The sequence below is a fragment of the Schistocerca serialis genome, chromosome 4 (genome assembly GCF_023864345.2).
Source record: "Schistocerca serialis cubense isolate TAMUIC-IGC-003099 chromosome 4, iqSchSeri2.2, whole genome shotgun sequence".
NCBI classification, from domain to species: domain Eukaryota; kingdom Metazoa; phylum Arthropoda; class Insecta; order Orthoptera; family Acrididae; genus Schistocerca; species Schistocerca serialis.
In genome coordinates this window covers 465252733-465396911 of record NC_064641.1, presented here as the reverse complement: position 1 = coordinate 465396911, position 144179 = coordinate 465252733, and the positions used below count along the sequence as shown (strand labels likewise).

Here is a 144179-nt window from a genome sequence, read left to right as displayed (position 1 = left end):
GGGCGTATGGGGTGTCTCATTGTCCTGCTGGAATTACCCAAGTCGGTCGGAATGCACACTGGACATGAACGGATAAAGGTGATCAGACAGGATGCATACGCCACCTATCAGAATCGTATCTAGACGTATCAGGGGTCCAACATCACTCAAACTGCAGACTCCCCACAGCATTACAGAGCCTCCACTTGCTTGAGCAGTCCCCTGCTGACATACGGGGTCCATGGGTTCATGAGGTTGTCTCCATACCCATACACATCCATTCGCTCGATACAATTTGAAACGAGACTCGTCCGATCAGGAGGCAACATGTTTCCCGTCATCAACAGTCCAATGTAGGTGATGATGGGCCTAGGCGCACCTAAAGCTTTGCGTCGTGCAGTCATCAAGGGTACACGAGTGGGCTTTCGGGTCCGAAAGCTCATATCGATAATGTTTCATAGAATGGTTCACACACTGTCACTTGTTAATGGCCCAGCACTGAAATCTGCAGTAATTTGTCGAAGGATTGCAGTTCTGTCACGTTGAACGATTCTTTTCAGTCGTCGTTGGTCCCGTTCTTGCAGAATATTTTTCCGGCAATGTCGGCGATTTGGTGCTTTACCGCATTCCTGACATTTACGGTACACTCGTGAAATATCGTAAGGGAAAATCCCCACTTCATCGCTATAGAGATTCTGAGTCCCATCGCTACAACACCACGTGTATTTAAGCAGCAGTGTGTCGAAAGTGTGGTTTAGAAAGAAAGTGGTTCTGTGATGTATGCATGTGCTTTCGTATCATGACAGGAGCCCACACTTTCAGGCTATCGTGGAAACGAACCAGGGTGTTTATTTCAGCAGTCACAGGTCCAAGTGTTGCCTTTTCTTCTACATCTTCATAATGAGTATGCTGCGGACACTCCCACCCTCCGAAATGATAAAAGCCTGTGGGACTACACCGCAGTATGTAATTCTAGAGGGGCTGGCAAAAAGACCTCCAGTATTTCGAAAGGTAGTTACAAACAAACAAAGAAAGATACTGATAAAATACTTTTTTTATGGACAGGGTTGTGGGACGATGTTCGTACACTTGTGCCTTTAAGTGTTCCTAAATAAATAAAAAATCGCAAGATGATGAACCTGATGATCTTGGAGGACAGGCGATGTCTCCTCACGGAAGCCGTCCAGGAAACAGATCTCTCAAAATTTCTGGAGAACGCGGAGAGGTCTGACCCGTGGCCCCATCTTGTTGAAACCAGATTTTTCCCTCTCCATGGTCCCCAACAAACCAGTTTAGCTTAGGTCCCTATCATGCGACAGCAGCAGTCATAATTCTTCGTTACGACATCTTACGCGAGAAAATATGGAATCCATTCACCTAATTCAGCAACGGTGCACCAAACGGCGGCTGTGAATTGGCCGTTGGTGAAGTTCCGGAAGATTTTATGCTGTCAAGTAGCAGAAATTTGTTTTTTTTTTTTTTTTTTTTTTTTTTTTTTTTTTTTTTTTTTTTTTTTTTTTTGCAGTATATGACAAATGAAAGTGGGCCTCGTCGGAATAACTCAAAAGAGCGCCTGAGGCAGTATTCTGAAGAATGCTCTCACACACATTTTTGCAAGGTTCAAAATCTCTCTCACTTCATTCTTGGGTAACGATTTTGTAAACGTGCATGTGAAGATGTCTCTGCAGATGGTATGTTTAAGTGCTTAACACGTTCGAGATTCTGGACGGACGCTCTCACAGGCGGCAAATTTTCTGGCGTTGTTACAGTCCGAGGTCGGCCACTAGATTTTGTTTTCGGTGGAGAAACTGACGGTCTAAGGTTTGATGCCCAAACTCGAGTAGGATTTCTGTCATGAACAGAATCATGTCGGCCGTATTCGAACCAGATGGGAAATGCTCGCTGAGTAGTAATCACAAAATGAGCATTACGAATATACTTCTCCACAATAAACGCACATGCTCACATAACCAAGGCATTGCGCCTGTTAAAAATGGCACGTACACCGCTATGGACCGATAGCTCCCCCACATCAGTAACCCCATCACAACTCAGTACTGGCCTCTCCAAACACGGGAGGTCTTGTTGCCGGAACGTGTCCAACTCAGCGCTCCTACCATACTTTTTAATTTCATTCCTTTTCACAAATTTATTTGTTATGTATGATGTGCTTCACTATGTGTAAACTAGATTGGTGTCGGCAATGTGGACACGAGTATTAGTGAGAAAGGTTGCTCCTGCTGCGGAGTGACGTGTGTGGAAACTGTGGGTTGTGTTCTACTAGTATCAAGGGGAGTAGAGAGTCAGAGACCTCATTCAGTATAGAAATTCTTTATTCAGCGTGACTTCCGTAGAAGAGCTCGATGTCGGCGTCCCAGCGGTCTGTGTAGTCATCGAGGCAGCGGCATGCTATCTCAGCATAATTCGTCGGTGGCGTACGTGGCGCCATCGTAGAAGCTTTTTAAGACAATGATTTGCTACCACAGTGGAACAGCAGTGGCTAGTGAGTGGCTTGTTGATGCAAGGATGTCATCAGATGTCTGGCGGGCAGCAGGCGGACACTGGGCACCCAGCAGCTCTCATCATCACTTTGGCGCACAGATGTCTGTTCCTGAATTCTGGACACTCTGAGTCGAATCGAGTGTCAAGGGATGACACCCTGGGAATAACCTCCACTCGGTGGCACTAGCTTGACATCCAGAACCATCATGTCTATTTGACAGCTTGTAGACCATCTGTTAGCTGTTGTCGCTGCTTGGTGACGTGAGAGCTGCTCGGCCGCACACTGGTCCGACTGTGGGGTGGAGACTCTCATAGCGTCAGCTGAAGTTGAAAATCCAGGACCCAGCTGAAGCACAAGTTCAGGTGCTGGTAATGGCAGAACGGTAATCATTTGTAGACTCTCTGGCGAGCTATGTTGTGACAAAAGACCACCTGCTGCCATGTAGGTGGCCACAGAAGAGCAGCATTGTGCCATGGCAGTGGAAATCCAGACCACCGCTGGTCGATCTAGCTGTTTTACTTGGCAGTGTCATTACATGCTGAAGTCCTTTTGACCTTAAGTTTTGCACAGCAGTGTAATCTGGTAGACAACATCAGATGCTTCAAGAGGCTACTTGCTGATGGTACTGCTGTTTACATGAAACTTTGAAAGTTTTGATGTTGAAATTCACGAAGACCTTCAGAGACTCGACACTTGATACAAGGACTGGCAATTAAGCCTCAACATCGATAAATGTAAAGTATTGTGCATTAATAGGAGGAAGCACTCCTTGATGTATGGTTTCACCATTGGCGATAAATCATTGGAATCAGTCATAAACATAAAATATCTAGTGGGAGCCACCCGGAACGACGTCAAGTGAAGACAACACACCACATTACTTGTAGGAAAAGCAAATATAAAGTTGAAATTCATCAGAAGAATAATAAAGACTTGTAATTCATTCACAAGAGAACTTTCTTACAAAACACTCCTTTGATCAACTGTCGAGTATTGCATGTCGGTATGTTACCCTTATCAGGTTAGATTAATAGAAAAGATTCAATGAATAGTGACATACGGGTTCATTTGAGCAAGAACGTTATGGACATATTCAACGAAATCCTACCGAAAAAGTTCAAAAAAGTATGCTGTGGATCACAGACATGTTTACTGCCGCAAAAACAATGTGAGAGTATGCTACTTTCTTCCGCGTATGCGAAAATCAGAGAAATTAGTGTTCACTCTTATCTGTGTCTGAAACATTGCTGGATTTCTTGTGCATTACTGCTCCTGTACCTGTTTCATTTCTGAAGATATTTAAGCTGTGGCTGTTGTTGAGTTTTGTAAATTTGAGGCGGAAGTAGTATAGCGTTTCTTCGGTTTCCACTTCCATCGTGATGCTATGTTGGGTAAATGTAATTTATCTGCATGTGTAAATTGTTTATTTATTCCTGTGGTTCAAATATGACGCAATGATATCATCCGCTTATCTGTAGCAGTACTCTATATTTACTGAAAAGGTCAGCTTTCGAACACTACCCATGTCAGAACAAAATACCTGAAATACTGTTGTAAAGGACAAGTAATAATTATTTTTATCCAGAAGATAAATGACATACGAGAGAAAATAATGTTACTTAATTTTTTTGTGACAGGTACAAATCTGCAGTTATCGTACACGTAGATATCCCCGCTCCACAGTACCGTAGCACACTGCTTTAGGTGGCGAAACGAAAGGGCCCTATTCATTGGCAAAGTGGCGAATCGTGCTGTAATTCATTCTCTGCATTTTAAAGGGAACAGCGTTGCAACGATCCATGCGAAAAATGAAGAAAGAGAGATGAATGTTTAACGTCCCGTCGACATCCAGGTCATTAGAGACCGACCAAGCTCGGATTGTGTCAAAGGAACCATCCCGGTATTTGCATGGAGCGATTCAGGAAAATCACGGAAAACCTAAATCTGGATGGCCGGACGAGCATCTGAAGCGTCCTCCTCCCGAATGTGAGTCCACAGTGATAACCACGGCGCCATCTCGTTTGGTGAATTCGCGATGAGTGGATGTAAGAGTATAGCAACAATTCTCCACCGGAAGACAAGGTTGTTAGGTGATTCAGACGCTTCCAATGTTGTCACACAAGTCTGAATGACGAAGAACTAAATGGCAGACCACCTCTCTGTGAAGAACAGGGAATGAAAAGGGCAGTGGAGGCCCTGATACTCGAAGGTCATTACATGACAATGGAGGTATTAGTGGAAAACGGAAAAAATCAGTCATGGATCGGATTTCGACCATCTTGCGCGGCAGCCATTCAAAAAACATGTCGAACCAGTGCAGCTGTGTTAGATCTATCCAGCTTAAATCGTTACCCCCACAGTTACTATGAACGAGTGCTGGGTGTATAACATAGGGACCATGAAAAATGCAAAGTATTGCTGAGTGTGTAATGGAGTCCAATGTTAAATGATTGTGGCTGTAAAACACGATCCATCAAGGAGCATACTACCAAAATGTCCAGACGGTGTTATGGGGGGGCTGCCCAAAGGAAGCTGTTTTCGTCCGCAGTAATGCCCCACCTCACTCGGCACTGGACACTGTCGAACGCGCTGCTTCTTTGGGCTGCCAGATTTTGCTTCGCCTTATCTTTTCTCCCGACATGCTATCTAGAGACTTCCACTTTCCTCGGATGAAGAAATCATTGCATGGCAGGCATTTTAAGAATGGCTACAAGATGTTTTTCATTGTGTAACGATCATTGAACAGCTAAAATGCAGCCTTCTACAAACGAAGTCCCCATCGTTGAGAAATATGTGTAACTCTCAAGGGTCAATCTATAGCGAAGGACCGACACAATGACCAATTTTCGCGGTCGAAGCGTGATTTTTTTGAGGTGGTAAATTTCGTGACTACCCGCAGTCACAAAACGATCATGTGAAACATTTTTGTCTGCAAATAACACCAGAAATTCAGTTGTAATTTACACATAATACACTCCTGGAAATTGAAATAAGAACACCGTGAATTCATTGTCCCAGGAAAGGGAAACTTTATTCACACATTCCTGGGGTCAGATACATCACATGATCACACTGACAGAACCACAGGCACATAGACACAGGCAACAGAGCATGCACAATGTCGGCACTAGTACAGTGTATATCCACCTTTCGCAGCAATGCAGGCTGCTATTCTCCCATGGAGACGATCGTAGAGATGCTGGATGTAGTCCTGTGGAACGGCTTGCCATGCCATTTCCACCTGGCGCCTCAGTTGGACCAGAGTTCGTGCTGGACGTGCAGACCGCGTGAGACGACGCTTCATCAAGTCCCAAACATGCTCAATGGGGGACAGATCCGGAGATCTTGCTGGCCAGGGTAGTTGACTTACACCTTCTAGAGCACGTTGGGTGGCACGGGATACATGCGGACGTGCATTGTCCTGTTGGAACAGCAAGTTCCCTTGCCGGTCTAGGAATGGTAGAACGATGGGTTCGATGACGGTTTGGATGTACCGTGCACTATTCAGTGTCCCCTCGACGATCACCAGTGGTGTACGGCCAGTGTAGGAGATCGCTCCCCACACCATGATGCCGGGTGTTGGCCCTGTGTGCCTCGGTCGTATGCAGTCCAGATTGTGGCGCTCACCTGCACGGCGCCAAACACGCATACGACCATCATTGGCACCAAGGCAGAAGCGACTCTCATCGCTGAAGACGACACGTCTCCATTCGTCCCTCCATTCACGCCTGTCGCGACACCACTGGAGGCGGGCTGCACGATGTTGGGGCGTGAGCGGAAGACGGCCTAACGGTGTGCGGGATCGTAGCCCAGCTTCATGGAGACGGTTGCGAATGGTCCTCGCCGATACCCCAGGAGCAACAGTGTCCCTAATTTGCTGGGAAGTGGCGGTGCGGTCCCCTACGGCACTGCGTAGGATCCTACGGTCTTGGCGTGCATCCGTGCGTCGCTGCGGTCCGGTCCCAGGTCGACGGGCACGTGCACCTTCAGCCGACCACTGGCGACAACATCGATGTACTGTGGAGACCTCACGCCCCACGTGTTGAGCAATTCGGCGGTACGTCCACCCGGCCTCCCGCATGCCCACTATACGCCCTCGCTCAAAGTCCGTCAACTGCACATACGGTTCACGTCCACGCTGTCGCGGCATGCTACCAGTGTTAAAGACTGCGATGGAGCTCCGTATGCCACGGCAAACTGGCTGACACTGACGGCGGCGGTGCACAAATGCTGCGCAGCTAGCGCCATTCGACGGCCAACACCGCGGTTCCTGGTGTGTCCGCTGTGCCGTGCGTGTGATCATTGCTTGTACAGCCCTCTCGCAGTGTCCGGAGCAAGTATGGTGGGTCTGACACACCGGTGTCAATGTGTTCTTTTTTCCATTTCCAGGAGTGTAATTAATCTTATCTACAAGATTACACCATATTCCACGCTGTCCACCCATATTAATGTCACCACCTGTCGAAAACCAAAAAACACGTTTTGCAACGCGGATCGCAGGTAGGGAGTCAGTGAGCTTCTGGAACATAGCAAGAGGTATGTGGTGCCATGACGACTCCACTGCAATGGCCAGCTGCACTACGATTATGGATGGAGGGTTCAAGACGCGAACAGCCCTGTCGAGGTGGTCCCACAGACTTTCGATTGGGTTTTGATGAGTCTGGTGGCAGGGGAGTACGATGAACGGATCATGGTGCTCTCCGAACCACGCACTTATACTAAGAGTTGCTTAATACATTGCATTGTTGTACTGGTAGATGCCATCGTGCCGAGGAGAAACAAACTGCATGTAGGAGTTGACGTGGTCTCCAAGGCTAGGTGCATACTTGCGCTGATACATTGTACCTTCCAGAATTACGGTATCACCCAGTAAATGCAACAAAAACATCCCTCAGCGCCCTTCAGATTATTGTTGCTTCCAGACGCATCAAGCAATACACTTGAATGGCCATCTGTCTGATGGAGCACGAAACATGACTCATCTGACAAGACCACTTGTCGCCATTCAGTGGACATCCAGCTACAATGTTGGCGAGCATATTCCAGCCTTTGTAGCGGATGTACAGCAGTCAGCATGGGTGCATGAAACAGGCGCCCACTGCTGTGGCCCATGAGCAGCAACGTTTGCTGAATGGTCGTTGGGGAGATACTGCCTTGGCAGCCCCTTGGTTCCTCTGGGCTGTTAGCTGCTCAACAGCTGCACTTCTTTTCACCCTTACATATCTCCACAGCTGTCGTTCACCTCTGTCACCTGTGGCCTGTGGTGCGCCACAGCTGTCTCGGCGCTGGTTTTGGATATCGCCATTTTGATATGAATGTTGTACCTTAACTATGGCGCCGTTTCGAATATGCTTCCATCCTTAGTCCGAAAGCCAATGATCATGCACTTTTGGACGTCATTGCTCCGTTGCCACATTAAGGCAACGAATGCACTGTTTTCTGCCCCGACACCCTTTATTTACCCTCAACTGCCAGGGCTGTCATCTGCCGTCTATGAGTGGTTATTGCACGTCGTCGTCGAACATAGGCGGTGACTGGACGGTGTAGTCAAGTTAATTCTGGTATTATCTACAGTATTCTTTCAAATTTGGAATAGCACAGACATATGTGAAGGGGCTACACTGAAATTTGCCATGAGTTTACTAACACCGCTGACTAGTTGCCAAGTCATTCATCTGTCAGTATAAAGCCCTCATACAACTGAAATTGTGGTCACATTACGAGGACGAGTGGCGCCTACTGCAGTATCTGTACAGCAGCAACGTTCAGCTACCTTCTGGGTACACTTTAATACACCAGATGAAGTCACACGACACTGAATGTTATCTAGCAGCAGATTTTAACTTTGTGAATGTGAAATGATGTGTTCTTTCGAAGAGGCTGTCATATTTTGGTTGTTCAAGGAAACAATTGTTTATGTTAATCCTGAATTTAACCCCACACACATTTGTAGATATCCCAGTAATGCAGAATTTATGCTGCACTACACCATAGAAGCCCGTTCAAATTGTTTTGTGCAAAACTGAATAAGCCATAGCACAATTATATCTGAGTGATTGTTAACTGGTGGATACTGCCATTTGTAATACGTTACATGCATGTGGAAGGTGTATACTGAGAGTAATGAGTTTCAACTTATTTGCTAATTTTAAAGTGTGTATTGTCTGTATTTAAACTGGGAACCTAGAAACAACGGAGAGGCTTTGTCTCGCCCTAGCCCTCAGCGGTTCACAACCCCACGACAGACCAGACAAGTCTAGCCCAATGTTCGCGTAGTAGAATAATTATGGTGTATGCGTACGTGGAGACAGTGTTGGCGCAGCAATCGCTGACATAGTGTAACTGAGGCGGAATAAAGGGAACCAGCCCGCATTCGCCGAGGCAAATGGAAAACCGCCATAAAAACCATCCACAGGCTGACCGGCACAAAGGACCTCAAGGCTAATCGGCCGGGCGGATTCGTGCCGGGGACCGGCACGCCTTCCCGCTCGGGAGCATCCACCGCGCTAGACCGCGCGGCTAGCCGAGCGGGCTTAATCTGAAAGTGATCCAGATCCATTGTGAATTCCAGAGTTGCTTTGAATTACGAAGGCATGCTAAAAAGTAAATCTTGCGAATCTTTATGAGAAACTCTCAAAGCTTTTTGAATAAAACAAACGTTACCGGCATTCTTCATCTTTATTCTTCATGTCTACATATTTGCAGTCTTCTTCCACTAGAGGGCTCCGAACTGTAGCGTGTGACGTGGCGGTGTGTGAGAAACAGCGTGCTGCCATCGAATTCCAAAAATGGAGCATCCTCTCTTTCAGCATGCTAGTGCCAGCCCACACACGAGCGCTGCGACGTCTGCATCAATCCGACGCCTTGGGTTCACTGTCATCTATCATCCTCCATACCGTCCAGACTTAGCCCCATCCAATTTTCATCTGTTTCCAAAACGTAAAGAACACCTGCGAGTACTTCACTTGCATATTGATGAAGCGGTGCAGCAGAGGCAAGGTTGTGGCACCATCAACAATGTGAAATATTCTACAGCTACGATATCAACATACTTGCCTCTCATCGGGAGAAATGTGTTTGTCATAAGGGTGACTATCTTGAGAAATAAATGTGTAGACATGTAGAATAAAGATGTAGACTTTTGATACCGCTTGTTTTATTTAAAAAACTATAAGAGTTTTCAGATAAAAAACTACGGAGACATTACTTTTCAGGATACCTTCCTAGTGTCGTTTAAGCGCTGTTCTATGATGTCTGTTTGTTCTTATGTACGTACCTCGTATTGTACTACTAGGTTTCTAAGTTATTTGTTGAAGTTCTTGTGTAGATGTTGCTGACCCATTCTTTGATATTGAAGCTGTTGAATATGAATTAGCCTCCCTGACTAATAGGTGTTTCATCTCGGTAGCAGTCAGGTGTCTGTTATAAACTGATAGACATATGTAGCAATGGGATTATGATTAAAGCATGTCTCAACACCATACGAGCCTACTATCTATAAGCGACTGCAGTTCCTTATAGGCCGAACGTAATTAAGGACTTAAGTCCTCCCAGTAAATAGCGATTTTAGTCGTAGGCCATATTAGCCTGACGACCTCTACCTTTCGAAATTGTTACCTGCATTATGAGAGTTGTTCCGTTAAGATTCAGATACATGATATATGGTCCATAAAATGTTGTGTCATGGAAGTTAATTACGACTGTCTTACAGGGTGTGTTCTTAAAGCTACAATCGACGTTTTGCATTTTACAACTTCGGCACCAATCGTGATAGTGAAATGCAAACAACGCACCCATGAGTAGATCGATTGGTCTTGACGTTCTAATCGGCCTTGAAGACATCTACTCATTCGTCAGCATCCTAGACCACCTTGAACGTCGTCAAGGACGCACAAATTTTTCATTTCTTGTCCTTCGTTAGGCCACAGTACATTTCTGTCACGAAAGTAGTCGATCTCATTAAGCATCGATAGACATTTAAATGCGAATAGTCGGTGGGAGGATTGTCGTACAGTACGACATCCGTGAAAAAAAAATCAACATATTCAGCAGTCGGAGAACACTTACTAGATTTCAACTAGTTACGTGTCAGATTTGTTCTACCCTGTGCTTTTAAACTGCTGCAATCATCCGTTTCTTGATATCCACGAAGAACCAGCGCGAACAGATTGCCACAGCTACGTTCACAAGAAAATTTTTGAGCATTCTGCTACTTAGCAAGATATACTCGTAATATCTGCTGCTTTCGAACTCCATCAATTATGCAGAGCGGACTGTTCAAGTGATGATGTGGTTTCCAGTTTCTGCATTTGCTTGCAACCCAGGGAAACTGCCCGAAGACATTGGTCAGGGCCCAAGAATCAGAATTATGTTTAATTTAATTACTTGACAAGTATAATGCATATATTTAAAAAAACGATGCCAAAATTTATTACATACCATCAAGGACGAAGAACTGCGATCAGGAATTTCGCTTGGACCTCAAAATATTATGAGTGATGTAATATTTACTCTAAACGTACATCATCTGAGAGTTTCTTGGTATTTGTAGTAACATAAACATTACGTATGACGCCCATAGAAAGTATAGGAAAATGAGCATGACTGATAGATTATTGTTTCATTTCACACGTTTTCCGAGGAGAGTAATGGATACTTAGGGTGCTGCATACATTTTTGTATTCCTTCTGGAACACTTGTTGGATACTGTCTGCTGGATTAAATGCTTCAGGACTACAAAGTTACAGACCTAGGGTGCTCACCACAAACTTGTGTAACAAAGCAAAGGTCTATGTGGAAAGTAAACTGTATAGAAGTCGCAAGATCGCACTAAAAGAATCTTCCACATACTAGTGCACTACACCATCAGGCTTCTAAGCATCTCATTCAGGTCATGAATTTCACGACATACTTTTTAACGTGCCGTTAAAAAAGAAAGTATGCATTACAGCAACGGCTCATGGAGGATATGTGTTGCTCCACGATAATTTTGTTTGCAATCTTCCATGCAAGCACGCATTTTCTGTCGGCGTGGCCATTATTCCAGAAATCTCGCCATGTTGATGTTTTTTTGAAAGCACAGTTTAAAAGAAGGTATCAGTATGTATTATAAGACTACACCGCGAAACAACGCGGACCAGAAGGGGACCGTTGTGCACACAGCCCTCCAGTAACGCTGCTATCCCTGGAGCGTTTTTGTCTCCTTGGGAACACTATAGTTATGAGATCCAGCGACGTAAGAAAATGTAAAAAAATGCTACTCTCAGCGGCGTAATGAATGCTGTTATGGCAGTTGCTAAAATGACACCACATGAAACAGCCAAGTGATAAATATAGGAACAATTAAAATGATTGTATTAGGGGGCTTTTACACTTTTTCTGCAAGCTGACCTTTGAGGCTATATTTAATTGCAAACTCAAACCTCCGGAACACGCCTAGTTATTTTTCTTCTGGTTTGATGTGCAGACTTTAGTTCAGGAGAGTCATGTCGACATTGTCTTTGACGTAATCGCTAGTGCAGTCGCTGCCCTTATGGTGACTGTGTGTGTTGAAGATTCCACTTGGCAGCACTGTTCGGTCTGTCGCATGCATAACGGCTGACAGTTTGATGTTTCAACTTTTGCTTCAAGAAAGTAAGGGTGCACACCAGTCCTTACTTAATTTTTCAATTATTATATTATTCGAGTAATTTCTAGAAACACTTTCCTTTATAGGATTATTAACTACATTGTAGTGTGTATGTCAGGAGAAAATAGGTCTGTTAACTCTTCTCTGTGATCTGTCAGAATCGTTCCTTCACATTGCAATGGTCATAATACATTTTTAACACATAAGCATCAAATTAAACAGTCATCAGCTTTATGTCAAAATGTTCAGAATTATTTTAGGATATCGTTAAATTTTATCGGCAATATTCTTTAGCCTTGCCTACTATTCGAGTACCAATACTTTCCCTATGTTTAACAGTTTTTTTCTGACACTGGATCGTACTGTGTGTCATTCACATGGGGCAGCACCTGAGTGTATCCGCAGTACCCTCACTTCCGAGTTAACTCTAAGAGACGTTGACACCTACCTCTCATTGAACAAGTGTGCTATGGTCCTGCCGCAATACCGGTCCGATTTGTTGATCGTCTGACGACACTATGCAGCAACTCCTCGCCTGTCAGTGCTTATATACTTTGAGACGGACTTACCTCGCGCTGAAACGCCGCACCCGTGTTACGTAGCATTCGCAGAATGACGCAAAAAGAAGCAGTTGTAGACCACTTTTATGAAGATTTAATTTAGGAGTTATCGCCATCTTATTTCAGGTTTCTTTTAAGAACATACAAGGTAAGTATAAAGTCCATCACTAATTAAGAAAAATTTGTTTCAAATGGCTCTGAGCACTATGGGACTTAACATCTGATGTCATCAGTCCCCTAGAACTTAGAACTACTTAAACCTAACTAACCTAAGGGCAGCAGACACATCCATGCCCGAGGCAGGATTCGAACCTGCGACCGTAGCGGTCGCGCGGTTCCAGAGCGGAGCGCCTAGAACCGCTCGGCCACAACGGCCGGCCAAAAATATATTTCTAAGGAAGTATGTGGCATCTTGGAAATGGTAGCTTAACTTATACAGTATTTCACTGGTACACTTTCACAAGTCTATGCAGTGTTTACATCTACATCTACAGTCCAAAAGCCACCTTGAGATGTGTGGAGCAGGGTACTGTGTATGCCACTGTCACTTCAACCCCTTTCTTTTCCATTCGCCAATGGTTCATGGGAAGAACAACTGCGGGTAAGCCTCCGCCTGGGCTCGGATCTCTCCAATGTTGTCTTCGTGGTCTTTTGGCGAGATATACTTAGGAGGAAGCAATATATTTGTTGACTCTTCTATGAACGATCGCTCTCAGAACTTTCACAGTAAACCACTCCTTGATGCAGAACGCCTCTCATGCAGCGTCTACCACTGGAGGTGTTCGATCATCTACGTCATGCTGTTGTGCTCACCAACCGAACGTGTAAAGGATCATGCAGTTTCTCTTTGGGACTTCTCTGCTTCATCTATCAAGCCATCTGCTACGGATTCCACACACAACAACAATATTCAAGTATTGGTCGAACGGGGGTTTTGTAAGCTACCTCCTCAGTTGAAGGACAACATTTCCTGAGGAGTCTTCAAATGAATCACAGTTTGGCATCAGCGGTTCCTGCGATTAGTTTTATGTGGCCGTTCCACTTTCAATCGTCCCCTACGCGTACTTCTAGATATTTTATGGAAGGTTTTTGCAAATTCTGGTTTAACGCATGAAGGTGTTATGGGTTCACTTATACCTGTGTTCTGGCAGTATCTGATTTATATTCTCTCTCCTATTACAGGAAGCGAGAGTAATGCAGGAGTGCTGCTATCACGATGACGTCTTTGCAGGAGAAATCTCAAAGCGTTTTGTAGCTTCGTGAAACAGGATCGCCTATTACATCCCAACAACAGTTCCGAAGCGCCTACTGTCTACTTACGCTAGATTTAAAGAGAATCTAAGGGTAGATGCTTTAAATATGAAGTGTTCGGTTCACCATTTTCTGATGTGGAAACTCTTACGCTACGAATACAGATGTTACAGTGGCGGTGGCGAAAGCTTGGAGGTAAACTGAGTGTCGCTTAGACGTTCTACGAGCAACACACGTGGCGCGTATGGAAGTGTAGCCATAAAGAACTATGCAGGGTGCTCCGAATTAATACAGAAGGTAGAGAAGTCAAAATAAATCTATTTACTTATGGTACAAATGGTCCCTGACAGCAATTTCAGATGCTAGGGACGGTTTACATAGAAGATAGTTTAGCAAGCTAATTACAGCACTGGCTTTCAGAGGCACTACTCGAATGCGCGACCATTGGCCTGTATGCATGCAGTACATTGTCTGATCGTTAACTGTCGTGCCCGTTCGAAGTTTCCTGGCATGTCCGCCATGGTACCAGCAGCGAAAGCAATTTAGGCGAGATGGTCTTCTTCTGTTTCCGTAATGGTTTCATACGCCAGCTGCTTCGTATGTCCCCAGAGGAAGAGACCCAGACACGTAAGGTCAGGTGAGCTAGGTGGTCAGGCCACAGGGCCACCTAGGCCGATCCATCGATTCCCGAAAATGGCTCTCGGATGACTCCTCACAGCGATGCTGAAGTGGGCTGCCGTCCCATCGTGCTGAAACTACGGCCTTTGTCTAACATTCAGTGGTACATCCTCCAGCAGTACTGACAACACATGTTCCGTACACAAAGCAGTTTTGAAAGTCAGTACACATTCCCAGTCGGGTTCACCGACACAACAGCTTACGTCAGCACCCATAAGAGGACTGTTCCCTAACATTAAAAGTTGACTTAAGAGATCACATGTTCCTCATCTAAATATATATTTTTTGATGGTATGATTGATTTCAACGAATATTTTCAGAACATCCCTTACGAGCTAAGCTCCCATTTATTAGAAACCGAATACCTGTATCTAGCTTAGTTTTTTAGAAAGAAATTTTTGTAGTAAGGGAAGGACTTTACGTTCACCCTCCACATATCTACAAATTCACTGTTCCACTATATATCGATGTTATGCTATCGAAGGTGCTATCGGCGACGTCTTCCATATAATATGAACTCTATAGTAAGAGATTGTGAACGGTAACGTTCGGTGTGTGTTGTTATGGACGTGTCTGAAATTAGAGGGTTGTCACTGGCAAGCATGGTGTCCAGATACATCGGCACAGAACACTGTAATGTGATGGGATAAATAATTCAGGACACCAGATGCTGTAATCATTAAGTGTGTTTTGTGTGAAGGAAATGATGGTCTGACGTCTAACCGAAAATACTGATAATTGAAATTTACTATATGTTTTAAACAAAGTTACAGAGTTGATATTTACACGTTTGTCATTTTAATGGTGCACTTCTATATGAAATGTCGAACGTTAAGATCGACCAAAGCGTTCACATTTTAGCATTCAGATCTTTGTTAGAAAACTTGTTAATATCACTTTAACAGTAAATCCTAAACTATTATAGATATGATCAGTATTCAAGTTTTATTGGAATCACCATGAAAATTTATGGAGGATGGCAGATTAAAATTACTGTGGCTTGATTCCCTACATTACTACAGAATTAAACAGTTTTCATAAATGTTATCCTTTAGGGCAGACCTTTGGTCTGCCATATTTTGCACTGCTACGTGTCCTCGGCCACAAAAGCCTTCTAATGGCTTTTCCTATGGCGTGGATTCTGATCTGTCTCACTTGCACGCTACAGCGCTTAGTGACTCTTTCGGCATATACTTAAATGAGAGAGAAATGCTCGGTAACTCTCAATCTCTTTATCAAAACAGCGTACAAGTAAGACGAAATTTACAAGACATTCAAGGTACAATAAGACACTGACAGGGCATACGGAACAGCCGTGTTATAAATACAACAGTAGGCCGTACTGCAGTGTTGAACAAAGACGCTTATATCGACACTACAATACTATCACATAAACAACGACTCCTTTCCTCAGGCTTTACATACACACATTCACTGCATCCTCTCCCATAGAAACTTCAGCCAACTACCAACGGCAGACTACGAAATCCGTCCCTACATCTACCCATACTAGGAATTCTGAAAGATATTTTCCACATGGTGGCACCTCTCTTTCCCTTACCATCCCTAAACCTTGTACAGGACTCACACCTAGCTTTCTCATCTACATCTCCACCTGAATTTCTCACATTATACCCGTATTCTCTTACCCAAACCACCCACTGCAGGTCTATACCATGTCCCTCAAACACTTTTTCTCATAGAGTTGATTTATAAAATCTTACTTCTGTGGTGCTTCATAAAATCAATTTCACCGAGCATCCGCTTCATCTTACACTTACGACATAAATATCATTGACGGTTTTTAATGTAAAGCACAAAGAAAATTGCCTCATTATCAGTAAATTATTAACTAATAATATTTTCATAGTGACTTCTAACCAAGACTAGGTGTCACATAACGAATTTGGTGAGTTTTAGCAGGAGCGACCATTCGGCGTCCGTAACTATGGGTCGTCGAATCACGAAATTAGATTCCGGCGGGGTCTCCGATCGAATTACCTGCGATCTGAATTGGCACGGAAGAATACAGGGTATATCAAACAGAATCACCCCGTTTGGTACGTATATATTTCTGAAGCTAAAAAACATATACAATGAATTTTGTTTTTTTGTGAACGGTAAACTCAAAAAGTTTTATTTCATACGTTTTCATGGGTGTTCCATATGCCGCCTTGAGATGCACTGCATATGTCATTGCGGTATTCAGATTGTTCCCACACTGCAGCGAGCATCTCTTTAGTTACAGCTTCCACAGCTACTGTTATGCGATGTTTCATATCATTCACTGTTGTTGGTAACGGAGGCACATAAACAGAGTTTTTTATAAATCCCACAAGAAATAATTACATACAGTCAGGGCCGGTGACCGTGGAGGCCGGTAATGTAAGGATGAATCGTTTGGTCCAGAGCGACCAATCCATCGTTCAGTAAAACTTTGATTTAAAAATCCATTTCCAGATGCTGCTACCTAACGGGAACCATGTAAAACTCGAGAATTTGTTTTCTCTAAGAGTGCGTTGTTCATTCAGGTATCTCAAATATAGTAATAGTTATGATTTTTTAAACTCGGATGATTCTTTTTGATACACCCTGTATAAGAGTGGAACCTTCCACTACTCTCGAGTGGGTAGGAGCTACTGCCGTTAGGGAATATAACTGCATTCGTCGCTGACGGAATTCAGTTCTCGTTTGGATATTTTGAGTTACGTTCTCCGTGATTTCCCAAAGCAATTGAAGCAATTGCTGGGGTGGATAACTACGTTTTGAGGCTTATCTAATCCGAACTAGTGTTCCGTGTTTGCCGGCCGTAGTGGCCGAGCGGTTCTAGGCGCTACAGTCTGGAGCCGCGCGACCGCTACGGTCGCAGGTTCGAATCCTGCCTCGAGCATGGATGTGTGTGATGTCCTTAGGGTAGTTAGGTTTAAGTAGTTCTAAGTCCTAGGGGACTGATGGCCTCAGAAGGTAAGTCCCATAGTGCTCAGAGCCATTTTTTTTTGTTCCGTGGTTCATGACAGAAACGTCCACGATTCGTAAACTCTAACTTTCTTCTTATGCTTCGAGATACATTAATATTGGCTTTAAGCCCATGGTAAATCAAAAAGGTATCTGATGAATTCTTCTCGGGGTATATCCGAAGATGATGGGTACGAAACTCATTGAAACGTTGCGACAAGACGACGCCACCACTCGGCTGATAACCCGAGAGGAATTCATCTGTGGAATACGCCGAGAAAGACTGAAATCGCAAAAAGGTATATGCTTTAAAAAATAAAAAAAATATTAATTATGTTTTAAAAAGGCCGCTCTCGATAATTAGCTAACCTTCTCAGCGAATATCGCTTGTGACGCTCTTGACGAAGGTTAGTATTAAATTTTTATATTTTCAAGGAAAAATACTAGGACATGTTTCACTGGTTTTTTGTATTAATAATTGAGTAACAAAATGAAGCTTGTGAGTATGGGAACAGGAATGTTGACGAGATTGTTACGGGTTTTTCGATATATTTCGAAACGTAACAAATCAAACGACGCTTCTAAAAAAGCAATCGATAGCTGTAGTCAACACCTATAAATTTTTCATTTAACGTTTTTCGATCTGAAGTATAGTTTCTTACTTATTTAAGAAAAATCGTTTTCTTCAACGTAGCGGATTTTTTAGCCAAGCTGGTCATCTTGGACCGAGTTTTATGAAAATGGAACTCTATGTAACATTGCGTTCCAATACACTCATATTTTTTATTCTCAGATAATAATTTCTGCAAATTTAACAATAGACCGTCACAGAATGCTTGGGCCATTTCCGCCGTGGGGAAATCCAGGCGGCTTCCTCTTGCTGGCTTGTCGGGTACCTCGGATAGCGCGACGGCATTTGCTTACGTGTGTGGCCGGGCCACTACGTCGAACTTGCTAGCCACATATCGCTAAATTAAATCTTCTGTTCTGTTAGTAATTTTTGTGTAAGACAAACCTCTTGTAGCGTCATAACATGACGAGCAAAAGGCACTTGAAACAGTCTCATAAAATCTCATTAAATTTTAATGAGCACAAATGTAACTTAACCCTTCAATTAAACATTGCATCAAGTATTGCCTGGAGTTTAAATTAATTTTTCAGAACACTATTACTGAATTATCGTTTTTAGTTGCTCTTGTAAATAAAGTGGCAGGAGTAGACCAACACTTATTTATTTTTTGAATCATAGTTTAGAAAGCCTCTAGTAAATGACCAAATTCTCTCCAGTGACATCTCATGTTAAAGAACAAATTACTGTTGTTCGTAATTGCCGACTTCGTTTGGACATTAGTGCCTGCACTGGGTCCTGCTCTTCAGTGATGGCGGGCTTCAGCACGTTTCCTTCCTCTTTTTTTTGCGAAAAATTCCACTACAGACAGAAGAAAGTAGGCTCTCATGTCGCTATACTTGCCATGAATTGTTGAAGGTCATTACGTGCAACAACCTGCGCATCTGACGTTCTATGCACCACGTGGTCGTTAAGAAAAAACCGGACAAGTGCGAGTAGGATTTGCGCTCTGTCGCTTCGTAGAAAGTTAATTAGGTACGTTGATAGTTGATCTACGAGTTTTGGTGCGTGAATTTGCGAACATCAAAATTGTGACAAATGTACGAATATATTGATTACGTTGACTTAGGCGCTTAATAAGTTTTCACCGCCAAGGGATCCTAACCTAACCTAACAGTCCTTAATATTTGTCATAAATTTCGGTCTGATTCCTCTACCAATTCCTGAGAAAAAGGGGTCTTAACAGACGGACGTATCTTTTGAGTGCGTTGACTAAAATTTTTTACACCACCAAGGTACCATAAAACGTAGTATGTGACATAAATTTCAACTTTATCACTTGCTCTTTACTGAGAAAATGAGGATCTTAACGGGCAGACGGGCAGACGGACGCGCAGCAAAGTGATCAAGCGTTCCATTTTTACGAACTGACGTACTGAACCCTAAAAAGCACAAATTTCCGGTTTGGTTCGTCACTGCTAGGTATCTACGAAATATTATGGATGAGCGAGAGATATGGTGTTGTATTTAGGTGGAGTTAAACCTACAGTGATGTAAATTTTACATAAACTAAAGGAAATGAGTAATTAGGAAACTTTATTGAAGAAAGTGAACGCTGTTGCTACGACACAACTGTTGTTTTGCCTGCTACTGCTAGACTATTGTCGGAGGAAATCTCAACAAAAGCCGTCATGTGATTTGATTTAACGATATGTTCTGAAGCGCTGAAAACAGAAGAATTTCCCATTCTGGGAGCCCTAAAAACGGAAGAATTTCCCAGAGCTCTACGGTCAGATTTGTTCAGATCCGAAACTGAGTACTGTGAGTTAAGAAACAAACGGTCGGAAACTCGTATTTCAAGCGACACACGGTATCAGGTGAGCGATGCATGTGAGGTACTTGTTTATAAACTGGTTATGTCTCATAACAGTTAACTACCTGCTGCATCGACCTTGAAGGGCAATACACAATCGTTTGTGTACTGTCCGCACTGGAGTTCACCACTGATGAAATACATGGCTGTTTACTGAAGACAGACTGTTATTCGTTATAGAAACGTCTATGCATTTAATGTGTGATGCAACAGGATGCTGTGACCGGAGATCCGAACGAATTTGCAAAGGAAAGTCTCTCAACAGGCATGTTCTAAAGTTGAAGACATTTGTAACTGTAGGTGGAAACGTATGAGGAACTGGGTCATTCAGGCCGCAAAGAGCTAGTCAAGGCTATCAACAAAGAATCATTAGCATAGAAGAATTTGAAGACATGATGTTAGTCCTCTGAGAGAATATTCACCAACAAGCAATGGTTAAATTACCCGCGAAATGCACACTTAGAGGACGCATGAAGTGTGTAGGATACTGTTCGATAACAATTGAACACTTATGATACACGTAAGCAAGAAGTGTGGTCAAACAATTCTAAACTCAGAGTCCATTTCTGCTGATGGATTTTCCGGTGTGATGCTGTACTTACTACGGTTTTGATTGATCGTGTATGATGGTGGTTTCAACTGCCGTAGTAGTCATGTATGGTGTGATGCCAAACCATATGCCACGCTCTTTTTACATAAATAACGACGATTGACTTTTATCCTGAAACAGAAACTATACAAGGTCAAGTACTTTCCAAGTTTATTTGCTGCCACTCCTTTTGAGTGATGCACGTTACGTGGCGTCAATTCCGGATATGCTGCCACGGTTTTTGGAGACGGTAACTTTCGTTGTCCACGAGAGGGTGTTACAGTACGATTGTGCAAAAACACAATTAGATACTGATGTCGGGTAGCAAGCTACTTGGCACATCAAACAGCAGAAAACACGAATATGTTAGGGTATGTATCACAATTTTATGCGCTGTTTTAAAGCAAGCATTGCGTTGCCTGTCGTCACTTTCAACGCTCGCCATGATCTTAAATTGTTGCTGTAAGGTGAAAGTAATTATGTTAAGAAAAATATAAATATTAATTTCGAGCGTTAGTTCGTGATCACAGACATCTCTGTTCATGACGCTCTATCGTCTGCATAATTTTGACAACGTTTGGGGCATCCATCATAATCTGAGTGTGAATTTTTACTTGCAGGGGGTATGTTTGGATACAAAGCTTTGTACTTCTCTGTTTCAGGTCTATTTTAACAGTTTAGTATTTTATTTTTCCATTATTTCAACACTAGAATAATAACTGAATGTGGGAAACATCCTTACAAATAACTTTACAAAAAATGAAGGAAGTTAGAGTTTTCGTGTCGTGGACGTTTCTGTCATGAAACGCGGAACACTAGTTCGGATTAGATAAGCCTCAAAACGTAGTCATCCACCCCAGCATTTCCCTCAATTGCTTTGGGAAACGACGGAGAACGTAACTCAAAATATCCAAACGTAAACTGAATTCCGTCACCGACGAATGCAGTTATATTCCCTAACAGCAGTAGCTCCTACTCACTCGAGAGTAATGGAAGGTTCCACTCATATACAGGGTGTATCAAAAAGAATCACCCGAGTTTAAAAAATTATAACTATTATGTTATTTGAGATACTTGAATGAACAACGTACTGTTGAAGGAAACTAACTCTCCAGTTTTACATGGTTACCGTTAGGCAGCAGCATCTGGAAATGAATGTTTAAATCAAAGTATCGGTCACACTGGACCAAACGATTCATCCTTATATTACCGGCCTCCAAGGTCACCGGCCCTGACTGTATGTGATTATTTCTTGTGGGATTTATAAAAAACTCTATGTGCCTCCGTTACCAACAACAGTGAATGATATGAGACATCGCTTAACAGTAGCCGTGGAAGCTGTAACTCAAGACATGCTCGCTGCAGTGTGGGAACAATCTGAATACCGCATGGACATATGCCGTACATCTCAAGGTGGCATGTGGAACACCCATGAAACCGTATGAAAAACTTTTTGAGTTTACCGTTCACCAAAAAACAAAATTCATTCTATATGTTTTATTGTTTGTATTCATTGTATATGTTTATGTTGTATATATTCTTTTTGATATACCCTGTATTCTTCCGTGCCAATTCAGATAGCAGGTAATTCGATCGGCAACCCCGTCGGAATCTAATTTCGTGATGCGACGACCCATAGTTACGGACGCCGAATGGTCGCTCCTGCTAAAACTCACCAAGTTCGTTATGTGATACCTAGTCTTGGTTATAAGTCACTATGAAAAATATTATTAGTTAATAATTTACTGCTAATGAGGCAATTTTCTTTGTGCTTTACATAACAAACCTTCAGTGTTATTTATGTCGTAAGTGAAAGATGAAGCGGATGCTCGGTGAAATTGATTTTATGAAGCACCACAGAAGTAAGATTTTATAAATCAACTCTATGAGAAAAAGTGTTTGAGGGACATGGTATAGACCTGCAGTGGGTGGTTTGGGTAAGAGAATACGGGTATAATGTGAGAAATTCAGGTGGAGATGTAGATGAGAAAGCTAGGTGTGAGTCCTGTACAAGGTTTAGGGATGGTAAGGGAAAGAGAGGTGCCACCATGTGGAAAATATCTTTCAGAATTCCTAGTATGGGTAGATGTAGGGACGGATTTCGTAGTCTGCCGTTGGTAGTTGGCTGAAGTTTCTATGGGAGAGGATGCAGTGAATGTGTGTATGTAAAGCCTGAGGAAAGGAGTCGTTGTTTATGTGGTAGTATTGTAGTGTCGATATAAGCGTCTTTGTTCAACACTGCAGTACGGCCTACTAATGAAAACTATTTAATTCTGTGGTAATGTATGGAATCAAGCCAAAGTAACTTTACTCTGCCGCCCTCCATAAATTTTCATGGTGATTCCAATAAAACTTGAATATTGATCATATCTATAACCGGTTAGAATTTACTATTAAAGTGAAATTAACAAGTTTTCTAACAAAGACCTGAATGCTAAAATCTGAACGCTTTGGTCGATCTTAACGATCGATATTTCATTTAGAAGCTCGTCATTATAATTAAAAACGACGTAAATATCAACTCTGTAATTTAACTAGTTTAAAAGATATAGTAAATTTAAATTATCAGTATTTTCAGATCATCATTTCCTCCACACTAAACAGATTGAACGATGACAGCATGACACCCTACTGAATCATTAGGTAACAGAATAATTGTTGTAAAGTTTAGTGCATAATATTTACTTTTGGTCTTTATTTAGTTATCAAAAAGCACATTGCTGCAAGGCTTCTGGCCGTGACATTAAAAGTTAAGAAGGAAATTGTATTGGTTTCTTGAAAAAGAATTTAACGTTTATTATGTAATAGAATTATGTAATAGAAGTCCTTGGGTAACAGAAGAGTTATTGAATTTAACTGATGAAAGGAGAAAATATAAAAATGCAGTAAATGAAGCAGGCAAAAAGGAATACAAACGCCCCTAAAATGAGATCAACAAGAAGTGCAAAATGGCTAAGCAGGGATGGCTAGTGGACAAATGTAAGGTGTAGAGGAGCATATCGCTAGGGGTAAGATAGATACTACCCTTAGGAAAATTGAAGAGACCTTTGGAGAAAAGATAACCACTTGCATGAATATCAAGAGCTCAGACGGAAACCCAGTTACAAGTAAAGAAGGGAAAGTAGAAAGGTGGAAGGAGTATATAGAGGTTCGCCGATGACATTGTAAGGGCGATGTTCTTCAGGACAATATTATAGAAATGGAAGAGAATGTAGATGTAGATGAAATAGGAGATATGATACAGAGTGAAGAGTTTGACAAAGCACTGAAAGACCTAAGCCGAAACAAGGCCTCGGGAGTAGACATCATTCCATTAGAACTACTGACAGCCTTGGTAGAGCCAGGCCTAACAAAAATCTACCATCTAGTGAGCAAGGTGTATGAGACTGGCGAAATACCCTCAGACTTGATGAAGAATATAATAATTCCAATACCAAAGAAAGCAGCTGTTGACAGATGTGAAAATTACCGGACTATCTGTTTAATAAGCCACGGCTGCAAAATACCAACACGAATTCTTTACAGACGAATGTAAAAACTGGTAGAAGCCGACCTAGGGGAAGATCAGTTCCGATTCCGTAGAAATGATGGAACACGTGAGGCAACACTGACCCTACGACTTATCTTAGAAAATAGATTAAAGAAAGGCAAATCTACGTTTCTAGTATTTGTAGACTTAGAGAAAGCTTTGAAAATGTCGACTGGAATACTCTCTTTCAAATTCTGAAGGTGGCAGGGGTAAAATACAGGGAGCGAAAGGCTGTTTACAATTTGTACAGAAACCAGATGACATAATTGTCACGGAGCATGAAAGGGAAGCAGTGGTTGGGAAGGGAGTGAGACAGGGTTGTAGCCTATCCTCGATGTTATTCAATCAGTATATTGAGCAAGCAGTGTAGGAAACAAAAGAAAAATTCGGAGTAGGTATTAAAATCCATGGAGAAGAAATAAAAACTTTGAGGTTCGCCGATGACATTGTAATTCTGTCAGAGACAGCAAAGGACCTGGAAGAGCAGTTGAACGGAATGGACAGTGTCTTGAAAGGAGGATATAAGATGAACATCAACAAAAGCAAAACGAGGATAATGGAATCTAGTCGAATTAAGTCGGGTGATGCTGAGGGAATTAGATTAGGAAATGAGACTCTTAAAGTAGTAAATGAGTTTTGCTATTTGGGGAGCAAAATAACTGATGATGGTCGAAGTAGAGAGGATATAAAATGTAGACTGGCAATAGCAAGGAAAGCGTTTCTGAAGAAGAGAAATTTCTTAACATCGAGTATAGATTTAAGTGTCAGGAAGTCGTTTCTGAAAGTATTTGTATGGAGTGTAGCCATGTATAGAAGTGAAACGTAGGCGATAAATAGTTTGGACAAGAAGAGAATAGAAGCTTTCTAAATGTGGTGCTACAAAAGAATGCTGAAGATTAGATGGGTAGCTCACATAACTAATGAGGAGGTATTGAGTAGAATTGGAGAGAAGGGAAATTTGTCGCACAACTTGACTAGAAGAAAAGATCGGTTGGTAGGGCATATTATGAGGCATCAAGGGATCACCAATTTACTATTGGAGGGCAGCGTGGAGGGTAAAATTCGTAGAGGAAGACCAAGAGATGAATACACTAAACAGATTTACAAGGATGTAGGTTGCAGTAGGTACTGGGAGATGAAGCATCTTGCACAGGATAGAGTAGCATGGAGAGCTGCATCAAACCAGTCTCAGGACTGAAGACCACAAGAACAACAACATATAATGGGTATTATTGTTACTTTATCTAGAACGTGAAAGTGGTCAAGCTTTTATTATTTAGATATGTTAAAATGTAAAATAACGTGGAATAAGCTGTAGCAAATCAGATGGGCGGCTTCAGGAAAGGGAACTGCCCTAGTCAGTTGAGTGAGGATTTTCGGCGCTCGGGAAACGCGGTCGGGGACGGGCAGTGCTAGAGGAGACGTGAAAGCGGATGGTCGGTCTTTAGGTATCTAGAAAGTGAAACGTCTTAAAAAATTTCGCGTTGTGTTGTATCGCGGGACTTAGTCTCTGAGGGGTGAGCAGCCGCATGCCTGGTGTGAACACTAACCTTGCGTGTAGTTAAGGAGGCGGAGTATTGGATTTGTGTTTCACGATGAGACTGTGAATGATCGAACTGTTTCAAATAGATATGCGCTCGAGTGGAACAGTAACTCTAAATACGTCCACTTTCACTATTACTTTGCTTTTTGAATAAACATTATTCTAACCAAATCGCAGCTGTGTGGCCTACATCATTTATGTGTCGTTAATTTAGTTCCTGATATTATTATTACTGTTACTATATGTTATATTAACTTTGTATTTCGCAGACTTGCCATCAGCCAGACAATTTAACCAACGGGTCACAAGTATCTAATTTAGGGCTTGTAATGCGACAGGTGCGGTTCAACCCCTAGACGAGTTTGAGGAAAGACATTTCAGCGAAGAGGAACTACATGTCAGCCCGAACATCTTTCTGATGTTAGCTCATAATTGGGGGTTTGTCTGGGATAGGAATTTGGAAAGTGTTAGTTGAGAGATAAGAATCTTGCAAAGTGTAGAGCAGGATTGGATTTTGGAAAGTGTTAGTTGCGGAATATGAACTCTGGAAAGTTTAGAATTGGATTTGAATTCTGCAAAGTGTTTCCAAAAGTATTATCTAAACTTCGATAGGCAAAACCTGTCGCAAAAGTTAAATGTGAGATCGGTTCATGACTGAATGTTAGGTTTATTTAATAGTTGTGAAATTACAATTTTAATTCTCACAGTTAACGACATTCTGTGATCTAGGTCCCAAGTTTGTGGCAGTTCACACAGTTTGCGAGGGGGATCTGAGCTACAGTTGTATGCACCGAGTTCTAGCAGTGCTTAGAAATGGCAAAAAACTAGCGCGGAAGAAGAGGCCAGATCTAAAGCACGTGGCTCCAGCCAGCAGCGGCATCTTCAACGGCCATTCATCGCCCAGCGGCGGTTGCAGTACCACAGCAGAGGCTACGGGATCTTCTGTGTCGGCTTCAATTGCAACATCGGCAGCAATACCATAGCAGAAGGATCCAGCACAACAAAGCTAAGTACCTGCGCTGATAGCGAGGTTATCTATGATTCTGCATTTCAATCGCCAATAATAGACGTCGCTAATATTAAGCAGTCGGCCAGTTTGTGGAGGTCTGAAAATAATTTCGAGCCGCTTAACCCTAAGTCGGGGCGTGAGAGCGTGATCGGCGGTTGATTTAGTAGAGCACGTAGTCCGAAATCAGGCAAGGGAGATGAACTTGGGGGAGAGATGATGTCGCAATTAATGCAAATGTTAAGAGTATTGGGATCCAAAATTGATTCTGTTAAATCCGATATGGTTGAAGTAAGTTTAAAAATTGATTCGGTTCAATTCTAACTAGCTTCGGCTGTGAAAGACGAAGTAGGTAAAATGGCTAGTGGAATCGGGGAATTGATTGATGCAAAATTAAAAACCATTCGAGATGAAATAGGCGAAATTTATGATGAAGTTGGGATACTTGACTCTAAGGTAGATCAAGCGAAAAAAAAATTCCAGTGATAAGGTGGAGAAGTTGCAAGCTGATCTGGGAGGCAACGTAAAAAATTGTATGAATATGCAAGATGCTCTAATGGCTGAGACGACAGAGGCTATTAGCAACTTATCAGTGCAAATAGGTAAAGGGAGGAAAGAAGTGGATAAAATAAAGGAACAAGTAGAATCTGGCATTAAAATTGAAAATGGTGAAGTTAAATAGCAAATCAATGAAATAAAAAGCGTGTTGAATTCTTTAGCTGCACATCAAACCTCTACAGTGATCACTGTTCGGTGAATGAACTCGGGATTGGTCAAATGTTTTGCGGTAGACAGGAAATATTTTCTAGCAGCATGCAGGGATGGTTTTATAAGGGGAATGTCCGACGAGGTGAAGGTAAAATTCATGAAAAGATATTTGGAAGGTGAGCCGCAATCGTGGGAAAATATACACAGCAATACGTTCACTACCTACGAAATATATTTCCTGAAGAAGTTCTGGACTGAAGTGAAGCAAACGCGACTTCAAAATGAATTTCTGAACGGGCCAACATTTAAATACGGGAACGGATCGATGCGAGAATTTTGTAAACGTGAACTTGCGAGATTAATGCACGTAAAACGTCCATTGGGAGTGCTTACTGAAATTACGACGTTGAAAAGGCGGTTACCGGAAAATTTGCAGTGGGATATAGTGCACAGTCCTAGCAACTTAAAAGACGAATTTTTGAATTTTGTAGAAAAATTAGAACGGATGTTGAAATTTGAACCGCCAAGTAAGCAGATAAATAGTTTTCAGAGTGAAAATCATAACTACAGTCTGAGTGATTACTATGACGGACATCCGGGAAGTTATCAATGGAATGCAAACAGCAGTTTTGATAAGGAAAACGGTAACAGGAATACATCCAATGATAACTTTCAAAGGGGTTATGGGAACGGATACTTTCGTGACAGGAACCGACACCAAGAACGTAGATTTGAGGGACCGGCACCTGACGAAATGAACCAGCGTAATGGGAGATCGGGAAACTGAGTTTCGCCGCATCTCAGGTCCGAAGATGGCAAAATAAACCGGAGATGAATAGGACACGAGTAAAAGGAAATGTAATAGGTGTTAATAAATCGGCATTAAGGTGTCAGGATACTGAAATGAAATTAGTAAGAGAAGAGAATCAAACAGGTAAATTTTCAAATCAAACCGTACGTAATAGGCGTAATCCTAAGATAATGAAAGATAACGATAAAGGTGATGATGACGAGTTAGGGCTAAATGATTTGTTTTATGAATGTGAGACAAATGAGTGTGTGAATGTTGATACAGTGGAAGATCCTATGTGATAAAAGGAGGCTGTGGTGGATCTGAATTTGGTGGAGTTAGATGGTATAGAAAATTCTAAAGTGGTACTAACCAGCGGTAACGATTACAGTGATGAAGGCGATGTTGTTTCAAGTGATTTTGTGACGGAAAACGTTGTTAAGGAGGTTAATAAGGGCAGCGTAGCATTAGTCTCGTCAGCTGTTGATGAATTTGTGTGTGTGTATCGGCGGATATTGGTGAATTATTTTTGAAGGAAGATAGTAATGATGTTTTATGCGCTGAAGTTACGGAAGTTATAGCTGCTGGTATTGATACTTCGGAAGAAGAAATCTGGGCCTATCCTTCTACTACTGGAGGTGAACCCGAAATTCTGGATGGATCTGTGGATCTTGAATGTTTGTTTGAGAATGAATGTGGTTCTGAATTTGACGTGTGATCCTAACTTAATGTGGTGCAGGATTGTGTAGGAGAGCAAAAGGTATTATGTTCAGGTTTAAATCAAAACGCAGAGGAATTTAATGGTACTGTTGATTCTGAAATTACACGACACTGTAGCTACAATTCATGTGATGTAACGACACAGGATGGTGGAACTATAAACGGCTCTTATATTGGTGGTATGTCGATAGAGGTAAACGAGGTTTTATGTAGCGAGCTGTATGATGTATCAGCAGCTGTTGAAAGTGCTGTTTGTAAAGGTGTTTGTAATGACGTGGAAATTCTTGATAAAGATGTTGTAGCTACTAATGTTGATACTTTTAAGGGAGAAAACAGTGAGTTTAATTCTAATATAGAAAGTTATATTTGGACAGAATGGTGTCTTAAGGAGGAATGTGATTTTACTGTAACTGACTGGCGATGGTATAGTAGAACATTACGATCGTTATTGCCTCATGTGTGGACTCGAGAGACGTTTAAGATAGAGAGACGTCTAGAAAGGAGAAAAAATGAAATTGGAGCGAACGAAACATTTAATGAATTATTTTGGGATGAGTACGAAATTGAGGGGTAATTTGCAATGTTTCATTTCAGGATTTGTTGCAGCTTGTTTGCTGTTTCGTCGCATAAGGATATTTTTTTTTTTTTTGGCGCAAGGTCTGTGCAGTCATAAAGAGATAGTTTAGACACGCATTTGTGTGCGAGGAGGTCGGAGAACTCAGTTATTTGGTGAATGGTATCAAGTCAAAAGTCAGTGCACAGTATGCATATAAATTAGGTTTTTTGGGGGTATATAAAGGATTTATTTATGTGTATGTATGAGTTAGGCTTAAGTTTTTGGATGGTTTTATGTTTGTTGTAATTTCCAAATTATAAGTTATGATCACGCCAACTTAGGTCCATGGAGGTCGCAGAAATTTCGAAAATGAAAATTAATAATGCTTACCTAGGAAGACAGATTTATGTTTCTCTACATATCTGAGAACATTTTGGAGGAATAATTTATTGTTGTATGGAGTATCGATTTGTGTAAGCAGCTTCACTGCAGGAAATTAAACGAGGAGTGAGATTTGTTCATATTTTTTGTTAGTTTTGAGTCTAATGGGAGATATTTAAATTAAAATATTAATTTGCCGATGAAGTCGATTGGGAATCTGTCACCAGATGCATGTCTCTAGTGGGACGTAAATAACGTGTCAGAATCATTAAAGGATTTACGAGCGTCTTGCAAACGCTGTAATTCAATTGTTTACTGTGTAGTTTACATCAGTTTGTATCGATTGCACTGGGGGAAGTGTTCATTGCAGATCCTGGGTGGTTTCGGAAAGTGTATGTTTTCTGGTATCTACACCCGATTCCAATTTCAACAGATTTGTTCCCGAAAAACGTTGGCGATGGAATGCAGAGTCATACAGAATTTCGGCGGGGTACTCGGCTCCGAATCCGTGGAGCGCCGCTGGAGACTTCGTTGTGACAAAAAGGTTCTGTGCAAGTGAGCACAGTGGCGCTGGTATTTCTGCGGTATTTCAATAGGCACTCGTTTTTTATAATTGTATAGTTTTATTTGGAATTTAATTAATATTACGAATTCATAATTTATGTTAGATATAAGTATCTTGAAATTTGAAGCATGCTGCATCAACACCAATGCAAATAATTATACTATTGATCTGGCGCTTAGGATATTTATGTTATTGTTTTATGAATTAGTGTTTTATAAATTTGAAAGCTGTTTCATAACAAATATGGCACGCCAACATGTTATGAAATGGAAGTGTGTGAATTAACGAGCATTTCGTTCTCATTTAAGTATATGGCCAAAAGAGTCAGCCTTCAGGGATTGTGAAACGAACCCTGTCGTCCAGGATCGGCTGCCACAAAGGGGCAAATTCACCACGAGTTGCGGAAATTCACAATTGTCTATTGTCTATTGTGGCCTAAGCACTGTAGTGTGCAAGTGAGACAGATGAGAACCCACGTCATAGGGAAACCTAGTAGAAGGCTCTTGTAGCCGAGGAGACGTATCAGTGTTAAATATGGCGGACCTACGATTGGCCATAAAGGGAAACATTTATGAAAACTACTTAATGCAGAGAATCGAGCGACAGTAATTTTAATCTGCCATCCTCCATTAATTTTCATAGTGATTCCAATAAAACCTGAATACTGATCACATCTATAATAGTTTAGGATTTACTGTTGAAGTGAAATTGACTAGTTTTATAACAAAGACCTGAATGCTACACTGCTGGCCATTAAAATTGCTACGTCACGAAGATGACGTGCTACGGACGTGAAATTTAATCGGCAGGAAGATGTTGTGATATGCAAACGTTTAGCTTTTCAGAGCACTCACACAAGGTTGGCGTCGGTGGCGACACTTACAACGTGCTGACATGAGGAAAGTTTCCAACCGATTTCTCATACACAAAGAGCAGTTGACCTGCGTCGCCTGGTGAGACGTTGTTGTGATGCCTCGTGTAAGGAGGAAAAATGCGTACCATCACGTTTCCGACTTTGATAAAGGTCGGATTGTAGCCTATCGCGATTGCGGTTTATCGTATCGCGACGTTTCTGCTCGCGTTGGTCGAGATCCAATGACTGTTAGCAGAATATTGGATCGGTGGGTTCAGGAGGGTAATACGGAACGCCGTGCTGGATCCCAACGGCCTCGTATCACTAGCAGTGGAGATGACAGGCATCTTATCCGCATGGCTGTAACGGATCGTGCAGACACGTCTCGATCCCTGAGTCAACATACGGGGACGTTTGCAAGACAACAACCATCTGCACGAACAGTTCGACCGCGTTTGCAGCAGCATGGACTATGAGCTCGGAGACCATGGCTGCGGTTACCCTAGACGCTGCATCACAGACAGCTGCGCCTGCGATGTTGTACTCTGTTGTGTCTAGACAAGACAGCCTAGACACAATGAGAGGAAGCCGAAAGGAACGCGCTTCAACTCACGCACGCTGGCGTGAGGTCTGAAACAGGATACGTAATGAATGCTATAAAGAAAAGTACGTAGCTTCTGAAATACTTAACTTTAATCCATAAATGTAGAACATCGCTCTTGATGATACATGCTTCATATAATAAATATCAATTGAATACGGCGCCTTGCTAGGTCGTAGCAATTGACTTAGCTGAAGGCTATGCTAACTATCTTCTCGGCAAATGAGAGAGTCTTCGTCAGTGTAGCATCGCTAGCAAAGTCGGCTGTACAACTGGGGCGAGTGCCAGTACGTCTCTCTAGACCTGCCGTGTGGTGGCGCTCGGTCTGCTATCACTGACAGCGGCGACACGCGGGTCCGCCGTATACTAACGGACCGCGGCCGATTTAAAGGCTACCACCTAGCAAGTGTGGCGTCTGGTGGTGACACCACATACTCAACGACGAACCTGGGTGCACGAATGGCTAAACGTCATTTTCTCGGATGAATCCAGGTTCTGTTTACAGCATCATGATGGTCGCATCCGTGTTTGGAGTCATCGCGGTGAAAACACATTGGAAGCGTGTATTGGTCATCGCCATACTGGCGTATCACCCGGCGTGGTGGTATGGGGTGCCATTGGTTACACGCCTCGGTCACCTCTTGTTCGCATTGACGGCACTTTTAACAGTGGATGCTACATTTAGATGACCCGTAGCTTTACCCTTCATCGAAACCCTACATTTCAGCAGAGTAATGTACGACTGCATGTTGCAGGTCCTGTACGGGCCTTTCTGGATACAGAAAATGTTCAGCTGCTGCCCTGGCCAGCACATTCTGCAGATCTCTCACCAATTGAAAACGTCTGGTCAATGGTGACCGAGCAAATGGCACGTCACAATACGCCAGTCACTACTCTTGATGCACTGTGGTTATCGTGTTGAAGCTGCATGGGCAGCTGTACCTGTACACGCTATACAAGCTCTGTTTGACTCAATGCCCAGGCGTATCAAGGCCGTTATTACGGCCAGAGGTGGTTGTTCTGGGTACTGATTTCTCAGGACGTATGCAACCAAATTGCGTGAAAATGTAATCACATGTCAGTTCTAGTATAATATATTTGTCCAATGAATACCCGTTTATCATCTGCATTTATTCTTGGTGTAGCAATTTTAATGGCCTGTAGTGTAAAATCTGAACGCTTTGGTCGATCTTAACGATCGACATTTCATATAGAAGCGCATCATTAAAATGACAAACGTTGTAAATATCAACTCTGTAACTTTATTTGTTATAAAGATGATGTAAATTTAAATTATCTGTATTTTCAGATCACCATTTCCTCCACACAAAACGCATTGAATGATGACAACATGACACCGTAAGGAATCATTAGGTAATTATATACATATATACAGGGAGTTACAAAACGGTACGGCCAAACTTTCAGGAAACATTCCTCACACACAAAGAAAGAAAATATGTTATGTGGACATGTGTCCGCAAACGCTTACTTTCCATGTTAGAGCTCATTTTATTACTTCTCTTCAAATCACATTAATCATGGAATGGAAACACATAGCAACAGAACGTACCAGCGTGACTTCAAACACTTTGTTACAGGAAATGTTCAAAATGTCCTCCGTTAGCGAGGATACACGCATCCACCCTCCGTCACATGGAATCCCTGATGCGCTGATGCAGCCCTGGAGAATGGCGTATTGTATCACAGCCGTCCACAATACGAGCACGAAGAGTCTCTATATTTGGTACCGGGGTTGCATAGACAAGAGCTTTCAAATGCCCCCATAAATGTTAGTCAAGAGGGTTGAGGTCAGCAGAGCGTGGAGGCTATGGAATTGGTCCTCCTGTACCAATCCATCAGTCACCGAATCTGTTGTTGAGAAGCGTACGAACAATTCGACTGAAATGTGCAGGAGCTCCATCGTGCATGAACCACATGTTGTGTCGTACTTGTAAAGGCACATGTTCTAGCAGCACAGGTAGAGTATCCCGTATGAAGTCATGATAACGTGCTCCATTGAGCGTAGGTGGAAGAACATGGGGCCCAATCAAGACATCACCAACAATGCCTGCCCAAACGTTCACAGAAAATCTGTGTTGATGACGTGATTGCACAATTGCGTGCGGATTCTCGTCAGCCCACACATGTTGATTGTGAAAATTTACAATTTGATCACTTTGGAATGAAGCCTCATCCGTAAAGAGAACATTTGCACTGAAATGAGGATTGGCACATTGTTGGATGAACCATTCGCAGAAGGGTACCCGTGGAGGCCAATCAGCTGCTGATAGTGCCTGCACACGCTGTACATGGTACGTAGCACTCTCCATACAGTGACGTGGTCAACGTTACCTTGTACAGCAGCAACTTCTCTGACGCTGACATTAGGGTTATCGTCAACTGCACGACGAATTGCCTCGTCCATTGCAGGTGTCCTCGTCGTTCTAGGTCTTCCCCAGTCGCGAGTCATAGGCTGGAATGTTCCGTGCTCCTAAGACGTCGATCAACTGCTTCGAACGTCTTCCTGTCGGGACACCTTCGTTATGGAAATCTGCCTCGATACAAACGTACCGCGCCACGGCTATTGCCCCGTGCTAATCCACACATCAAATGGGCATCTGCCAACTCCGCATTTGTAAACATTGCACTGACTGCAAAACCACGTTCGTGATGAACACTAACCTGTTGATGCTACGTACTGATGTGCTTGATGCTAGTACGGTAGAGCAATGAGTCGCATGTCAACACAAGCACCGAAATCAACATTACCTTCCTTCAATTGGGCCAACTGGCGGTGAATCGAGAAAGTACAGTACATACTGATGAAACTAAAATGTGCTCTAACGTGGAAATTAAGCGTTTCCGGACACATGTCCACATTACATCTTTTCTTTAATTGTGTGTGAGGAATGTTTCCTGAAAGTTTGGCCGTACCTTTTTGTAACACCCTGTGACTTATATCAACGCCTGTATGTAGCTGGGGGTATTCATTTCATTGTAATTTCAAGGTAATAGAATATTTGTTGTAAAGTTTAGTGTATAATACTCACTTTTGTTCTTTATTTATTTGCAGAAAGCACACTGGTGCACGGCTTATGGCCGTAACATTCAAAGTTAAGAAGGAAATTGTATTGGTTTTATGTAAAAGAATTTAACATCTATTATGTAATGGATATTATTGTTACTTTATCTAGTACGTGAAAGTGGACAAGCTTTGATGATTTAAGTATGTTAAAATGTAAAATAACGAGGAATAAGCTGTAGCGAATCAGATGGGCGGCTTCAGGAAAGGGAACTGCCCTAGTCAGTTGAGTGAGGATATTCGGCGCTCGGGAAACGCGGCCGGGGACGGGCAGAGGGCAGTGCTGGAGGAGACGCGAAAGCGGATGGTCGGTCTTTAGGTAGCAAGGAAGTGAAACGTCTTAGAAAATTTCGCGTTGTGTTGTATCGCGGGACTTAGTCTCTGAGCAGTGAGCAGCCGCGTGCCTGGTGTGAACACTAACCTTGCGTGTAATTAAGGAGGCGGAGTATCGGTCTTGTGTTTCGCGATGAGATTGTGAATGATCGAACTGTATCAAATACATACGTTCTCGATTGGACCACTTTTGCTGTTAGTTTGGTTTCTGAATAAACATTATTCCAACCAAATCGCAACTGTGTGGCCTACATCATTCATGGGTAATTAATTTAGTTCCTGATATTATTATTACTGTTGTTATATGTTACATTAACTTTGTATTTCGCAGACTTGCCATCAGCCAGACAATTTAACCAACGGGTCACAAGTGTCTAATTTAGGGCGTGTTCAATCCCTAGACGAGTTTTAGCCGAGAAATTTCAACAAAGAGGAAACGCATGTGAGCCCGAACATCTTTGGGATGTTAGCTGGCCATGTGTGGTTCTACGCAGTGTTGGTAAATAAACATGTAGTACAAAAGTTAACTAAAACGGGATAATGTTTGCTGTTTCGTAGCACACAGTAATGGGCATGTTGTAGAACACTTGCATTAGAAAGAAAACCAAGCATTGGTAGAAGCAGTGTTGACCTTCTAGTGAATGCCGCCAAGGCCAAACTAGGGAAAAGCTAGAAATGCAGATTGTTCCAGGAAACCTGATTGTCAGGGACACATTCTTGTCAAGGTGTTTGCGGCGTTTTATTAGAACACACGTGCCCTCCGGCGGAGCCAAGGATGTGAATAGGCGTCGTCAAAGAGGGAAATTGATACAACACACCACACTACGCTAAGTTATGCCGAGAATAACGAATGAAAAAAGTCACTAAAATAGGAACTAAAGTATAAATATACTAGATTATAAAGGAACTGTCCCGAACACATACACATAAATAGTGGGCGAGTACAGTCGCAGAAAACAGAATGGCGCGAGGTACAAAACGTGCGAAAGTTGTTGTGCTGATTTTCTTCGGATATTCTAATGAAAATGAACGTTGTCCCTTGAAATTTTTTTGAAAATTTTTAAATAGAAATTAGTTGTAATTGGTGTAATACACTGAACAACAAGACACAATTATTTAGAATAAATTCCGAGCAAATAGAATATAACTTTTTTAATGAAAAAGAGAAGATCACACAGTAATTTATTACTTATAAGACAATCGTGAACCGTTAACGAAAATGATAATCTTATCCATTAGGACGAAAATATTCGTGAGGCTTGTGACTGAAATGTGAGGAAAAGCTTTTAGGAACGTATTTACGCATTTATACAGTACCACTTCAGTAGCTCATCCAAAAACAGGCGAGACACAGGTCACAAAGTGTGAGGAAACGCCAAAACTCGCAATATCCTTCATGCCGAAGTTAAGAACAAAAATCTCTAACTACTCGACTAGCTGATGCACCCAAAAAATGTATTGAATAGGAAGAACGACTTCTACAGCCGTGACTTTATCAGTGACTCTGCAGCTGTACTTCTGATAAGCACTTAACTATTTTTTATGAAGAGCAATATCCTTAAATAGATATATTTGTACGAAAGGTCACTTTAATTTAACAGGAATTTATAGCAGCCTGTTATCATCTTTAAGGTTATGTCTTAAAATATAGCGTGCGGATTTATGGTAGCATCTTTTTTTATACAAACTGTCATTTTTTGTTCGTTGGTATGGAATGGTGATACTATAACGTGCCATTACTTATTGTAACGTTACTGTGCTACATTAGGCGGTTTTATATATTTCTAGAAACTGCTACAATCGTAAGAAATGCGTCCGTCCATAACAATATCGTGTTTTTATTGTACCTTTTACGCGCGGCTTCGTTCGCGTACACGTAAGTCACATTTTTTGTGCACATACGAGGAGTGGCTATAAAATAATGTGAGTATTGCTACAAAACATTTTATTTAAAAAAATACATATTTGCTTATTGTCACCTGAATATACTCCCCTCGTCTATACCTACAATGGTCCATGCGAGTTTTCCATCAATGGAAACAGTACTGAAAGTCTTACTGTGTGAGTCCCTGATGACACGTGCCTCTTTTCCTTTCATTGCTTAACCAGACTGAAATCTTGTTCCTTTTAGTGCATATTTGACCTTGGAAACAGAGCAGGAACTTCAAAATGGTAATGTTGATTAATACTCGTACTTTGACCTTCAGGATCCTAGCAAAGACTCACAGTTCCATGAATATCGGAAAAAACAATAATTATCATTTTGAATGTTGATTTGCTCATTCGAGCTTCTTTCGCTCTCGATGAAGTTGGTCCTTCCGATGCATGGATTGGCGGTTAGTTTCTGCATCAGTAGCGAAAAACCAACATTCGTCACAAGTCATTACTCTTTCCAAGAAATCAGGACGCTTTTCCGTGGTATAAAAAGAGTCAGTACAAACATTTTCACGAGCTTCATTTTGTTCGATCGTGAGACTTTTTGCACCAATTTCACACACACTTTTCTCACGTTAAACTGGTTATGTAAAATTAGTCTTACGCATTCTTTGTCAATTCTTTCAGTTCCGTCAGTCGATCGAATATTCAACCGACGGTCAGCTCTAATCAGATTATCTATTATTTCGATATTTTCTTCCGTTTTTCATGTTGAAGGGTCGTGTTGGAAACGCTTGAAGCACTTGAAAACTGTCATATGCGATAAATAGTTTTTGTCATACATTTCTTTTAGTAAAAGTTAGGTATCAGTAGCAGTTTTTCTAAGTTTCAAGTGAAACTTGAGAACTAGTCGTTGCACTATTATTACATTTATCATTTTTCCTGCAGTATAGAATAACAGCTCTTACACAAACAAATGCCGCGGCCACACTTACTCGTTTACAGACACCAGAGATGCCATACTCGACTAAGAAGGCTTCAGGCTTCACAGTTACTGGTCACTCACGTTCGACACATGCTTACTTACTCTGTGACAGCAACATCCTGTTATTTTATAGCCACACGTCGTATATGTCTGATTGTGTACTGTTTTACACCATATGACCCCAGAGACAACTTAAATTTACGCATAAGTGATGTTCAGCCGCGAGGCTTGATCATATGTCGTGAAACTCATTGAGAAAATTATTGGCTCGCTACAACACTCATTGTTGCTACCTGGCTGAAACACTCAACAGCATAGATAATAGGGACATTGCATTTCATATTTAAGTATTCTAGGTCAATAAAATACAGGAAAAAACATCAGTTCGCCGTTTTAGGTCATTTTTACATATAAACTCATATAACCATCTTTTCATCCACATCCCCATCCCTACGAATACTAGTGGTTCGTACACCAATCTTACTTTAATACAAAAAGAAATTTGGTTGAAATAGCTCCAGGTATACCGGTCTTAGGCTTTTAGATCACTCCTTTGCACCTCCGTCCTCAGCTGTAGAGGTGCTAGGGGGTCTTACTGCCTCAGTAATTTTTTTCAGGTTGCAGGTGTTACGTGACTGCAGTTTGGTAGAAACTGCTTCAGGCATTATATAATCTTTTCACTACCTCTCCACCCCCACCCCCCGCTACACATCTGGAGGCGAAACATCATCAGGACTCTCACCAACTATCCTAGCGACCCCAAAAACTATGGATTCGATACTGATATTGGTCGTTATCCAATACTCTTACATGTCACGGCGTCTCATCCCCAGGTGCGAGGTACAGGTAAAGGTATACTACCATCACAGTACTTTTATACAAATAGTCATGTATATACAAAATAGTAAATGATGCGAGTACCAAGTTTGGTTGAAATCGGATCACTGGTTAAGAGCAATGCCTGTAAAACGCCAATTTTTTAAAGAATCGAACCCATATATAAAACAGCTTCAACCATCTGATTACTTTACAAATGAGTTAATGTGTTAAACATTTGGCGTAAAGCATGCAAGCGAGGAAAAGTTGAGAAAAGGTTTGAAATTGTGCTGAAAGTTTGTTGGAAGTCGCTAAGTGCACTCATTTTGTAACACTGTATAAACACATAGTCTGGGTAACTTGCGCGCCATTTGAGGCAGTTACTTTTTCATACACGTAAACGTTATGGCGTCTTTTATCCTGAGCTGTGTATTGTACAATGGTATAATTTTGCAGGTGATGCAAATTGCTCACGAAATACAGGGTGGAACAAATAAAAGTGGCCCAGAGCACAGAGTTCCGTGGTGCAAAGGAACACAGTAGAGGAATTGAAACGCAATACTAACCTGACTCTAGCAGACGTTGAAACTGACCACCATCTATCTCTTGGCATTTTTGGTCCTGGTCGGCAAGTATCTGTAGGTGAATCGAAGCTGGACTGCTGAAATAGCTGAAATCTCATCCGAAATGTCCTGCTGTAGTTCTCGCAGACTATGAGGGCTGCTGCGATACACCTTAGACTTAAGCGCTCCCAAACAAAGTAATCGCACACTGACTGATCAGGTGACATAGTTAGCCAGCTATGGCCGAGAGCAGACTGACCTCTGCTAATAACTCTGCCAGGCGTAGAGATAGTGTAAATGTATTCCCAGGTTCGTCCGGCTGTATAGATAGTTGCTTCACCCTGTTGGAAGTAACTCTAGGGCATTTCTCCTCCATTAAAGCATACATCCACGTCCAATCGTATCGACTCGTCCGGGCAACTTTTATTTGCAGTAGAAGCAGTACAAATTATTTCATAATTATACAAACAGTGGTATGTGTCGATAATGTCTGCAAACTGTATTGCTAATAGAGTCGATAGCAAAGAACTATAAATTAAAAAGTCGTGTGTGATGCTGAAGTTGTCCTGCATGAATAGTGTAAATTTTTTTTTCTTTTATCATTTGCAATGAGGTGTCAGCGAGAAAAAGTTTGGTGAAGGTTTGAAATTGTGTGTGAAGTTTGTTGGAAGTCGCCAAGTGCACTCATTCTCAGATACTGAATCTGCAAGTTGCGGGAATTTGCGCGCCAGAGTTGTGCTGTCTCAAGAGAAAGACCAGGTTTATAGCTGTAATACTTGTCTTATTGCACTCAACTTTTAAGATAAGATTATGCTTCTTAATGAGAAGATTATGGCAGCATTTTAAATTTTTAAATTCGGTCAATAATTACGTGAAATATTGAAAATCAATTTTTTGTTGCCTCTGGAAGCCTTTAGATATGCAACCTGCAACTGGTTCCAGATTCCAGGATAGCTGCCTAGTAATAGACATGTGGAACATACAAATAATATACATAAACCCAGTTTTATAATACAAATAGAAGTATAGATTCTTCGTGTTTGTTATAGCATAGGTTTTGTTAGGACGAGATTTATAAAGTCTGCTATAAGAAGATAAGTCTCTGAAGATGATTCCATAGGATCCGATATACCATAGTGAATGATTTATAGCTGTCATGTGACTGAAGCCAGTATTTATGGTTATAATCATACGAAAATTAGTTAATGAAAAGGAAATAATCTAATATAAAGAAAGAATCTTAGATAAAGTGGTAAATCAATTTTTCTGACTTTCAGATTGTTTTTAACTTCTGTCAGCACAGGCATTTTTCTCAAAATTCTCGCACTCCACCGGGGTTATAATATCACTTGTTGTATTCTAACCACTGTGGCGTCACCTGGAAACCTATCCAATGTATGACGCGATTTATTCAACCGATATGAAGGTAACGCAAAATAAAAAAAGTAATATCTGTAATGTTATAAGTCATTATGTCGAGTCTGATGATATTTTGTTACAAATATTGTAAATATTTTCCATTAAAAATAGTCTATTTTAACACTTGGCCGGCCTTAGTGGCAGAGCGGTTCTAGGCGCTTCAGTCTGGAACCGTGCGACCGTTACGGACGCAGGTTCGAATCCTACCTCGGGCATGGATGTGTGTGATGTGCTGAGGTTAGTTAGATTTAAGTAGTTCTAAGTTCTAGGGGACTGATGACCTCAGATGTTAAGTCTCATAGTGCTCAGAGCCATTTTTTGTTCTCCGTTTTTCGCCTGTTTGTTTTTCTTACCTGTGGGTCCATGTGCGTATAACTCGTTGTCTGTTCTTTAAGATTACTGTACATTGTTAACTGAAAGTGTCTTATGTTTCCTTTCAAAAATATCTCTCCCTACACGTGAAATTTGTTTAAAGATAATAATGATATTGCTGACGATTGCCCATCTGGCTTCGACTGTTCCGGTGGTGCTGAATCCGCCATTACGTGTACTAAAGAATATTTCAGTGTTTGCGAGCTTCACTCATGAAGGAAAATAATTCTAAGTGCTTTTACGAATTTTTGCAGTCAGTTTTCAGTATTAAAGTTAGTTAATATTTTTGATTATGAAACTTGGTCAGAGATTTAATACCACAACGCTTAGGTGAGGCTTCACCTCGCATTTAAAATATTTCCAGTTAATTCAAAGGATTAAAAGTTAACTCAACTCTAAAAGAGATTAAGGAAACGTAATTTTTTGAAATTATCTTAAAATACGCAGTTGTTCGTACCATTCTTTTTCTCTGTGTAACATTGGATTAATTTGCTGGGAAAAGAAATCATTGCATGTTTTATATTATCTCTGGGATAGTTGCAGGTTACGTTACGTTGTTATTCACTGAAAGAGAAATAATAATAACTTTTTGCCTGCGTATTGAGATTAAATCACGCTACGTATATTTAAGACGCATTTACTCGCGCTCAAAATATACGTTGCCTTCCCAAAAACAATGTGCAGAATTTAAACTGCTACATTACATTATCATCGCTGTACGTTGCCACTGACACCTGCGAGCGTATTTCAAACCGCACGTAGCACTCTGCACTGACTGACACTGAATAAGTAAATTAATTCAACACCACAACAATTTCACAGAAGGAGGTAATAGCACACAACACAAATCCTGACAGCAATTATATCAATGCACTTTAATGCTAGACACCCATTTGAGACACGCTTGATTTTGCGCAAAAACACGTGAAACCCACCTGCAACGGCTGAAGGCGATAAAAGACAACGCTGAGCGCCGTCCTACACGAGTCTTTCAAAGAAGCGAAAGTCAGCGACCGGCGTTATTTGCAGCCATTCGAATGCCCGACGAGAGCCCGGCACGTGGCTGTGGCTCTGGCGGTGACGTGCAGGCTCTCCGACCTGCAGCAATCCCTCGCCACGGAAGACTTCGGTCGTGCAGCTCTAGCCACCACAGCGGAAGAAGACGTTTAGCCAAAACTGACCATTTCTCTGTTCACTGAGTTTACAAAGATCTCTGTAGCCTCCTCGCCGTTACTGGAGAATATCTTCATCAAGCGGTTTATGCAAGTACGATATGCAACCAGTCGCATCTTGAATTTAATACAATTTATTAAGATACAGGATGTCCGTCATTAAAGTTACAGCTCTAAACGCTGTACAAAGAGAACTAGTGCTCAAAATGACGTCAAATTTCAGCAGCATATTATTGATGCTGGGGGAAATGTCATGGATCAAGGTCGGGTACAAATGACAGATGAATCGCAATACGAAGGCTACGGTTTGAGTTGCACATGACACCATCCGTACTGCTCATTGCGCATGCATTCGTAAATTCGACAGTCAAGAGCGTGGTCGTACCACATTGGATGGGAAAAATCGATTTTTAATTGTTCAGAGGCTAAAAACTGCATAAAAGCAAAATGACATCTGTCTCTAATTGTCGCGAGACTGGCGTGAGACATGTTCAACACTCTGTTTACCATTTTCTGTTACAAGCTGCACCTGAGGAACAGCTTGCCCCACAACTGATCGGAGTGCCTCGCGGGTCACGTTCCGAACGCGTTGCGCAGTGCATGCCTCCAATTCAGATACTTTCGTAAATGGAACACTAAACACAACATCTTTCAGGTAATCCCAAAGCAAGAAGCCACACGGATTAAGATCTGGTGATCTGGACGGCCAGGCTGCAGGGAAATGACGGCTGATAATTGTAGCATTTTCGAAATGCCTCTGCAGTAGCCGCTTCACTGGCTGTGCAACGTGCAGAGGAGCGCCATCTTGCGCAAAAATAATCCTACCCACACATCCACGCTGTTGAATAGTTGGAATGACGTTGCTGCACAGAAGACTGTCACAGCATTTACCAGTGACGGTACAGGTAACAGGACCCGCAAGACTCAACTCCTCGCAAAAATGCCCTATGATAAATGATGCCGTCAACCTTCACCACACAGTAACCTTCGTAGACTGAAGAGGTACCATTTTATGCGACTGAGAATTTTCCGTTGTTCATATCCGGTGTTTTGATGTCTCGCTGGAGATGGAAATGGGCTTTGTCTGTCCACAGAATGTTTCATGGCCATTCATTGTCCACTTCCACGAGAGCAACAAATTTCAGAGCGGAAGTTTGTATCGCTGGCAGGTCAGTAGGAAGCAGCTCCTGAACACAGCGGGTTTTGTATGGTTAACAACGCAGGATGTTTCTTAGGATTTTATGCACTGTGCCCGTAGGCATGTCCTGCGTTCGGGCAGTTCTCTGTGCACTGTACTCGTATGTTTGCACACCACCGCTGGACCCCTCCTGAAATACTGTCGCCATATCTTCAACAGGCGTCCGATTAACCGCTTTCCTCCTCTGCTACATTACACTTCAAAAGAACCCGTCCTTTCGCATTCTGCAATCGTTTTCTACAGATTCTTAGCAGACATCGAACCAATGGCTTTTTTCGTAACGTTGAGTGTCCGGAACTTCTGCCGGGCTACTGGCTCATAGCCATCGCTCCTGGACAAGAGCTTTACCAGGAGAGCGCGATCTTTTATGGATACAGTCATGCTAAGTGTCTCGGACGCAAACTGATGAACAGTCGTATGCCGCTCGTCTGTCTGTGTGCATATTCTGACGCTTACAGCGCTGTGTGTTGGTCAAATTTTCATTAAATTTTTTTATTTGTTCCAGGACGTTTTCCCCTGCGTCAATAATTTGCTGTTCAGATTGGACGTCATGCTGTGTTGTGGTTCTCTTTCTGCAGCGTTTTGAATCTGGAACTTTAATTATGGACATATTAACTAGTTTTCGATCCACTGTAGGCACGTCGTCTCATTTAGCCGTTACGGGAGGATTAATAGTGGCGAGCGTTCTACGGAAAAATCAACATAAACTGCTTATCACTAACAATTTCAATGTAGCAATAATGACACATGGAACTGTGTGCAGTTCGAGAGTCGCCCGTCAACCTTCTTACCTACAACGAAGTGACATTAAATGCCTCAGGTATTTATTTAGTTGTCCACATGTTTCAACTTTAAATGACATGAAGAACTGTATAATACTGCATATGGATTTAAACCCAGAACCCATAGCCAACACTGACTGAGCAAAACATATGTGCCTGACCGTGACCCGAACACAGGGCCGATCGTTATTGTTGACTAAGCATAAGTAGACGTGAAATATCTAATTTTTAGACAGTATAAATTAGCAAGTCTGAACTTGAATTTACATTACGTAATTTTTTGTATTGTACCAGGAGTCCTGCCTATCAAATAATTTGAATGTTAACTTACGATGAAAGATTTGGAATATGGTTTCATTAACAAATAAACTTACATCTTTTAAATTGAAATGCTGTGGCGTAAGGTTTTGTGCAAGACAGAGTTCCGATCCCAATACCTATCAGACTGTTAACTAAGCACGATAAAATGTTACGTTCCACTTTTTTTCACTAGTAGCGAATTGTTTGAACCAATAATGAAGACATGAAACATTTTTACATTATCGGGATTCAAACCCAGTACTTATCGCCGTAGTTTTCTGTCCGGGCATAGGAATTAAATATCGATTCCTTTCGTCAGTAGCGTGATGGGTACAGGTTTGAACATTAAATAACGCGACAAAAAGTTCTTTGGTGATACGGATTGGGTCCACCCACAAATCGTCGTTGTTGACTACACACGAAGATGTGCTAACTACCGTACTCTTTTTCCCAGTAACTAGGAGTGACATGTTTGGACTTCGAACGATCTGGTGGAAAGTTCAGTGTCTGATTGAGAGAGGGAACCGACGCCTATCGTTATTGTTAACAATGCACCAAACCACATTAAAAATAAAAATTGTTTTTCACCAGTCCCAATGTTAGAGCTTGAAACGACTTGAAATTTCTTTCAGCACCTCAGGTTCAAATAAATTGAGAAGTAACTGTCCTGTGACTTTATATGACGTTTGGTTCATTAAGTAAAATAAAATTTTCAGTGTACATAGGTCTACTCGTAACAAAGTTTAAACTTGTCGAGACTTCCGCCTATGACATGCCCTAACCTAAGCCGACCCTGCTCCAGACTTCACGTATAATGTGGATTTGGGGCCACGGTGCAACCCTAAGTTCTTCACTTGGCGTTACCAGAGGTGGAGAGGTTCTATTCATGTCTGTTAAAAATTGTGGCAACAAGTAATAAAAGAACCCAATCCTCAGGCGAACCATGCTAGCGTCGTTCCATCAGACCACCGAATTCTACGTGTGGCTGACAAATGGTTTTGTCATAATGGAGGATGTACCACGCGGATGAGAATTTTGATTCCCTGTCTCCCTGGATGGTTCTCACGATGTTTGTGATTGTTTTAATGTTAGATCACTAATGATTTACAAAAACAAATCTTCAAGTGATGTTTGTTTATTTTGCACTCTGTAACGCAACGAAATTATACATTTAACATGCATATTAGCTAAAATTTCAAGCTAGCTGACATCAGTGTTAGCACTACAAGACTGATGATGACGATTTAGACTTCAGCCTGGAGAGTATTTTGATGCAGCTCTCCTCGCTAGGCTATTATGTGCAAGCCCCTTCATGCGCGCAAGGCTATTCCAAGCTGTTAGTGGACCACAATGTTATTGCACCTGGGAATGAGGGCTCTTCGGTTTGCTTATCGTGAGTTTTTATCGTGATATTTAACGAGGACACACTGAAACACTAGATTGCATATGCACAACTATCTTATAATCATTCACAGTGCGATGTGTTTTCCTTAGTCACCGCTGAACTTGTTTACTGTAACGCTACCGCGTGTTTGCGGTACCGGCCACTGTAGGCCAACTGCAATAATGTCGAGTCGGTTAGTACAATCTGCTTACTCTTTACAAGTCTTGGTACTCCTCCACAATATTTACTCCCCCCTCTTCCCTCCATTACCACAGCGAAAATTACTTGCTGCCTCACAATGTGTGCTAGCAACCTATCCCTCCGTTTAGTCAAGTTGTGCCATACATTTCTTATTTCCATGATTCGATTCAGTGCCTCCTCATTATTTACTCTATCCACCACTCTAGTCTTCAGCATTCTTCTGTAGCACCACTTTTAAAAAGCCTCTTTTCATTCCTTGTCTGAAATGCTTAACGTCAATGCGCCACTTCCCTGTAAGGCTACATTCCAGGCGAAAGGCTTGAGTAAACACTTCCTAACACTTAGATCTTTATAAATTTCTCTTTTTCAGAATGATTTTCGTACTATAGCGTGACAGCATTTTATATCCTCTCTATATCGGCCATCAGTAATTATATTGCTGCCCAAACAGCAAGATTTATCTACACTTTTAGTATACCATTTCCTAATCTAATATCTTCTGGATCACCCTACTACATTCTGTTACCACCGTTTTACTTTTGTCGATGTCCGTCTTATAACTTATTTTCAAGAAAGTAGCCATTCCATTCAAGTGATCATGCGAGTCCTTCGCTGTCTCTGGAGGATTGCCATGTCGTCGGCAAACCTCAAAGTTATATTTCTTCACCCTGAACTCTAATTTTCTTTTCGATTTCCTTTACTGACTGCTCACTGCACCGATTGAATAATATTGTATTCGTGCCGCCCATCGTAGAACACAGCTCAAGTGCGTGGTACACATGCCAAATTGCACTGAGACTGGATATTCAACGGATACAAAGAAAGCAGCACAAATGGTTGCAAGTTTGTTAAACACATGGGAGAGTGTCACGAAGATACTGATGGAACTGAAGTAGCGGATGCTTGAAGTTAGACGCAAACCATCCCGTGAAAACTTACTTAGGAAAACTGTATGTGGCCAATCTAGGACTGTACAACAGCCCCCTACGTATCGCTCCTATGTCGATCGCGGAGACAAGGTTAGACTTCAGTAACTTCAGTAATCTTTCTTCCTGCGATCGAACGCGAATGAAACTGGAGATGGCCGTATTACATAGATGGTACCATAGGACTTACCCCCTAGCAAGCATTTCGCGGAAGTTTGCAAAACTGATCAGCCAAAACATTATGACAACCGACCAGCTATCGATATTAAGCCGTCCAGGCTATAGCAGCGTCACCTGGTGAGGAATGGCTGATAGACACACGCATGGCACATGCAGTATCAGTGAGCGTGCTGTCCATGTGTAGAATGGGGAACGCGCGATCTGAGTTTGACCGAGAGCAGACTGTGATGACACGGAAGCTCAGCACGGGCATCTCGTAAACTGCACGACTTGTCGGATATTGTGTGGTGAGTCTTCAACACGTGGCGAAACCTAGGCAGAACCACGTCCAGACGTCGTGGGGTTGGGAGGCCATTCCTCATTATAAATGCTGGACGTCTTATGCTGGGCTGACTGAGGCAGCGAACCATGGCGGAACGAACATCAGACTTTAATGCTAGGCAGAGTACAAGTATGGCTGAACACACAGTGCACCAAACACTACTAACGATGGGCCTGTGCAACCGACGACCCATGCATGTGCCAATATTAACATCACGCCATCTTGAGCTATTACTGAAATGGGCACGGGACCATCGGCACTGGACGTTGGCGCAGTGGCGTAACCTTGCATGGTTTGATGCGTTCCGATACCTTCTTCATCCTACCGATGGGAGGGTGCGGATCTGTCGTCTTCCAGGGAACAGGTCCTCGATACCTGTACTACAGGACGGAGACAAGCAGGCGGCGGCTCCATTATGCTCATGGGAACATGCGCGTGGGCATCCGTGGGTACAGTGGAGCTCGTGCAAGGCACCATGATGGCCAAGAAGTATCGTACATTGATTTCAGACCATATACACTCGTTCATGACGATCATCTTTCCCGACGGCCCGCGCGGGGTAGCCGTGCGGTCTTAGGTGCCTTGTCACGGTTTGCGCGACTCCCCCCGAGTCCTCCCGGGGGCATGGGTGTGTGTGTTGTCGTTAGTGTTAGTTTAACTTAGATTACGTAGTGTGTAAGTCTACGGACCGCTGACCTTAGCAATTTGGTCCCATAGGAACTTACCACAAACTTCCAAAAAATTTTCCCGACAGCAGTGGCCCCCGACTCACCATATCTGAACCTTGTCGATCACATCTAGGATGTGATTGATTGAACGTGGTATCAGAGCTCATCTCCCACTTTCCCAGAATTTGCGGAAATTAGGGACGCGTGCAGTGTTGTGCCAACTCCCTCCAGCGACCTACCGCGCCTCAGTGCTTCCATACCATCACGCGTCGCCGCTGTTATCCGTGCCAAACGTGAACATACCGCATGCTAGGTAGGTGGTCGGCATTTTCTGGCTGTTTAGTATAGAGGTAGGTAGGCTACATCCCTATCTCCCTCCTTTCTGAACTACTTCTTCCCTTTCATATCCTTGACCAGTATAATTGCAGATTGGTTTTCTTCCATTTGTAAATAATCTTTCCTTCCTTTGTTTTATTCCTGCTGCTTTCACGATTTCAAACATTGTATTGCACTGAACAATGTTAAAAGCCTTTTCTAAGTCAATGAATGCTAGAAACATATTTTTGCCTTTCTTTCGCCGCGTGTGCTGCGGTCGCAGGTTCGAATCCAACCTCGGTCATGGATGTGTGTGATGTCCTTAGATTAGTTAGGTTTAAGTAGACTCAGAATGGTTCAATTGGCTCTGAGCACTATGGGACTTAACTTCTGAGGTCATCAGTCCCCTAGAACTTAGAACTACTTAAACCTAAATAATCTAAGGACATCACACACATCCGTGCCCGAGGCAGGATTCGAACCTGCGACCGTAGCGGTCGCTCGGTTCCAGACTGTAGCGCCTAGAACCGCTCGGCCACCCCGGCCGGCAGGTTTAAGTAGTTATAAGTCTTGGGGACTGATGACCTCAGATGTTAAGTCCCATAGTGCTTAGAGCCATTTGAACCATTTCGCCGCGTGGAGTGGCCGCGCGGTTTGCGGCACTATGTCACGGACTGTGCGGCCCCTCCCGTCGAAGGTTCGAGTCCTCTCTCGGGCTTCGGTGTACGTGTTGTCCTCAGCATAAGTTAGTTTAAGTGGTATGTAAGTTTAGGGTCCGATGACCTCAGCACTTTGGTCCCTTAGGAATTCACACACATTTGAACATTTACCTTTTCTTTTACCTATCTTCTAAGAGAAATCGCAGGGTTAGTATTGCCTCGCGCGTTCCTGTATTTCTCTGATACCCAAACTGATTTACCCTGAGATCGGTTTCTACCACTTTCTCCACTGTTCTGTAAATAAGTCATATCGGTATCTTGCAAGAATAACTTAAAACTGATGGTTCGGTAATATTCTCACTTATCCGCAACTGTCTTCCTAAAGGCGAAAAATAATTCAACAGTCATGTATTTTGCATACCTCTTTTGTTCCTGATCTATATTAACGACTTAGGAGACAATCTGAGTAGCCATCTTAGATTGCAAATGTTTAGGACGGGTGGTAGGGACAGAGCATCGAGTGACATCATACTGAGTGCACTATCCGAAAATTACCTCGAGCAATTAAACAGAGAACCGACTCGTGGAGCTAACATCTTGGACCTACTGATAATATATAGACCCGAACTTTTCGACTCTGTAAGTGCAGAACAGGGAATCAGTGATCATAAGGCCGTTACAGCATCCCTGAATATGGAAGTTAATAGGAATATAAAAAAAGGGAGGAAGGTTTATCTGTTTAGCAAGAGTAATAGAAGGCAGATTTTAGACTACGTAACAGATCAAAACGAAAATTTCTGTTCCGACACTGACAATGTTGAGTGTTAATGGAAAAAGTTCAAGGCAATCGTAAAATGCGTTTTGGACAGGTACGAGCCGAGTAAAACTGTGAGGGACGGGAAAAACCCACAGTGGTTCAATAACAAAGTTAGGAAACTACTGCGAAAGCAAAGAGAGCTCCACTCGAAGTTTAAACGCAGCCAAAACCTCTCAGACAAACAGCAGCTAAACGACGTCAAAGTTAGCGTAAGGAGGGCTATGCGTGAAGCGTTCAGTGAATTCGAAAGTAAAATTCTATGTACCGACTTGACAGAAAATCCTAGGAAGTTCTGGTCTTACGTTAAATCAGTAAGTGGCTCGAAACAGCATATCCAGACACTCTGGGATGATGATGGCATTGAAACAGAGGGAGCGTAAAGCTGAAATACTAAACACCTTTTTCCAAAGCTGTTTCACAGAGGAAGACTGCACTGCAGTTCCTTCTCTAAATCCTCACACAAACGAAAAAATGGCTGACATCGAAATAAGTGTCCCAGGAATAGAAAAGCAACTGGAATCACTCAACAGAGGAAAGTACACTGGACCTGACGGGATACCAATTCGATTCTACACAGAGTACGCGAAAGAACTTGCCCCCCTTCTAAAAGCCGTGTAGCGCAAGTCTCTAGACAAACGGAAGGTTCCAAATGATTGGAAAAGAGCACAGGTAGTCCCAGTCTTCAAGAAGGGTCGTCGAGCAGATGCACAGAACTATAGATCTATATCTCTGACGTCGATCTGTTGTAGAATTTTTGAACATTTTTTTTGCTCGAGTATCATGTCGTTTTTGGAAACACAGAATCTACTCTGTAGGAATCAACATGGATTCCGGAAACAGCGATCATGTGAGACCCAACTCGCTTTATTTGTTCATGAGACCCAGAAAATATTAGATACAGGCTCCCAGGTAGATGCTACTTTCCTTGACTTCCGGAAGGCGTTCGATACAGTTCCGCACTGTCGCCTGATAGACAAAGTAAGAGCCTACGGAATATCAGACCAGCTGTGTGGCTGGATTGAAGAGTTTTTAGCAAACAGTCAATGGAGAGACGTCTACAGACGTTAAAGTAACCTCTGGCGTGCCACAGGGGAGTGTTATGGGACCATTGCTTTTCACAATGTATATAAATGACCTAGTAGATAGTGACGGAAGTTCCATGCGGCTTTTCGCGGATGATGCTGTAGTATACAGAGAAGTTGCAGCATTAGAAAATTGTAGCGAAATGCAGGAAGATCTGCAGCGGATAGGCACTTGGTGTAGGGAGTGGCAACTGACCCTTAACATAGACAAATGTAATGTATTGCGAATACATAGAAAGAAGGATCCTTTATTGTATGAGTATATGATAGCGGAACAAACACTCGTAGCAGATACTTCTGTAAAATATCTGGGAGTATGCGTGCGGAACGATTTGAAGTGGAATGATCATATAAAATTAATTGTTGGTAAGGCGGGTACCAGGTTGAGATTCATTGGGAGAGTCCTTAGAAAATGTAGTCCATCAACAAAGGAGGTACCTTACAAAAAACTCGTTCGACCTATACTTGAGTATTGCTCATCAGTGTGGGATCCGTACCAGATCGGGTTGACGGAGGAGATAGAGAAGATCCAAAGAAGAGCGGCGTGTTTCGTCACAGGGTTATTTGGTAACCGTGATAGCGTTACGGAGATGTTTAGCAAACTCAAGTGGCAGACTCTGCAAGAGAGGCGCTCTGCATCGCGGTGTAGCTTGCTCGCCAGGTTTCGAGAGTGTGCGTTTCTGGATGAGGTATCGAATATATTGCTTTCCCCTACTTATACCTCCCGAGGAGATCACGAATGTAAAATTAGAGAGATTCAAGCGCGCACGGAGGCTTTCAGACAGTCGTTCTTCCCGCGAACCATACGCGACTGGAACAGAAAAGGGAGGTAATGACAGTGGCACGTAAAGTGCCCCCCACCACACAAGGTTGGGTGGCTTGCGGAGTATAAATGTAGTTGTAGATGTAGATGATGCTGTCATTTACCGTCTTGTAAAGTTATCAGATGATCAAAACGACTTGCAAAATGATTTAGATATCTGTACGGTGCGAAAAGTGGCAGTTGACCCTGAATAAGGAAAAGTGTGAAGTTATTCACATGAGTACTAAAAGAAATCAGCTAAATTTCGTTTACACGATATGTCACACAAATCTGAACGCTGTAAATTCAACTAAATACTTAGGGATTACAGCTACAAATAACCTAAATTGAAACGATCACATAGACAATATTGTGGGTAGAGCAAATCAAAGACTGCGATTCATTGGCAGAACACTTAGAAGGAGCAACAGGTCTAGTAAAGAGACTGCTCACACCACGCTTGTCCGCCCTATTCTGGAGTATTTCTGCGCGGTGTGGGGTCCGCATCAGATGTGACTGACGGATGACATCGAAAAAGTACAAAGAAGGGCAGCTCGTTTTTTATTATCGCGAAATAGGGGATATGGTGTCACAGACATGATACGTGAATTGGAGTGGCAATCATTAAAATACGGCGTTTTTCGTTGCGACGGGATCTTCTCTGATATTTCAGTCACTAGTTTTCTCCTCCGATTGCGAAAACATTCTGTTGGCACCCACCTACATAGAGATAAATGAAAATCACGATAAAATAAGAGAAATCAGGGCTCGCACAGAAAAATTTAAGTTCTCGTTTTTCCCGCTTGCCGTTCGAGAGTGGAATGGTAGAGAGACAGCTTGAAGGTGGTTCATTGAACCCTCTGCCAGGCACTTTATTGTGAATAGCAGAGTAATCACGTAAATGTAGATGTAGATGTGGTGCAATGTCGTCTACGCCCGAGCCCTTGTTTCGATTTATAAGAACTCCACACGACAATCGGACTTTTCTAATTTTTATAATCATGTTGCGTTCAGAACTCAAATGCAGGGTATACATAAAGTCTGGGAACACTTTCAGTTATTTATTCTGCAAGAACTAAACATTGTACAGATGACACACATATTGCATTTTGAGGATAAACTCTGAATGTTTTTTTTTTTTTTCAAACATTCGATATGTGAACCATGAGTGACCCGGCAGACGTCAATATGGTAATCGAATTCTTGCCATACCCATTCCAACATGGCATCGTCGACTGTGGCAGTCGCTTTCCGTATTCTCTCCCGAAGCTCTTCTACATTACGTGGTAGAGGCGGTGCATGCACCAGATCTGTAATGTGTCCCCACAGAAAAAAGTCACACAGAGCGAGACCTGGTGATTAGGGAGGCCATTTCACGAAACAGCTGTCCCCTTCTGTAACACGGCCGATCCATCGATGTGGCAGCTCCGTGTTCACGTACCCTCGAACTTTGCGATGAAAAAGGGGGTGGAGTCCCATCCTGCTGAAAGATGAACGGAGAGTCCGATTGCATTTGAGGCATCAGCCATTGCTGCAACATGTCCAAGTAGGAATAACCAGTGACAGTGCGCTCAGTAAAGAAGAATGGCCCGTACAGTTTTCGACTTGACAAGGCACAAAAAACATTCAGTGCATTCGTGTGGATGCTTTGTACCCCAGATTCGACAATTATGCCTGTTCACTTTCCCATTAGTGTGAAAATTGGCTTCGCCGCTAAAAATTAAGTGATCAACAATGCCATCCCCATCCTCATTCGCTGCGGCTGCGAACAAAACTAAAACGCTTGTCTTTGTCCTCGTTATTGAGCTTCTACACTAGCTCCAATTTGTCATTGGAGCCATTTCGAGTTCACAGGATACATGACGCACAGATTTCTTTGGACTGCTTCTGAATGTCTCTCGTACGTGCTCCACATTCACTTCACTCACACTGGGACGTTCGCTTCTCTTTGCCGGGCACAAGCAACACGTCGTAACAAATTTTTCAGCCAGTGGTAAATGGCCGTCCTAGTTGGTGGTTTCTTACCGGACTTGGTTCTAAACATCCGTTGAACAGCTGTAGCACACTTCTTTTTGTCGAACTCCATCACACAGAAAGCTCGCTGCGCACCTGAACTCGCCATATTTACGACTAGCGCGGACTATCGGTAGATTACGAAACTACGCTGTGGCGGTATACATGAGAAAAAACTTTAAGGGTTTCTCTTCAAAATGACGTATGTGTGATATCTGCACAACGTCTGGGTCTTGTGCAACAAATAATTGAAAGTCTTCCCGGACTTTATGTTCACCCTGTATTAATCTCCAAAAATAATTCGACGCAACTCTAAAAAATTATGGATAAAATCGACTTTTAAATTTTCCGACCGTTTTTTTGTACCAAAGTAAGGTAAAAATTGCTTGGCAGACCATGTGTCTGTGTGGCACAATAATCGCCTGCAGTGTGTTGGTCTTAGATTCGATTCCTGGCTGATGCAAATTTTTAAACTGAGGTACCTGTGCTACTAGCAATTTCGTGAAGTTCAGAATACGTAAAAATGGAAAAATATTACTAGCGCTCGAAACTGATAACTGCTGGTTCCATTCTCCTTTCGGTAATTCTTTTTTTTTGTTTTGTTTTTGTTTTTTCACTTACAGTTCGAATACCTACGTCATTTAAATTACTGCTGGTTCGATTCTCCTTTCGGTAATTCTTTTGTTTTTTTTTGTTTTTTTGTTTTTTGTTTTTTCACTTACAGATCGAATACCTACGTCATTTAAATGTAACAGTCACGAAATATGCGCTAATCAACAGGTAGGTAATTCCTATTTTTATGAAAAACGCTTTTGGTCATATTCCTGATTACATATTGCACATAAAAATCCAGTTTTCACGGGCAATATATATCGTTAATTGCCGATCTTCTATACATTGTTTAACTAAACAAAACATTACAAATTAAATCCTTTTTCATTCTCAAGTATTTTACGCGTCATGGAAATGTTCATGGAACATGCACCATTGTTTAAAATTTTGGCAGCTCTGGGAATAGCACCTGCGCAACACGCAGGTGGGTGAGCATTCTAGCGCACAGCCACACGACCTGGCGAGAAAAGTGGAGCTTGCTTTAGCATATTAACAACGGTCGGAAAACTTGGAAGTCCACATTCTCGAGACTTTTTGAAAGTTGCATTGAACTGCTTTCGGGTATTGATGTTTGAGTTCTGAATTTCCGTACCATGAACATAAGAAAAACTTCAGAATAAAATTCAGTCGTCAGTTACACAGATGTTTTTATTTCCATCCTCGTTCAACATAGCGATTTTGCATGTGTTTCAAATCAGATAACGTAAGAGGTTTACCAGCACAGTAATTTATAAATTTTTCTAAGGGGATGTTTCAGGATTAATGTGTTTAAACGATCTTCATCAAACCCCGAAGGTCTTTCTGAACGTGGGGAGTCTCTAATGTCAAAACGATCCACCTTAAATCAAGAAAACAAACTTGCTCTGACCAGTGGCATTATCCCCCTACACGGCGGAAATGTTTCTGACTGCCTCCGCTGCTGTCATCCTCCTATCAAACGGGTGAATATGTCGGAATTGTTACAATTTCTCCTCTTGGCATTCCATTTGCTAGCCTCCACAGATCCACTCACTATCCTCAAACGACAAAACAACAATATATAAACTCAAATAGCAACAGTGAACTACAAATAAAAAGTTACAATCGATAAATAAACACGTAGCAACATGTAAAACAAAAACTCTACGAACATGTACACCAACCTAATATACAGCGTGTTTCGCAATTCATGTTACACACTCCAAGAGGTTGCAGAAGGGGCTTAGTAGATCACGTTTTATACTGAAACCCATGTTCGGAAACGTCATACAACGACGGAACAGAGCGCCAAAGTTATAGGCACCGGCAACTGTAAATAAATGTTTGTATATGCAGGATGATTCCGTAATACTGTTACAAAATTTCTACGGTGATGGAGAAGGATAAATGTATCCAATTGAGGAAAGGGTCTCTGCGCCGGAAACGAGCGAGTCTAAAGTTATAAGCGAAAACCGTTCTGTCACTACTAACAATGGAATACATGTACTGTTATTGTTGTTGCTAAGATTGTAGAGTAGGCAACTTTCAGCGGTGTTAGTATGGACCAAAACAAGAAACAGTGTCCAGTAAACAAGGGCTCTAAAATGCATACCTTAACAGCTATGAGCACTTGTTCATATTACCTAGTGTGAAATACCTCTCCACTATTGATCAAGTGCTCATAGCTGTTAAGGTATGCATTTTAGAGCCCTTGTTTTCTGGACACTGTTTCTTGTTTTGGTCCATACTAACACTTCTGAAAGTTGCCTACACTTCAATCTTACCAACAACAGTGTTAGTGCATGCATTCCACTCTTTGAGTTGACAGAACGGTTTTCGCTTATAACTTTCAGCTCGTTCGTTCCCAGTGCAGGACCCTTTCCTCAAATTGATACATTTCTCCTTCTCCATCATCTTAGAAATTATGTAACATTATCACAGACTCACCCTGTATATCCACTACTGGCCATAAAAATTGCTACACCAAGAATAAATGCAGATGATAAACGGGTATTCATTGGACAAATATATTATACTAGAACTGACATGTGATTACATTTTCACGCAATTTGGTTGCATACATCCTGAGAAATCAGTACCCAGAACAACCACCTCTGGCCGTAATAACGGCCTTGATACGCCTGGGCATTGAGTCAAACAGAGCTTGTATAGCGTGTACAGGTACAGCTGCCCATGCAGCTTCAACACGATAACCACAGTTCATCAAGAATAGTGACTGGCGTATTGTGACGTGCCATTTGCCCGGCCACCATTGACCAGACGTTTTCAATTGGTGAGAGATCTGGAGAATGTGCTGGTCAGGGCAGCAGCTGAACATTTTCTGTATCCAGAAAGGCCCGTACAGGAACTGCAACATGCAGTCGTACATTACTCTGCTGAAATGTAGGGTTTCGATGAAGGGTAAAGCCACGGGTCATCTAAATGTAGCATCCACTGTTAAAAGTGCCGTCAGTGCGAACAAGAGATGACCGAGGCGTGTAACCAATGGCACCCCATACCAACACGCCGGGTGATACGCCAGTATGGCGATGACCAATACACGCTTCCAATGTGTTTTCACCGCGATGACTCCAAACACGGATGCGACCATCATGATGCTGTAAACAGAACCTGGATTCATCCGAAAAAATGACGTTTTGCCATACGTGCACCCAGGTTCGTCGTTGAGTATGTGGTGTCACCGCCAGACACCACACTTGCTAGGTGGTAGCCTTTAAATCGGCCGCGGTCCGTTAGTATACGGCGGACCCGCGTGTATAGATCCTGAGAAATCAGTATCCAGAACAACCACCTCTGGCCGTAATAACGGCCTTGATACGCCTGGGCATTGAGTCAAACAGAGCTTGGATGGCGAGTGCAGGTACAGCTGCACATGCAGCGTCAGCACGATACCACAGTTAATCAAGAGTAGTGACTGGCGTATGGTGAAGAGCCAGTTGCTCGGCCACCATTGACCAGACGTTTTCAAATGGTGAGAGATCTGGAGTATGTGCTGGCCAGAGCAGCAGTCGAACATTTTCTGTAACAAGGAAGTCCCGTACAGGACCTGCAACATGCGGTCGTGCATTATTCTGCTGAAATGTAGGGTTTCGCAGGGATCGAATGAAGGATAGAGCCACGGGTGGTAACACATCTTAAATGTAACGTCCACTGTTCAAATGCCGTCAGTGCGAACAAGAGGTGACCGAGACGTGTAACCAATGGCTCCCCATACCACCAAGCCGGGTGATACGCCAGTATGGCGATGACGAATACACGCCTCCAATGTGCGTTCACCGCGATGCCGCCAAACACGGATACGACCATCACGATGCTGTACACAGAACCTGGATTCATCCGAAAAAATGACGTTTTACCATTCGTGCACCCAGGTTCGTCGTTGAGTACACCATCGCAGGCGCTAATGTCTGTGATGCAGCGTCAAGGGTAACCGCAGCCATAGTCTCCGAGCTAATAGTCCATGCTGCTGCAAACGTCATCAAAATGTTCGTGCAGATGGTTGTCGTCTTGCAAACGTCCCCATCTGTTGACTCAGGGATCGAGACGTGGCTGCACGATCCGTTACAGCCATGTGGATAAGATGCCTGTCATCTCGACTGCTAATGATACGAGGCCGTTGGGATCCAGCACTGCGTTCCGTATTACCAACCTGAACCCACCGATTCCATATTCTGCTAAAAGTCATTGGATCTCGACCAATGCGAGCAGCAATGTCGCGATACGATAAACCGCAATCGCGATAGGCTACAATCCGACCTTTATCAAAGTCGTAAACGTGATGGTACTCATTTCTCCTCCTTACACGAGGCATCACAACAACGTTTCACCCGGCAACGCCGGTCAACTGCTGTTTATGTATGAGAAATCGGTTGGAAACTTTCCTCATGTCAGCACGTTGCAGGTGTCGCCACCGGCGCCAACCTTGTGTGAATCCTCAGAAAAGCTAATCATTTGCATATCACAACATCTTCTTCCTCTCGGTTAAATCTCGCGTCTGTAGCACGTCATCTTCGTGGTGTAGCAATTGTAATGGCCAGTAGTGTACTTACAGTCGCCGGCGCCTATAACCTTGACGCTCTGTAGCGTCGTTGGATGACGTTTACAGACATAGGTTCCCATCTGAAAGACATGGGTTCCCATCTGAAACTTGATCTAAGTGCCCTCTACAACCTCTAGAAGTGTGTAACATGAATTGTGAAATACCTTGTATAAACGTTACTAACTAAATTCGAAAAGAAATGGTTCCAATGGCTCTAAGCACTATGGGGCTTCAGATCTGAACTCATCAGCTCCTAGACATAGAATTACTTAAACCTAACTAGCCTAAGGACTTCACACACATCCATGCCCGAGGCAGGATTCAAACCTGCGATCTTAGCGGCAGCGCGGTTCCGGACTGAAACAACTAGAACCGCTCGGCCACAACGGCCGGCTAAATTCGAAAGGTTTGATGAATGTTCAGCTTGCACTGAAAAACAGACACTATTTGAATTGTATGACATCTCTTATAAAATGTGAAAAATTAGTCTATTCCTTTTTAACATTTGTTATACGTAAGTTCGTGATATACCTTATACCTTTTTACATGATTTTAAATATATTCCTCGTTGTGCCACAACAGCTTGACATCTACATAAATGTGATTATTTACTGTAAATAACTTGTCTGTCAATCTGCGTTTACATTAATGACATACTGTATGTACATTTTTGCACATGGCGTTATGGTTCCTTGAAGACACTGAGATCTGCTAAACCAGTGCTAAGGAAGTTTCTGTAATACACTTCCTATACGTTACATAAATTGAAACATCCCCTTGGAAAAATTTATGAATGAATTGTGCTGATAAATTTCTTACATTATTTGATTTTCGAACAGCTGAGCAAAACTGAACGTACTCAGACATTTCTCTCTTTACTTATTCTGATCATCACTAAACTGACACACAATATTTTAAGTGCAACGCAATCTGACTTTCAATAATCCCTACAAAAGAATGGCCCTGACTAACAATAACCTATACCTTTCATGAATCACTTACCTCACCAAAAATCTTCATTACTCGAACTACTGCAATACAGCGAGCGCCACTTCTGCCAGCTAAATAAAAGATTCTAACTACTGAAGGCACTTACTACTGATAGGCATAGTTAGCAAATGAAAGATTTTGATAGAGAACGAACAATTTATTTACCTTAATAGTGTTCAAAAGTCATAATATATATAGCAGTTCATGACATCCAGTCTTACAAATTTACTGTCTCTGATGGACACACGTCCAAATCATCCACCCTCAAAACTCCGCCATCTCTCTCCCCACATCCACCACTGCTGGCGGCTCACCTCCAACTGCGCAACGCTACGCGCTGTTCATATCGAACTGCCCAACACTACAATAGCAAATATTCCAACAATGCAAACCAGCCACAGACTGCGCACAGCACAGTCAGTGATTTTCATACAGAGCGCTACGTGGCGTTACCAACATAAAAACCTAAACAGCCTACTTACAAAATGTATGGTCAAGACCTAATTATTTAGAATATCCCTAATTTTGTGGGTTTCTGAACATGACAAATTAATCTGTCGAAACCGGTAACGTGAAATAAAAATATCTGTGCAACTGACGACTGAATTATTTTCTGAAGTATATACTATAGTTGCCGAAAATTGACAGATATGAATAAAATGAAAAAAAGTACAAAAATCCTATTTTAATGTGGTCTGCTTGTTAGATCTTTTAATGCTGTGTTATAGTCTTATTCCAGTATTACGTTTGATACTTCAAACGAGAACACTGATGTAGCCGCGTCGCGCACATTGTGTGTGCCACTTTACTGCTCACAGCCAATGGTCAATAAATCTAAAAAATGAATATGCTATATACCACAAGAGGTTTTCAAACTGCTCCAAGGGGCGTTACGGTGGTTTTGTTAACATCATAACGTAGTTTGTTTGCTTTTGAGTAAAGGAGTGACTTATGCGCTAGCAGTGGTATGTAGCGGGTCTACAAGTAAGCGTTGCTACTATGGTAGCTTGGTAGATGGCAGTCCGTACTATGTGATTTATTCCTTCATGTAATAACAATCTGAAGGTTAGATTTGTCGAATGCAGATCGTTCCTAGTCGTTGTTTGTCTCATATGATTTGTGTTTCACTGTAACCATCGACAAAGTTTTCAATGTTTAGTACAGAACGTTATGGTTCAAATCTATCATGCAACTCTAAAGACATGAGTAGAGGAAAATAGAGAAAGCACTACGAAAGTTACTTTGATTTCAAATTTCATGCGTACTACAGTTACAAATGAAGGATGACAGCGGTGTGTCATTTGCTTAAAAGTCCTGGCTACTCAAAGCATGCTTCCTAGCAAAATCAAACGACTATTAGAGTCAAGCCACGTCAGTTTGGCAACAAATCTGGAGAATACTTTTTCCACAAGTTAATAGAAATGATACAACAAGAAAACTTTCAGTAAATAAACTAAGAGTCCTACAAAGGCTCCTCTTTCGTGTTACAAAGTTGCCTAAGATCTAGCAAAGAGCGTGAAACCTCACACCACAGAGGAAGACTTTACTTCACCAGCTTCTCAGAACGTGGTAGCTACACTATCTGACAGAAAAAGAAAAGAAAAAAAACTGAAATACCCAATCTGGAGGAAGAAAGTAAATGAAACTTCCCGGGCTCAGAGTGCACGTTAAATTATTTCAGTGATTACAATATCGAGTCCTACAGAGTACTTCGCGGTAAGAGCCCACTTATTAGTATGACATTATATCGCCTTTGGTTTTGATGCATGCACATTACATTCCCTCTGGTTTGGATGCATGGACATTACATCCCCTTTCAAATGGTTCAAATGGCTCTGAACACTATGGGACATAATTTCTGAAGTCATCAGTCCCATAGAACTTAGAACTACTGAAACCTAACTAACCTAAGGACGTCACACACATCCATGCCCGAGGCAGGATTCGAACCCGCGACCGTAGCGATCGCTCAGTTCCTGAGTGTAGCGCCTATAACCGCTCGACCACACCGGCCGGCTACATCCTCTCTCGTTTGGTTGCATGCACATTACGTTCCCTCTGGTTTGGATGCATGCACATTACATCCCCTCTGGTTTGGATGCATGCACTCATTCAGGTGTGAAGGGTGTCATAAATCTGTGGTATCATCCCTGAGCCAAGATGGCCCACAACAGAGTAAGTCGTCTTTGATCTCCTGAATACTGGCACTTGGGCGGAGTTGACATCGTATTCTATCAGGGACCGATCTTCGGATATTGTTGGCCACGAGAGTACCCTAAACTCACGCAGACAGTGCACAGATACACGTGCCACGTGTGTACGATCATTGGCACCATGATACTGGCGCTAGGTAGGTAACTTATGAGGGCATGCTATGTCCATGAAGTATCGTTGTGCCGTCAGCAGTCCCTCAATCACTACCATTCGTAACCTGAAGTGATATCCGACGGCTTTACACGCCATGACGCCTCTCCAAAACGTTGGAGGAAGGGGACCTCTCATCAGGCCGCCTACACATTCGCCGACGATGGTCATCCGGGTAGTACAGAATCGTAGTTCGTCACTGAACACAATGCGACGCCATTCATCAGCAGCGCATGCCTCCCAATCACGGCAACACTCCAAACGTATTCGTTTGTATTGTGTGGTTAGCGGCAAGCTACATTTGGTCCAATAATTCCCTAGTCCGACTCGCGATGGTCTCCGACTAATGCTGCGGGACGTCACAGAATGTTAATTGGAGCAATTATTTATTTTCAGATGGCAGCCGCAGACGTGAAGAGGTAATGTGCTTGATGCACAACGGACGACGAGTGTGCCAGGATTCACGTTCCCATGTATTCCATCATCTGGCTACTGTCACAATGGAACACCCCATAATTCTGGATATTACGCGATTCGAGCGTCTGGTCAAATGGATTCCACTCTCAAACTCTGTTAATGCTGATAACGCTGTCTCACACGTGTAGAAGCCACATCCGTGTCCTTCATGTTGATCATTCAACGCCTGATGCTTTTCACACCCCTTACATCCCCTACCAGACCTAGTAACAAGACTAAACGTGAACAACATTACAGTGATAGGCCAAAATATTATGACACTGCCTACCGCGACATTAGATGCCACCTGGTGGCGTTGCACGCACGTGAAACGGTAACAAAATTATGTAAGCAGAGCAGACACTGTCGGGGGATCACCCAAGCGAAGATAAGGGGTGCAAGTGGCGAAATTCATTGAGATAAGCGACTTTGAGAAAAGGCAAATTCTTAATAAGCAGATTCTGTGAACGAGTATCTCGAGAACGGCGAATATGGTGGAATGTTCACGTGCTACTGTAGTGAACGTCTACGGTAAGAGGAAGGAGGACACTGAAACTACCACTAGGATCTAAGTGGTTGGACGTCCACGACCCTTCACAGGACGTGGAGTTCGGAGGCTTGTCTGCTCTGTAAAATAGGATAGATGGTGATATGTGGTAACTCTGCCGAAAGAGCACAATATTCTTGCACGCACAAGTGTTTCGCAGAACACCGTTCATCGTCTGTACGAATGCATGTTTTCGCGGCGATATGAATTAATACAATTTTCCCGTGCCTCCTTCCGCATCAGGTGGTTAAAATCCCACTAGCTTTCGACCAAGCTCTCCTCAGTCATTCTCAAGTGGTAAGAATGACTGCTGTGTCGCCGTGGCCGCGTCGTTATATAGCCGCGCCGCTGACTGTGACGTCACTAGTGCTCTCTTCGTTGCCATATATGGTAATGTTTTCATCCCGCGTCCGTCGCGCCCGTTTTAACCTCGCTATGACCGGGTCCTAGGCTGTGCTGAACTGCAAACCGCCGTCCTTGTTGATAATGTTTGCAGAGGTTTTTATTTCAATAGCTTCTATTATGAAGGACAGATGCTTCGCCGAATAGAATTCGGTGTCCATTTTCTAAGGCTTGTTCTGCCAAGGCTGATTTTTCTGGATAGCGTAGGCACCACTCGTGTTCCATCTGACGTTGCTCCACAGTGCGTACTGTCTGTCCGACATAGTAACAGCCACACTGACATGGTATCTCGTACACTCCAGGCGTTCTAAGCCCTAGATCGTCCTTCACTGGCCTCCAGAGCTGTCGAATTTTTGCTGGGGTCTGAACGCCGATGAAATGTTATATCTCATCAGGAGCCGGCTAATCTTTGCCTTTCTGTGATACTGTGTCGGGAAAGATTAGCCGGCTCCTGAAGAGATCAGTTCATGACATCCAGTCTTACAAATTTCCTTTTTTAGACGGACACACGTCCAGATCGTCCGCTCTCAAAACTCTGGCACCTCTCTCCCCACATCCACCACTGCTGGCAGCTCACCTCCAACTGCCCAACGCTACGCGCTGTTCACATCCAACTGCCGACACTACACAAGTGAATATTCTGTAAGGTGTCAAGCAAATCCGACACCTTCCATGAAAACCCATAAGCAAATCCAGTAGTATGTCACATAGCTCCGAATAAATCGTGACATTAAATTAACCAAAGTAATACGAGTAACGAGTGAGCAAATGGAATACGACAGACTAACACAAGAATGCCTAAATGCATGTCATACCTTCCCACGGTGAGACAGACGCAGTTCCGAGGGGAGAAACGAGAACAGAAGCTGAGAGCAGAACCGTGTTAAGCTAGAAGGCCCTACGATAAGGGACGGACACCCACGTTGCCAGCTAACCACCAGGACCACCCCCCAGCCCATGTTAAAAGCTAGAGCCCTCCAGAAGAACAGTATAGATCTTACGATAACACTAAAAGGGCCACACCAGCCGCAAGTTTTAGAGTGAGACTTTTTCGCGTCTCTGTTATGTTGCAAACGTTAAAAACATTGCCCCATCACGAAAAGTAGCCGCCAGGACCACCCCCCAGCCCATGTTAAAAGCTAGAGCCCTCCAGAAGAACAGTATAGATATTACGATAACACTAAAAGGGCCACACCAGCTGCAAGTTTTAGCGTGAGACTTTTTCGCGTCTCCGTTACGTTGCAAACTTTAAAAACATTGCCCCACCACGAAAAGTATAACGTTTCTCATTAGATAGACAGAATTTTTGTAGGCGGAGCTTAACGTTAACAATGAGACCCTGATTTGTCAGATGAAAACACAGCCATATAGCTTTTTTTAAACCAACTTCGGTAAATTGTAGTAAGGAGAAGTTAGGAAGCAGTTGCTTCCGAGATGGCAAGGTGCGTGGAGCTGTGCCGTCCGCCGCCCCCTGACGAACACCGACAAGGTAATGAACGCACGCGATGCCGCATTTTTGAGCGCATAAGGCTTCACTCAGAACTGCAGAAGTCTCATCTGCTACATCCCCTTTTTACGTAATACTAGCGTCGATCGTCAATTGAAGCTCATGGTATTCACATTTGCTACGTAAGTTAAAATCTGAAACGCAATGATTTTTCTGTTATATAATTATTGAGAAGCCACATCAGCCACTGTAATTTACGACAAGTTAGATAAGTAATTAAAGATAATTGAGGGTCACTGTAGACCATTTTTATAGTTTTCTCTTTTGTGAAACTTAATTTAAACCTAGATTATAGATGTGATATGGCATAGGTCGTCCTTCGATCGATTGTAGAACTTGGAAACCCACTCAGGGAATATTCGTTCACATATTTGTTGAACGCAGTTGGTTCTTATCATCCTGTATTAAAATATTTCCTTTTATCGATAGTGCAATTTATAAACAATGTTTTGTGAGTAGAATAAAATTTCCAATGGTAAACTTAACTGCTTTTTCGACGTTATTTTACCAGCTAACTAAAAATAGGAAAGCCTTGAACCCCTTCCACTGAATTTAGTTAGTATTAAGATTCTTTTACAGGGAGTGCAGTGGAGCTGACGCTGAAATCATTAAGTATTTGGTTATATCATCGCTAGTCTCACTGAACTCTTCTGAACTCTACATGTCATGTGTGGTCTGGCGTCTCCTTACCAGCAACAGCTCCCAGGTTCAAACTAGTCAATTCCCTAAAAATACGCTCAGAGCGTCGTTGCGCGAAAGTGGTAGGGAGACACGACTTAGAACAAACAGACACCAAGCAGAATGTTAGAATTCCAATAATGAGTCCAACCAGCCACAGACTGCACACAGCCCTGTCAGCGATTTTCATACAGAGTGATAAGTGGCGTTACCAATATAAAAACCTAAACAACCTACTTACAGTTAATTTTGACTGACCCTCTAAGCGGTATAGATGACGAAACTGTTTGTGAATTGATCATCATCTGAAGACGACAATAAATTTCCAAAGCTGGTTATATGAATACTTATAATATTCTATCTTGACAGGCGATCTTGACAGAATAAATTACTATCGTCAACTCGTGAAATTCTATATTTGTGAAAACAATAAAACGACTCGTTCTGCTTTCTAGCTCTGTATGGTTGGGAGTGTAGATCTTGACCATGAATTTCGTATGGTGGGATACAGCTTGTTAGATTGTGAACCCTTTCTCTCTGTCTATCTCTCTCCCTCTCTCCCTCCCTCCGACTCTCTCTCTCTCTCTCTCTCTCTCTCTCTCTCACACACACACACACACACACACACACACACACACATACTGAATTGAGACTATTGTATCTTCTCTCCTATCATCATCGCACATATCCTTCTATCATACTACAGCATTTCTTTTTAATCACAAAGTAAAATATAAGACAGAATTATTTTTTGCATACTCGGTATTTAAATACGAGGACTTAAATTTTCAGTCTCTAAATACAAATGTATGTTACTAAAATCACGAGCCTAAGAGACTAGTTATATGCTACATTATCTTCTTTTAATAAGCCTATGTTTCACATTTACTTGTCACTTTCACCCGTACTTATCTTTCTCTGTCTTGTTGTTGTTATAGAGACATGTAAATTATGTGTACAGTCTCTCTTGCGGAATAATAAGTTAGCATTAACTGTCGAATTGTAAACACAATTATTGTAAACACAAGTAAGAAATACCTTCCTTCCGTTACATTATTCAAAAATTTTGGATTATATGTGTTATTTATGATTTTTTGAGGCCATCTTCAAAGGGTTGGAGCCGAATTGTTCAATGACCAAACGGTACGAGCTCCATTTTTAGTTTTTCGTCAATCTTTCTTTTAGTAGAGAAAGAAACTGGCTTTGTCAAAATCGCAGTCCGATTACATTATTTTTTTCATTTCTTCAATGTAAGAGTTTTCTTAAACTATTACTGTCGAAAGTCATTGAACAATGAAGCTAGACAACCAAACACATTGGTCTGGAGCATCGTAATTTTTCTGGTGATAGGGATAATTATTCCTGATTTTTTATCCTTTCATATCACTAAAGATTTCTTACAAAAGGCATTTATGCAGTCGTTAAGCATGAAAGATATCACCATCGCCATTGGAATGTGCCTTCTTGACGTGATAAGACACACTAGAAACTTTTAATTCATTCACATTTTTCGATGACACTTAGCTGCAGGATTTTTTTCCTCTAATGAAGTTACTTTATCCAGAGGACACATTTCAAAATAAAAATTGAAACTTAATGGATCTTTACCTACCTAAGCTTCTGGCAATTGGATATTTAGCGCTCTTTGATGCGAGAGTAGTTCACGTTTGTAAAGTGATGTTTGGTCGTGGCTTCGAGCTGTTAGCGGTTATCGTAGGATGGCGTGCAGGCAGTTTTTTTTTTTTTTTTTTTGCAGTTCAGCAGGGTGCCTATCAACCAGCATGCAGAGCCGCTAAGTGTTACCGACTGCCAAGTGTCGCGCGAAGGGCTGATTCACTTCGTGCATTTTATTGTTTGAAATCGGTCGTGTTGCTATATAGTATCTATTCAATGGAATTTTCTAGAATTTGTTATATCATGTAATGGGATATCCTCCTCTAGCATTACTTATCCTCGGCAGTAGTTGTCGATACCAGACATATTTTTCGAATTATCTCAGTTGTTTTTATGAAAAATTTCATATAATTTTATAAACAATACGTTATATTTCGGGCTAAAATTTAGGAATAGCAATTATTACTTTGAATGTTACAATCGATAAAAACTAGTTGTGAATGTACAGTTAAATTTTTTTAGAAAGATTTAAATTGAGAATTATTTTGCGCACTTAAATTTTCTATTATTAATTACGCAATCTAGTACTATTTATGTTGAAACTTCCTGGCAGATTAAAACTGTGTGCCGGACGGAGACTCGAACTCGGGACCTTTGCCTTTCGTGGGCAAGTGCTCTACCATCTGAGCTACCCAAGCGCGACTTACGCCCCGTCCTCACAACTTTACTTCTGCCAGTATCTCGTCTCCTACCTTCTAAACTTTACAGAAGCTCTCCTGCGAACTATATATGTTTATTTCTGCATTCATTTATGAAATAAAAATCGAAACTAGGAAAAATTCATTTGTCAAGAAAAATTGTAAACCTATTGGAATATTGTTATTACCGCAGAGTGAAGGAGCATTAAGCGTGCCTCGGATGTGATTGGACGTATTTCTGTATTTTGGGCGAACAATGCAATTTCGGCTTTGTTAACATGTAAATTCAAAAGACTGTGTAATATACTAAAATGTGACTAACTAAATTAACGTAAAAACAAAAATTCTGCAACAACGATCTTCAAAATCATTTAGATTCAATTCAATCATGAGGATACCAAATGTAAGAATTTCACCTTCAGGAATCAGATCCCTAGACAAGAAGAACTGGAGCCAACGCTACAAGAAAAGCAAAGTAAACTAAAAAGCTTACTGTAATCTTACTTCTCGCATATCTTCAGAGAAGACTTTGCTTATTGTGGACAAAAGCCGCAACTAGGAAGAAAGGGGTAGATTACTAGTGTGGGCTTCGTCAGTGATAAATTGACTAATAATAAAGTTTTGTCTTTTGCAGAAAGTGCTTCATTTTGGTACTTTTTGAAATTTATGGAAGAATAAATTTTCGATCAAATGGAGCAGAAACCGAAGGCTGGCGCACAGAGCAAATCATACCAACAGTGATGATGTACTACTAGTAATGATGGACCAGATCGAATGAAAGTGAATAGGTCTTTACAACTGCAACCAGGGACATCAGAAAGGAAAGATGAGTACGAATTATTTGTGAAGTTAATTTGTTTGTGGAATCGAGTGCATGTTAACAAAATGAATAGGGACGAAAGCAAAAGTGAGGCAGAAATGAAAGCAGCAGGATCCAGTCAGGACATGTTTGAACCGAGTGAAATCGTAGTCAGTAAAGAAACAGTAAAGACTGATGTTTCACAGTTAATTTTGGCAAAACCAGAGAAAATACAGACAGATAAAAATAGCAAATTCAGCGCAGTTAATGATCAGTTAACTGAAATAAGAATTGAAAACATTAGCAAAATGGACAGAGTACAAATCAGGTAGATCATCTCAGAGTTACAAAATTGCTTGTCAGAGGGACTAAAAAGTGTGAATGAAAAAGTTGATGTTTTAGATAATAAATTTATTGGTTTGGGAAATGAGTTTGTAGCTGAATCAGCGAAACAATCAAAGAATGTTGTTGACATCAGAGTTGAAAAGAAGGCCGTAGTGGAAAAACTCAACAAAATATTGTCAGTTGAAACCAAAAAACTTTAAATGTAGAAAACAATAAGCAAACTAATGTAACTTTTTCAGATAAAAATATTTCAGCAGGTCAGGAAATTTGCATTCACAAAAATCTGTGTGCAAACAATGGTACTGAGTGGTCCAACACTCCTATCAAAACTTTTTCATCAGATAATTTATATCCTGTGGATTTTCTGCACCACTGAAGACATAGTTTTGTGTCAGGCATGAATGACAATCAAAAAATTCAATTTGTTAAAAGACTTTTTCAAGGCAAAGTTTAAATTTAAATCAATAGGAAATGTATCAGAGTTTTGAGAAAAGTTTTTTAAACAAATTTTGGTCAGAAGCTGAACAGGGGGGAATCACAAGTGACTTTTTGAATGGTCCTAATTACAGGAATAGGGACAGCACTTTGAAAGAACCAACATAAAAAATTAGCACATATTGAGAAACCATTTGACGAAATTACCTTGACTGATGCACTTAAAAGGAGATTACCAAAAAGATTGCAGTGGAATTTGGTACAGGACCTGACGGTTGTCCAGAACAATTAATTTACGACTTGTTGACAGACTGGATATGGCACTAGAAAGAAGTATGTGTCATTGGAATGATAGAAATCCCAGTGGGAGTTGACAGGCTGGATAGGACAGTAGAAAGAAGTATGTGTCATTGGAATGATAGAAATCCCAATGGGAGTAATCACAGAAACAGAGGTAATGTCAACTTCTACCAGGAGCAAAGTATCAATACAGAGAGAAATTCTGAACAACAGCAGGATAGTAATAATGGGGATAACCATATGCTTTTTAATAGAAGAAACAAACATAGAAGTAGCTACCTGGGAACGGCAGTTCATCTGAATGAAGGTCCACAGTTTTGGTTTGAGGAAACATAACAACTGCAGGATCCCCAAGTTACACATAACAATGTTAATGACATGACACATGTATCTGAAATTGAAAAGAAGGAATATCAGATTTTTCTTTTATATTTTGATCAAAAGTTTTGGGGTACTTTGTTTAATAATGCTGATGTAAGTGCTAATCACAAACTAGAATGTGAGAGGAGTGAGAATTTTGATGTATTATGTACTAACATTTCTTCTCCTGGGCAGAAAACAGTATTGTTGATGTATGTAAATCAGGTGTTGACTGTGTTGGATCTGAAATAGCTGGTATTTTTCTTACAGATGTGAATGAGAGCTATCATGTAACTGAGGTTTGTAAGGCTGAGAATGGTGGCTTATTGCAATTAATGAGTGTAGGTGAGATAAGTGACTTTGATGGAGATGAGACTTGCATTTTTAGTGATGTTGTTGATAAAGTAATTTTGGAGGAATGTGATGATGAGTATCAGGCATTTGTGGAGTTTGAGAATAATGAAGTTTCAGAGATATTTGTAAATGATGTTGACAGTACAGGTAAGGTAAGTGATGTATGTGATGTAAGTGAGGGCTGCGGAATATCAGTCCAGTCAAAACAATTTTTCATTAATGTCATGCAGACTAATGATGCAAACAGTAAAGGTGAGGTCTCTGTGAGCCTGGAGAATGAAGGTGAAAACTTTCTGAAGCTTGTTTGAGACCACATTGATGATAACATAGATAAAGGTGCATTCTGGAATAAGTTAGCTGTGGTTAGAATTTGTATCCTAATTGGTGGAATAAAATGAAAGAGTATCTAAGAAGAAAGTGTAATTTTGACAGTAATGTGCTTTGTGTTCCTTCTGTAACAAGTGATATTAGTTGTGCCATAGAATCCATTCATTGTGTTCAATCTTTACCTGACAATATGAGTAATCAGAGTAATGCTATGATACCTGTAAAGTTGATAAAACTCTGTGAAGACAGTGTGGATGTAGCATTTGATGAAATTGAAAGCGTTCTTTTGCATGAAGTATCTGATAACAGAGAGGATGATCGAGATTTTGGGTGTCTTTACGTTAAAATTAAGACTGATCAGTGGGAAGGTAGCTGTCTGATTGAGACAGGTAGCCCAACTTGTGGTATATCTGAATAATTTAAAGACAACATCAAGTGTAGCAAGAATTTTGTGGAAATGCCCTTTGTAGGTGTAAAGATAAGACGTGCTACTGGTAAGCTAAGCAGACTGGTAAAATCTCAGCAACTTTTAACTTTTAGCATAGAAGACAATACCTTTGAACATGGATGCTTAGTGATCCCTAGTCTGGAAGAAAATACAATTCTCAGTATGGATTGGATAGTGAAAGTTGAGGCTTGTTTTGGATGGACTGCTAAGGAATTGTTTATTTTGGAACCTAAAAGTAATACTTACCTGGAAACTAATTTCTGTGTTTTAAACTGTAAGAAACGTTCTAATCATTTGCAAAACATTGTGATACAAGGTGAGTACCAGATGTTTGATGACGATATAAATTTTGATGAGACAGAGGAATAGGATTTAGAAACTGTAGTAGATTCTAAAGTGAGGCAAGGTGAAACTCTTAATGACCAACAGAAGGAACAACTTAGGAATTTGTTACTGAAGTTTTGAAATGTGTTGGTTAAAGACCAGGGAAAGTGAAAAGTTATCAGTGCATGCTTTACCTTAGAGATCAGCCTTTCTTTCTAAAGCCATGTAATATACCATTTTCTAAAAGGAAAGCTGTTGAGAAATAAATTCAGAAAATGGAAACATGAGGAGTAATTGAGAGAATTAGGATTGCTTACAATAATCCTTTGCTTGGGGTAAGTAAGAGTATGTTTTGGACGGTAGACATCTTTGTAAGGTTCTTATCAGAGAGAATACCCATCCTGAGAATATAGAAGCACTGTTACACAAATTTGATTCTGTGACATTCAAGAGTAGTTTGCACTTGATCATGGGATTTCACCTGATCCTACTTGAAATTATTTCTAGAAAGTACACTGCATTTTTTATGGAGGTAAGTGTTATCAATACTGTGTGGTACCATTTGGGCTAAATGTATCTGTAGCTGAATTCATAAGATCTCTGGATTCTGTCTTGGGAAGTGATGTGAGTTCAAAATTAATTGTGTATGTTGAAGACATTTTGGTCAGTGAAAAGACTTGGGAACAACATTTGGATCTGTTAAGAGATGTGTTTTAAACATTGAAATCAGGTGGTACGACTTTGAAAACAGGTAATTGTAAATTGGGTGTGAAAGAAGCAAAAATTTTAGGACATGTTATATTTGAGAGAGAAATTGCACCTGATAGAGAGAAACTTGACGCTATTGCTAATTTTCCTACTCCTCACAACAAAAAACTGATCAAATCATTTTTTGTATTAAATGGATTCCATAGAAAATTTTGTAGCAGCCAAGCTTCATGTCTGTGTGAACTTTTGAAGAAGAGTACTGTTTGGGATAGGAATGTCAGAATGATTTCGATGAGATTATAGGACAGTTGTCTCAAAGTCAGATACTGTTCAGACTAGATTTGTATCTTCCTTTTTGTATTATGACAGCCACTAGTGATGTTGATTTGGGTGCTCAATCATTTCAGGAGCTTGAAGTTGAAGGTGTTATTGAGCAATGATCTCTTGCATTTGCTAGTAAAGTATTGTAGAAACATGAAAGGACATACACTATAACTGAGAATGAACTTTTGGCTGTACACTGGGTGTTCAACAAGTTTAAAAATTATTTACCAGGTCACAAAATCAACATCTATACTGATTACAAAGCGTTATGTTATCTCCAGGTGTGTGAACTGTACCACAACAGAAGTACTCAGTGGGCCTTGTTTTTACAGCAGATCAATTATGAAATCAAATACATTAATGGCACAGACAATATAGTTGCTGATGCATTGTCTAGGCTACCTTTAGGGAGTTATCATCCAACAACTTTGGAGAAGGAATGAAAGAGTTTAAAATTATGTACTTGAGAGATGTGAAAGAGGAAAAAAGAGATTTTGAGAATTTACAAAAACATTTGCAGGTATGAAAATCATGATCAAAATAGGAAATTAGCTAAGAGCATGTTGGGTAGAAAAGGAGGAGAAAAGATGGAACAATATTAAAAGGTATACAAGGGTATTCTATTCAGGAGACATAAGACTGACTCAGATGATTGGACTGTATGATTATTTACCAGGTCACAAAGTCAACATCTATACTGATTACAAAGCGTTATGTTATCTCCAGGTGTGTAAACTGTACCACAACAGAAGTACTCAATGGGCCTTGTTTTTACAGCAGATCAATTATGAAATCAAATACATTAACGGCACAGACAATATAGTTGCTGATGCATTGTCTAGGCTACCTTTAGGGAGTTATCATCCAACAACTTTGGAGAAGGAATGAAAGAGTTTAAAATTATGTACTTGAGAGATGTGAAAGAGGAAAAAAGAGATTTTGAGAATTTACAAAAACATTTGCAGGTATGAAAATCATGATCAAAATAGGAAATTAGCTAAGAGCATGTTGGGTAGAAAAGGAGGAGAAAAGATGGAACAATATTAAAAGATATACAAGGGTATTCTATTCAGGAGACATAAGACTGACTCAGATGATTGGACTGTATGTTGGCTGGAACAGTGCATTGATTCTTTAATTACTTATGAACGTGAGAGTTTTGGTCATTGTGGATCAACCAAATGAACACAAAAGATTCAGGACAACATCTGTTAATTATAACATAGGAAGGAGAGTCAAGAAGGAGATTGCAACTGTGACAGATGTCAAAGGGTGAAGGTGAATAACCAAAGTAGAGGCCAAATGCAAAACATACTGCTTAAAAGTAACCTAGATCTCGTGTGTGTGGTCTTTCATGGACCTTGGCCTAAGTCTAAGAATGGACTTTGTTATGTTTTTGTGGTGCCTGATGTATTTTCAAAGTTCATAAAGCTATTTCCTCTTAAGAAAGCTGCCAGTAAGCAAATCATTTCTAAGTTTGAAAACACATATTTTCATCAGGTAGGTAATCCTAAAGCTATTTTATCTAACAATGATCCTCAGTTCACATCTGAAGCTTGGAAAGATTTTGTTGATCACGCAAAAATAAGGCATACTCTATCCTCTGTGGGCAATCCGTCGAGTAACCCTGCTGAAAGATATAAGAAACCAATTGGAAGACTGTTTAGAACATATTGTAGTAAGAATTATACCAATTGGGTATATTATATCAGTGATTTTGAGGTTATAATGAACAGCTCACAACATTCTTCAACAAGTTTTTCACCATTTGAAATAATTTTTAATCGCAGACCAGCTAACTTTACTTCTGAGAATGTTAAATCTCCTCCACATAAAATCCTGTCACCACAAGAGAGAGAAGAGTGTGCCAGGGAGATGGTGAAAAAGCAGGGGGATAGGAGAAAGCAGAGATATGATGGGAAAGGCAGATTTCCTAAGTTTGAGGTAGGAGACCTTGTGTTGGTGAAAGCCAAAGAGAAATCTAAATTGTTGACATCTGAGATAAAGAAATTTTTCGATGTTGATAAAGGACCATTCGAAATTCTTGAAAATCCGTATCCTAATGCATATGGATTTTTGTATCCTAAATTGAAGAAGTTGTTTAGATTACACAATATCATTGAACTGAAAACTTAGGGACATGATCCATAAGTATCTCATTTTTTTGTTTCTTTTTCTTTCTCCTTTGTCAGGGATGTAGTATGTAAGATGATGTGATTTCTATGGTTATGTTTTGTCTACTGATTGAGTTTAAATCTTTGCCACACTACATTTGCTGGATCATAAAACTATATAATTCTGTTTTGTAATAGATTTTTGCTTTAGAATTTGATACATATATGCCATGTCACTAAATAAGTAGATACTTTTACAGATTTGAAATGAGACAATGCCATTAAATATCTAATAATACATTTCTTATCGTAGCATGCTATTAGTATTAAATATTACCGTTATTCCCGTGTACTCTGCAGAGAAGAAATAAATTTATTTGTCCCGAACTCTTTTGGGTAAAATCATGGGTGTTGTGATAAACTAAGTGAAGACTCGTTTCATTTGTATGTACTGTAAATATTAGGAATATACCTTAAAGTCTTATATGTGAACACTTTTTAATCTATTCTGATGTGAAACCTGTATACATATTTTTTTTCAATATAGATAGGCAAAACATGTGCCATGTGATGTGAGGGAGATATTGAACTGCACACTTAGTTCACAAAACAATGTTTCAGGATTCGATGTGAAAGCTAGACAGGAAGTTACCTATCCGTTGGAACCTGTGATGAGAAATCTAAGTTGATCCACTCCCACACTCATGTATGACTGCAACCTTGCTGGTCCAGTCGACTTACAAGAGATCATAGGTACTGAGTAATTTACTCAAGCATCTGTCAACTACATCAATCTTGTAGCTGAAATTTGTAAATTGTTAGCCAGGGAATTATTCTGTATGAAGAATTCGTGGAACTATTTGTTTAGAAAAGTAGTCACTGCTTTGGGCTGTGTTATTCCACATAAATGTTTTTTTTTTTTCAATTTGGGGGATTAACTTTCCAATACATTATGTAACTTTAAATAATGCTGCGAGGGTCTGATGTCCTATGACGGATGATTTGTTATTTTCATCACAGGAATGTGAAAACTTAAAAAGTTTGAGAGTACTGTCTATGGACCATGTTGTAAATAATGATCAGAATGTGATAAAATTAGGCACTGTTAGGTTTGTAGTCATACATTACAACGAATTTTCTTATCTCAAAACTCAGTACGTATTTTTTCATCAACTGTAAATGAACTTTCTAGGCTTCTATGTACATAGGTTAGTTTGTATGAACAATTAGCAAATAATGTGGAAGACATTTACGACTGTGATCATAAATTGAATATAGGCTGTATAACGAGATATATACATTTCTCATTGCACACAGTGATTTTGGTCCTCAAACCATTCGATTAATTCCTCATTCACAGCTATTTATGACTCTGGTTACCTTTATTTATCCTGAGTACTGCATTATTGTATCTCACTGGAACTTGAGTTATGTGCAAACTCATGCTTAACTGTGTTTTGTGTACCCCTGGTCATCATGACTGTGTGTGTGTGTGTATGTGTGTGTGTGTGTGTGTGTGTGTGTGTGTGTGTATGTTTGTATGTGTACTCAAGGAGAGTTTGCAGCTATTGACTGAGGCTAGATGCTTCCTACAATTATTATTCACATATGGTTGAACTTATCGATATATGATTATGAACTTTATTAATTTTGTTGTGTCGAAAAATTTCTGCTGGTGTGTAACCAGTGTGGTTTGGATTCATGGATCAGTCCACACTTCATAAGCATAAGCCCTAATATTTTTTTCATTATTTTCTCCTTTCATGAGTCGACATATCCTTACACACTCTGGTTTATGTGGCTGATTCACTTTGTGCTATACTCCTACTGGTGATTGAGATATTCTTCTGGTCTATCCTTGTCGTGGTGAGTTTTTTCAGTCGGATCACTGATTGTACACTTAGGCTCTGAATAATGTTTTCCTTCTCTTTTGATGATTTTGAAGATGTAACTTTATAGATGTGAATTTGTAATTTGTAATTCTAGTAATTTATGTTGCCTGTACACTTATTTATATAGTTTTAGTGTTGTAATGTTGTAGTTTGACTTTACATCATTTGTCTTGAGACAGAATGTTCCACAGATTTGAAAATCTGAATGCCATGTCCTGATAAATGTATAGCTTATGACTTGTATAGTAGATATTTTTCTTACGTTTTCTGTAATATGTTATGTATCAGATATTTCTATTCATCTGTAGTTATATTTTGGCATCATTTTGTGTAGCTTTTGGCAAAACTTATAGTAGGTAACAAAATATTTTAAAGACATTGTTTCCGTATTACGTGAGGGCGATATCAGTAATATTTTTCGAATTTTGGATGGTTCAGTATTATCTCAACTGTTATGCTGAAAAATTTTAAACGATTTTATACACAATATGTTATATTTCAAGCTAAAATTTATGAATAGGGATTATTTTATGGATGTTATAATCGATAAATACTAGTTCTGAATCTACAGAAAATTATTTTATTCTGGAACATTTGAGATTACGAATTATTTGGCACATTTAAAATTTCTATTATTAATTACGCAATCTAGTGCTGTTTATTTCTGGATTCATTTACGAGTTTGTAATCGAATCTAATAGAAATTTGTTTCGTCAGGAAAAATTGTAAACTTTTTGGAATACTGTTATTACTGCAAAGTGAATGTGTAGTAAGCATGCATCGGTTGTGATCAGAAGTATTTTTGTATTTTGGGCGACCAATGTAACTTCGGCTTTGTTAATGTAAAAATTCAAAAGAGTGTGTGATATACTAAAATTTGACTAAATAAATTAACCTAAAAACAAAAATTCTGCAACAACGATCTTCAAAATTATTTAGATCAATTCAGCCATGAGGACCTAAAATGTGAGAATTTCAGCTTCAAGAATCAGACCTCTAGAAAAGAAGAACTGGAGCCAACGCTACAAGAAAAGTAAAGTAAACTAAAAAGTTTATCGTAATCTTACTCCTCTCAAATCTTCAGAAAAGACTTTGCTTATTGTGGACAATAGCTGCAACTTGCATGGCAGGAGTAAATTACAATCACATACACAGGTGTTAAGTGTATGATAATTTGTGAATGATCAGGGAAACATAGCGTAAGAGAAGAAGAATCTATGTCAATCAAGGTGTTCTTGGCTTAAGGTCGCAGGTATTCAAGTGTCATTATTTATTTCCATCCTATGCTGACTCTTCACACCACTTTTGTAAATACTACATCTATTCTTGTTGACACTTACTTCGTCAGACTGATAGAGCACTTGAATAAAGTATAGTTTTTCAGAGTAATCTTTGGCCAGCCTTGTTTGTTTATGATTTATAATTTGTTGTTGTGCTTTCAGAGAGATGGATTTTCTTGCATGCAAATTTGAATTTCGTGATTCTTGGTGTGATCAAGTGAGAATACTGTTCAGTTTTGAGACTGCTTAACAAATCTATGTCTAATATCTTCGCCATTCGTTTTTGCAGCCATTTGATGTGCTTTCAGCGTCCTCCAAGTCTACAATGCAAACAAATGCAGCGAGTGAAGACATGGACAGTACACACAAGTATCTGTAGGTACCATCCTAAGACGAAACAAGGACACACCACGTAGGAATTATCCGAATGGAATGGAAATGGGCCGATATGCCTTACATATACAAATAAGAAATGATAAAAATTTAAAATGAAGTGGATGATTTATTCAAAAGAAAGAGCTTCACAAATTGAGCATGTCAATAAAGTTTTGGTCCACCTCTAGTCCTTATTCATGCAGTTATTCGTCTTGGCATGGCTGTTCTCCTGAGGGATATCATGCCACATTGTGTCCACTTGGAGCGTTATATAATTAAAATACCGAGTTGGTTGGAGGGTCCTGCCTGCCCATAATGCTCTAAACTTTCTCAAATGGGGAGAGATCAAGTGACATTTATGGCCAGTGTAGGGTTTGGTAAGCACGAAGACAAGCAGCAGAAACTCTGGCCGTGTGCAGGTGGGTATCGTCTCACAGAAATGTAAGCCCAGGATGGTTTGCCATCCAGGGTAACAAAATGGGACGTAGAATATCGTCGATGTCACGCAGTGCTGTGAAGATAGCGCAGATGACAAACAAAGAAGTCGTGCTATGAAAAAAAATGCAATCCCAGATCGTCGTTCCTGCCTGTCACGCCGTACGGCGTGTGACAATCACGTTGGTGTCCCACCATTGTCTGGGGAATCTCAAGACACTTCTTCGCTAGTCACCGGCGCTTACTTCGAATTGGACTCACCACTGAAGACAGTTCTACTGCAGTCAATGAGATTCCAGGCCGAAGATATGTCTGGAGACGCCCTGGACAGTGGTGACATACCACCCTGACTGACGCCCGCCATACCGCCCAATAACCTGGGCTGACAGTCTGGGGTGCCATTTCTATTCATAGCAGGACTCCTTTGGTCGTCATTCGTGGTACATTTGCAGCATAGATACACGTCGACGGTATTCTACGCTCCGTTTTGTTGCCCTTCATGGCACGCCATGCAGGGCTTACATTTCAGCGAGGTAATGCCCGCCTGCATATGGCGAGAGTTTCTACTGCTTGTCTTCGTGCTTGCCAAACCCTACATCGACCAGCAAGGTCCCAGGATCCCTCCAAAACTGAGAACGTCTGGAGCCTTATGGATACGGTCCTCCAGCCGGCTCGGGATTTTGATGATCTAGAGCGCCAGTTTGACAGAATCTAGCACGCTGTCCCTCAGGAGAATATCCAACAAACTCTTTCAATCAATGCCAAGGCGAATAACTGCATACGGGCCATGGTGGACCAATGCTTATTGACTTTCTCAATTTGTGAAGCTCTTTCTCTTGATAAGTCATCGAGTTTTTCTGAAATTGTAATCATTTGTTTGTCTGTAAATCTACACCACTTCTACTGATTTCTGTCCCATACGCTCCATTAGGATAGTTCCTTAGTGTTTCTTGCTTTTGTTACTTAGATTCTACATGAAGTGCAGCTTCTCACAGAGGTCCACTATGGGCTCTGATTATCATATGGCAGCGAAACTTGGTAGATATTCTAAAGCGTTAATGCTGAGCCGATTTACATTCGAAAAACTATTCTAAATTTTTGTCATCAGGTGCAAATCTGGCGCTGTGAACGCAAGAAAGACGTATAGAAATGTTTCTACATATAATGGATAAGGCACGGGACTTGGGCAGAAAAGGTCAAACAAGTGAGAAAGGCGTAATGTTGATTTTGTTATGCACCAACACTTACACAATTTGTTCAATCTGAGTCCCAGAGAAGTCTACAAGGTGCTGTACAGCGCCAGTTTTGCACCTGATACCCATAATTGGAACTAATTTTTTTCCAACTTAAATCAGTTCTGCGTTAACGCGTCAGCGTATCTGCAAAGTTTCGCTGCAATGCGATAATTACGGTTCACACTAAACTTCCGTGAGGAACTTAATACCAATTGTAACCATCCGGTACCCAGACCAAGCTAAATATCTGTAATAACACTGCAGGAAATGCTCTTGATAACTATAAGTGTAGTGTAGTATTGCTTTCATCATAAACTTGCGCTTGCGGTGTCCCTGCAGTTCCAACCAAAGAAGACTAAGAGAATAGTGAAGGGATGCTGATTACAGAAAGAAGAACTCTCTATTTATTGAAAAACGTTTATTAAACAACAAATTTCAATATACAGAATGGTCCTTGGATATTCCATACCCTAAACTCAAAAGGCATCCAGAATGTTCACCACGCGCTTACCAGCGCAGAGAAGCTCCGAAGTAGTACCTACAGAGACACGCTAAAGTCTTTGGTGCGTTAACATTGTCGATTACTTTGTTACTGGACTAAAATAGTACTGTAGCAGAAAGTGTCTGAGGACCTACATAATGAGAAACATTGAAGCTAGTTACGTTAAATAAATACGCTCTTTGTATAGGATGCATCTTATGCACGGAGAGAGGTGAGGCCTGACGACCCGGCAGGGAGCGAGAGTGCAGTGTGACGTCAGTGCGCCTTGACGGCGGCGGAGCGTCTGACGCGGGGCTCCATGCGGACTTTGAAGCCCTCGGCGCGCTTCAGGATGATGTCGGCCGTCAGCTTGAAGTCCTTCTCTGTCAGGTCTGAGTACACGCGGTAGTTGCGCAGGATCGTCGACAGGATGATCTTCAGCTTCAGCATGGCGTACTTGCGACCTGTAACAACACACAAGAACACTCCGTTAACTCAAGGGGAAAGCGCTGTTGGTACACAGATTCATGCATTAGGGTAACACAAGAAATTTAGTCGTAATCAGACAGTAATAAATTTTGGGAGACAGGGAATGAGTGCTCTTTAAAGGCAGTAAAACTGAACACTTCAGTTACAAAATTGATACATTCCAAGAACAAATTCCTCAAATACGTACAATCGTCACAGACATGTAAACAAAAGGCACGTGCTCATTGTCAAGAACTGTAACAAAATCGTTCTATATGTCAGGTGTGACACCATCTGCAGAATCTGATGTAACTTACGCGAAATTCAACACTGCAGTACACATCTGCTATTGCGTATGCTGCACCATGCGTTAGACACCTGTCACTCATTGGGAAGAGTGACAAGTGAGTCAAAAAGAAGAATTCTTAGTTACAGCACTCATAATGTTGCGTGGCAGTTTATCCCCAACCTGTCATGCAACCTATTTTACAATGTAATATGCACGTCCCAATATTCAGTAACTGGTTCTTTGAAGCTGCACCATATCTGCAGACAATATTCAACGATACCGATGGCTGCCCAGCTCATTACTTCTTTTCTTGCCCTTCATAATAGTGTCATTTCCTGCAGCTTTTCTTAGCTGGCTCGTGCCACATGGAAGTTTACTGTAAAGGCCTAGAGGAACACAGACATGTCTGGAGCTGAAAGCAACGCTGATGAGCAGGTGGAAGACAGAGAATTCACTAAGTCCCATCTCCACACAGCAGGAGCCTTAATGGCAGACTGTGAGCCGGAAAACTATTTTGTATGAGACAACAGAAGAAATCCTTCTTGTGTTGTGTGTTGTGTGGTCTTCAGTCCTGAGACTGGTTTGATGCAGCTCTCCATGCTACTCTATCCTGTGCAAGCTTCTTCATCTCCCAGTACCTACTGCAACCTACATCCTTCTGAATCTGCTTAGTGTATTCATCTCTTGGTCTCCCTCTACGATTTTTACCATCCACGCTGCCCTCCAATGCTAAATTTGTGATCCCTTGATGCCTCAAAACATGTCCTACCAACCGATCCCTTCTTCTAGTCAAGTTGTGCCACAAACTTGTCTTCTCCCCAATCCTATTCAATACCTCCTCATTAGTTACGTGATCTACCCACCTTATCTTCAGAATTCTTCTGTAGCACCACATTTCGAAAGCTTCTATTCTCTTCTTGTCCAAACTATTTATCGTCCATGTTTCACTTCCATACATGGCTACACTCCATACAAATCCTTTCAGAAACGACATCCTGACACTTAAATCTATACTCGATGTTAACAAATTTCTCTTCTTCAGAAACGATTTCCTTGCCATTGCCAGTCTACATTTTATATCCTCTCTACTTCCACCATCATCAGTTATTTTACTCCCTAAATAGCAAAACTCCTTTACTACTTTAAGTGTCTCATTTCCTAATCTAATCCTCTCAGCATCACCCGATTTAATTTGACTACATTCCATTATCGTCGTTTTGCTTTTGTTCATGTTCATCTTATATCCTCCTTTCAAGACACTGTCCATTCCGTTCAACTGCTTTTCCAAGTCCTTTGCTGTCTCTGACAGAATTACAATGTCATCGGCGAACCTCAAAGTTTTTACTTCTTCTCCATGAATTTTAATACCTACTCCGAATTTTTCTTTTGTTTCCTTTACTGCTTGCTCAATATACAGATTGAATAACATCGGGGACGGGCTACAACCCTGTCTCACTCCTTTCCCAACCACTGCTTCCCTTTCATGCCCCTCGACTCTTATAACTGCCATCTGGTTTCTGTACAAATTGTAAATAGCCTTTCGCTCCCTGTATTTTACCCCTGCCACCTTCAGAATTTGAAAGAGAGTATTCCAGTTAACGTTGTCAAAAGCTTTCTCTAAGTCTACAAAAGCTAGAAACGTAGGTTTGCCTTTTCTTAATCTTTCTTCTAAGATAAGTCGCAAGGTTAGTATTGCCTCACGTGTTCCAACATTTCTACGGAATCCAAACTGATCTTCCCCAAGGTCCACTTCTACCAGTTTTTCCATTCATCTGTAAAGAATTCGCGTTAGTATTTTGCAGCTGTGACTTATTAAACTGATAGTTCGGTAATTTTCACATCTGTCAACACCTGCTTTCTTTGGGATTGGAATTATTACATTCTTCTTGAAGTCTGTGGGTATTTCGCCTGTCTCATACATCTTGCTCACCAGATGGTAGAGTTTTGTCATGACTGGCTCTCCCAAGGCCATCAGTAGTTCTAATGGAATGTTGTCTACTCCCGGGGCCTTGTTTCGACTCAGGTCTTTCAGTGCTCTGTCAAACTCTTCACGCAGTATCTTATCTCCCATTTCATCTTCATCTACATCCTCTTCCATTTCCATAATATTGTCCTCAAGTACATCGCCCTTGTATAAACTTTCTATATACTCCTTCCACCTTTCTGCCTTCCCTTCTTTGCTTAGAACTGGGTTGCCATCTGAGCTCTTGATATTCATATAAGTGGGTCCCTTCTCTCCAAAGGTCTCTTTAATTTTCCTGTAGGCAGTATCTATCTTACCCCTAGTGAGACAAGCCTCTACATCCTTACATTTGTCCTCTAGCCATCCCTGCTTAGCCATTTTGCACTTCCTGTCGATCTCATTTTTGAGACGTTTATATTCCTTTTTGCCTGCTTCATTTACTGCATTTTTATATTTTCTCCTTTCATCAATTAAATTCAATATTTCTTCTGTTACCCAAGGATTTCTATTAGCCCTCGTCTTTTTACCTACTTGATCCTCTGCTGCCTTCACTACTTCATGCCTTAGAGCTACCCATTCTTCTTCTACTGTATTTCTTTCCCCCATTCCTGTCAATTGTTCCCTTATGCTCTCCCTGAAACTCTGTACAACCTCTGGTTCTTTCAGTTTATCCAGGTCCCATCTCCTTAAATTCCCGCCTTTTCGCAGTTTCTTCAGTTTCAATCTGCAGTTCATAACCAATAGATTGTGGTCAGAATCCACATCTGCCCCTGGAAATATCTTACAATTTAAAACCTGGTTCCTAAATCTCTGTCTTACCATTATGTAATCTATCTGATACCTTTTAGTATCTCCAGGATTCTTCCAGGTATACAACCTTCTTTCATGATTCTTGAACCAAGTGTTAGCTATGATTAAGTTATGCTCTGTGCAAAATTCTACAAGGCGGCTTCCTCTTTCATTTCTTCCCCCCAATCCATATTCACCTACTATGTTTCCTTCTCTCCCTTTTCCTACTGACGAATTCCAGTCACCCATGACTATTAAATTTTCGTCTCCCTTCACTACCTGAATAATTTCTTTTATCTCGTCATATATTTCATCAATTTCTTCATCATCTGCAGAGCTAGTTGGCATATAAACTTGTACTACTGTAGTAGGCATGGGCTTTGTGTCTATCTTGACTACAATAATGCGTTCACTATGCTGTTTGTAGTAGCTAACCCGCACTCCAATTTTTTTATTCATTATTAAACCTACTCCTGCATTACCCCTATTTGATTTTGTATTTATAACCCTGTAATCACCTGACCAAAAGTCTTGTTCCTCCTGCCACCGAACCTCACTAATTCCCACTATATCTAACTTTAACCTATCCAGTTCCCTTTTTAAATTTTCTAACCTACCTGCCCGATTAAGGGATCTGACATTCCACGCTCCGATCTGTAGAATGCCAGTTTTCTTTCTCCTGATAACGACGTCCTCTTGAGTAGTCCCCGCCCGGAGATCCGAATGGGGGATTATTTTACCTCCGGAATATTTTCCCAAGAGGACGCCATCATCATTTAATCATACAGTAATCGAAGCCAACTGTAGGCCTCAGAATGGGAGAGCGTGGAACCTGCTGTTTCCCAGCTGCAACGCCATGAAAGAGTGTTCATTTAAAATCCTAGTTAACAGAAACTCTGATTGGCTCACAGTAATTATTTGTGTAGAAGACAGACTTTCTCACACAAGTGTATGTGCAAGCATTTAGATTGGCTAGCGTTAGAATATTTCATGAAGTGTAGAGATTTTCCGTGTTCCTCCCCACGCCAGACCATTATTGGTTAATCACTGCAAAATCCGCAACAAAAGGACTTTGTTAAACTTATTTATAAAGTTATTACTGGTCAGAACTTGGAAGGTCTGCGGCAGTTGTTAGGCGTGATTCCTATACTGACAGAAACTACCTAGTTTTGAGGAGTTAAGTCATTCAAGACTTGGTTCAAATGGCTCTAAGCGCTATGGGACTTAAAATCTGAGGTCATCAGTCCCCTAGACTTACAAATACTTAAACTTAACCAACCTAAGGATATCACACACATCCATGCCCGAGGCTGGATTTGAACCAGCGACCGTAGCAGCCGCGTGATTCCGGACTGAAGCGCCTAGAACCGCTCGACCACAGCGGCCGGCCTTCAACACTTGCTGCTGGAGGATCGATGAGTGACTTGCTGCGCAGACACCGAAGAGAGTATCCTTGCTGCCGAGGCATTGTAGTGTGGAAACAAGAAGATGAATAGTTACTTACCAACGCAACTCCTTGGGCCAGCGCTGAACGGGATGAAGGCGTAGTAATGCCTGTCAGCGGTCTTCTCTGGGATGAAGTTGTCAGGATTGAAAACTTCCGGGTTGGGATAAATGTCTTCCCGGTGGTGGATCTTGTAAGTGCCCACGACTACGGTGCAGCCGGCGGGCAGCGTTACGTCCATGGAGGCTATAACGAAATACAGCATAAAATTATTTCGGGATGAGGTACAACGTAAAACGTCTTGAGGAGAAATATACATACTGAATTACTGCTGAACATTTACAAGACTTCGTACTTATTCTGTCGGGATAAGACTGCAAGTATGCTGGAAGTTACGTTGCTTAACAATTCATATTTCCATCTAATTGTTTATTTATTCACTGCTGCATTGCCGTGAGGTGCTTCAAAAAGCAAAATGGCTGGCGCCAGTTGGCTCTGCGATATTCTTGTGTCGACTGAAAATTATCTTTGCTTCGCAGTAGTTCTAGCGTGGCAAAGAATACTGTTGCAGTAAACTCTAAGCAACAGTAGCAAATACTATTTGTTGCGAGGAAACGAATCGGAAACTAGAAGTAGTCGTTGTCTATCCGAAGTTTCAGCTTTCCTATTTACAGCTGCCAATGAACAACGATGATATGTATCGAAGAGGCATGAATTTTAATGTTGGTGGTCCGGTTTCGTTTAGAGGTAAGACTGCCTCTGTTTTGACTTAACTGCTCAGTCACGTAAGTCTATAGAAGCTGTTTAGGTAGTATATATTTTTAATCGAGATATGTAACATGTTGTTTAAATGAATGGTTAATTAGCTATTTACAGATAGGTTTCGCTTGGGATAGCGACTAGTGTGCACAGAATAAGTGAGCTGCAAAGAGTCACCTTCCAAATGTTTATGAAGGAAATCTTTTTTACTAAGATTATGAAATTTTGTGCAGCGAGTTTCGTTTTGTTCGCGCGGCTGTAACATATTGGTAAAAAAGAAAGGTAATGCGAATCACACAGCCACAAAATTTTAAAAGTATTTTGTGATCGCAGACTGTTTATTATAACAACGGATATTGTGTGCGACGTAACATAAAACTCGTCTCCTAAACCTATATTTATCTGCTGGGCTTTGTTAAACCTCCATCGTCTTGTTTTAAAGTACCCTTATAGTAGAATGACAACAAAAGTAGACTAGCATGTAGCTGATTCAGTACCCGGCGTATAGTCGACGGCGCTTGGGTGGGAGGTAGCTGGTATGATTTTTCACTGGAAATAACAGTTCCACAGCGATAAACTTAATTTTTTTAAATTTTCTTTGCTCGCTACTAGTTGTGGTATGACTCGACGTAGCAGAAGGATATTCTGTACGGTGTATGTAGGGAGAGTTTTAACACATTAATGTACAATTCCTGAAAAGCTACAGTTGAAAAAGAAATCTAAATCACGCTACAGCCATATTTATTTTAGATATGTAAAATATTTCCAGAGACAGACGTCACGTTAATTAACCGGAAAAATTATTTTAGCAATCGGAAACTGAACTGCTGAAACTACAGATATGTCAAGCAGGATTTGTTCCAGTGACAATGTCACTTTCTCCGCATAACTTCATCTCACAGTTAAGTGCAGCTGATTTTTCAAGTCTCTGTAGTCACATCATCTGGTCCAAGCGTTCCTAAAAATTCATGTGATTTATCTCGTACGTTCTTACAGTTCTCAAATTTTGAGGCAGTTTTGGTCCATAACAATAAGACCATTTCTTTTCTTCTTCCTCTATTCTATAGTGTGATCCAGTGTGCACTTCCTTGGTTGGTTCCCGCCGGAATTTTCTGTCGAACTTCATATCGGATTTGAGACTGTCCAACCACTGCTCCTTGGGACGGCCACGGACCGTAATGAAGGACTGTTTTGCCATTGAGTTTTCCTCACAACTGGCTGTGTTTTCATACTACTTTGGCATGTTTCCCGCAATTTGGCGGTAATTTCTGTGCCTTGGGGTAACCAGTGAACGGCGCACAGTTTTCATTCAATGCAGCGGTTGTTAATGTTTTGTTGTCGCTGCCAAATATTCTAAATCAAATACAGCCACTGGGCAGACGGTGAATCTACAAAATTCCCCATTAAGATGATAGGGCAGTTTCTTCCTACACGCAAATAGTATATGATATTGAAATTCGTTGTATAATAAATGCACATCAAAATAAATTGCATGATACAGACGTAGGGAGAAATTGGTATTGTTAATGGAAAAAAAAATATATATAAAATGAAAAAAGCCCTTCTAGAGGTCCTATTCGCAGCTGATCCAATGGAAAATAGATCAATCAATATGCTCGACGAGGACCAACTAACGTTACTGACACTTTGCCCGTGATTTCAATGCAGGATATCCTTGAAGTCAGAGATGCTGGATGTGGATCTGCAAAAGTTTCGAGAAAATAAGTTGCCTTAGCGCAGCATTCAGTGGCCGGACCAATGCCATAATTTTAGGATTGGATTTTATTGATATACAGTGCAATAATGATGGTTATTGTATGGAAGCGCGCCGAAAACTACAGACGGTCGACATCTATTAGAAGTTTAAACTTTAGTATGTGAACTATTGCTGAAAAAGTTGTGTTGTCTCTGTATACGTTGTCAACATCAGAAAAATTGCACTCTCATCAATGTTAAAACCTTGTTCTTTGGGTTAAATGGGCATTGCTTCCTCCCGCCCCCCCCCCCCCCCCTTCCTCCCCCCGTGAAGAAAAACTAACGTATCAAAAATACCATACAAACTGAACGTGGACGGCTTAAAAGCGAGAGGTTTCCGACAACGGAGGAGGTCGACATTCGTGATCTCAGATCGATGCATAACGACGTGATTTAAGTGCTGAAGGTAATTTTGAAGGCCGAGGTCACAATACACTCGCCACGATCTACGCGCAAGGTCTTAGGTTTCCCTCGTTCGAAAACTAGTCGTTAAACCGGAATACAGCGGTTTGCGACAGCCTGTCGAACCTGTTTGGAAACTGGAGACTGTAACAGAGAAAAGTAACAAAAATGCGTGTACTGGCCAGTGAAATATAAACTCAGTACTTATCCAGAAACTGGCAGTTGAGTTATAAAAGGCGCATCATTCATTTCGATGATCTTGTTGCGGCCGATACCTTCATTCAGTCTGACGCCATTATGAACCAGCACAAAAGGCATAACAATCATCAGCTGATTGTTCCTTTTTGCATAACTCTAAACAAGTAAGAAAAACAAACTCAGGGAATACGTCCCCAAATCAATTCAGCAGGAGTTCTTCTCAATTAACGTGGTGAAAATGCAATATTATAGATTTGTGGATCTTAATCCTCAAGTTTTCTTTCAACTCTAGAAATCCAACCTCAATTATTTTGCTACTAGTGATCATCATGATTAGAAATTGCTATGACAGGAAGTCTATTTTTAATGACTTTGCTACGTTTAATGCATTCGAGTACATTACGGTTGTAAGAATGAGTTTCGGCTAGTAAATCTAGTCTCATATCTTTAGCTGTAGCTGAAGTTGGAGGTAAGCTCATCAATAACACTTCGATACGCTATTTAAGTCATGATCTTGAGAGTCCGTAATGCGTACCATGGTGTTTAACACATGTCGAATTATATAATTGATTGTGGATTAAGTAGACGAAGATGACAGTAGACAGTAGTCGAACACTCACATGTCTGGAAATTTTACTCATTTTGATAGGTATACCACTCGTCAACCTAGACGACGTATTCCAAATCGTGTTGCGTTCCAACGTTACGCTCTAGTGCGACTTCAGATGGATTTTTATAGTTAACTCTGCTCTTCTGTACTTTTTTTTATAAATTCTCTGTGTTACATGGATCACATTTATTCAAATACTGTACATTTTGCTCTCAGGTTGTCCCCACTGCTTTTTTACCACATCGCAGAAAGCATACGTCAAACTAGCGTTAAATCTGACGTAAGAGCAAAATTATAGACAAAATTTGACGCGCGTACATTCATCAAGGTAAAGGTATTGAGTTGTCTTTTTTCATTTATTCGTAATTGATAAGCAAAGATTTACTGTTTGTTAAAGTAACCCCCAAAAATCATTCATATATAAGGAAAAACGCAGGGTGATCAAAAGGAGTTAAAATGGAAGAGTACGGTTTTTGCGAAGTACTGAAGGTCAAGACAAAGACAATCTGTCAATGGATACACTATGAAATTCATTTAAGTGATGGCTTGATATAGTAGGTACGTGGTAGAAATTCTCATATCATAACAGACTAGTTAATCAAGTAAGTACAAATAATATTTAGACAGCAAAATATAAATTATCAAATATACTGACCGTGTTTCTGTTGCTAATTACATCTGGAAAGATGTCACAGCTGTGAAAAGAAAGCTTAATCATTAAAACTAACAAACTCTTTTACTTCCTTTTCATCAGTTGACATTTAACTCAAGTTACTACATACACTCCTGGAAATGGAAAAAAGAACACATTGACACCGGTGTGTCAGACCCACCATACTTGCTCCGGACACTGCGAGAGGGCTGTACAAGCAATGATCACACGCACGGCACAGCGGACACACCAGGAACCGCGGAGTTGGCCGTCGAATGGCGCTAGCTGCGCAGCATTTGTGCACCGCCGCCGTCAGTGTCAGCCAGTTTGCCGTGGCATACGGAGCTCCATCGCAGTCTTTAACACTGGTAGCATGCCGCGACAGCGTGGACGTGAACCGTATGTGCAGTTGACGGACTTTGAGCGAGGGCGTATAGTGGCCATGCGGGAGGCCGGGTGGACGTACCGCCGAATTGCTCAACACGTGGGGCGTGAGGTCTCCACAGTACATCGATGTTGTCGCCAGTGGTCGGCGGAAGGTGAACGTGCCCGTCGACCTGGGACCGGACCGCAGCGACGCACGGATGCACGCCAAGACCGTAGGATCCTACGCAGTGCCGTAGGGGACCGCACCGCCACTTCCCAGCAAATTAGGGACACTGTTGCTCCTGGGGTATCGGCGAGGACCATTCGCAACCGTCTCCATGAAGCTGGGCTACGGTCCCGCACACCGTTAGGCCGTCTTCCGCTCACGCCCCAACATCGTGCAGCCCGCCTCCAGTGGTGTCGCGACAGGCGTGAATGGAGGGACGAATGGAGACGTGTCGTCTTCAGCTATGAGAGTCGCTTCTGCCTTGGTGCCAATGATGGTCGTATGCGTGTTTGGCGCCGTGCAGGTGAGCGCCACAATCAGGACTGCATACGACCGAGGCACACAGGGCCAACACCCGGCATCATGGTGTGGGGAGCGATCTCCTACACTGGCCGTACACCACTGGTGATCGTCGAGGGGACACTGAATAGTGCACGGTACATCCAAACGGTCATCGAACCCATCGTTCTACCATTCCTAGACCGGCAAGGGAACTTGCTGTTCCAACAGGACAATGCACGTCCGCATGTATCCCGTGCCACCCAACGTGCTCTAGAAGGTGTAAGTCAACTACCCTGGCCAGCAAGATCCCCGGATCTGTCCCCCATTGAGCATGTTTGGGACTGGATGAAGCGTCGTCTCACGCGGTCTGCACGTCCAGCACGAACGCTGGTCCAACTGAGGCGCCAGGTGGAAATGGCATGGCAAGCCGTTCCACAGGACTACATCCAGCATCTCTACGATCGTCTCCATGGGAGAATAGCAGCCTGCATTGCTGAGAAAGGTGGATATACACTGTACTAGTGCCGACATTGTGCATGCTCTGTTGCCTGTGTCTATGTGCCTGTGGTTCTGTCAGTGTGATCATGTGATGTATCTGACCCCAGGAATGTGTCAATAAAGTTTCCCCTTCCTGGGACAATGAATTCACGGTGTTCTTATTTCAATTTCCAGGAGTGTAAGTATCTGAAAGGATCCCAGATAATAGTACTGGACACATGTAAGCAGTCGACCATGCTAAACGCAGGAAAATAACAATATTACATAGATACTAATATGTTTTGCTTTCTGAAAACAGAAGTGAAGAGTCACACGACGAAATTGCTACTCCAGAATTCAAATAATAAAACACTGAATGCAACTACAAATTCCTTATTCGGAATTTTTATTTAATTTCCCTAGCGATTTCTAGACTAGAGATTTGGGAGTCTGTGACTGTAGCTTGATCTTGTATCGATTCAGGTCACTTATTGGCCCGCATAGAAGACTTACGAATTTTCATGTAGGAACGATAATTTCAATTATGATTTGTCTGAAGAAGGTAATTCATTTACACACATCATTTCTCATGTATAAATGAAACTAAAGTGAAGGAAATTTGTTATTCGATGCAAGCGCCGTAAGTCAGTAAACTACTTTATGGCCGTAAATTAATATAAAAGTGAATTTTGTGTGTATATGAGAGCTAGGTGTGTGTGTGTGTGTGTGTGTGTGTGTGTGTGTGTGTGTGTGTGTGTGTGTGTGTCTGACAGATAGTTTAGAAGGTATTCTGCCTCGAAGTAGACTGTCGTGCAAATATTTACCGAGTTTGAGTTCTTCGTGGAGCTGTCTAGCTATGATAGGCACTGGTGGGAACATGCGAAGCGTCTCCAGGATGCAGCGCTCGAGGTACTTCATTTCCAGAGTGTCCTGGAATGTGGCCGGCCTGTCTGAGTTCCCGAAGATCTCATCCAGCTCTTGGATGACTTTGTCCTGAAATACGTACATTTTCTCGTTTTCTATTGATTTTTACGGTGAAGTCAGTAATACTGCACACAAACTGTAAAATATACAAGCTTTATGAAGGTATAGATTTTCATTCTGAATCACTATGTCATTCTGATAGGCTTCATACATTTGTCATTACTGTTCGTCGTAGTTTGCACAAGACAGGAAGAGATGAGAATTTCAGAAGCGGTGGTAACGAGAAATACAGAGAGAGAGAGAGGAGAGAAAGGGAATAGGTGTGAAGAGAAGCATGAGGAGGATGAGTGTGAAAGTATTAGTTTGCCAGAGGAAGCTGTTGCGAGATTACTGGTCAGAAACGTTTAGATAAAGAGTGGATACAAGAGGAAAGTCATTATTTTGAGTTATGTCAGGCAGGTCAAGTTATATTGAAAGATCACATTTCAGTGGTCTGGGAATAAGTAGCTTATAATCTCCTGATAGTCTGTTAGCGGAATCAACGGACAGTTAACTTTTGTCTGTAAAGTGGCTGCAGTTGCATTTCGCTTTAAAATAGAAGAACTAATACTTGGCACTTTCATAGTATCCGTAGCTGTCAATGACTAGCAAAGGATGGTGTAAAAACAGAAAACATTCTAGTTGAGTTTTCCTTAACATATGTACTACAGTTGTTTGACAAGAGAAGAAATCTCGCATGAAAAAAAAAAGAAAAAAAAAACACTAAAGCAATGCTGGAACTTCCCGAATCAGGACAAACAAGACCTTGGTTGAGTTTCATTACCTGAATGTCTTGATGAATGCCCATCATCGACAGGAAGAAACTGCTGCCAGCCGCTGTTGTGTCGTGTCCCTGCAACATCGAGAAGGCAATGTAACATAACGAATGTCGTATTTTCATGTTTCGAACACTCAAATGCATGGTCTGCCTGCACGCTCACCTCAAACATGATGGTGTCCACTTCCTCTTTAATTTCTTCATCAGTCAGCACCACTCCATTCTGGGCGCTTTCGATCATCAGGTCCAAGAAGGCCAACCTCTTCTTTTGACCTGGAAATAAACAGTAAATGGTATGGAACATTGGGTGGAATGTAAGAGTTTGCGCGTAGACATTAAAATGTATGTGAACCCAGCATGTTAGACATTACTGCGTCTTGATATTTTTAGAATTTTCGTGACATAATAGATCGAGCTTTAAGAAGGAAGGCCAGTCTATTTATTTTAAAACTTTGGGAAATTCTGACTGCCACAAGGAAAGTCATGAGTAACTTCTATCAAATACTGCAAAACAAAGCAAATATTTCTTTGTAGTGGACTTAAAGTTGACTTGATAATAAAATGAAATAGATTCTATAAGAAATAGAAGTAGGGTGAAAATCGGACATGACACTGGATAGACAAGTATTCACTTGTTGTGATTTACGAAAAGTAGGAGAATCCTTAATCAAACTTAAATCTTTCCCGTATTTTGATCGTCGATTTGCGATTTCTTTGTAGACTTAAGTTTTTTGTTGCTTATAGCTTTTAGTTAGAAACATTTGTTTATATATATTCAAGCCATTTTAGTACTCTCAGCAAATTTAACATGCGATATCAAAGGCATCTTCCTGGAGCACACGCGACATGCCGCGTGCCATTACAGCTACGTGAAGACGGCATTTTAAACCTTCCTCCAGCACGGTGGGTGAGCTCGCTTTTCCGTAGCTCTCTGTCGCCGGTGGGAGAGACGTCACGCATACACGCCGCCAGACGACGCTAAATTGACATGACGTCACTGCCTGCGACGCTGCTTGACCAGTGCAGCTTTTTAAGCAGCCACACTCAAAGGTTCCCCCATCCCCCCCCCCCCCCCAAAAAAAAAAATTCGCTGTATCAACATTTGTGCGGAAGACTGCAGTGAGGACCCATTACTTTGACGTAGCACGATTCTATTAAATATTATTAATATTCGGGGACTATCAGAGCGTATCAGTACTCACGACTGTTTGTTTTTATCAAGTACTTTACTATCATTGCATATACCTCAGCACCACAGAAGAACCTGCAGCACTTCGAAGTTAGGTATATCTCAATTATTAAATGTGACAATTCGAAATAAACTTATTAATGTTTTACATATGTCTTATAGTGCCACTGGCCACATCCATTACCTACACAGGAGACACAGCACGTATGTGCAGCAGTAACATGTTACTCTCACTTCTGTAATTATGGGTCTTTTTTGCTCTGCCAGAATGTGGATCAAAATGCCACTGACCTCTGCTCTCATCCAAGAAATTGGGTCCCATATATCGCGAAATCGTTGAACGTGTATTATTAACATACTGCATGAACGAGACAGTTTGCATTTCTTGTAATCCATTAATTTTAATGTAATCAAATGGGGTGATACCTAACATGTTTTGAAGAAGTTTAAATATCTTCTTTATATCAAATATGAACGCCTGCACACATCCATAACGGTATCCTCCCTCCTTCAGTTTACCAAGTAGCTCACTACGGTCATAATATCGCCTTTTCTCTAATACGAGGGCGTGCTGAAAAGTAATGGGTCCGTATTTTTTATGTGATGATTCTTAAAGCCTTTTAAATAAAATAAAATATTCTACATCTTTATTCTTCATGTCTATATATTGTTTCTCAACGTAGTCGCCCTGGCGACGAACAAATTTCTCCCAACGAGACATCAGTTTGTTGATACCGTCACTGCAGAATGCTTAACTTTTTTGGCAGAGACACAACTTAACCTCTGCTTGCTTCGTCACTATCAAACTGAAGTCCTCGAGGGCGCTTCTTGTGTTTATGGAAACAGATGGTTCAAATGGCTCTGAGCACTATGGGACTTAACATCTATGGTCATCAGTCCCCTAGAACTTAGAACTACTTAAACCTAACTAACCTAAGGACAGCACACAACACCCAGTCATCACGAGGCAGATGGAAACAGATGAAAAGCGACTGGACCCAAGTTGGGACGGTATGGAGGATGGTCGGTGATAGCGAATCCGAGACGTCGGGTTGTCGCAGATATCGCAGGGCTCGTGGGTAGTCTGGTATTTTCATACTGAAGGAGAGGATGCTACATATGTTACAGCACGCTGTTTCTCACGCATCTACGCAGTTACGTTACACATACTGCAATTCGGAGCCCTCTAGCGGCAGAGGTGTGCAAATATCCAGACATGAATAGTAAAGAATTCCATCGTTGTTTGCTGCAAACGGTCTCCAAGTAGCCGAACGTAGCAGTTTCCAGTCAATGATCGGTTCAGTTGGACCAGAGGACCCAGCCCATTCCACATAAACACAACCCTTTCATTATGGAGCCACTACCAACTTCCACAGTGCCTTGTTGACAGCTTAGGCCCATGGCTTCGTGCGGTCTGTGCCAAAATCGAACCCCACCAGTTGCTCTTAATAACTGAAATCATGGTTCATCTGACCAGGCCATGATTTTCCAGTCCTCTATGGTCCAACCGATACGGTCACGTGCCCAGGAAAGGCGCTGCAGGCGATGTCTGCTATTAGCAAAGGCACTTGCGACGGCCGTCTGCTGTCATAGCCCATTAACGCCCAATTTTGCCCCGCTGTCCTTACGGATTCGAAATCAATTCTATTGTTGAAATTATTACTGTTATAGGAAGAATAATTCTTGATTTTTGAGACGTTCATCGTACGTCCCACAATGATTTCTGATGTTATTTGACGCTGTCTCAGCAGTGACAATTCTACGCAAACGCCGCTGTTCTCGGTCGTTAAATGAAGGCCGTCGGCAACTGCAATGGCCATGGTAAGAGGTAATTTGGTATTCTCGGTCCACTCTGACACTGTGGACCTCGGACTACTGAACTGCAATATGCCACACGTCTAGCTCCAACTACTATTCCACGTTCAGCACCTGCTAATTTCCGTGTTGCGGCCATTATCACGGCGGAAACCTTTTCATATGAATCACCAGGGTACAAATGACTGCTTTGCCAATGCACTGCCCTTTTATATCTTGTCTACGCGATACTACACCATCTGTATACTTGCACATCGCTATCCCCTGACTTCTGTCACCTCAGTGTTTATGGCCCACGCACATTCCTGTGCATCTCCACTAGTCTCCCATTTAAACACTAGGAATTTAGACACCGTGGATATTCCGAATACCCGAACAAAAGAAGCGATAGCAAGCGCGCTGTTCTTATAACTTTTCTAATAAGTAATTTTTCTGTACTTGATGTGCAAGAACTGGTTTTCTGCCATCGCTGCCCTTCATATCGCTTCACAAGGCTCGCCCTTATGTTTGGTCCATATAATCGAGTGCCTGCGCCTCTGTAGCTAAGTGATGAGTGGAGCTGACTGCCATGGAAGAGGCCCAGGTTCGATTGCCAACCGGATCAGAGATTTTATCTGTTCGTGGACTGGGTGTTGTGCAGTCTTCATCATCGCTTCGTCATCGGCATGGAAGTTGCCTAAATGGCTTCAAGCAAAAAGACTTGCCCTCTGCGGCCGAACAACCCCTGATGGGGTCTCCCGGCCAATAATGCCACACCTATCGTTTGATTCCCCGCCTTTGGGATTTTAGCGTAGTCGCAGCCCAGTGGAACAGAGTCAAGATGAAATGGGCCGCGGAACGCAGCTCGGGCGGCCACGTGCCGGCCAGCACGAGCCGCGCGCATCTGTAGGCGGCTGCTGTAGGCTGACATCACGCCGCCTGGCGACCACGCGTGCTCGCTGCTCGCCAGTCACTGCTTACCGACGTCGTTCTCGTCCTGCTCGTCGAGGTCGTCGCGCAGCCCCTTGTTGGCGGAGAGCGCCGCCGCCGCCGCCGTGTCCGTCTGCTCGGACGCAATGTACCGCTTGGCGCCGCCGCCCTTCTGGAACTCCTCCTTCTTCTTCTTCAGCACCTGAAGCCCAACACGCCAAACTTTGAACACCACTCTGCCTCATATGTAGCCTCTTAACAGATCAGTGTAATAATGTGGTCGTACTCTGAACGAAGCAGTGACCAGTTACTAGAGATTTTTGTCTTTGTTTTCTCTTACAACTCGTTATACCGCTTATCAGCACCGGATTACGTATCGAATACATATCCAAACCTGTGTATGCTTTCAGGTCCATTATTTCCCAGTGATTGCGTCATTCTTGAGTTGGGTATCAGATAATGTACACAGACGAATCGCATCGTGTTTCAGACTGCGGTGTCTTACAGGGTAGCCCCTGATAGAGTTTCCAAATGCCGAACAAAATCACATCACTCTAAGACAAAAAAAAAAAAGTAAAAATAAATAAATAAATAAATAAATAAATAAAAATCGACGCACCACGGAGCAATTGTCCGAATAGCATGGAACTGTACAAACAAATAACTGATTACAATTTCAGAACTATTAGATGATTTATTCAAGCCTTGGCACTGATTGATAGAGTTGCTAGACGCCCAGAGGGGTGTCGTCAGAAATTGAGTCCCACTGGCGTGTTACCTCGTAAAAACCCCGAGCTGGTTGGAGGATCCTGCCCACAATCCTCGAAACGTTCTCAATTGGGAAGAGATCCAGCGACCCTGCTGGTCAAGATAGGGTTTGACTAACACCAAGACAAGCAGTAGAAACTCTCGCGTTCTGCAGACGGGCATTATCTTGCTGAAATATAACTCCAGGACGTCCTGCTGTGAAAAGAAATGGCACCACCGATCATCACTGCTGGCAGCTGAGCCATATAGCGGGCGATATTCAGATTGGTTTCCCACCGCTGTCTGGGGGATCTCCAGACACGTGTTCGGCTTGGAATGTCATTGAGCGGTGAAGAATTGTCTTCAGGAGTCTCACTTCGAACAGAGCCCCGTTGGCCAGCTAAGATGTGTCTGGAGGCGCCTCAGACAGCGCTGGGATGCCAACCTTACTTTAGTCCGCCATACTACCCAACAACCATGAGTCACGGTCTGGCGTGGTATTTCTTTTCATAGCAGGACCCATTTGGTTGTCATCCGTTGCACCTTGACAGCACGATGGTACGTCTGCGATATTATACGCGTTGTTTCATAACTCTTCATGGTTACTTAACCTGGACTTACATTTCAGCAAGTAATGCCCGCCTGCACACGGTGAGAGTTTTTACTGCTCCTCTTCGTGCTTGCCAAGCTCTACCTTGGGCAGCAACATCGCCGGATCTTTCCCCAACTGAGAACGTTTGGAGCATTACGGGCAGCTCCTTCCAACCATCTCCCGATGTTGACAATCTAACGCGCCAATTGGATAGCATTTGACACGACATCATTCGGAGGACACCAAACAACTCTATCAAGCTCTTCCAAGCAGAATAACTGATTGCATAAGGATCATAAGTGGGGCTACGCGTTATTGGCTTGCTAAATTCGTGAAGTTATTTCTCTTAAATGAATCTCTCAGTTTTTCTGCAATTGTAATAATTAGTTTTTCTTACATGTACATCACATTTACTGATTACGTTCCATTCGGATAAGCCCTTTGCGGTACGTTGTTTTTTGTGTCACAGAGTGTTTTTCGTTTCGTCTTTGTCGACTGGTGTCTTGAGTTTATAAACCCATACAGAGGTGGTTCGTGTAGGCCTCTTCTGAAATTGTGGTAACACTCGACACTACCTCACCGAACAGTCCATGATATACGCACACAGTCCAAGAGACATAAGGACCATTATAAGAGCCAGATGACACTTGACAGCCGCGTGGTATTAGCCGAGCGGCCTGAGCGCTGCAGTCATGCACTGTGCGGTTGATCCCGGCGGAGGTTCGAGTCCTTCCTCGGGCATGTGTGTGTGTGTTTGTCCTTAGGATAATTTAGGTTAATTAGTGTGTAAGCTTAGGGACTGATGACCTTAGCAGTTAAGTCCCATAAGATTTCACACACATCTGAACATTTTTGACACGACAATAGCCGACGGGTACTCGGACGATGGGCCTGGGAGTTAACTTGGCTGAGGTGCCTGGAAGCCCGAGAAGATTTTATCTTATCGCCGCAAGACGAAGCATTCGTAAACTACAATTATAATAAGAGAAATAGTTTGTGTAGACGGTATTAAATAGCTATACTTATCTTTATTTTGACAGTCATTTCTGTCACCATCTGACCACCCTTGGACATAAATTATGTATTTAACTGTGCATTCGGCAATTGCAATATTTGATTAAAATCCTGAACTATTCCGCTTTTATGTAAGCTGTGATATTACTGATCCTGTTCGTCTACCTTCCAACGTACACTATGATAGTTTTCTCTGGAAAGCTAAAGCGGGTACATGATTAGTTACATCACAAGTTATGCCAAAATGGAGCATTTCAAGATTTTAATTAAATACTGTAGTTGAGGAATACAAAGTTAAATACGACTTTTATGTCTGAGAATGGCCTGGTTATGACCCAAATTGATTTGCAAAATTTCTCTGTATTGCAAAATTCCATTCCTAACGCTTATAATAAGTTTATTTTTTATACTTATATCAGAATGTTATTGTAAACAGTTATAGACTTATTTCGTTACAGCGTTTCTTACTCGGCGCACTTAACGGCCCCTTTGGTAGACTTGCGTATCCTGAAATTTTTGGCATGTTTTAATCATATCAAATCAACATCTTCTGCCCTTTACCTATTTACACGTTAATAGCTAAATGAAGACGTGCTCTGTTGGTTTTGAAAGGCGTTAGTCAATCAGCCTCTCACATAATTCTGTGGTTTAGCGTTATGAAATGCGGGAGAGTATCTTTTCTCTGCCTACATTTGTTCATATTTTCCGCACCAGAGAATATCACATTGAGAAGCTAACTTGTGTGTTTTTATTCTCCGTTTAACCATAGCTGATAGAACATCTGTCCCTGTCCCCAACATGGATAATTGCTCGTTTGAATGAATGTGGGTGTAATTACAACTGTATACAAGTAGACTAATTTAGATGGAAGTCCTTGGCTTAGCTTTGCAATAGGAGCCTGAGAAGACAGCTGAATGTGATCTTGGAAGCCAGCTCTGGTGACGACAGTCTGTCGTAATCTCTGTCGCCACAGGCGACTGCGCCTTTCGAATCGAAGCGTAAGGACACCGACTTCAGAATTTCAGCCGATGAACAGAATGGAAAAGTTTAGTCCGAAAGAACCTGGCGTTGCCTCTCCTGTCTTCTGATTGGAGGAGATTCATGTTCTTACTAGCAAAATCATCTTGGTGATTTGTCAGTTCGCCTCCTAAGACTTTGTTCACTCTCTGTACGCGAGGCGAGGCAGTATAAATTTTGATAGAACTTACCGGGGCGCCGAGGAGTCGTGTAACAGCATCAATATCTGCTCCTTGGACAAGTAGGTATGGCGTGCTGTCTCTGTACACACGTGAGCAGTGGTTTTTGGATGGGAGTAGTTCGATATTGAGTTAGCATTCCCTATAACGACCATACTCAGTCGTGGGGAGCACTGGTGATTCCTTTGTCATATTAGGTAAGTTCAGATGGGGTCATTATTCTTGTCACTCTGAGTCACGAGCCGGATTTGACAATTCGTTCGTTAATGGAAAGTGGTGAACTTTGCTTTCGATTACTCATATGAATCGTTGTGTGTGAGAAATTGCGCTACCATGTTGCATTTCCACAGCCCACAAATCCTTGCTGACCGGTATATTAATAAATTTTGATAGAACTTACCGGGGCGCCGAGGAGTCGTGTAACAGCATCAGTATCTGCTCCTTGGACAAGTAGGTATGGCGTGCTGTCTCTGTACACACGTGAGCAGTGGTTTTTGGATGGGAGTAGTTCGATATTGAGTTAGCATTCCCTATAACGACCATACTCAGTCGTGGGGAGCACTGGTGATTTCTTTGTCATATTAGGTAAGTTCAGATGGGGTCATTATTCTTGTCACTCTGAGTCACGAGCCGGATTTGACAATTCGTTCGTTAATGGAAAGTGGTGAACTTTGCTTTCGATTACTCATATGAATCGTTGTGTGTGAGAAATTGCGCTACCATGTTGCATTTCCACAGCCCACAAATCCTTGCTGACCGGTATATTATTATACTCTGCTCATGAAGAACCATAGGATTAGTATTTCTATTTGTGTTACATGTAAATACAGTTTTTGGAGTACGCTTCATATGTTAAATATTCATTATGCAGCTACTTAGTTGGTTAAAATTCGCTACAACGTACAACACTTCCACATTTGCCCCCTCCTATAATACCTAACTTCAGGCGCCCTGTGAGAGAAAACTACTTCAAATATTTAGTAAAGTGTAAGCTTTTGCCGGCCGCGGTGGTCTAGCGGTTCTGGGCGCTCAGTCCGGAGCCGCGCGACTGCTACGGTCGCAGGTTCGAATCCTGCCTTGGGCATGGATGTGTGTGATGTCCTTAGGTTAGTTAGGCTTAAGTAGTTCTAAGTTCTAGGGGACTGATGACCATAGATGTTAAGTCCCATAGTGCTCAGAGCCATTTTTTTTTTGTAAGCTTTTGTCGAACGTTTTGCAGTCCACTAACTACAATTCCACTGCGTAGTTTTCTCCTAGGATAGGGTCTAAGGCTAATAATTACTCTTCATTAAATTTCAGACGATTTGGCACTTAGTGCTAGGTAGATAATGTTAAGCGCGCTACTTGTGCAACAGATAGTTATCCGTGGTATAAGATGAAAGCCAGCCCTACCAAGAAATTAAACAGGTGGGACTATTATTTGCAGCCTTCCCATTCGGCAAGCAAGAGTCCCTTCCTTCACTTTACAACAATTCAAAGCTTACAAGGTCCCGCATAACCTGTGCTGTAAAAACTTTAGCACCAGAGCAAATTTTTGTCTGTGACAACCACTGCCCTGGTAAATTCTGAAATAAAATTTCGCTTAATAGTATAAAGCCTTCCATAGATGAAAAGCAGAAATTACTGCTTCGGCAATGCAATACTCTCAGCTTAAGGCCCCAGATTGATATGTAAGCTAAATTACGGAATGTCAGTTTACAGGAGAAGTTATAGCACGCGTAGTTTCTTATTTCCAGGTGGAAGCCCATTCTCTATGAGAGGCGGTTTAGGTTGCTAGTGAAGTATTTTGTACATTTGAAAATTATTCACAAAAATAAGAAACAATGGTATTTACCTCGAAGGGTTCCCTTAATGCTATTGATAAGATGCAAATAAGTGGAAATAGCTAAAGGTGTTGCTTGTTACGGAGACATCACGTGCTTCTCACATCATCATCGCGGAGACCAATTAGCAGCAACGTCACTCATTTTGTATGCTCATCTGGCTTAATGGACAGCACGAGGACAGTTTCAGGAAATTGCCCAACTGGATTTACAACAGAATGCAATACTTCATCGAAGCTTTGCAAGTCATAGAACAATCATGATGAAATGGCACCACCAAATTTGTACACCAAATTGTGCTGCCAGTGTTTGGTTTATTAATACATTTCCCATCAGAATAAAATCCATACTCGACAGTTTACGGTAAGATGATTTGCGTGTAGCTCGAGTAGGCTGAGTTCATTTTGGTGCAGAAATGAGACGCATCATTCTCCACTTTTTGACCACGGATATCACATATGTATTAGCTTCACTAAATGATTACCAATGGCAACGAACGACGTATGGTATTCACTGTCCAAAGCAATGAAAGAGGCATACAGTCTAATACTTATTGCAAGAATTACCTGAACTGTATCCAGCAAGAAAACGAGACAGCTGCTAGCTCACAAGGGATACTCATGGACACATTCGTTTTGGATATGAGAGGGCAAGAAACCCGTCACTTGCTTAAATTAGTCACTGTACCACTTGTTGCATGAATTATTCATATTAAGATAGGGTGCAGACTTCATGGCGTTTGTATGTGTAGAAATCACAGTGGAGGCTGCGGAAGACGGTGTAAAAGTATGCTTCATTGCCTCACTTCTGTTAACGGATCATCCTAGACATGTCAGACATTGGTACTCATAATGATAAGTTCAAATTTAAATTGCTCTGAGCACTATTGGACTTAGCATCTGAGATCATCAGTCCCCTAGAACTTAGAACTACTTAAACCTAACTAACCTAAGGACATCACACACATCCATGCCCGAGGCAGGATTCGAACCTGCGACCGTAGCAGCCGCGTGGTTCCGGATTGAAGCGCCTAGAACCGCTCGGCCACCGCGGCCGGCATTATGATAAGTGTTTAGGAGAATATGTTTATATTTGAGTGCAGTTTACGTGCCATCAGATGGTAAGTTCTAAGTAGAAAACATGTTTTCTCAAAGGGTATTGGAATATCCATAAACGATTGAAAGCGAATATGTGGTATTTTACAGAAGGGAACCGTTAACACGTTCACTGGATATGAATATTCTCTTATAGAGAAGCTATAGCGACTTTACAGCCTCCACACGAAAATTAACTAGTAAACAAGAGTTAACTTCGTAAAAAGTACATCTAAACACATCTCTAGTGAACGTCCGAGCATATGTTTAATGAATACCACAATGAATTTATGTACTTCGTCGAGCGGGACCCCGAATACTATAACGCGCCATACCTCTGAGTTTTTTGACTTAACGATAGTGTAGGAAACGTAAGGTGTACCAGACGATTAGTTTTCCTTAACGCGAACAAGCTGGAATATTTGTTGGTCACCATACTCAATTTCACCAAAAAAATGCTATTAACATCTGTGTAAGAAAATTATGGCTCTGAAATAATGATGCTATCGAAACTGCGTTAACACACTTTTGTTGTCTTGGAGAGTTCTTACTATGGTTTCATGAAGTACATTATTAGCATCAAGTATCATATGTTATATTTCAGTTCAATGATACCCCAATAAAAATTTCAAATACCGCTGGTCTATCAAAGGTAGATGACAGTGGCGGTGAGAGATAAGCCGGCGTATTCAGTTTCTGACGAATATGCTTCTCCGCTTTCGTAGACAAAGGCCGAAAAAAGGTATTGTGGCAAGCGCAAGGCGAGGCTGAAGAAGTGGAAGGAATCGCCAAAAAAAGAAAGGTAAAAAATGCAGGTATTTGAACGGCCAGCGTGTCTAACGCGGACATTCTGTGTAGACAGGTTCGATTCCAAGTACTGCCAGTGGTTTATTTCGGTGGAGGTCGGAATCGGAGAACACTCAGCTTCCACAAGAGAAACGGTTTAAATTCTCACATTTCATACTACACGTTTAACCGTCACAGCTATAAGTGAAATAACGCAATTTCATAAAATATCAATATTACGCCCACTATTTGTGTGTATTCCATATAAAATTTTTGTTTGACTTGGTACGTCAGTGGGTAAGAGCCAGACGGCAAATAGGTCCTGGCTTCGATCCCCAGTCAATCCAAGGAATTATCTCTTTCACCACTACTGACAATAATTTATGTTGTGGAAAATGTCGATATTCACCATCGTGAGGCATTCACGTTAAATTGTAGGTCCCCTCACAACTGACTAGGTATGTTGATTCGAAGGTTTGACGAAGGCAAGGGCGCACTACGTCCAATAGCACCAGTCGAAGTAAATCACTGCAGTGTTCAAACATTCAGGTTGATAACAGTTTTGTTGTTTTACAGAACGTTAATCCTACATTTACGTGGTCTACGGATGAAACTTCCTGGCCGATTAAAACTGTGTGACGGACCTAGACTCGAACTCGGGACCTTTGCCTTTCACGGGCAAGTGCTCTACCAACTGACCTACCCAAGCACGACTAACAACCCGTCCTCATGACTCGCCCACGAAAGGCAAACGTCCCGAGTTGGTGTGGTGTGACTTCGTCCGTCACACAGTTTTAATATCGGGGCCCACTCCGGTGCAGAGTGATAATTTCATTCTGTTCTACAGATGCCAACATATTCTGCTAAGTGAGTGAGTCCAACTTCTAACTATAACAACAGCACTCATTATCATGTAAGAGACATTGTAGGATTGTCCCGGTTAAGGCTATCGAGGTCAGGGCGAACTGACAGTAGTCTCTTTGTTAATTTCTTTCCTCGCCGGATGCATTGTTTTATTCGCGCAGTACACTGGCGTCACACGGTAATTCGCACTAAAAGAACCACAATGTTAATGCCCTTCCATTTGGTTTGCGAGAGCATGAACATAAATCCTGATATTTTTACCTCTTTATGATTCTCACCTACGGATTTCTCCGCGAGCATTTGTCATGGACGCCTTGTTTCATAATGGGAGGTTTATTACAGACAATAGCAAACTCGTATGTTTTCTTTCACTTGTTGCTTCTACTTGTATGAGAAAGATTCTGAAGTCGGATACGTGCAACAACTATAAATTGTCATTTTTTGACGGTAAAAAAAGATGTGGATTTACTCTTTGCACATTTTTAGGACTATTCGTGTACAAGGAAGAACCATGCAAGAAGAAAAGAAAGACTGTTGTTTTAGGCTCTGATTACATCTTACACTAAAGGGATGTGTGACTTCAGTGTCCCAGTACCAGAAAGCAGGCGTTTGAGAAACAGTTGTACCAGAGTGCAGGGCCCAGAGTGCGGAGGATGACCATAGGTTGGCACGAAAAATCTTAATACAAGTATATTTTGCATATTGATAGTTTTTATCACGAGTAGTGTGTTTCGCGTCATTTATAATTTTGGTTCTGCGTCACTATGTGCACCTTTTACAAATTACGAGCGTTCGTATCTCTGGAGTTAGTGCAGTGTTGCGTCTCAGGACAATTGCCTTATCGACGTCTGATTACGCATATTATCGTTTTATATGATTCTATGTTTTACGCTTGCCACGAATTACGTAAAATACTCACCTTCTTTGTAAGTCCGTGAATGACATCCAGGAGCTTGACCTGCTCCGTGCCGTATCTCGTCAGGTTGAACAGCCAGTCGGGACGGAGCCACAGTTTGGTATGGCGCAGGTGGAGGATGTCGCACATTCTGAAATGGAGAAACGCCCTATCATTGGAACGCACAGTGTGTATGCGACAACCGATTGAGCAACGATTAGTGCAAGACGTGGCACATTTGTTTCTATGTATCAGAAAGACGAGATACGGCTCGCTTGAGTTGTGACACAGTGTAAATGTGTTACATGCTGAGGCCCTAAAAATATTGTTACTGAGTTTTTCAAATTCTCACGTATAATTTTCAGTAAATATGCCTTATTTTCTAATTGTTATAAAGTTCGTAAAGGAGCCTCTTCGTTATTACGTAGACACTGAGGCACTGTGTAACAAATGGGCAGTTGCTGAAAAGCGATGACAAATATAGCGGCTACTTTAAATTTTGAAATGTAGTGAGAATCAATTTGGAAGCTTTAACTGTTGTAGTTTGCTGCTATAACATTAAACGCTGTGACAAGTTTGCTACTATAACATTAAGCGCTGTGACAGAATGTACCAAATGAGCCACTGTTATATTAGATTTTGAAGCATTACACGTTATTTGATAAGGGTTATATCACTCAATACGTCTTTGCCCTGTAATTTTAGTGAGATAATCTCTTTAGCAGTCTTACACCTGGAAGTGACCCAATAGTTAATTGTAAATTTACTAGAAATTAAAGAGTCCTTGTAATGCTCTTCGGATGCCAGATGACGTCGTGGAGAATGGAGAAAGGGGAGGGGGAAGATCATTTGAGAATTCGTTCAGGAGTGTTTGGTAGGGTATCAGCAGCTATGGCACTTGTACACCAGTCTCCTGCGAGCTGCAGCTGGACCATAATAATGATGCAACTGATGATCGAACACAACTGATCCAGATAAGAAAAGGGGGTATTGATGTCAGTTCGCTGTTGTGCAACATGGCTGCGGCAGCTGCAGCTGTGAGGCTCTTTGTTGCGTTCACGCGCACCATGTCAATGTGCAGTATTGAGCTTGAATTAAAGGACTTTATTAACCTTATCACTCCCTTGCTAAATTTCATCTTTAGGCTTTCTGTTGGGTTAAATGAGTTTGGAGAAACAAAGCACGCAACGTAAAAGGATTCAACCGTTTGGCTACCTGACGGAAGCCCATTTTCTGACTGATTGTTGTGGTAACTTTCCTGTGAATAACTAACTGTCAGTTATTTTGCTATTGTCAGATACAGAGCCAATATGACAGAACACGATCCATCACCGTTCAGAACGTCATGATCACGTAAGATGTTGACATTTAAACAGTCGTTTTAAAGAAACAATAGCAGAACATATGCTGAACAACACTGTAACAAAATTGTACATCTTGCCGAGTGTCGTTGGTTGGCTCACGTAGTTTTTCTTTAGGTTCTCTGTTCATATGGACTTGACTTTACTGCTGTTAGGACGCGGTGAGTAGTTGATGATCTATCGGTAATATTAAGAAAAAGAAGCAGTCTCCGTAAATTAGTCAGCAATCATTGTTGATTTTTGCGGATTATGACGTCTAGATCGCTTAATATATTTCTTTATCCGTAACTACGTTTCGGTTAGTGTCATAATTAGATCTTCATTAAGTTTAAAGGAAAATAAGGCTGACGAGTGTTAATTGCACATTACCACGCGGAAGAAGAAAAAAAGTTAAAACTTAGAACTTAGTGTCATACGCTACAAAAACTTTACTTAAGTGAGTAGTTGTTTGTAATGTATTATTGGAGAGACATTATAAATCTAATACAACAAATTCGACATCGGTAACCATCCATTTGTGGCCACCTTTTCCTTGTAACTGACCACTCTACAAACTTCATTGAATACGCTCTAGAAGTCTGTCAGCAGAGTTAATATATTTTCTTTTATCGAACGAGTGATCTGTAGAGTAATTCTAGTGCAACATATATTCATTTTCAGTGGTTATTAATTGTAGTCTCGGGAACGAAACTGGATCGTGACAGCTGCCGGAAAAATACTTACTTCATTACAGCCATAGCGTACTCGTATCCGCTCTTATCTTGTGTCGATTTGGTCACTCCCATAGCGGTTTCTGTAAAAAATGAACAAGCAACGAGCATTCACTATCTGTCTTCACTTTCGATGATTCACTTTCATTATTAAATACCTAAACTTAACCGTCTACAAGACATACATAGTCGGACGGCGGAGCTTCGATGCCATGAGAGCACTCACCGAGCAAGATTTCGACGGTACACTCGCTCATGTAGTCGTGGACATCGAAAGTCTTGGTGCCTTCCTTGCGCAGTTTGTTGACAACATCACGGCTGTTAGCGTTGAACAAGTCGATGAATGACTTCAACACATTCAAGTGGAAAGTGGGTGCTATCAGCTTGCGGTGTGACCTCCACTTCTGACCTGAAAAATGGAATTATGATGTAATTAACAAGCGACGTGGTTGAAGAAATTGTGCCAGTTTATTATAAAGAAATGCACTGAACCCTACTTTGTCTTCAAATCAACTTGAATATCATGATAATCAAAACTTTTTTGTCACGAGAAGTTCTGAAACACTTTTAATCTCGTAACGTCCCCTATTACTGTGAGATATATTGATCTGCCGTTACTTGGTAAAAACGGACAGGAAGTACATATGATGTACCTGAGCTGATTAAAAGGCCTTCTCCCAGCCAAGGTTTGAAGAAACGGTACTCTGTAGACTTGTCAATATACACGTTGCTGCTCAGGATCAGCTGCAACACACGAATAAAACAGATTTGTTAATTACATTTTTCATTCAAAACTACTGAATAAATTCTAATATCAGAAGATTGGAAAACTAAAATTGGAGACTACTTCAATGAAATGAGTGTCATTATTTGAGTTTGAAACCCATTTTCTTAATGAAAGGAGACAAACAAGTAAAGTAAATTTCCCATCATTAATTATGAGGCGCCTTATAGTTGCAACTGTCGGAGTCCGGCAATACAAGTAGAAACTTTTTTCAGCGTTTCAGAACATGTAAAACTAAAAAGGCTACATAAAATCTTCCTATTACGCTTGTTAATTCTGTTGCAAAGCTGTTACGTGAAGTATACTGTATTGGTCCAAGATACTGGTAGCTTATAGTCAACAATGCTGGAAGGTAGAATTACGTTTACTGATCATCGTTGTTTCAATTAAGTGCCAATAATCCAGGTTTGCGGCTAATACGATCTTGGATAAATCTAAAGATAACAACTTCGTTAATCATTTATCATTATTGTTGTCAGTTTAAAATAAATCGTTCCTGAATCTTTTGCTTTCCCGAGATGCTTTGTAGTGAACATTACTGTAACGCATTTAACTGCGACAACGACGCAAGAAAAATGTGATGAACATTTCAGATGATTCAGCATTGTGAAATGCTAGAAAATGTGAATGAATGTGTGAGAAAGTTTCTCACACACGTAGCTGCAGTATAGACTTTGGTTACTGTTCACAAGCCTTGGTCTCCCTCTACAGTATTTACCGCCCACACTTCCCTCCATTACCATATTGGCAATTCCTTTCTGCCTATCGATCTACCGATCACTTCTTTGAGCCAAGTTGTGCCATAAATATCTTATTTCCCTAATTCGATTCTTTACCTCCTTAGTTATTCGATCTACCCTCTGGCCATCCAGGGATAGGTTTTCTGTGATTTCTCTAAATCGCTTAAGGCAAATGCCGTGACGGTTCCTTTGAAATGGTACCCGTTTATCTTCCCAATCCTTCTCTAATCTGAGCTTGTGCTCCGTCTCTAATGACGTCGCTGTCGACAGGACGTCAAACTCTAAGCTACCTTTCTTCCTTTTCAATCTATCCATCAAATCTCCAGCTCTCATACACTGAGGTGACAAAAGACATGGGATAAAGATGTACACATATTTAAATGACGGTAGTATCACTTACACTAGGTATAAAAGGGCAGTGCATTGACGGAGCTGTCATTTCTACTCAGGTGATTCACGTGGAAATATTTCCGATGTGCTCATGGCCTTACGCGAAACGATAGTTGGAGCTAGACGCGTGAGACGTTCCATTTAGGAAATCGTTAGGGAATTCAATAGTCAGAGATCCACAGGGTCAAGGGTATGCTGAGAATACCAGATATCGCGCATTTCCTCTCACAAAGGACGAAACAGTGGCTGATAGCCTTCACCTAACGGGCGAGAGAAGTGGTACTTGCGCAGAGTTTTCAGTGCTAACAGACAAGCAACAATGCTTGAAATAACCGCAGAAAGCAATGCCCGACGTACGACGAATGTATCCGTGAGGACAGTGAGGCGAAATACGGCGTTAACGGGCTGTGGCAGCTGATGACCGACGCCAGTGCCTTTGCTAAAGTGCGCGTCATGTATGTTGGCGGTCGAGTTTAGGTTCGTTCTGCGCATCTGACGTCACAAAACACAGTCAGCCAATGAACAGAGAACGACGTTGCCAGATCTCGACAGCAGTGCAGAGCATGGACGAGTGTCTTCAGTTTTACAAACGTTCAGTCATAAATAAAGTAATAGAACAAAAGCAATGTCTTGATAGCAGACTTTCTTTTACAGAAAGTTTGGAAAAAGCATTCTTTATACCAATTGCTTCATATTCTATTAATTAATTAAACCAAACAAGCAATAAGACTCCTAATTCAGGCGATAGCAAGGAAAGGTGTTTGTTTCAATGTCACGAACTGCTTTTTCGCAATAAAGAACAGCTGTAATTGTTTATTTCCTATTGTACTTCGACGAAGCGTGAGTAATTCATAATCACACCAACAGTGTTTATAAGTAGTTGCGTAAGGTGTTAGAGTCCTTATGGAGTTACATTGTTCGATGAGCTGAGGTAGCGGAACGGTTAAGGTGTTGGGCTGCCAAGTGATTATGAGTTCAAACCTTGTGCGGTGCTTAATATTTTCTTTATTTAAAAACAATATTGGAGTGCCTTACTTCACGAATTTTATTCGTTTGAATGAAATTTCTAGTGCTTTGCCTCTTCATTAACTTTTTCGCTGCTGCAGACACGTGCTCCCCGCATTCCGCACTGTGCGCGATTTTGTCATCACTGCACTTCTCGCCTGTGCAGACACATGGTGTTCCCACTGCTTTGACACAGTTATCATTCGATTTCACAAAAACTATTTGGCCAAAAAATTTGATTTTTACACGTCTTCTTGCCTGATACCTTCCCCCATAAATGACTTAATTTTGTTTTGATGTGCAGCATTAAATGTAGTAAACCATTGCAAGTCCATAGCGTATACTTTCCATATGGTCGATTTTAGTTGCCACAATGTTGAGAATGAAATGTGGAGAAGATACCTAAATTTCATATAATATTTACTGTATAACAATATCTCATTTAATTTAAGCACCACATAGGTGTCGTATGTAATATTGAGAAATATTCCGTCTTTCGCGACTGTAATAAAAGTTTTATATACACACGGCGCGTTTGGCTTTATTTTAAAGCACTTCCATCGGTGAAAAGCATGGCACATACACAATGGTATTCATGTTCTATTTCTTGTTTTTGTTCCACAGTCGCAGTTTTACCATTGGTATTGAAATATATCCCTCTTCTGCAACTGTAATAAGCGACTTATTTAGACAAGACGCGTTTCTCTCTTTTGAAGCATCATAAGAGGACTGTATTTTGTGCCTCCATTGCCAAGTCACGTTTCGTAGTTTTGTGCTGCGGTAGCACAATATTCAACGTTTGTGTTGGCTCATCAGTGTTTTAGCAAATAAATCCTGTTTGTGTGTGCCACACACAAAATTATATTTGACATAGCTCTGAGCACTTCACTGACAGACGGTATATTCAAGTCCTAATGTTTTTGTAAGTCCACAGTTTTGTTTAATGTATTTTGTCTACTTCCTTTTGATTGATTGAAGTGCTTTAAAATAAAGCCAAATGTGCCCAGTGTAAGTAAAACTTTTGTTACAGTCGCGAAAGGTGGAATATTTCTCAATATTACATACAACACTTATGTGGTACTTAAATTAAATGAAATATATAGGTATCTTGTCCACATTTCATTCTCAACATTGTGGCAACTAAAATCGACCATACGGAAAGTATACTCTATGGACTTTTACCTCTGCAAACTCTTCAAAATTTCGTGCAAAGGTTTACTATATTTAATGCTGCATAATAACTGCGTTGAACATCGAAACAAAATTAAGTCATTTATGGGGGGAAGGTATCAGTCAAGAAGATAGGTAAAAATCTAATTTTTGAGGCAAATAGTTTTTGTGGAATCGAATGATGAAGAGTGTCAAAGCAGTCGGAACACCATGTGTCGGCACAGGCGAGCAGTGCAGTGACAAAATCGCCCACAGCGCGGAATGCAGGGAGCACGTCTTTGTAGCAGCGAAAGGGTTAATGCGGCCGTGGTGGCTTTACTTCATGAACTGCGCGCTCCCCCCTACACGTAAGCTTGCGAACTATGCTATACTATGGCGCTGCTTCTATTGGCACGTGCGTCGTGTGCAACTGGCAACGCAGCAATCTCCAGCGTCTGGGCGGGCATGCGCGAGCCGCCAAGATAAAAGAATTCAACTATAGTAGCAGGACATCGCCTGCAGCGCCTCTCCTGGGCTCGTGACCATATCGGTTGGACCCTAGACGACTGGAAGACCATGGCCTGGTCAGACAATTCCCGATTTCGGTTGGTAAGAGCTGATGGTAGGGCTCGAGTGTGGCGCAGACCTCACGAAGCCATGGACTCAAGTTGTCAACAGGGCACTGTGCAAGATGGTGGTGGCTCCGTAATGGTGTCGGCTGTGTTTACAGGGAATGGACTGGGCGCTCTGGTCCACCGATCGTTGACTGGAAATGGCTATGTTCGGCCTCTTGGAGACCATTTGCAGTCATACTTTGACGTCACGTTCCCCAACAACGATGTCATTCACCGGGCCACAGTTGTGCCCGATTGATTTGAAGAACATTCTAGACAATTCGAGCAGATTGTTTCGTCACCCACACTGACCGATATGAATCTCATCGAACATTTATGGGACAGAATCAAGAGGTGAGTTTGTGCACAAAATCCTGCACCGACATCACTTTCGCAATTATGGGTGGCTGTAGAGGCAGCGTGGCTCAGTATTCCCGCAAGGGCTTCCAATGAATTGTTGAGTCCACACCAAGTAGAGTTACTGCACTACGCCAGTCAAAGGAGCTCCGACACGATTTTAGGAGGTATCCCTTGGCTTTTGTCACCTCAGTGTATGTGGCAGCACAATTCAAAAGCTTGCAATCTCGTCTCGTCTGAAGTGTTCATCATTCATATCTCATTTCAGTACACAGCTACATTCCAGACATATACCTTCCGAAAATACTTCCCACCCCTTAAATTACGTTCAATATTAACTGATTCCTCTTTTTTTCAGAAACGCTGACCTAGCTGTTGGCAGTCTACATTTAACATTCCATCTGCTTCAACTGTCACCAGTTATTTTATTGCCCAAAAAGTGTTAGTAATCTTCCACTTTTCTAATCTAATTCCCCTGGCATTGTCTGATTTAATTCGACCTCATTCCAACAGTTACAGTTTTGTTGAGGTGGATTTTATAACCTCTTCTCAGGATAATATGTGTAGGGTGTTTACTTTCAGTGTTTTGTTACTGCAGTTTTTTGATGATGTATGTACAATGAAGAATAAACGAGTTACAGGAATTACGATGTGGACTATCAGTGAAGCAGATTCTCACAATACGCAGAAGCGACTGCTTCACCTACTGCTTCAACAGGTCACCAGGAGAAGACTTTACTGAATCTTGAAAACCCTGATCATGGAGCTTTCATTCTGAAACACGTATCGAAAATAAAAGCCTAACAAATCGAAACAGAGTAGACCGACTTTCATTGATAGATATCTAGTCTTCACTGTATCTGTGCACCACCTAAAATTATTATGGGTTCTTAATAAAGAGAAAGAAAATTACTATCCATCCCCTTCTACTGATCATCCGGGGCCTTTGGAGTCTCCGACAGATTACAATGCAATCAGCAAAAGTTTTTGTTTCTCCTCTTTGAAATTTAGTCTCTTTTCCAGTTTCTCCTTGGTTTCTATAGCTACTTGTTCAATTTACGAAATGAATAACATAGAGGATAGGCTACAGCTCTATCTCACTCCCTTCTCAACTATTGCTTCCCTTTCATGTCCTTCGATTCTTACAACCGAAGGTTTGTTTCTGTTAAACTGTAGATAAATTTTCGCTACTTGTATTTTATCGCTTCTACCTTATGGGTTTCAAAGAGTGTACTCCAGTCAAAGGAAACACAAGATTTGACGACTATTCTGTGAACATGAAAGATTTTGTTATTGTGCATTAATGTCTGTTGCTGCGACAGCCAGAAGGAATAAATTGAAAAGGCCGTATAAATAGGCAGGTAGCTGCTCGGCAACAAACCTTGGGTTGAAAGCGCGAAGGAAGAGAAGGAAAGTGCGTAAGCACCTCCATAATGCATGAGGCGGTGCCTGAGGCCTAGTGGCTGGTGGCGAGCTGCCAGCCGCGGAGACTCACCTCCACATCGCGTGGGTCCGTCAGGAAGATGAGCAGCTTGGGCCCGATCCACGTCTTCACCACGCTGCCGAACTCGAAGCTCATCGTGTACACTCGCTCGAAGATCTCTGCAACAGCAGCACACAAGCGGTCGCGTTAGCCAGCCAGCCGTCATCAGGAAGCCGCCACGTTATCTATTTTCCTAACAAATATCACAAGAAGCGAATTGTCTAATGGCAGTATGGTACAAGTGGCAAGAGGACTTTACATGAGCTAAGAAAAAGTGTTCTTCTTCTATGAATTTATTCAACAGATATGTTTAGAGTACGATTGGTCAAAGTAAAAGGCAGAGAAAATAACGGTATGTTGCGACCAACAGGTGTCCGTCTAATTCGAGACGGTCAATATTGAACGATGCATTTTATAGCGGTTTCTTGTTGGGATGTCCTTTTAACTGTACTTGTTGGTTTATCTTACTAAAATTAAGGTGGTTTATCAAATAACGTTCTTGTAATGAAGACAGAAAAATACTACCTGGTCCAGCCATCCTCAAATTAAATTTTGCTGTTTTCTTCCTATAGTTTCTTGCAAATGGCGAGATGATTTCTTACCATCAGTCATTAACATCACTTTTCCAAATTACAACTCGTTATGATGCGTTTTAGTGGCTCTAAAGTAGCATCTTATTCAAGTATATATGTTTTCGCAAGTATTGATTACATTTGTTGCGCTGAGGCCTACTTTATGTTTCTTTCTGTTTCCCAGGGGCACTACTGTGATTTAAATAATTTTACAGACCTTTACAAAACATCTGTACTGTTACGAAACATATTGTACTGAATTAATCTTTCACTCTGTAGTCGAGTGTGCGCTGTTATGAAACTTTCTGGCGAATTAAAACTGTCTGCCCGACCTGGATTCGAGCCTGGAAGCTTGTCTTTGGTGACTAATGCTCTTTACCGACTTTGTTCTCCAGCCATGAAACATGACCCGGCTTCGCAGCCTCATTTCTACCAGGTATGGTTCCGCTTTCTGGCGAAGGTGCGGCACCCACCTGCTAGGAAGTTTCAGAATTTTAAGTACTGCATGTTGCTGCTTTCATGGCATCCTGAAATTCGAGACTGCTTCCTCTTGAAGTTATATACTACTGATCCACAGTCATCAGTTACGACAAGAATGACCAAAGACGTTGCACCAGCCACACATTACTGACCTGCACTCTGCTGTCTCCTGAGCCGCTTTATCGCCGATATTCGCATTACATGGGATTGCATCATTCAAGAGACTCAGTCTTGTTGTGTCTCGTTGCGGTGGAAATGTGTGGACTCCTACCCTTTACGGTTGTGTCAGCATTTGTCAGTTTATCTTGCAAATTAATGTAATAACGATAAATACATCATGCTCGGAGCGCAGAGTTTAATGTGCAAAATTATTATTGTTGAATGAATTGTCACTTACAGCGGAATATGCGCCGATTTGGCGGATGGTAAACTGTCAGGATGGATCATGCATCGTACCTGCGTAGCTCTATCGATAGATCATTCGGAAGCGGTAGGTGAAGCTTCTGGATTCTAGTCCGGGTCTAATTCACAGTTTTATTCAACCAGGAAACTTAATTATACTTTTTATTATTCAGTGTATGTAGTTATTGTTCATACAATGTAGTGACGTATCCCTTGAACACTTGGCAATGCTATAGTGACACTATAGAACGAAAAATAAAAAAGCAGTAGAAAAGTTACTGCATTCAGGAAAAAAATCACTGTCCACGACAACAAGAAAGTAACGCCAGAGAGTTACATATACTAATAATATCTGAATTGTCTTTGCCTGAAAATGGCGCTGACTAACTCATCATGAACCCGTGTAGAAACGTGTGGGATAATGGAAACATGTAATTAATCTTTTCTTTGGCTAGAAGCTTGATACACGGAAGTCTATTCTCATGACTGCAGGTTAAATTGCAGGTTAAATTGTACCTTCTTCCTACTGCATGTTAATCGTCCGTTATTTACTACACAGCCGTGTTCAGTCTTTCATAAACGTTTAGAGGCCGCATCGAGAGTGTTTTCTTAGGTTCTCGATGACATCAGGCATGTGTTGTAACAAGTGGTCTGTAGACTTTTTCAGACTTTCCGTGCTGTGTCCGTTAGGTTCCGTTGGATGTGGGAGCGAGAGTATCACCAGAGCGCTCTAGTTACCAAAGCGACACCTTAAGAAACGGTCCATTACGGTTGTTGGCATACCTAATTGTTTTCTGAAGAACTGGAAACGAGGCCCGCTGTGCTTGCGTTAATGATATTACGGATTTCATTACGTTTCCGTCAGTCGACGAGTGTGAAACCGTGGCCGCTGCACGCCACACCGTGATCGCATCAGACGGGCCAGACCGAGAAAAAAGAATAAAGTGCTGGAGACCCATGATTTAGCGTCTTCCCCTGTAACCGGCTTTGACTTGATGTACTCTCACAACACAAGGCTCTCCCAGCGGAATAGGGATCCCCTATTTTTGTTATTAGTGGTACGTAAAACTTGCACGTCAATACGTATTTCAAAGTAGTGATAAAACTGCTGCAGGTAAATGACTTTTTGTTTCATTGTTATGGGCAGAATTTTCGTCCAATAGCTTTGCTATGACTTTTGCAAAGTATTCATGATACTTCTGCTACAAACCGATGCCAAAAATTAGAAATAAAAACAAAAACAATGAAGAAAGACCCACAGTGTTATTTTCTAATGCAGCTACTACCGCTACCGATCACCAAGACGGTGAAATATTATCAGCTAGAGCAGTGATCGCCAAACCGTCAATCGCGTGCTATTAGTAGCTCTCGGGGATATTTTCGGTGGATGGCGGAAACTTTCAGGTTGGCTAACCTGGATTGCTCCATTGAAGTCAGACCGCGCTGAAAGCAACTAATTGTTTCTCCCGCGCAGTTGCCATAGGCAGCCAAGAATATTACACTGCCAGCCTTTTAGTTGACTGTAACGCGTGAGGTTATGCACTTCACATTTTTCGTGTGTACATCATCCGTTTCCTAACGTAATAGTGTGATTTACGCATTGATACTAAGCTGAATTTGTTCTGAAGATGGCGTGTTCAAGCATAAAGCAAAAAACTTATCACTTGCATTCGGTATGGGAAACCGATTATGAACTTCACCTTTATAAAGGAAAATGTATGTGTTTACTGTGCTGTGCAAGTGTACCTGGATGGGAAAAAGGAAATGTAGGTCACTTCAAAACAGTTCAGTCATGGATTGGAAAGGATATCCCACTGGATTGTGCTCCAAAGAAGGAAGTAAGGGAGCTAAAATTCAAACTTAATGCTCACAATCATCATTTTAAAGCCATTTGACAAGAATGAAGCAGCAATTGAGGCATCATTCTTCGTTGCAAGAACTATAGCACAGAATAAAAAACTGTACGAAGACGGTGAAATTATCAAAAATGCATTTTTAGTAGCTGCCGACTCATTATTTGATAGTTTCAGAAATAAGATTTAATTAAAATCAATATCATATTTATTAGTACTTTAAATGTATAAGCCATAAAAATGTAAGATTTAAACACAATATGATAAGAAAACGTATATTAGTGACTACATAGCTGTGCGAAAAGTGATTGTAACTTGAGAGATATATCACTTACTTTGTGCAAAATGCAGTGAGATAGTTAGTTTTCACATTGTAACGCACCTCCACGCATCCCCTTCCCCCCTCCCCCGCCCCTAGTACAACCATTATGCAGTATAAAAATTATGTGGCCACGCTTGAGCCTTCCAGGTGTGTGGCGCAAATAAATTTTGTTACAACTGTCATGGGATGTCTGACATTCCCCTAATAAAAAATCAACTTATCAAAATTAAGTAATCTACAAACGATCGCAATCAGAAGGGAGATTATTTTTCGGTATTGTTAACCTTCTTGACGACTTTATTTAACGATACTCTGACATAATGGTTTTGTTTGTATCTCTCAGTTTTTCAAAATACCCAGAATACACTCGCGCATCAGAATCCACACCGTTATTTGAAATTATGACGTCGAAATCTTTCTCTTATGCCAGCTCAACAACGACGGGGGTCTAGAGAACAGCATGAGGCCCTTGAAATTTTCAGAGAAAAAAAGAACAGCAGCTCGTTAATTAACGCTACAATCTCTGCCACGTCCTTTTGTCGCGGCAGTGAGACACAAGTAACTTACTGTACAGAGACTGTGAATACGTTCTTCAATGGTGTTGTGGCAATCGTAGGGGGATAGTTGTGCCGTGACTAAGGTAATCACGGTGGCACAGCAAGAAAAGTTGCTGCGTTATGACCCGTTTTTTGAAATCAAAACTAGAATGACGTGCCACCCTCGCCACAGCCAAGGACACCCAGACAGCAGAATTTAAGAGTGGTTCGTCTTGAATATTGCCTTAACCCTGAGAGCGGTTTAGTGGGCGAAATATTACCACGATAAACTGGTCTCTTGTTAATGGGAAACAGGTCTGTCCAGCTGGTCTCGTGTAGTTCGATGCCCGGGAGTTCACTGGGCGTCTTGATTTTAGTCACCTGAAACTACGTATAAAACAGCAAGAATGGCGTAGGATCTGCTGTACACTGTGATTTAATGCATTGGGAGATATGTTTCTGTGTACAACAAGGCCTTCAAAAGAATGTGACACATAGTGCCGTATGTAATGAGTTCGAAATTTGTTTTGTTGGTCTTGGGCATCTGTTAAATTAACGTGTGAAACAACAGCTAATATTATATAATTCATTAAGAAGAAGTTGATACTTAAGTGAATCATACTATCACTGACTTATCAAACAATTTAGGAACTCAGACGAGAAGTGCGTTTTACCCGTTATATCTGGAGCAGATGTGTTAGGAGCTGATCTCTTAATAAGGCACTTGGACATTTAGAGGTATAAAGTGTACCCAATTGGAGTAAGTCAGTATTCCGGCCAGATTGAAAAAAAAAAAACAGATAACAAATACAGAATTAACTGTGGATTGTAAAGACAGGCAAGACTTGTGAGTGGGGTGTGCTGCATTGTTGGGCTGGTTCCTTCAAAAGCACACGGCCAATTTCCTTTCTCATGCTTCTTCCATGAGAATTTGTGCTCCGTCTCTAATGATCTAGTCGTCGACTGTACTTTAAATCCTAATCTTCCTTCCTCTGGTATATTCCATAACAGTGTTAACGAGTGGGCGGTGGGTGCTAATTAACTCAGCATAACTCACAAACGTAATTAGAACTAAAATCGCTGTTGAAACTCAATTGTATTTTGACATTCAGTTAATTTGTTTGGAACTGCAAGTACACGACAAACTTGATAGCTCCATTAGCCCTGATGGCAGGCACACAGTGGAAGCCTTTTTCCAAGGGGATCTACATCGTATGCTTAGGAAGGAAGGTTGGAGTTTTAGCGTCCCGTCGACAGCGCGTTTTTCGAGACGGGGCTCAAGCTCGGATTGCGAAAGGATATCGGCCATGTTCTTTCCAGAGCAACCATGCCGGCATTTGCCTGAATAAATTTAGGTTAATCATGGAAGACCTAAATCTGGATGGCCCGACGGGGATTTGAACCGTCGTCTTCCCAGCAGAAAGCCCACTATGCTAACCATTGCACCACCTCACTCGTTTCCTCTATCAACCTTTATCCTCGTTTGTGGTGGTTATTGCCCGAAGGCAAGGTTATTTGGGAAGTTGCGCATCCAATATCCACTAATAAAAGTGTAAGACGTATTTGTATTCCAGCACCCATTAGAAGCTTAGCAGACGTTTGATCCAATGCTGTTGTGCTCTAGATAACGTATGACAAATAAAAACTTCAATACATTGTTAGTTTTGACACGTTGGGGAGAAAACATCATCCCTATTTTCTGCGCGTTATAATGCCAGCTCGTAATCTTTTATTTATCTAATTACTTATTTTTGGACTGTTCGGCACAACAGCCTAACAGGAGTGTTTCATCTCCGACGATAACGTAGGCTTCTAGTCGTGGAAATCTCAGCCACGTAGACACTTTAAATTTGTCGAGTACAGCGAACAGTGCGTGGAAACGACAGTGGTCGTTTGATGTCCATCTTGAGGGACGTGAGAGGGGCACAGAGTGCTCTTGTAGCCAGTGAAATCGAGGCAGGTCGCTTGGCCAACGGCTCGCAATGCTGGCTCTCGCTAGCGTTTGTGGCGACCACACACATACGAACAGCTCCTCAGCGGCCGCATATTGCACAACGACGTTTTCCGGAAGCGCTAGCTAGCGTCCAGGTACAATGCGTGCAAAAACAGCCAGCAAGGCGCAGCCTATTCCTCCATCCTCAAGCCGAACGTTCCAGATCCTAGCATCGCGGTGACATGGCGAACCTTGCACACTCATAATTGCACTACAGAGTTCTCAGATAGTAACGGATCGAAAAACAACTTCCAAAAACGCAGAGACTGGTTCTTCTGACGTACACAGGAACCAGTCGCACCATTCATATTAGTAAGGTGGCTGGAAATTTCAGGTCAACCCTGTATGTTTCCTTGGAACTTGCACGTCTTTTGGAAGTCTCAAATATGTACGACTGTTACCCTAGTTTTATAAATCTTGCTCTCAATAGATAATCCCAAATAATTTGGTCTTGAATAGTGTTCTGGAACTTCAGAAATTGTGTTTTGATGTTTCGCTTTCCACTTGACCTTTGTAAGGCCTGATAGATTAGTGGTGAAGCGCGTGCCTGGAACCAGAAATCTTTCGGAATTGAATTTCAGTCAGACCATGTAACATTTCAGTGTGCCTTTAACCTATCCTTGTGAGGAAACGCCAGGTACGACACGTGATTCGGATTCCACGTTGAACTATAGGTCACCTTTTTCCAGTAGAGCTACTGGGGTATGTTCGGGACACGTAAGTTGCTGAAGTGTGTCCAATTCAAAAAATTGCACCAGGTCGTTGAGCAACACGAAATTACAGCACTTGAATTTCATTTTTATAAGTTCTTAACCACTGTTGACTTTAATTATACACTTAGGTGACTAAAGCCATGGGACACTTCCTAATATCGTGTCGGACCTCCTTATGTCCGGCGTAGTGTGGAGCAACTCGACGTGGTATGGATTCAACAAGGCTCTGCAAGTCCCTTGCAGAAATACTGAGCCATGCTGCCACTATAGCCGTCCATAACTGCAGAAGTGTTGCCAGTGCAGGATTTTGAGCACGAACTGACCTCTTGATTATGTCCCACAAATGTTCGTTGGGATTCACGTCGGATCATCTGGGGCCAAATCATTCGCTCTAACTGTGCAGAATGTTCTTCAAACGGATCGTGAACACTTGTGAGTCTGTGATATGGTGCATTGTCATCCATAAAAATTCCATCGTTGTTTGGGAACATTAAGGCCATGAATGGCTGAAAATGGTTCCCAAGTAGTCGCACATAACCATTTCCAGTCAGTGATCGGTTTTGTTGGACGACACGATCCATTCGATACCATATAAACACAGCCCACACCATCATGGAGCCACGAACAGCTTCCACAGTGCCTTGTTGACAACTTGAATCCATGGCTTCGTGAGGTCTGTGCCACACTCGAGCCTTACCACCAGCTCTTACCAACTGAAATCGGGAATCATCCGATCAGTCCATAGTTTTCCAGTCGTCTAGGATACAATCGATATGGTCACGAGCCCAGGAGAAGCACTGCAGGTGATGTCGTGCTGTTACTGGAGGCACTCGGGTCGGTCGTCTGCTGCCGTAGCCCATTAACCCCAAATTTCGCCTCACTGTCGTAACGGATGCGTTCGTCGTACGTCCCACATTTATTTCTGCAGTTATTTCACGCAGTTTTGCTTGTCTGTTAGCACTAACAACTCTACGCAAACGCCACTGTTCTCGGTCGTTAAGTGAAGGCCATCGGCCACTGCATTGTCTGTGGTGAGAGGTATTGCCTGATATTTGGTATTCTGCGGATCTCGGAATATTGAATTCCCTAACGTTTTCTGAAATGGAATGTCCAATGCGTCTAGTTCCAGGTACCATTCCGCATACGAATTCTGTTAATTCCCGTCACGTGGTCATAATGACGTCAGAAACCTTTTCCCAGGAATCACCTGAGTACAAATGACAGCTTCGCCAATGCACTGCCCTTTTATACTTTGTGTACGTGATAGAACCTTCATCTGTATATGTACGTGTAGCTATCCCATGATTTTTGTCATCTCAGTGTATAGGCCCTCAAAGCTTCCAGGCTCTAAATCGTCGGAGACATAGCATCGTTCTCATCGCCATTTGTTTTTTGCACCTTATTGAGACTCGAAGACAGGTTAAGATCCTACATAAATGGCTGAAGAAGTGTATCTTGCCTTTTGAGGACATCAGGAGTTAACTGTCTGGCGTGGTGGGGAAGTCATAATCACCTAACATACATTTTTTCGTAATAAATTTATGAAAGAGAAACTTTGCCTGAGACCCAAACTGATCCACATACGTCGAATATCTGTTTCCGTTTTATCATCTTTGGATGTAGCTGGGCCTCTTTTTTCGCGGTTTGGGTACGTGCATGGGATTTGCTTGACTGCTCCACAACTGGTTCTTAAGAGCAGTCACAGAAGCGGCAACAAATAATGACGTCTTTCTTTAAAGTGCAGTGATGCTATTTTGCGTAGCAAACTGGAGCTTTGATCTCTTCCTAAAACTGAATAGGAATAATAATTTCCTGTGGCTCAATGGCCTGATGTAAGCCTTTTCAATTGGACGCCACTTCGCCGACTTGCTTGTCCCTAACATACCACAGTCATACAAGCGCGGAAAGGGGACTTACAGTTTAATGTGGGGTCCCAACCCCCAACCACGTGTCGTTTCTGGGCTGTCCTCACTTAGAAAGAGGAAGACTAGCTTAAAACGCAAACCGGAAAATCCATGTTCCAAACGCGATTCGATCCCGCGACCTCTCGGTTTCGAGGCAAGCGCTTTACCGCTATTTCTACCCCCCCCCCCTTCCCCCTTCCTTTTTTAGTAATTGTTCTCGACATTTGGTCCGGGCGGACGCCACGTGACAGACCTTCAAGTTCATCGTTCAATACTTCACTTTTTCTATTTTTTTCTTTTTGGTTCGTGTAATAGCTCTCGTAAGTAATGCATGGGAGATAAAAACTGGTATACTTTTTTTTGTTCATATCAATGTAGTTGTTATTGAAACTGAACAGTAGAACTTTCTGTGTGTCCTCACATTAAGTGGACTAATTGCAGCTTCTTTTTTTCATTTTCTGTGCCACGTTCATACATGTCAGTAATCGGTCCACGGTGTGCATAAGAGCATCTTGAGACCAACGTTAATGAGAAGTTAAAAGTCCATATTCTCCAACACGTACTCCGGTTTCGGAAAAAAAGGGGTTGCATTTAGAACTTCAACTACTGTACGAATTTTTGATCTTGCAAATATTCCGATAAGAGTAATTGATTTTATTCTAGCGACAAGCGTGGTGGTAACCGTAAAGCATCCTCTCAGATACATCCTTTCTGCCAAGTGCTGGTTCTGTTTCTGTCTCTCTGACAAGACGTTCTAATTTATCACAGATTTAACCAATACCATATTTCGATGAGGTTCAAAGCGCTTTCTCCCAGATTATCTGTATATGCACTGAGTTGGTTAGTTTTGGTTAACAAAAATGTCTTCCATAATTTCTCTCCGAAATTACTATAGCGGTAATTGTACAAAGCAACGTTCACCTACCAAATGTGTGTCTACTGTTTCCCCAGAGCATTGTTAACCAGGCCCTCGAAGAGGGTCGTGAATATAAACAGTGGGGAGCTATGGATCAGTAATGCGATAAATCAGATGTTCTATAACCCGATGGAAATAATAGATAAACTGGAACTCATAGCACTCGCACTAAAATTTTGTGGTTTCAGGAAATATTTATTTTAAGCATATATCACTCGATTCTTATTTTGTAAGTCGATAAAATTATGGCTACTGACGTAAATCAATACGTTAAACTTAGTCACTTGATAAATTCAGTATCATATCAGTGATAATTGATTTTGGAAGATTCGTACTTGTGGCATAAGCAGGAGACTGAGAAAGTTATCTTTAGGATGAGTTTGCGCAAGAATAACTCTGTAGATGATGAGAATGATACTCAAGGGCGACAGTTAACGTGAGAGCGTTTTCGATGTCGAAGGAACTTTCCGTTTCTGCAGGCTTGCTAGATGACTCAGTGAACGTTCTGAGGCTGCCGTAAAACAGCAGCTCCGTCACGGCCGCTCGCCGTGACATCTCAGGTCGGCAGAAGGACGGATCTGGACGAGTCTACTCTGACATAAAGTTCCTGCTACTGTAGCAGTCACTGCGAATACGGAACTAAACCAAAGTTACGATCGTTGAGACGTCACAGAAATAAAGTACAAAAAATGGAGAAATACATCTTAAATCGAAATAACTTGCTGCTTACACGTGTATATAAGCACCATCAACTACGCTGTCAGTTAACAGCTCAAATGAAATGCAGCTGCAGTCAGTGCTGTTTCGCCTATTTAATAGATCTGGCTGAAGTCAACGGGGCTTTTTTCGATGGTCCGTAACACGTTCGTTACTGTAAACTATTGCTGCACATCTTCATCCCTCAGTACGATAACAGTTAATTTGCTACAACGTTTCTGGATATAACATCTACATGATCTGGAGGTCTGACTGATTTTGTTAATGAATGTAGATCTACATGTACATCTACATTTATACTCCGCAAGCCACCCAACGGTGTGTGGCGGAGGGCACTTTATGTGCCACTGTCATTACCTCCCTTTCCTGTTCCGTATGGTTCGCGGGAAGAACGACTGCCGGAAAGCCTCCGTGCGCGCTCGAATCTCTCTAATTTTACATTCGTGATCTTCTCGGGAGGTATAAGTAGTGGGAAGCAATATATTCGATACCTCATCCAGAAACGCACTCTCTCGAAACTTGGACAGGAAGCTACACCGCGATGCTGAGCGCCTCTCTTGCAGAGTCTGCCACTTGAGTTTGCTAAACATCTCCGTAACGCTATCACGCTTACCAAATAACCCTGTGACGAAACGCGCCGCTCTTCTTTGGATCTTCTCTATCTCCTCTGTCAACCCGACCTGGTACGGATCTCACACTGATGAGCAATACTCAAGTATAGGTCGAACGAGTGTTTTGTAAGCCACCTCCTTTGTTGATGGACTACATTTTCTAAGGACTCTCCCAAAGAATCTCAACCTGGTACCCGCCTTCCCAATAATTAATTTCATATGATCATTCCACTTCAAATCGTTCCGCACGCATACTCCCAGACATTTTACAAAAGTAACTGCTACCAGTGTTTGTTCCGCTATCATATAATCGTACAATAAAGGATCCTTCTTTCTATGTATTCGCAATACATTATATTTGTCTATGTTAAGGGTCAGTTGCCACTCCCTACACCAAGTGCCTATCCGCTGCAGATCTTCCTGCATATCGCTGCAATTTTCTAATGCTGCAACTTCTCTGTATACTACAGCATCATCCGCGAAAAGCCGCATGGAACTTCCGACACTATACCAATTGGTATATCAACAATTCCATGCTTTGCTTAAGCAAGCTTTCTATTTTCTGTAAATCTTTTTATATTGTACTTTCTTCATCATACGAAATCTCCACATTTCTTGACGTCTAGTTGACCGTTCTTGTGTCTCTCGGCTCGGAGATGTTTGCGGTTCTTCTAAACGGCATTTGTGTACGGTACGTAAAAATAAATAAAAAGTATTTATGATCCCTTAGGTAATACTGTAAAAGATACGCTCCCGTTACACTAAATTCTTTTGTGCTGGTTTGTCGTGAAGATATGATCCGTATTTGCTATACAGTTTCACACGAGGCAAAAATCAGTTACATAAACGAATTGAACTGCAGTCGGATCATGACACCCTGGGAAACGCAAGGTGAGCTTCCGCTGCGGCCTATTGTGCTTGTTCTTTCGGTCTTAAGTTCCCACGATAGTCCTCGAATAATTAGCCCAGCGAACTGTTCAGCAACGTCATTGTGATACTACAATAGACTTGACAATAACTGATGTACAATAGGAATACGCATAGATGGTTGAAAACACTCATGCTACGTCAAGTCTAGCGTGTAACATACGAAGGCGCGCCGCAGCGTGGGCGAGCGGCGTTGCTGCACGCGGGGCGAGAGCTCACGGCGGCTGGGTGCGTCGTCTCTGCCAGCGGCGTACCAGCGCCGCCCTTACGCAACTCTTACGGCGGCTGCCAGCAGGATAATCGATTCCCACTGCTCTCCTTCCTCCCTTCCGGTGCCTTGCCCGGCACCGCCGTGGATAAACACGACGATGTGCTGTATCTCTAGTTAATGTCCGTTTGGCTGCGTTATTCCCTGTCAGGGATCAAAGCGGCTGCGTGTGTGGAACACAACTTTTTCCTCCACTAGATCACCGTATCGAACTAGCACGCTACGGTGATCTGCTTTTCATTTTTACAGAACGTCACACCGCGCGGGGTAGCCGCACGGTCTTGGGCGCCTTGCCACGGTTCGCGTGGCTCCCCCCGTCGGAGGTTCGGGTCCTCCCTCGGGCATGGGTGTGTGTGTTGTCCTTAGCGTAAGTTAGTTTATGTTAGATTAAGTAGTGTGTAAGGTTAGGGACCTATGACCTCGGCAGTTTGGTCCCATAGAACTTATCAACTTACCACAGAATGTCTTGCTCTCGCAAGTGGATCGTACGTATTGCCTCCTTCGATTTTCATCTACGTCTACGTGACTTCTCTTCAACTCACAACTGAGCGCCAAGCAGAGGGTTCATCGAAGACCCTTCAGACTGTTTCTCTACCGTTCCACTCTCGAACAAATGGCTCAAATGGCTCTGAGCACTGTGGGACTTAACATCTGAGGTCATCAGTCCCCTAGAACTCAGAACTACTTAAACCTAACTAACCTAAGGACATCACACACATCCATGCCCGAGGCAGGATTCGAACCTGCGACCTTAGCGGTGGCGCGGTTCCAGACTAATGCGCCTAGAACCGCTGGTCCACAACGGCCGGCACTCTGGAACAACGCGTGGGAAAAAAGAATACGTAAATCTTTCCGTACGCGTTCTGATTTATTTTATTATGATGGTCGTTTCTTCCTACCTTGGTTAACGTTAGTAAAGCATTTTCGCATTCAGAGGAGAAAGTTGGTGAGTGAAGTTTCGTGAAGAGATCTCGCCGCAGCGGAAATCGCCTTTGTTTTAGTGATTGCCGTCCATCATATCCCTCCTCTGTTTTACAATAATACAAAACGCGCTGCCCTTCTTCGAACTTTTTCGATGCCCTCCGTCAATCCTAACTGGATCCCATATCGCACAGCAGTACTCTAGCCGAACACGGGATAGAGTAGGTGCCCTGTTAGTGGATTTGTTGCATCTTCTAAGTGTTCTGCCAGTAAAATACAGTCTTTGGTTTGCCTTCCCCAAAACATTATCTTTGTGATCTTTGCAATTTAAGTTTTTCGTAATTGTAATTCCTAGATGTTTAGTTGAATTGACATCCGCTAGATTTGTGTGATTTATCGTGTGATCGAAATTTGACGGACCCTCTTAATACTCATTTGGAAGACCACATACATTTTATTATTAAAAGTCAACTACCATTCTACGCATCATACAATCACTTTGCGTTTGGTTTTCATCTTTATATGATTTTCCTGGACAGGAAATGTCAGCATTGACTGCAAACAATCTAAGAAAAACGCACAGATTGTCGCCTAACTCGTTTATATAGAAAATAAATCACTTTTTTTTTAATTTAGAAGTCTGAACTGTGTTATTGAATACTTATTTTTTCATTGAAGAAAAGTGCATTTCACATGTCTGTATCAAATTTTAGTTACCTTTCATACCATCATAATTAAAAATAAAAATATGTTATTTTTATTACAAAATCGTCATTCAGTCTTTTCTAAACAGCATTCATTTTTTAAATAAATATCCAGTTTAAATAAACGTAAAAAAATGCTACTAGCAAGATTGGAACTAGAGATGTACGATTACTACGCTACTACGCCATGCATACACCTGACAGAGACTAGTAATATGCCGGAAACCCAAAAAATGTTTTGTACTCAACAGAGCTTGGAATTTCAATCTACGAAGATTATTTTTTCTTCGGAAATTGCACTGCACTGCGTTATGACGTTGACGTCCGTACACTGGTCTTCAGTTGATGTAAGTATGAAAAAATGGAAGTGAGTCAATCCGTAAGCTGTCTTTGCTAGACTACCTTAGAAAAATGGTTCAAATGGCTCTGAGCACTATGGGACTTAACATCTGTGGTCATCAGTCCCCTAGAACTTAGAACTACTTAAACCTAACTAACCTAAGGACATCACACACATCAATGCCCGAGGCAGGATTCGAACCTGCGACCGTAGACTACCTTACAATTTTTCGGTGCTTTCTCGTAGGCTATTGCAGCTCGCTGTCTGTGCCTTTTGCGTGCGGACGCTGAGTGTAAGCGACTGTGCAGTGTGCCTTCGCAACGTAACAGAGCGACCTATAAATGTGTGTCAAAAATTTCCGTGGGAGGGCGTTCTACAGCATGTATGCGACGTAGCGCGACTGATGCGGGTATAAACGCACCGACATGTAGACTAGGGTTGGTTGGTTTGTGAGATTAAAAGGGACCAGACTGTAGACTAGGGGCTAGTGTGGAATTCGGGTCTCTTCGACGTGCGTACAGAAATTGCGAAAACGTGAATTATGGCGAAGTTGTTGCCAAATGTGTCTAAACAAGCCCAACGTGTTGTTATTCTTTTCTTAACTGCCGAAGGACAAACACCAGTAGACATCCATCAGACAATGAAAAATGTGAGTAATTAAGACGAAACGTCAGGGAAAACTATGACAAAATGTGCTGATGCTTCATAATAACGCACGTCCCCATACCCCAGATGTGGTAAAGTAGATATTACGCCAACTCAAATGGGAGACAGACGAGCACATGCTCTACACTCTTGATCTGTCCCCATGCAAAGAATGGCTCTGAGCACTATGGGACTTAACTGCTGAGGTCACCAGTCCCCTAGAACTTAGAATTACTTAAATCTAACTAACCTAAGGACATAACACACATCCATGCCCGAAGCAGGATTCGAACCTGCGGCCGTAGCGGTCGCGCGGTTCCAGACTGTAGCGCCTAGAACCGCTCGGCCACCCCGGCAGGCCGTAATCTTCCCTTAGTTTTTTAAAGACGTCAAAAGCTCACGTTTCCCACGTAAATCTGCAACTCTTAAATAGTATACCTTTACTCAATTCAAAATACTTTCGTGCCAAGCAACTGTCAGAGCACTGACAAATACGAGCACCCTTTCTTGGAAACGGTTGCCGTATGTCATAAGTTATACAATCTGCGTAAGTCACAAAAACATACCAGACACGTTAACTGCAAAATATAACAGTATAAAACCTCGCCATTTGTGCTGTAAAGACCCCAGAAGGGTGAAAGTGAGGTTGCTGGTTTATAGTCGTATCAGCGGTAGGCCTTGCGTGACAACTACTTTTTTCCCTTTCACCTTCGAGCGCTCCACTGGAACGACCTCCTTCGTTCTCATCACATAATGAAATAAAGCTCCTTGCCGACCTTCGCTCAGTCCAAAATTGTTTACCAAAATTTTCTGGATTTATAATAGTGATAAAGTTATAGTGGAAAATTACAAAGGTACGCACTGATTGTTTACTCTCTTCCAGCTCTGAATGACACTTTGAGGAATTCGTTTCTCAAACGGCAGTTAGTAGCAACATGGGTTGATACTGACTTCGATAGACTCTAAACACTTTTACAGAAGTACGCTCTCACGAGAATTCACTACGTATTTGTGAAGTTGTGTTTCGTATTTCTCAGTAAACTGGAGCAAAACAGTGCTCCGTTGCTTCAGGTCAGACAAGACTTATTGAAGATCAGAACACTGGCCCAGATCGGTATAATGTCAACTGGTTTTCACATAATGTGCCATACTGGTTTCTTGGCATAGTTTTTATGGAGGAAAATTGATGTTTCAGTTAATATTAATGGTTTGTCACATTAATATAGGAGTCCCATATTGAGCTCACGTTATGGTTGGTAATTTGCCATTAACAGCCACTGACGACTTCAAGGAAGTGATGCATACAAAGTGCAACTGTTAGTGAAGAGTTGTTACGCTAAGAGAAACTGCCAAGAAAGCGTTTAATTTTAGAACCAGTTCCATAAAACATTAAAGTGAGCTATAGAACAGTCGATGATAAGACGGAACCATTGCATATGGAGAATGTCATAGGCTGTTTCCGGTGGGCCGGTGATGTCACTGTCAGCCGCTGTCAGGGAGATAGCGGAACCGGCCATTAGCAACGGACTGTCTCCAGAGGAAATCTAAATGAGCATCTCTGGGCGCCGATACGCAATCCAGAGGGTTCCATTGTGCGTCTCGACAATGCAACTACGACAGATGTAGTTGCTGTTATATATTGAAGGAAAACTAGTAATAATCGGTTTTGCATAGTTGAAAAGTCTCAGGAAACCCACAAAGAGTAAATTCCAGACAAGCGTATGGTGCAACTGCCATCATCTAAGTGGACTGGTCAGCTTTTGTTTACTGTTTTAATTTCTGTTATTTTTTTAACCAGAGATTTACTGTTTCATTCGTTTACGGAATATGTGCTTGTAAAGGATCTTCACCATTGTTGTCAGTAGTCTTAATTTTATGTTGTTTGGCCTCACAAACTCTGCGTTTTAGGTTTGTTTGTTTGTTAATATAGTCTTATGTCACAGGTCTTCGTGAGAAGACGTAAGACTATATTACAAAGACTATATTAACTTAATTTCGCATGTAGATAACAGTGATGTATCATTGCTCATTAGGAACGAGAAGTTTTAGTTTTATGGCGATGGGTAATTAAAGCAATAGCGGGATAAATAACATAAAACTTTAAAAGTGAACTTCTATAAATTTGAGATGTAAGACCATTTCAAAAGCTGATTGTGCGAAAACAAGTTTGTCTCTCCTATACCAGCTCATTAGTAATGTGTGGAAATAAGAAATTCTTGGTCTCGCTGTATATGCATCTTAATTAGTGTGCGTTCATTAACGCTAAGTGTTTAAGGGCAGTCAGCTCGTACATAAAGATTATGGAAGTTTGTATCCTTGATAATTTCCTACGTTAGTATTTTGATGTTGTGGATGTATCAGCCACACATACTTTCCGATCTCCTTCTAACTTCCCGAATAATTCTTCTTTAAAAACATCATATATTCAAACGATCCCTCGTGGGCGGTGGCGCCTTGTAGGCCGAACAGTCCCGAGGTGAAGCACCGCACTACTTCTTGCGTTTTTTCCATTCGAGCATTTCGTACACTCAAAGAATTTCATTCAGTAGGTATTTTTTACGTTGGACGAAATGTCCATGAGCTGTCTCTTTCTACACGCACATTTCCTCTCCGCCTGTCACCGGATGATGTCAATTGGTAGACACCTAGGGGAAGTGTTGCATATGCTCTTTCTCTGCCTCCCAGAAATTCTGTGTACTGCTCTGAAAGCGACTTAATATATTTTACACTGTAGGTTATGCCTGATCTTACGTTGAGATGAGTAACATAATAATGGTACCGTTGGATGTATAATATAATCATTGAATTGTCTTTAAAGACAGGTTCTTCCCGAACACAGCCCTCCCTCTTCGACGTCTTGCTCGTAAAATATCAACTGGACTTCCCCAGGCATTTTTGTAGAGGACTCGTTCAGGTCATATTGACTCATGGTCAATTGTGCAACTCGTCTTTACTCTTCTTCCCTCAGTTTGACATGATACAGACCCCAGACAGGTGGGCATTTTCGTAACTACTTCTCTAGCAGAGAACTTACACCTCCTCCCTCCCCCAACCCCAGAATCTTCACAATCACCTCAGGCCTAGCCAAGTCCACTAAGAGATTTACGTGGTCGTTCCAATTTACGTCACAATGAATGATCACTGGGAATTATTTACCTGATGTTTCCAGTTCATGGCGGTATGGTACAGCAATCACAGATATATATTTTGGAGAGACAAGCAGTCTTTATTGTTTTGTATTCTGCCAATAACGAGTTTCGCCTTAATTAAGGCATCTTCAGATTGGCTAGTATAAGAGATATTAAACACAGATGCTGCCGTCCATGCAGTTGTTTCAGCAGGGAAACGCCGTTGTCAATAATTTAAGGACATCGCGTGGCGTCCTGATATAAAATAGTATTGAGTTAACCGGAAGTCACTTTTCAAATATATAAAAAAACCTCAGCGGGCAGTTTTATCTAGCATATGGTGCAGCCCAAAGAAAACAGAAAACCATATCAGGGCTACAGAAATGCATCACTTGTACATGAACAGTGGCATGTTTCCTTTGGATTGCGCCGTTTACTCTGCAATGGCACTGCCCCAAGTCTCTTAAAACTCGACAAGAGCTATCCGCTGAGATTTTTTTTATGTATTTTAAACGTAACTTCCCGTGTACTTACCACGATTTTCTGTCAGGGCACCACGCAATGTTCTGAAAATATTGATAACTGTGTTTTCATGCTAAGACATCTACATGGACGGCAACATATGAGTTAACACCCGTTATGCAAGCCAATTTGACGATGCCTTAATCAAATCGAAACGCGTTATTGTCAAAAATAAAAAAAGCCCGGAAATAATAATAAAGCCTGTTTTGCAGCCAAGACTGTTTATCTCTTCAAAATGTTTATCTGCTTTCACTGACTTTACAGGTTTATCACTCATGATATATCAAAGCAAATGATTTTACCTTCGAGCGTCGATCTGCATTCATCTACGATTGAAGTGCGGCGCCAGTAGTTGCACAAACCGATTAAATTATGGCGCATTCCCTCGAAATTCTAGGGGGATATCGTATCTCAGCTCACCTAGTAACGAGAAAAGCCTCAGTGGCCACTCGGACTGATACGCACCCTCATTCTTTCCGATGAACGAAAGCGCGTTGCCGAGGACTGGAAGTCCCGGAGGTCCCGGTATCTTGTCGGCGAGCTCGTACATGCGCCGGCGCTGCAGCCGGTAGTAGATGAAGTAGAGGACGACGGCGGGCAGCAGCAGCCAGTAGAAGACGGTGGAGGCGGACAGGGCCGACTCTGCGACCGCCTCCGGACCGGGGGCGGCGGCGGCGCTCAGTGTGTCTGCGGCCGACATGCTGCTTCTGGCTGCTGGCGACTGCTGCGGCCGCCGGCGCGCTCCGGCATATATAGACGACGGCCGGCGGGGCGCTGGCGGGGAGGGTGAAGGCCTCCACCGGACTCCGGCCGCGCGTCCGCCGACGTTCCCAGCACCATTTTCTTCGCCCGTACTCTGCAAATCACGCCCGAATCCGAGTCACAGGGTAATTGTTGCTACACCTCTCCTCCTGTTTCATTCGTGGACAGAGCTTGGGAACAAAGATTGCCTATGTCTGTCTGTACGTGCTGAAGCGCCAAAGCACCAAAGAAACTTCTATAGGCATTCGTATTCAAATACAGAGATATGTAAACAGGCAGAATACGGCGCTAAGGTCGGCAACGCCTGTATGACAACACGTGCCTGGCGCAGTTGTTAGCTTGGTTACTGCTGCTACAGTGGCAGATTATCAAGTGAGTTTGAACGTGGTGTTATAGTCGGCGCAAGAGCGATGGGACACAGCACCTCTGAGGCAGTAATCAAGGGGGTATTTTCCCATACGACCATTTCACGAGTGTGCGGTGAATATCAGGAATCTGGCAAAACATTTAATCCCCGACATCCCAGCGGTCGGAAAAGGTCTTACAAGAACTGAACCAACAACAACTGAAAATCGTTCAACGTGACAGAATTGCAACCCTTCCGCAAATTTCTGCAGATTTCATCAACAAGTGTCAGCGTGCGAACCATTCAACGAAACATCATCGATATGGGCTTTCAGAGCCGAAGCCGCGCGGGATTAGCGGGGCGCGGCAGTCGTGGACTGTGCGGCTGGTCCCGGCGCAGGTTCGAGTCCTCCCTCGGGCATGGGTGTGTGTCTTTGTCCTTAGGATAGTTTAGGTTAAGTAGTGTGCAAGCTTAGGAACTGATGACGTTAGCAGTTAACTCCCGTAAGATTTCACACACATTTGAACATTTTTTCAGAGCCGAACGCCCGTGTACCCTTGATGACTGCACGACAGAAAGCTTTACGCCTCGCCTGGGCCAGTGAACACCGACGTTGGACTGTTGATGACTGGAAACATCTGTCCTGGTCGGACGAGTCTCGTTTCAAATTCTATCGAGCGGATGGACGTGTACGGGTATGGAGACAACCTCATGAATCCATGGACCCTGCATGTTGGCAGGGGACTGTTCAAGTTGGTGGAGGCTCTGAAATGGTGTGGTGTGTGTCTAGTTGGAGTCATATGAGATACGTCTACATACGATTCTGACTTGTGTACGTAAGCATTCTGTCTGATCACCTGTATCCATTCGTATCCATTGTGTATTCCGTTGGGCTTGGGCAATTGCAACAGGACAGTGCGACATCCCACACGTCGAGAATTGCTACAGAGTGGCTCCAGGAACACTCTTCTGAGTTTAAACACTTCCGCTGGCCACCAAACTCTCCAGACATGAACACTGTTGAGCATACCTGGGACGCTTTGTGACGTGCTGTTCACAAGAGATCTCCACACCCTCGTACTCTTACGGATTTACGGACAGCTCTGCAAGATTCATGGTGTCAGTTCCCTCCAGCACGTTAATCGAATCCATGCTACTTCGTATTGCGACACTTCTGCGTGCTCGCGGGGGCCTACACAATATTAAACAGGTGTACCAGTTTCTTTGGCTCTTCAGCGTAATATGATCTTATCGTTTACCGTTCCTAATGTAGCGATATACGAGGGGCTATGCAAAATTACCGAGAAATCCTTGAAAAAATCAGGAAACACACTTCACATTTTAATTTCCAACGTCACAGAGTAGGGATGGGCAAAAATGTCGATGTACGAAAATATCGACATTTCTTGGTTATAGTATTGCCACATATCGTCGATATGCAAAATAGTGAAGTATCTACTAATAGATATCGAGTATTGAGTGTCTAAAGTAATATTTTTACTGTTTGTCTTTACTTGATCCATAAGCACTATAGTTCTCACCGGCCGATTTCTTGCCCATTCCAACTACTACTATTCTTTGTGATCTAACAGTAAATGTTTTACAATGGGCTTAATTTAATTTCACATTAAGTACTACAAATGAGCATCAAATTTGAACATGAATGTATCCGTACTGCCTCTTTATGAAAGTTTGTTAGTTCAGTGAGTCATTTCTGCTATAGCATGTGATAAGTGCGAGGTGCAAATCCAACATGTCTTGCGACACCACGGTACAAGAATGGCGGAAATTACTACTCCCACCTCCCAACTATGGGACAGAATATGCGCTCTACTTACCCCCTGAATCCCTGTATCAAGAAAATATAGACGCACTGTAAAAGTAACGTTGACTCGGCACAAAAGTTACGCACGTTACTGCATTGGCTCTGAGCACTATGGGACTTAACATCTATGGTCATCAGTCCCCTATAACTTAGAACTACTTAAACCTAACTAACCTAAGGACATCACACAACACCCAGTCATCACGAGGCAGAGATTACTGCACTGGCATTTAATGGATAATGAACTCTTGGTGTCTGAAATGTCTATGGAAAGTACAATATTTCGTGCGCAGAGCACATATCAGAAGTGTTTCACCCCCGTGATTTTTCTCGCGTAGGACTAGGTCAAAAATGTCGGTACTGCAAAAAATTTCCAATTTTGTCTTGACAGTATCGATGTCTTTTTATAAATATCGAAGCGGTATATATCGATATTCTTAAAAATTTGCCCATCATGCTACGAAGTGTCCCCTCGCGCTTCTATGCAACGCTTCTAGCGATTTTCCCATTGCAGGAAGCACTGCTGGAAGTGTGCTGACTGAATAGTGTTCAAAATTATTTACGATTCCGCTTGGTTTCCTTCTATAGAGTACAATGCCACCCATTTTCAGAAAGAGGAAGAAATCGCAAGAGATCTAGATCAGGAGAGTGGACTGGGTGGGTGGACAGTGATCATGCTGTTCTTTGCCAGGAATTTCTTCACAGTGAGTGAGGAGTATGCAGGTACATTTTTATGGAGCAGGAACCAGTCTTGGGTCTCCCGTCTCTCAGGCCGTTTGCGTATATTATCATCCCTCAGTCTCCTCAAAACATCGCTACACAGCTTCCCTGTGACTATTTGAGCACATGAAAGAGTTCTTTATGGGAAATTCACTGCATTAAATTAGCCATGTCTCCGCAATATCCTTTCTTCCAACCACTGCTAGTCCCACAATGTATGCAAGAGAACTTCTGTAAGTTTTCAAGAAAGGAGATGATGCACTGGTGGAAGTAGGGCTGTGAAGTGCGATCGTGAGTCGTGCTTGGATATCGTGCACATGATCTTATGTGAAAATAAAATCTGAATTTGAAATTGAACTAGGAAGGAATTAGCAGTTATCAAAAGAACCACAGGAAGTCATGCTTCGCAGCTTTGCAACCCACCTGGAAATGTTACCCGTCCGCAACGCATAACAGTTATTGGTGGCTTATGGGAGAGTTAGTGCTTTTCGTGCTAACAAACACGACGTTGAACTTAGAAGAGTACATGTTTTATATTGCAGTCATTGGTGGCTTATAGGACAGATAGTGTTTTACGCGCTAACAAACACGACGTTGAACTTAGAAGAGTATATGTTTTCTATTGCAGAAGAACATTTTAACTTCCAGAAGGACACTAAATGTAAGGATTGGTTTCAAATATTTTATCTATTGCCCTATGTGGGCTACCATGAGGAGGACAGTTTTGCTTATTCTTTTCTCTTCCGTTACTACTCAGGAAACTTTCTTATGCTCGTACTAAAATGAAACTGTACCAATATGGCAGAATTCCTCCTCAGACAAACTTTTTTTTCGTTAGCCGAAAGATATATAGCGTTCTTAGAGGCATCAAATTGCATCCAGTGGGTAATAACTTAAATTGTGGAAATGTTTTCGAATGAATACTTGTTATGAATTTTTCCGGCGTTATTTTGATTGTTTTTAGCTGTGTTATAGGAAGAACTCTCTCCACTGAAGTGGCAATCTGTTATTATTTTTACCTTAGTTTACTAACTCAGTTTGGTTTTACAATTTATGGTTTACATGGAAACAAACATGTGACAGTGCCTGGCGTCGAATTTTACTTTTGCTACGAGTGGGAATTAGAGAAATTATCGCTTTTGTGCCAGCACCGTCGAAGGTGAGACTATTTTGACTGTTTTGAGTTATGTCAGAAAGAAGACCTCTCGCCATTGGCTGTGGCAGTCTGTTAATATCTCACTTCAATTTACTACTTCAGTTTGATTACACAGTTTAAAGCATATATGGAGAAAACATGTGACGGTGCTTCGCAAGTTTCAAATCAGCGCACACTTCGCTGTACAGTGAAAATTTATTCTGAAATTCCATGAATTTCGAGACAGCATTATTGGCATTCCGCTGATGTTGCTGTGAAGGCGGTGCACTTTTTGAGCCGCGGACGGGTCTGCGTCTTCCACTGCGAGGATTTATGTTTTCTTTCAGGACCATAATCGTCCACCCATAATTCATCGGCAGTGAAGTCCCTGGGCAGGCAGTTTAGTTAATCTCGAAGAGTCGTTTGTAGTTCAGGCCTGATAGTCTCGTTGGTCGGCGTTCGAAAAGCCGAGGTACGAACTTCGCTGCAATTCGTCTCTTGTTCAATTCATAAGCTATGGCGCATTAACATATCCCGCAAGTAATTTTTTTTAAAAAAAAGGTTCGAATGACTCTGAGCACTTTGGGACTTAACATCTGAGGTCATCAGTCTCATAGAACTTAGAATTACTTAAACCTAACTAACCTAAGGACATCACACACATCCATGCCCGAGGCAGGATTCTAACCTGCGACCGTAGTGGTCGCACGGTTCCAGACTGAAGCGCCTAGAACCGCTCGGCCACAGCGGCCGGCGCAAGAAATTCCAACGGTTTTACAAACGTCATGTACTGTCTGGCTTTTGTCCATGTGGGTCTCTTTATGCACTTGCGCGATCGGCTCCAGAATTGTGCATGATGACTGTCGGATCGTGTGTTTGTTATCCTCCACAGACCCCTGGCCATCTTGAAATCGCCCAGATGTTCCGCCTAGGATGAAAGCTTTCTCACCAAAAGCCTCAATTGCCCTGCGATCGGTTTCGGCTGCGAATCCTTTGTTCCTTGAAGTCAATCAGGCGCTGGAGAACAAGGTATAATGAAATCTACAATAACATTTCCTACCGATGGAATCAAATAGGGTGAAGAACTGGCCGATTAAGGTAGTGAGGTGGAATCCTGAATCGTACATGTGTAGCTCAGTCGGTAGAGCAATTGGCCACCATACAGCCAAGATTCGAATCCTCCAATGGCACGCAGTTTTAATTTGCCAGGAAGTTTCAAATCAGCGCACACTCCACTACAAAGTGAAAATTCGTTCTAGAATTCCATGAATGCCAAGAAAAAATCATTAGCACCGAGTTGATGTTGCTGCGAAACTGGCAAACCGGTAGGTGAAATGCACAACTAGTGCCTTCTAGTATGAGAACTTTAACTGCTGAATGTTTCGGTACAATATTCAAATTCTCGGAAATTTTGGGTAACACCTCCTACAGAAAGTTAAACAATATATTTTTTAGAAGTGCCGTTCTGAAAAATATTCTTATAATTTTCTAAGGAAGTATTCTCAATGAGGTAAGCTTCATTCTTCACGAGTCTCCCATGTCAACTCTTCATTATTTCTGTTAAGCTGCTGTTCCCCAGAATCCGACCAATGAATCAAAGCTTGTATAGTTCGCAACTGATGGCTTGCCATCATTTCACTTTATATCCTTACGTATTTTTGCTATCAGAATTTCTACGGCATGTTTACTCCAGTTGCAACTCATTAATCTCGCGTTCACGGAAAATAACGTTTTTAAGTTCCGCGCATTGCGTGACGTAACAATCTTCTGCACAAGAGATGACTAAAACCCCGAAGAAGTTATGGTGCTGTGTTAAGTCAATAAGCAGATCGAAATAATCAATTCAGTCATTCAGTGACCACAATGACAACGCAACGGAAGATGACAGAGAGAAGGTCGAAATACTGACTTCAGTATTTCGAAATTATTTCATCATGGATGTTCGTGATACTGTTCTCTAGCTCAGCCATCGTACAAACACGGAAACGGCAAGTACTGAGAAAACTGATCGCTTAATGAAAAATCAGCTAAAATTACTCAATAGTGGAAAGCTATCTGGAGCGGATGAGATACCTGTGAGATTCTACATGGATTCTGAGAAAGAATCAACTCGCCTTCTAGCAATAACACGTCGTAGATCGATTTACCAACGAAATACACGTAACTACTGAAAAAAAAATGAGAGATCATTCCCGTTTTCTAGTAGGGTCGTCGGAACTCTTGCACAGAATTAGATACCTACACCGTTAATATCACTCTATTGTAGAATTATGGAACGTGCCCTTGACCACGTAATATGAAGACTATGGAGAACGAAAATCTCTGTCAAACCCAACACTGATTTCGTAAACAGACATCTTGCGACATACGGATTGCTCTGGACGTCCATGAAATGTCTCCCATGGCTCCCAAATGAGACTCTTCATTGTTTCTGTTAAGCAGTTTTTGTAATCAACTTAAGACGAACTTCTGTTCCCCAGTATCCTGCCAATGAATCAAAGCCTGTTTAATCCACAACGTACATGCTATTAATGCAATTGTATAATGTGTCTGCCATAAAACATCGATATACAGTCAGCTAAATAACTTAAACAACTTTTTTAGTATACGCGCGATAAGCGGGGCCTCAAGTACTGATCGTTAGAATTCGGCAACAATTGGGATATTTCGCGTCGACCGTTCTGTTTCAGCAGGCTGTCACCCACAGACACCATAGCTGCGTCTTTGTAACTGCCTGACGAAGTATTGTGTTGTGTAAGCAGATGATTAATTGATTAGTTACAATAATTGTACTTTTGTTTAAATGCATAAGCAATATGCAGCGTGATCACAAGTATTTACTAAATGTTTTGTTTTATCTTTCTACTCATTGTGTTATATTCCAACAGACTTAATTTAATTCCATATTCCTTGCTGAAGATGTGTACCAAATTGAAGATGACCGTCTCTATAATGCGTATTCACGATTCCATGTTACTTCCGTTTCAAATTTATGCCATACAGCTTGAAATGCGTGCCATAGGAACTGATGGGTACGGGGCACATATTGCTATGAGTTGTCGACAACGGCAGATAAACGATGAAACATCCACTCTCTCACACCTTTAACCCTGCGGTGGCCGCTCTACTTAACCCTCTGTCCCCGAGGTAAGCTGCCAACTTTCCTCAGCTTACGGCTGAATTCGTCAACGTCAATAAAAATTAAGCACATCTCAAAATATTACTGCGTCTTACATGCTTTTATTTGCTACTGATTATGAGCAGTAAAACTACACTCCTAATAAGCTCGCAACGTTCGCTGACGTTTTTGGATTCGGCTATTAGTTGATAGATGCATAAAGTTATACAGGGTATTACAAAGAGGTATGGCCAAACTTTCAGGAAACATTCCTCACACACAAAGAAAGAAAATATGTTATGTGGATATGTATCCGGAAACGCTTATTTTCCATGTCAGAGCTCATTTTATTACTTCTCTTCAAATCACATTAATCATGGAATGGAAACACACAAAGCAATAGAACGTACCAGCGTGACTTCAAACAATTTGTTGCAGGAAATGTTCAAAATGTCCTCCGTTAGCGAGGATACATGCATCCACCCTCCGTCGCATGGAATCCCTGATGCGCTGATGCAGCCCTGGAGAATGGCGTATTGTATCACAGCCGTCCACAATACGAGCAGGAAGAGTCTCTACATTTGGTACCGGGGTTGCGTAGACAAGAGCTTTCAAATGCCCCCATAAATGAAAGTCAAGAGGGTTGAGGTCAGGAGAGCGTGGAGGCCATGGAATTGGTCCGCCTCTACCAATCCATCAGTCACCGAATCTGTTGGTGAGAAGCGTACGAACACTTCGACTGAAATGTACAGGAGCTCCATCGTGCAGGAACCACATGTTGTGTCGTACTTGTAAAGGCACATGTTCTAGCAGCACAGGTAGAGTATCCCGTATGAAATCATGATAACGTGCTCCATTGAGCGTAGGTGGAAGAACATGTTGCCCAATCAAGACATCACCAACAATGCCTGCCCAAACGTTCACAGAAAATCTGTGTTGATAACGTGATTGCACAATTGCGTGCGGATTCTCGTCAGCCCACACATGTTGATTGTGAAAATTTACAATTTGATCACGTTGGAATGAAGCCTCATCCGTAAAGAGAACATTTGCACTGAAATGAGGATTGACACATTGTTGGATGAACCATTCGCAGAAGTGTACCCGTGGAGGCCAATCAGCTGCTGATAATGCCTGCACACGCTGTACATGGTACTTAGCACTCTCCATACAGTGACGTGGTCAACGTTACCTTGTACAGCAGCAACTTCTCTGACGCTGACATTAGGGTTATCGTCAACTGCACGAAGAATTGCCTCGTCCATTGCAGGTGTCCTCGTCGTTCTAGGTCTTCCCCAGTCGCGAGTCATAGGCTGGAATGTTCCGTGCTCTCTAAGACGCCGAGCAATTGCTTCGAACGTCTTCCTGTCGGAACACCTTCGTTATGGAAATCTCTCGATAGAAACGTACTGCGCCACGGCTATTGCCCCGTGCTAATCCATACATCAAATGGGCATCTGGCAACTCCGCATTTGTAAACATTGCGCTGACTGCAAAACCACGTTCGTGATGAACACTAACCTGTTGATGCTACGTACTGATGTGCTTGATGCTGGTACTGTAGAGCAATGAGTCGCATGTCAACACAAGCACCGAAGTCAACATTACCTTCCTTCAACTGGGCCAACTGGCGGTGAATCGAGGAAGTACAGTATATACTGACGAAACTAAAATGAGCTCTAACATGGAAATTAAGCGTTTCCGGACACATGTCCACATAACATCTTTTCTTTATTTGTGTGTGAGGAATGTTTCCTGAAAGTTTGGTCATACCTTTTTGTAACACCCTGTATAATTCGGCCGAGAACTGCGGGCCGCAGGAATACTTGATTCGGGGCACATGCGGCCGGCGGGCTGTAGTTATACGACCATTGGTCTACATCAATGTTACCAATCAAAATAGCCCCCATTAGATACTGTATATCTATACCAAAGCTTTTACCAATCCCCGGAAAACTTCTGGAACTCTATCTTTGTATAGCTTATAGCTGTCTGACCGATGCGTTTTTAATCTCATCTGCACTTGTAAACTGACGGCCGTTTAAGATTTTTCTTCCTTTTTGGAAATACAAACAATTCACATTTAGCCCGACCTGGTGAATATGGACGCTGAGGAGCCATTACTGTACTGTTTTTGGAACAAGTGCATTATCGTGATACAAAAGCCTTGAATTGTTACATCACAAATCCTTGTGTTTTTTCGGATTCCTTGACGCTAACGCTTTTCAATTTGCTTCAGTGACCGTTCGAACTGATGGGAAAACTCTTGGTGCACTGCACTGTTAAAAACGAAGAACACAGTGAACATAACTTTCAGATTTGACCGTGTTTGTCAGGCTCCCTGTGGTTTTAGAGATCCAGAATGCAGTGACTGAGCTTTCGTATAGAAGCCTTATCCGTAAACCCCTGCATTATCACCTGTGATGACACATTTCACTCTTCTGCATCGTTGTTCATGTAGCGACTTCCGAACAACTTGCATTCGCTGTTGTCGTTCGAAATTCAGCAATTTTGGAACACATTCTGTCACGTGTCGATCTCAAAACATCGAGAAATGTTTCATAGCATGAGCCAGTTGATATGCCGACATCATCAGTGTTCCTTGACTGTTCAGAATTATGTGTTCCACTTTTTCCACGATTTCACAGGCAGATGAAGTGCTCGGACATCCAGGGTACTGGTCATCTTCAGCTTTTTCCTGGACTTCTCCAAATGCTTACACTACTCATGAACTCTTGTTTAGCGCATAACAATACTCACCAAAGCATAGTTAACATTTCTAAACTTTATTGCACTTTAACCCATTCTTATTACAAAATTTCATATAAATTTTTATGTAGTGTAAATAATCACCGATATTGCCAAAGTATCTGTATCCTCACCGATACTCCGCCAGCCACCTGACGCTGTGTGGCGGGGCGTACTTCTTGTACTATTATCTCCCCATCCTTGCTCCTCTCACAAGCGGTGCGTGGGAAGAATGATTGTTGACGAGCCTCTGTATTAGCTATAGTTTCTCGAGTTTCTCTTCGTGATCATTTCGTGAGATGTATGTGGGTTGCCGGCCGGAGTGGCCGAGCGGTTAAAGGCGCTTCAGTCTGGAACCGCACGACCGCTTCGGTCGCAGGTTCGAATCCTGCCTCGGGCATGGATGTGTGTGATGTCCTTAGGTTAGTTAGGTTTAAGTAGTTCTAAGTTCTAGGGGACTTACGACCACAGCAGTTGAGTCCCATAGTGCTCAGAGCCATTTGAACCATTTTGTATGTGGGTTGAAGTAACATGTTTTCCGACTTTTCCCAGAAAGTGCTCTCTCAAAATGAGTGTTGCACAGAAC

The 144179-nt window shown here is 41.9% G+C and overlaps 1 protein-coding gene across 1 annotated transcript; it reads right to left on the bottom strand.

Moving 5' to 3' along the window:
- Window positions 1-80449: 80449 nt before the first annotated feature.
- LOC126475108 (cytochrome P450 4g15) lies at window positions 80450-133656 on the bottom strand. The gene is made up of 12 exons (XM_050102691.1): window positions 133405-133656; window positions 114478-114584; window positions 108597-108687; window positions 108170-108352; window positions 107957-108026; window positions 105897-106023; window positions 96913-97063; window positions 93112-93221; window positions 92955-93023; window positions 92032-92200; window positions 85541-85726; window positions 80450-80991 (listed from the first exon to the last, which is right to left on the bottom strand). Exons 1-12 carry the CDS (start codon window positions 133637-133639, stop codon window positions 80804-80806), a joined length of 1686 nt encoding a protein of 561 aa, XP_049958648.1. The 5' UTR covers window positions 133640-133656; the 3' UTR covers window positions 80450-80803.
- Between the last annotated feature and the right edge of the window lie 10523 nt (window positions 133657-144179).

What these genes read in the sequence shown, in the direction of transcription:
- LOC126475108 (XM_050102691.1), bottom strand. Translation starts at nt 133,639, where the DNA reads ATGTCGGCCGCAGACACACTGAGCGCCGCCGCCGCCCCCGGTCCGGAG. An exon ending in GCAGGACGAGAACGACGTCG is followed by an intron (nt 93,222 to 96,912) that starts GTAAGCAGTGAC and finishes GTTTATTTCCAG; the next exon opens with GTCAAAAGAAGAGGTTGGCC. An exon ending in CCACGAAGAACTCAAACTCG is followed by an intron (nt 85,727 to 92,031) that starts GTAAATATTTGC and finishes ATTTCGTTATAG; the next exon opens with CCTCCATGGACGTAACGCTG.